Source organism: Scophthalmus maximus, chromosome 2 (genome assembly GCF_022379125.1).
Source record: "Scophthalmus maximus strain ysfricsl-2021 chromosome 2, ASM2237912v1, whole genome shotgun sequence".
NCBI lineage: Eukaryota > Metazoa > Chordata > Actinopteri > Pleuronectiformes > Scophthalmidae > Scophthalmus > Scophthalmus maximus.
In genome coordinates, this window is record NC_061516.1 from 1539051 (window position 1) to 1660946 (window position 121896).

At 41.5% G+C, this 121896-nt stretch overlaps 4 protein-coding genes and 2 long non-coding RNA genes across 10 annotated transcripts; 3 read left to right on the forward strand and 3 right to left on the reverse strand.

Annotated features, from left to right (window-relative positions):
• Positions 1–7562: 7562 nt before the first annotated feature.
• tspan5a (tetraspanin 5a) lies at positions 7563–35481 on the reverse strand. Of its 3 annotated transcripts, XM_035626205.2 has the most exons (12): positions 35135–35481; positions 22700–22862; positions 20512–20562; positions 19699–19845; positions 19413–19583; positions 18664–18789; positions 13600–13647; positions 12739–12855; positions 12559–12620; positions 10307–10412; positions 8830–8871; positions 7563–8727 (listed from the first exon to the last, which is right to left on the reverse strand). In XM_035626205.2, the coding sequence occupies exons 3-10, from the start codon at positions 20551–20553 to the stop codon at positions 10340–10342; spliced, it is 786 nt and encodes a 261-aa protein (XP_035482098.1). In that variant the 5' UTR covers positions 20554–20562; positions 22700–22862; positions 35135–35481; the 3' UTR covers positions 7563–8727; positions 8830–8871; positions 10307–10339. The 3 variants fall into 3 exon arrangements, with proteins under 3 accessions (XP_035482098.1, XP_035482096.1, XP_035482097.1); XM_035626203.2 differs by lacking the exon at positions 22700–22862 and having other exon boundaries at positions 35135–35479; XM_035626204.2 differs by lacking the exons at positions 10307–10412; positions 22700–22862 and having other exon boundaries at positions 35135–35478.
• An 11033-nt stretch (positions 35482–46514) lies between these two features.
• On the reverse strand, positions 46515–48525 carry LOC118300018. Its single transcript, XM_035624065.2, has 2 exons — positions 48228–48525; positions 46515–47287 (listed from the first exon to the last, which is right to left on the reverse strand). Exons 1-2 carry the CDS (start codon positions 48511–48513, stop codon positions 46890–46892), a joined length of 684 nt encoding a protein of 227 aa, XP_035479958.1. The 5' UTR covers positions 48514–48525; the 3' UTR covers positions 46515–46889.
• Positions 48526–58000: 9475 nt separating this feature from the next.
• frem1a (Fras1 related extracellular matrix 1a) lies at positions 58001–108316 on the forward strand. 3 transcript variants are annotated; one of them, XM_035625637.2, is made up of 37 exons: positions 58007–58224; positions 64257–64712; positions 66990–67084; positions 67923–68233; positions 68721–68917; positions 69692–70015; positions 70105–70213; positions 70866–70997; positions 72914–73258; positions 73346–73488; positions 75205–75401; positions 76283–76373; positions 76455–76622; positions 76712–76920; positions 86301–86394; positions 86507–86759; positions 89337–89540; positions 90358–90543; positions 90631–90827; positions 90942–91152; positions 91827–91971; positions 92084–92225; positions 95304–95499; positions 95667–95931; positions 96200–96617; positions 98505–98706; positions 98792–98936; positions 99025–99154; positions 99352–99424; positions 100103–100246; positions 100460–100665; positions 100791–100838; positions 100928–101113; positions 105288–105419; positions 105733–105848; positions 106090–106175; positions 107263–108316. In XM_035625637.2, the coding sequence occupies exons 2-37, from the start codon at positions 64470–64472 to the stop codon at positions 107463–107465; spliced, it is 6546 nt and encodes a 2181-aa protein (XP_035481530.2). In that variant the 5' UTR covers positions 58007–58224; positions 64257–64469; the 3' UTR covers positions 107466–108316. The 3 variants fall into 3 exon arrangements, 2 of the variants coding, with proteins under 2 accessions (XP_047185320.1, XP_035481530.2); XR_007030207.1 differs by lacking the exon at positions 105733–105848 and having other exon boundaries at positions 58006–58224; positions 105288–105422; positions 107263–107363; XM_047329364.1 differs by lacking the exons at positions 98792–98936; positions 99025–99154; positions 99352–99424; ... (6 more) ...; positions 106090–106175; positions 107263–108316 and having other exon boundaries at positions 58001–58224; positions 96200–96432; positions 96554–96617; positions 98505–98683.
• A 137-nt stretch (positions 108317–108453) lies between these two features.
• Positions 108454–117241, forward strand: LOC118300825 (leucine-rich repeat-containing protein 72). Its single transcript, XM_047329365.1, has 5 exons — positions 108454–108836; positions 112155–112365; positions 113250–113441; positions 114686–114763; positions 116363–117241. The coding sequence occupies exons 2-5, from the start codon at positions 112202–112204 to the stop codon at positions 116553–116555; spliced, it is 627 nt and encodes a 208-aa protein (XP_047185321.1). The 5' UTR covers positions 108454–108836; positions 112155–112201; the 3' UTR covers positions 116556–117241.
• Positions 117242–118080: 839 nt separating this feature from the next.
• LOC118300919 lies at positions 118081–119562 on the forward strand. The gene is made up of 3 exons (XR_004790181.1): positions 118081–118443; positions 118976–119027; positions 119406–119562. It is a non-coding gene; the product is annotated as an uncharacterized LOC118300919 (long non-coding RNA).
• A 127-nt stretch (positions 119563–119689) lies between these two features.
• Positions 119690–121049, reverse strand: LOC118300918. The gene is made up of 2 exons (XR_004790180.2): positions 120467–121049; positions 119690–119996 (listed from the first exon to the last, which is right to left on the reverse strand). It is a non-coding gene; the product is annotated as an uncharacterized LOC118300918 (long non-coding RNA).
• Positions 121050–121896: the final 847 nt, after the last annotated feature.

The following is a 121896-nucleotide window of genomic DNA, read 5'->3' on the forward strand; positions in this document are numbered from 1 at the left end:
CCCCAAGGAAGTGCAATAAGCCCGATGCTATTCTCAGGCATGATTAATGATATTGGGCGATCGCTCTTTGCAGATGATGGCAGCCTATGGAGAAGGGTGAGGAATATTGATTTTATCGTGGAAAAAGTACAGCAAGGGATAGCCCAGGTGCAAGAATGGGGAGGGAAATGGGGTTTTAAATTCTTGGTAGAGAAGGGCTCTTTTTTACAAGGAGGAAATTGGAAAGGATGTTCAACTAAAACTATATGGTAACAATTTGGAGAGAGTTAAAGATTTCCAGTTTCTGGGCTTTCATTTTGATTCCAGGTTAACATGGAGGGTCCACATCAAAAAAGTCATTGAAAAATGCAAAAAAAAAAAATGACACTATGTCATGTAAAAGCATCTATGTATCACTGATCAGGTCGAGACGGGTATATGGCAGTACAGCATATGGGTCGGCATCAAAATCAGTCCTATCAGAGTTGGATAAAGTTTATGTATAGGAGCTGTGCGGACATCACCAGTATCTTCACTACAGGTCGAAACCGGGGAGATGCCATTTAGGCTGCGCCATAAACAATTAATGGCTAACTAATGGCTAAGCTTAAAGGGACATGCAGAGAATCACCAAACACAGCAGGTAATGCAGGAATGCTGGGAGAGAGGGGTGGCTATTCAAATATTAATATGTAGTGACTCATTGTCTGCAATCCAGAGCTGGTGCATCCCAGAGGTGGCCTGATTCAATATACGAGATCCTGCTAAGCAAAATAAAAAGGAGGGGCAGGGAGGTCAATTTTTTATGGGTTCCAGCACACATTGGGATTCCAAGCAATGAAAAGGTGGATAAGTTGGCAAAGGAAGCTGCAAAGGAACATCAAGGTAAAAATACAATTATCTAAATCTGAAGGAAAACACATTGTTTTGAAGGAAATGTTGCGCAAGAGGACCGTGGGTATATGACAACTTTGGTCTACATGTTATCTCAGAAGCCTGACCGCATGGTCTGCTGAAGAAAGGGACGACAAGACCCCTGGACCCCTGCAGCGACCTGCGGCGACCCCGCATCTCCCACCTGGGGGCGTGGTTTGGACACAGCCCAACTCGCATCCCTCATTGGCAGAAACCTGCGCGGCACCACGAGGGGTCGCGTGATGTCACAGACTCTATAAAACAATGCGATGCCCACCGCTCATCGCTCTCCGGGACAGAAACCCGCTTTGATCAGATAGGTTCCTCTGTCCTACAAAGGAGGCAACCACTTCTAACTTAGACCTCCACCACGACGATTCCTCTAGAAACCAGAAGAAGTGACCGTGCATGAAGCTGAACCAGGCCCTAGGATTCCCAACTTCGCTGGACGAACCGGAATCCACCTTTTTTTCCCTCCAACTCCTTTTACTACTTCAGCAGAGGCACAACACACACACCCCCCTCCACACACACACACACACACACACACACACACACACACATACACCTTGCGCGCGAGGGAGAGGGAGACAGTGCGGGGGGCACTGCGGACACGTTCCTCTTTGCCTCCATCTTGAATGAATGAGATTCTTTATGTCGCACATTTAAAATAAAACTCGAGCAACACAAATTAAATACATGTTGGTGAAGGAGTAGAAAAATGTAGTAAATCTTTAGATCGGACCACTTTTTCTAATTTCTCCCACTGTCCACTCTGTCCCACTGACGGTTGACAGCCGCAGCAACACGTCGCCTCCCGCACTCCTTCTTTTTATTAGTGATCCGCTGCTGTGGCACCAGATAACGCTGTTTTCCGGGCGTCCCCCTCCCTACAGGCGAGTCTATGTCAGTGTCTGAGAAGTGAGGTGTTTTTTTTTCTCTCACCTGTCGGAACGAAAGAACAATTGGATGCCAGGGTCATTTATATACGGATCAGTATTCATGAGGTATTCATCAGGTACACACCCATTTTATGGTTAAAATGGACGTGTACAGGGCGGGATATGAGGCTGATTCACGTACGCACACTTGTAGATGATCTGTGATTTATAAAGGGAGAATTGCGCACAGGTGTGCGTACGCACGGTTTTATAAGTCTGAATATTTTACAGTGTACGCCATTTGCGCCTTTTGGCGCACGTACACTTTTAGTAAGGATCCTACGCACAGTTTTATATATGAGACCCCTGGTGCTGGACCTCGGTCATCATCGCATAAGTCTTACTGCTGCTTTGATCGCTTTCCCTTTGCTTTCTTAGGAACAAACATTTACACACACCCGTTGGTGCTGGAGAGATTCTTGTCCGAAGTTCACTCCGTCCCTGATCCCTCCTTTGTTAGTCACATGTTTAAAGGTAGCCGTCGTTTAACTTGAGGTCTCACGCTCCACCTTTCTCTGGCGCCACGTGACGTCCCCAGTCACGTCCGCCATTTTGTTCCTCCTCCCCTTTTCACAGGCACACGCCTGTGCACACACTCGCTCACACACACACGCTCACACACACACACACACACACACACACACTTGCTTGTTGTTGTCTTTTCATATGATGATCATATGATATATGATTGGAAGCTTAGCTTATAATAGACATTTGTTGATAAAAAGTAGTATTGATTGTTGTAGTAGTATAGGGCTGTTATACTTTAAAGAGAAGTTGTTTTGTGTTATTTGGATGTACATTATATTATTATAGGGTGGTTGACAGAGTCAGTGCTCGAATTCACACCTTCAGTTCACTCCATAAATGCTCATATCTACCAGATATGAACATTTTGAGTGAACACCTTTAATTCTTGGGACTGAATTGACGATTTGGTTATTGGTCACGGTTTCCGGCTGGTGCCCTGTTGCTATTAACATTGATTTATAAGATCTATTGATTTTTATAATTCATAATTATCTTTGATAATTATAAATTATTGCTGATAACCAAATTAGCCCAAACCATTGCACAACAGAAATAAATCAGGAATGGCAACAATACTGGGATCAGGAGACAAAAGGGAGACATTTGTATTCATTAAAAAAACAGAGTGGACAGTACAACAAGCAGATGGGGGAACAGGAGGGACCAGGTGATACTGACCAGAATCGAATAGGACACACTCAGCTTAACAGAACATAAAAAATCTTGGGGAAGCACCCTACAGGGTTGTGTGAGCAGTGCCAGCAACCCGAAACAATAAACACTTCCTTGTTGAATGTAGGAGGTATGGGACAGAAAGGGGAATAATGTTAACTAAAATGAAGAAAATTGGACTAACAGAAATATCAGTAAGGGATATTCTAGAATGTGGAGGGAAAGGAAATGGAATAAAATTGATTTTTGACCTCTTGAGCGCCTTTTCGGGGGGTGCGCTGCGGACACGTTCCTCCACCTTGAATGAATGAGATTATTTATGTCACACATTTAAAATAATACTCAAGCAACACAAACTTAAATACATGTTGGTAAATGAGTAGAAAGATGCAGTATTCAGACCACTTTTTCAGACTTATAAAACCGTGCGTACGCACCCCTTTGCGCCATTCTCCCTTTATAAATCACAGATCACCTACAAGTGTGCATACATGAATCATCCTCATATCCCGCTCTGTACACTCCCATTTTAACCATAAATAGTCAATGCAAATCATCTCAAGAATGCTGATCCGTATATTAATGAGCCTGGCATCCAATTGTATGTTCGAACAAAAAATCGTCACTTCTCAGACACGGAGATAGACACGCCTGTAGGGGAGGTGGATGCCTGGAAACCAACATTATTTGGTGCCGCAGCAGCGGGATCACTACTAAAAAGAAGCAGTGCGAATGGCGATGTGCTGCTGCTGCTTGAAATAAAGTAGGCTACTTTTTAAATTTTATTTAAAGTTCTGTAAGAGATATGCTGAATATATATTGAGTTATTGCTTCTATTATTACTGCATTTCCCTTTGTCATATAAACCCCAGACTGTTGTTACTCGTATGAGTTATCTTTATTACAATTACAGCATTATTAACTGCCAATACTTTGAAATCTTTAATAAAAATGTTTAACTTTTGCTTTAATGTTGTTATTATTATTATTAATAATAATAATAATAATAATAATAATAATAATAATAATAATAATAACACTTTAATCAGAGAGTCATTGAGATATTTCCTGGCTTGAAGGAAAGGAGAGCAAAATGTTTTAATGTTCAAGTAGAAAACATCCATTTTGGTAGTGGGTGGGATGATATAGTGAAAAAAACTCAGGGTAGTCACTACTTCTTATGTTTGTAACTTTAATTTTGTATGGTATTGTATTACCCAGCTCTACTTAAGTACATAATTGTTTAAAAAAAGAAGAAAGAAGTGCTGGTTGTTTTGCTGAGCTTTTAATTGCTACTTTCTGTTTCTTTGCGCCCCCCCAAATGTTTTTATCACCATCGCCACTGCTTATCTCATATATCTCCCTGTGACTATGACACCCCGAGAAAGACTACAGGGAGGATAGACAAAATTCCCCAGAGTCTGATTATAGTTACTATTTTTGTTATCTGATCACATAATCTAACCCTGACAGTAGGCGTCTGAAATAAACAGAATTTAGATGAGTTTGTATGAGCAGTGTTAGACACCACAGACATCCAGGAGACAAATGATGTGTGGGAAGTGCAGTGCATAGACGCATTTGTCGACTCTGGGTGTCATAATTAGAAACACTTTAAAGACTCAAGAGTGCAAAAGGTTTATTTTTTTCCATCACTTTTATTAAGTAATTTAACTTGTTATTAAAATCTGTTCAATTTGAGCAGGGCATAAAACAAGCAATTGAAAGGAGGACGTAGTCACATAATGTTTGTGGGATATACACTGATGTGAATAACTGTAGAGCAAAGGTCTGGGATGAATTAGATGCCGAAATAACAGTTGATGTGTAGGATTTGTTTAAAATAAGCAGGTGTAAGGACAGCAGGACTGCACAACTACTCATTAGAGCATGTTACAACCTCCTCGTAAAATGGCACATTAAACTCTGTAGTGTGAGAAATGAGCTACAGTAGAACTAAATGTTTAGCTGGCTGATACATAGGGAAATTATAAAACCAAATCAAATGCACGATAAATATAAGTATCAAAAACACTGTTTATCCCTTTTAAGTAACTCAACACTCACATTTAGACTGAAGAAACATACTTTACCGATAAATTACTGTGTATAATACTTAGTAAGAAACAAAAACAGTAATGCAAGCTTCGAGGAGATAAAACCATCTTCTGCGCTGGATTTAAAGATTTTGGTGTATTCAGTCTCAGAAAATACACATAGTGGAAAAACAATCATAGGACACGTGCTAGACTTGTTTCCAATCAAGTAGGTACAGTGATGCATTGGGGAACTGTTCAGAAAGGCCTGTTTTCGGCAACATAGATTTTTTTGTCACTTGTTAATTAAGACTGCACACTTCTTAATCTACAAAGTTTTTTCTAAAAAACATGGGTCATTTTCCAAACCCTCAGGACTGTGTTAACAATAACCCTGTAAAAAATGACAGTATAACAGGATTTATGACAGGATTAGGACTATTTAACCCTTGCAGTTTTTCAATAATAGTGCCAATACTTTTTCAAAGCCATATAAACATATTTCTTTCTAATGCTGTATGTGCATTAAGAGACTGGTTGGTAGAATCTTCCCTACTCTTCATCCTGGCGTGGAAATTATTCATTTATTGGAACATTTAGGACAAAGGGGGACAAAGACCTCCTTGTTCCATGTGAGAGCAAGTTCTGCTGAAACTGCAAGACGTACATTTTGGCAGCCTGAGTTTGCCTAATCTACTGCTTAATCCCAAATGTATTCGTCATTTTTTTTCATATGAAATTCTCCCTGCCATGGCAGCAGTATACTATTATAGTATAATAAATGGTGGTTGCACCATTGTAAGTAGCTTTGGACAAAAGTGTCAGCTAAATGAATGTAACACAATTGATTGTGTGTGAAACGTGCTGATGCTACACCAGAATTTCCCAGCTTGGGATGAATAAAGTATTTATCCATCTATCTATTTATCTATCTATTAGGCTAACTTAGACTGTTGACGCCTCATATTAGTTTCAGATTATTTATGGAATGATAAAATTAAATGGCGGGAATGATAGAACCAAGAACCTCCTTTTACGTACATGTATCATGTAACTACATGCATCCGTTCTTTTGTAAGAAGCCAAACCTTTTATGTGTAATGTTGTCCATGCAGCTGTTATTATAAATCTGAGCAAAGAATAAGTAAACAGGATTAGAAATCTGACCAGATATTTATTTGAGAGTTTTCAATACTCAGTGTGACGGACACATTTTGCTCAGTATGGAAACAAAGTGAAGATGTTTGATGCCCAGTCCTTAGTGTTAAACTATGATAACTACAACCATGGTGCTCAGAATTCCTCACAGTGGTCGTGAAAATGTTAATCTTAAGTAAAAGGAAAACTTCATCACGTAATTAAAGGGCCCATATTATGCTCCAGGCACCTTTTCAGCCTGCCTCCACGTATATTTGGTTATCTGGGGTGTCTGCCAGCCCACGGAGAATGAAAAGAAAACAATGAGTTGTTGATTCGTGGTTTGGGTTGGCCGTGCAGACAGTCTGTAAACGAACCATTCACAGCCCGAGCGTCAAGTGACGTAAGTTGACTCCTGCTAATGGGGCAACCACGCCCCCAACCTGAGCAGCACCTCCCCCCTTGAAGTGCGGAAAAACTAATCCCGGCCGGCCTATCGCCCAGCCCCTTGTGCTCTGTGTGTAATTATGGAGAACGTGTTCGCTGTGCTTCCTGGGTCTCTACGTCGTCTTTGTGCCTTGTCACGTGCGACTGTTGTCATGGCAGCGCAACGCCGTAGTTGCGCAGCAGACCTGGGGAGGAGCGAGGCGGAGCTTTGCGGAACACGAAGGGAGGGGGGCGAGGAGTGAGCAGGAAAGCGCTGGAATCGACCATAGTCTCACAGGGCTGTTTATACAGAAAGAGGAGGGTGCTGTGTGGCTTGATCCTTGAGGTGTTTTGACATGGAATGGCAAAGACATGTAGTGCACACACCTGAAAACCAATGTAACTTGAGTAAAAGGGGGCATTATATGGGCCCTTTAAGTGAGATGCCTTTTAGTCCATTAGGTGAGTATGAACTCATTATGTTGAATAGTTCACGTACTTTGTGGTCACTTCCTGTTTAAGGCTGTATGAGTTAGGATCTTGGGAATATTTAGCTCATACACACCATCAGGACAGTGCACAAAAATATCCTTACTGCTGCTGGACAGTCACTGAACACATAATTAAAATTCATGTTAGTGCAACAAGAAAACATTTAAACTTGTAGATAAGGTGGCCAGGAACAGTGAGAGCTGAGAGTCTCAGGGCTGAAGTTGAATGGTCTGTTTTTCTTAGGAAGGTTCCAAAATGAATATAATGACATGGCAGCCATGATAGGGGCTGGTCCAATTATATAAATGCAGAGGAAAAGAGCTTCAATGGTTCCTATCTTATCTAATTCAGCATAGGAAACACTGGACCATCCTTTACCAAGGGAAAGGAAATACTGAAAGGAAATACTGTCCCACAATTTCTCTGCTGCAGCAACGTTTAAAGCAACTGTTTTATTATTGTGACATGATCTAGAACATTAAGGAATCCTCACATGATTGGCTGAGCTCCAAATCCATAAACATGGATTCAAATGAATTTTGTATCGTCTCTAAATATCTAGTGTCTTGTTCACAATACCACCACCATAGCAAAACACTACATACTTGTCATTTTGCTAAATCCATTGTGGAATGCATTAAAAAAAATGCGCCCATGCAAGTACAGTCCACATGCTTACATCTGAATATAATTTACTCTGGTCCTTTTTGCTTTTTTATTTAATTAGAATTTGTATATTCCTTTCATGGTATTATATTTTTTGAACATTTGTTTAGTTTTTATTAAGTTGTTACTAATGAATAACTGATGGTGAAATGTTCCCTCTGTAAGAATTGAAAAACTCTTTGTTCAATGCTGAGTTTGTCACTGTAGTTATCTTCCATTTTATAAATGAAGTTGGTTTGAAAAAAAAATCCCAGTGAAAGTGAGGTCAGATTCTCTTTGCACTGCAGTTGCCATTTCCTAACCACTTATGAATTCTCCTTCACATCTTTCCATGATATTTTCCACCAAGGTAGTGGAAAAGTCGTCTTCTTCTAACTTTTCGACCACAGCCCAAGAATCTGCTGTAACAGACAAATATCCTCAAAGTATTATTTTGAGGTAAAAGGATATTTGGCTTTCAGTCCTTCACCAGCCACGGTTTTGTAAGCTTTCTTTTATAACTTCACTAACTTTCGGTGCGAAATGTCCTGGACAAGTGGTGGAAAGCGACATAAAGCAATCACTAGAAAAAAAGCACACCTCAGTTTCTTTTATACACTATTTAACAGTCCAATGGGATGGGTTCAGAAATGGAGCATTATTTCCAAAGTGAAAAAAAAATCTAATATCAAAAATGATGTATCAAAACTCCTACTCTCTACACGTACAGTAGCTATCAAAACTGGAGCATTGTGACGATCTGCATGTAGCGCGCGTTTCACCATAACCAACAGTTATCTGTTTACAGTGGTCACACAGTGTTATATACAGAGCAGTTTTTCACATTAGTGCTTTGAGAAAGGTGCTGGTTCAGTGAGCAAAGTGGTGCAGGTGATCAGTGACGTCCTCTGAATGCTCCCTGTTCTGTTCAGGGAGGTGTGTTCAAAGACTGGCTAAAAGAAAAGAGACAAATTCAAATTAATAACACCATTTTTTATGCGACCCTATTCAATACAATTTATGAAATTGTATTTCATTAAAAGTGAAAGGGTTACCTGTTTGAGGTTGAAATGCTGTTTCAGCATTAGGTAAAGAAACTGGAAAAGATGACATAAAGAGTTGAATTAGAAAAGCCAAATAAAAAAAGACTCCAACAGTCCTGTGGTTCAAAAATTCAGTTTTAGGATAAAAGCCAAGGGCAGGAAAGGAAGGCACAACATGGTGAAGTTAAGGGTAAGAGTGGGAGCAGTGTGATCTAAAGAGAGAAGGTTTAAGATTACCAGAAGAGTCAGAGAAAAAGAAACAGTTTAAATGTCCTCAGTTAGACACGGTCACAATGAACAGGCAGTGGGAGAAAAGGCCAGAAAGAAAGCAAGGATTGTTGTCAAAGTCATATGACTGCAAGCCTTATTAATTCAAACCACCCCAACCTATTGCCAAGAGTCCAAGTTTTAATAATACAGTTCTGGAAATTCAGAAGCTCAAATAATTGGCTGTGGCCATGTACAAAGGTCAGTAGCTTGGATTCAACAGATTTGAAACCATAGCCATAACACATCACAACATTCCACAAACATATTAGGGAGGAAGAGCATGACATCCAGCATTTCTAATTCAGTCACACAACTGTCAAAGGCCTGTGAAGATTTTTCAGTTACATAATTTAAAATCAACTTTTGCTACTTGTCGGATGTTCCAGACCCGTCAGAATGTCAGAAGTCTAAATTTTAGACTAGAGTATCAGGTAAAAATCGGTGAATCCTACGTTTTCTGTGAGGTAGCGATACAGGTAATTAAAGCAACATACATTGTCAGTGATACACAGCGTTACTTCTCAAGGCCTTTATTCCAAGCCCATATTTTTTATGTACTGTTTTATTTCCCACACAATGCACCCCAAGTCTTATTTGTTTTATTATTCTAAAACAAATCCAAAAAAAGATGAAATTGAATCATCAAGCAATGAGAAAGAAAATGAAAACTAAATATTGGGTCCATCCAGGACAGTTTCACCTGTTGATAAAGAAGCTGCAGAATTATCCTGATTGTTGCTGGGCCTAATTCAGGATGTCAGTGGCCTGGTTTAATATGCTGCTAGCAGTAATGAAACCGCAAATTAAAAAGACCACCAATTTCCAACTGATCCTGAACAGTGGTGGCCATTTTGAGGTAGGGACGTACACATGCGTTGCCTCTGAGTGATCAAACACAGGTGGTGAAATTGTTAATATTCTAATAATCAGGTAACTGAAGAGGCAGTGTTTTCCAGGAAGAAAGAGTTTCAAGTGTTCATTTCACTGGATCTAATTATTTATCAGGTCATTAAATTATGTGATTAAACACTGACAAACTGACAAAAACATTACACCAGTGGCACCTGCTTGCCTCCATACAACACCCTAAGGGTCTAATGAATACGGCTCGATGTGTTATAATTAGGATATTAAATGGGACAGAACATGACACCAAACAAACACAGAGGTCAACCACCCAATCACAGACAAAATAAATAACTAAATTAATCACACCCACCGGCTACAAACACACATACAGCATGTGTGTTTCTCATGAGTAGTAAGCCGATGCTTTCTTGCTGGAGTGTGGTGGGAGTCGACGTATGGAGAGAGGGGGGGGCACCCTGACGAAAAATGGAGGAGGAAGAATGAGGTGGGAGGTGAGTTTTGGCAATGTGATGGTAAAGCTCAGCAACGCTCCTCCCTGTGCTCCCTTTAGCCTGCTCTGGAATTACTGCTGATTTCAAACATTTATTTAATTTAAAGCCCCAGTGTGTAATTTTTTAACTTTTCTGGATGCATCTGGTGGTGAAGTTGCAATCCGCAACCAACTGAGCATCCGGCGGGGGTCATTTTATGGTGGCGCACTGCTAATTCCATTTCCAGTTTCCGGCAGCGCTGGAAATTAAATGCAAATGCGCGTATCCTAGACCATTTTCTGCAAGAGTATTTAATGCTGCGTTCTATTATACCGCTCGGAATTCGGACCCTGGAAGTCGGGGTGGTGATTTTTTCCGACCTCCCGAGTCACAATGGAACCAGACAACGAGCAATTTACACAGAGGTCGGGTCCCCCTAATGTAACTATATTTAACTCATTCAAGTTGACGAAAAAACATTGGTTCTTTGTTGAAGTTGATTATACATATATGAACAAATAATTATGGACAATATATTCAATTTCTGTGAATACGATCTAAATATTACACACTGTAGCTTTAATGAAGAAAATAAAGGTTTGATGAAAAGCTGATTTATTATTATTATTATTTGTTTCAGGTATTTATCTACACTTCTTGTGACAGACGTGGAAGACAATATTAAGTCTCGATGTCAAAAAATTTCCAGACACAATTTCTTGTTTAGTGTGTAACTGTGGTATCTTGCACAAATCAACATTATTCACAAGGACTTAAAGGGGCAGTAAGCGATTCAGGAGAGACCTTGTTTCTCTCATTGTTATTGGGATTTAACTGCTCTGGCCGTGCCGCAAACCCGCGACCTCTGGTATGGGAGTCTAACGCTAGCAGGTGTCTTAAGGTGGCTACAAGGGTGTTTACAAACTGCACTTGCATTGTTGTTTGGTGCAGTCCACACCATTCTTTTGGTTTTCGATTTTCAAAGCCTGGGCTGCAGCGAAAACCCAGATTTATTTTGGCACACAGAAAAGTGACAAATAACGGACGGTGGGGAAATATTCGCTGATTTTACAAAACGTGTACTGCTTTAGAATCAATTTTTGAGAAAGCTTAACTCTCTGTTGTTGTTGTTTTGACTGCACTGACCGGGCCTCCAACCCGCAGCCTTGGGTATGGGAGACTGACGCGCTAACCACAAGGCCAAAACCCCTAAGACTTATGGTGTTTGTCGCTAGTATATCTCTTAAGGCAGTGTTTTTCAAACACTGTGCGAGAGATCGTCAGGTGTGCTACAGGAAATTATCCAATTCCACTTAATGCATACAGGAAAACTACTCCTTTGTGCCTGCAGGTGGCGGTAGTGCGATTAGTAGGCTAATTAAAGCTAACTTTTTGATATCAAAAAATAGAATTAGAGATGCAGGTTCACCATTTGACCATTACAACAAGTGACAACGCTAACAAAGATGGACAAAGAGGAAATATACAGACCCTGGACTTGATCAAAGTCCCTCCCGACCTAACCCAGACATTGGCTGCTATAAAAGCAAAAAACACAGCGACTAAGAGCAGTCGAGAAAGAGCTCCGTGTGTTCCTTTCTTCAGCTCCTGTCGGGATTTCTGATTTGTGCTCATTTTAACAAGCCCAGGTTTCCAGTGAGTATAACTATGCGTGAGGAAGTTAACTATTGTGCACAAAGCATAATCAACATGCATGTGTGTACAAACAAAAATTTTGGAACCAAAAAGGATCTTGTACAAATAAGATAGATTTGCACTCTGGACATTAATCATATTTCAAACAATATATAATTGTGTATTTGTGTGTGTGTATATATATGTATAGTGTGTATACAGTATATGTTTAGCCTTAATGTATAGGTTGACCAGAATGCTTTGAAGCTTTGTTCGTTGCCATGGATTCATGGTAAATATCACAATTTTAATGCTGCATTTTATTTTGTTATTCACAGACAAGAATATTTGGTTAGATCCACATATATTTACAAAACACACATGCAAACAGTAAAAGCAAATGGGTGCAAATCAAGGGAGGTGTGCTTAAAAGGACAAAAATGTGGACACATGAGACACAGAACTGAAGAATTAAAAGTAAAGCTAGTTTTCTCACCAACTCGCCCTCACAGCCTCAATGTCACTCACTAAGTTCTGGGCCAAACAAATACCAAAAATCTGTGGATGAAAGAAATAAAAAACATAAATTGGCAACATTGCACTTTTTCATAAAGGAAATATGTGTTTCCAATTTTTGTGGCGCACCATGAAGGTTTAACATGGGAAGGGAACTGACCTGCAGCAGTGCAACTCCTATGAAGATCCCGGCCACCAAGGTGAGGTTGTCCTGTAACCACTTCTCAAACTGTGGCACACAGCCTTTCACATTGATGTAGTCCTTCTGCTCAGAGTCCTGTATGAACATAACTGCCTGTCACCATTTTTACACTGACTGAGTGTTCTCATACTACAGATTCCAAAAAAGAATCTTGTGCTTTATAAAAACACATTTTTAGCCTCACCTAAACTTCAGTGAAAAGATATGAGCTTATTTTTGCGCGTTAAAAACTGCCTTCCCATAACTGCAAAACAAAATTCTCTATCCAACCAAGGTAAAAACAGTTTTTCCGTGATCAAATTTTAATCTAAATTTGACTATGATGGAAAAAACATGCCAGTTTCCCAAATTCCCAGACTTTCTCCCTTCCTGTGAGAAAAATCAATCAGTTAAATAATTTGGAAACTTTGTCTACAATGAGAATGCAAGCATTCAGTCTCTGTCTCTGATGTGACAACCATGATAACTACTAACCTCCATCACAATAAATTGAAATAGTATAGTAAGAGTGAATGCATTTCTCATCAAATCACATCACATTAATCAGTTGTCATATTAATATGTAATAAAATCATCACGTGTCACATTTTTTTGGCTTCAACTGTCACATTTAACAAATGTAACATTTAAATATTAGATATTATAATTGCACATTTTGGTTATTTGTTAATAATATTATGTTCCAACTTGCCTTTAAAAGCATTGTTAGGAAAATCCCTAAAATCACTTAATCAAACAAAGAAAGAAATTAATAATATAATATAATAATAATAGAAGAAATGAATGAGTGAGAATGAGACGTAGATATATGTTACTTACTGGTTTAGCACGAACGTCGTATCCACACTGAGTGTTTATTACATCCTCCTGAAAAAGAATCAACTTTATAGTAGCTAATATGTTCAACATATTATGTACAGCTAAACAAGAACAAGAGCAAGAGCGTCCAGCTATGCTAGCAGCTCTGAGAAGCTGTAAGCAGTACAGTACTTTGAGCTGCTATTGTCAGCATGTAACAGTTTAGGGTGTTAGCATGTCAATTGTATTCGGTTTACATACCTTGAAGGACAAAAGCATTAAATTCACATATGGATAGATCAAATTTTAAAAAATGACAACTTTAAATGCAAAAAGTAAGTCAGACTTTAGATAAGTATTATTACTGCCTTCAAATTGAAATCATGAACTTGTGATTAAAAGGTTACAAGATTACAGGTGTTCACAGTATAGTTGGCTTGATTAAGTTGCAAGAACATCACTGCTAGGCAACAGCAACATGGATGCCAAATAGTAACGCTACTTTTGTCATTTAACAGAGGCTAATAATTTAGCGTAATGCATCAATACTGATGTGTAAAGACAGAGGGAAAAGATGAGGTCGTTGTGAAAATCAATGTTAATTTTCCTCAGATGTGTCATAAAATTACAAAGAAAAAATCTATTTGAAGTTAAAAAAAAACTTCCATGCTCTCTGCCGTTTCTGGAAATGTTAGCATGCACAATTCTGAGCTATTTTTTGTGTTTTATAATGTTGTCCTAAACCACTGTTCATTTCTGGCAGAAACGGTGGCAAGGGCTATAAATGTGTAGATCAGGGGTCACCAACACGTTGCGCGTGAGCTACTGGTAGCTGTGATTTCACAAGGGGTTTGGTGGTGGAAGGCCTCTACATTCCCTCCTGCTGGCTAAAAACCTACAGACCAAAATGGCCGAGCTGAGAAAACTACGACTCCCATGTGCCACAGGCAGGAGGGAGGGATCCAGCTGGAGCTGATAAAGCTGATTGACAGAGCAGAGAGGGGGGAGGAGATGAAAAGAGACTCCAAGAGTGTTGGAGAGAAAAGTTTTTAGGATATAGACTTTCATTTTGTAAAACCTTTTGAGTTGGAGAATAAACAAAGACGTTATTTTGTTTATGAAAACCCGAGTTAAACTTTTTGTATTGCTTTACCACACTACAACGTATACCAAAGCCTCAAATGACATCACCGTTGGTGGAGAATGTGGGCAGATTTTTGTAGTGTCGGTGAGAAGTTTCTTGTTGTTTATGCAGCTCTCATGGAGGGTACTCCACACAAAGCTACACCTGCCCCATTAAGGTGAACAACCAAGATGTTGAAGCATTGTTGGACTCAGGGGATTCAGTAACCCTGGTACATAAAGACTGAGTAGGCCCACAGATTGGGACTCTGAAAGATACCCAGCCTATCTCGTGTGTGCATGGAGATATATGAGAATATCCCACAACAATGTGGAAACTGGTCACTACACAGGGCCAGTGTAAGGGAAAAGCAGGGGTTCTCCCAAACTTGCCTGTGTCTCTATTAATAGGACAAGACTGTCCTTTGTTCTACAGGCTGTTGAACCAAGCGTCCTGGGGACGAACAAAGCCACAGCGTCATGAGAAAGTAAAGAAGGACAGATAGTCCTCGGATGGAACAGAGACAGCCCCAGAGAGAGAAGTTGAACCCATGGCAGAGACGGACTTACAGTCAGAAGATGCCATTTAGAGGCCGCACCACCTCTCTCAGGCCAATATGGCACAGCACAGCTAAATAATGTGTTAGAAGGGGTAGATCAAGAGCCAGAAGCACCAATCACATATCCGCATTTTGCTGTAACAAATGGGTTGTTGTACAGAGTGATAAAAACCCATGATCAAATAGTTGAACAGGTACTTGTACCAAAACCCTTTCGTCGGGCTGTGTTAGATCTGGCCCACACAAACTTGCTGGGGGCTCACTTGGGAGTAGTTAAGACGCAGCAGAGGGTAATACAACGTTTCTTTTGGCCAGAGAAAAAGAGAATTTCTGCCGTAGTTGCCTGGAGTGTCAGCTAACTGCACCCCGACCCTCCTTTAGGAATCCTCTCATATCACTGCCCATTATTGAGACACCATTTGAGAAAAGTGGCTTAGATATTGTGGGGCCGTTACCTATAGCACCAGGGGGCACCAGTACATCCTAGTGCTAGTAGACTATGCCACAAGGTATCCGGAGGCTATAGCACTTCGAAAAGCTACCACCAAGCAAATTTCGAAAGAACTCTTCCTTTTCTGCACAAGAGTAGGGATACCAAAAGAAATTTTGACTGATCAAGGAACTCCGTTTGTTAGAAAGGCTCTGAATATTTCGTTCATGACTATTATCTTGGTTTATTATTTCTACTTTAAGAGCAGAGTTAAACTGTGAGTAATATGTGCCTGTCACTTTAAGTGCGCAATGCATTCTGAGTTGTTTTCATTCCGTAGTACAGACCGGTAAATTCACAGACAGTTCGCCACGCTACAACGTTCATATGTGCAGCGCTGCAGTGCCAGTGTGCGTCTCTGAACTACAGTAAGTTTACTGTTTAATCCAGTAATGTATGTTGTACTCATTCACCGCGTTGATCTGTGTAACTGCTGTTTACGTACTTTATTTCAGCTCCGTCGCTGATTTCATTGACAGCTTCTGTATTAAGTCTGCGCATGTGCGTTCCATGGGTGCTGCCATTATGCAACAAGCGCAGATGCGGCCGGCTCGTTAACTAAGCGCACTTAGCGCAGTTCCATGCTGCGGAGATTATTATTTGGGTTATTGATTTATGTTTATGTTATTCTTTACCCTGGATGGAAGTGTATTGCACTAGTAATGTGTATGGTCACGTTAATGCACTTTTATATTGTAGATCAGTGATGTTAATGTCTGATCAGTTACAGTGAAACCATATATGTGTGCTTACGCCTACTGTATGCTGTCTGTATTATTGCAGTGTTTATTTGATACTGGAATGTGGTGTTTGCACTCATACTTATTATTGTTTATGTACCTGTTTTATTGCAGAACCACACACACACACACACACACACGCTGAAGCCAAATGCACTCAGTGCCTGTACTGTACCCTGTCTGTGCCTACAAGGGATTAAAGTTGCCTTAGACCGACTTCACTCTCCTGTCAAGTGTGTCCTGACCAACGCCCCGGGGGCGAATGGAGCATACTCCTATTGATCCAGTCACCTCATACAGTCCTTTACATAGCCTCTCCAACACCGTTCATGTCACAAGTGACCAAAAACCTCTGTGGCCTTTTGAAGATATAACAGCTCTGCACCTCAGTTTATCACCCTCAAACCGATGGGCTAGTTGAAAGATTCAACAAAACACTGAAAAGCATTTTGAGGAAATCAATTAAGAGAGATGGACGTAACTGGGATCAATGTTACCCTATCTGATGTTTGCAATAAGGGAGGTACCCCAATTTTCCACTGGTTTCTCTCCCTTTGAGTTGCTGTATGCTCACAAGCCCAGGGGTTTATTGGATATAGCCAAAGAATCCTGGGAGGCTCAACCATGTCCGCACCGCACCATGGTAGAACATGTGTCTACCATGAGGGATAGGATGAAGACCATCTACCCCATTGTCCGCGAACATATGGAGAAAGCTCAACGTGAGCGGGGAAATATGCGGTAACAGGAATTGTTTGTCACTTTCACAATGGACGTCAAAAAGAAACTGTTCAATATATTGCAGAAAACTCTTCTGTTGAAAGAAACAGGAAGTAGTTTGAGCTAGCGCTCTCTTTGTTGTGCGGACAGAGAGTAATAACTTTCCGCATTGAAGCAGCTCGAGGTTACGCTCATCATCTGTTGCAGTGAAAACGCACAACATGACGCACGTGCGTATAGTCTGCGTGATGATTTTTTTCAGAAACACAGAAAGGCAGAGAATATGGGTGAAGCGAGTGTTGTTGTGCTACATTTCCTCCCCCTCGTTTCCAGGTTGACACTCACTGCCTATCACATCACAGCTCACCTTACAGGAGATGAGTTCCCGACGTGTCCTGATATTTAGCCTGCTAGATATCTGGACAAGTCGGTGAGGCCTTGGAGAGTCACTTTGGCCTCGATGGTTTATTGGAAATCTGTTGTTCACAGAGAGAATCTGTGCTCAAATGTTATTAAAAAATTGTATTTGAATTTAAATACTTCCTTTGTGTTGATTCGACATTAATTCCATCATTTTAAATTTAAATATCAATTATTACAACTTGTGATTAATTCCGATTAATCACAGCAAATTGTGTGATTTATTAGTAAAAAAAAATGTTATCGATTGACAGCACTAATATATATAGATATACATATATGTCTGAAAATTACACATTGTATACATTGAAAGTTGACATTTCTTTGAGGAACACAAAACATATGATAGTGGAAATTAAATGAAAATCAAAATACAGAGAGAATTACGGTCTTAAAAATATGAGGAAAAAAAATCATCTGATATATTGCAATATCGTAAGGAAATAATCTGTTGAGAATTTTATTCAAATTGCTGCTTTACTCAAAATTCCTGGGGGAATCAAGTTCACTATTTCTGTTCATTTTACAGTAAATTGTTCTGTGCTGTTATTGTTTTTATGCAAAGAATGATATTTTCAAAAGACACTACTTTTTCCCCTTTTTTGTAATTGTATGTGGGTGTGTGGGGGTCAGTGTCCATACAACACATAGGTTGTTAGGATATTAATGGTGGTGAGCATCATTCATATCCATAAAACCTATGTGTTTATGATTAAATTCTTTACTACATCACACAATTGTTTGAAAGAGCATCAAGTTCTTCATAGATCTAGCATTCTTAATTGCTGTCAAACTTCACCAGAGTGATGGATTTAACTATGAAATGTACAAAAGCCCAAAGGGTCTTTGGGTATTGCAATTTCACACATGTAGAAACAGTAGCTTAATTCAGCTGATTTGTCATATGTATATAAATGTAAGCGATGTGATGCAAGTAGCTCTCGGCCACTTGGATTTTTTCAAATTAGCTCTCACATGAAGAAAAGTTGGAGACCCCTGGTGTATGTACGCATGCAGTGTTAGGGACTCCTACCGCTGGGTCCTTGGTGCAGCAGGAGAATGGAACGCCACACTTTTCCCGACTAGGATTCCCATCAGTGCAGTTAAAATAGATGTTCAGGTTCCAGTCATCTGCTCCAAATGCACCACAGCACTCCCACTTGAAGTCAGACAGAAGAAGAAAACATTATTAAACTGACAAATGCTCCTATGGTTACAAAATGCTGCTGCTGTTGTCGACAGAAATCAAAAAAGAACATTTAACAGTTTTAGACATGAATATGTGGACTTAATTGGTCTGATGACCAGCTCGATCCAGTCGTTTCGAGTGAGTTTAATTGTGACCTACATGTTGCTTGCTTAAATGGAAGAGCAGGCTGCATTGTTTATATTGCATTTACATTTGAATATTGTCCACCGAAGAGCAGGTTAAGTCTTAAGAAAATAATAAAAGGTTAAGAAAATAAAAAGTAAAATGGAGTTTTCATTAAAATTTTCATATTGTTATCAAATTGCATCATCATTTTAATATAGTCATAGAATGCCCATACAAGGATGTGACAATAAAAATTGGATTATTGCATTTTCATTTAAATTTTTACTCGAAAAACAAATGATAATGCTCTTGTGGAACTACATTTTCATTTTCACATTTACATTATCATTTGAATTAAGTCCCCTATAGGCTTCCATAGTTGTCTTTATTGTAATTATTGTTTTAATATATTACTTCAGACTATTATTTCCAAGGCACAGAATACACAACGTTTCAATATGTCTTACATATTCCTGAGTGAAATCTATTAGGTTCTGTAGATCGATATCATCCCGGTATGCCCGGATGTTATTGTTGATGAACAGGTTGAGCTGGTCTTTAATCCAGTCCTTAAAGACAAATGCCAGGATTCCTGTCGTCAGCTCCAAGAAAAAGATGATTCCTAGAAACACAGAGAACTAGGACAGAAAGAGGAGGGCAAAAAAGACAACAAATTCATACTGAGGTGAATTGGATTATGGGATCATTCATCTATGGATGCAGATTGGAACACGTTCTTATAATGAAACATACAAACTTGAGCAGGAAGGTGTTTTCTCGCAGCGCTCCAATGCATCCGGCAAAGCCTAGAATGAACATGACCCCCCCGACCACCATGAAGAGCCAGACTGGGTCCAGACCGCCCAGGTCTGTGATGGATGAGATGTTAGACAGGACCCCCTGGAGCGAGGAGAGAGAGCACAACAACATGCTCAGTCTGAGCCAGGCAGCTGCGTCTCTTTCAGGACAGAACATGTTTGCCAATAGGGTCACAGTGACATAAAACAGGATGGAACTTGAGAGATCAGAGGGGAAGTGAGGCTCTTGCAAAAAAAGAATTATTTGGAAAATCTTAACTGGAATTCAGGGAATATGAACTGCTTCAGTAAGATGTTTTCATTTAAAGTGTTGTTGTATCTTATTTCTATCACTCTCCTTGGAATCAAATAACAATGATTTGGTAAATTGACAGTCTATAAAGTTTGAACCTAGCTTCAAACTTATTTTGTTAAACTATTTTCAGAAAGATACAATTCTGCAATCATGGGATAACTGAAATTTAAAGCAGCCTTAATTCTTTGTTTTTTGAGGGCAGAGCAACAAACTGCTAGAACCTACACAATGTGCATTATCTAATATTGATTAGTGCAGCTTTAATTTGATTAAGAAGTAACATTAAAATGTTGATACACTGAGCATTAAATGAGGTAATTTGTGTTTAAATGAGGATTATAATAGAATGATACTGATCAGAAATAATGTTAGTCAAAAGGGAAATTCAAAAGAATAATTCAATTTGAATTGTGAAAATGAAAAACCTGTCAAAACACCTTACTTATTACTCACTTTCTCACTCCATGCCCACAGTCCAATTCCAACTAAGGCCATGCCCAACAGCTGGAAAAAAATGACAGTAAAGTTATGGTGTGAATGTGTTGATACAAAATGACACATTGGCAGCCTTTCAAAATCTTATTAAATGAAAATACATGAACATTTCTTCTGAGGCCACTGTGACCCAGTGATGTGGCTCTCTGATTGTTGTCTGGTTCATGGCTCATAGCCTTTGTTATTTCATAGTGGCATTCATCTATATCTTAATACTTTCAGTGTGTTCATTTGTCACTTTCATGGGGTTGGTGTAACCCTAATTTTAAAAAGGTCAAATTACGGTTTATGTGATAGTTTGAAGTCAAGCTTGTAACCTTAGTTATCTCATTTGTATAGTAGTTTTACTGATTGTCTAAATGAATCTAAACTAATCATTGATGTGTTTTGCATGGACATTGGTAATAGTACCATTTGTCTAAGCAATATAGTTGGTCAGTAATGGCTATCAAAATAACAAAATATTACATTAACAATATTAATATTAAATAATAACTTTAATTAATATCAAAGTTCCTCAGGGCACCACCCTTCAAAGCAAGGGGAATGATAGTCAATCAACTTATTCAGTCTCATTTACAATATACTAACCAGGGCTCCAGACTAACTTTTTACTAACTTTTAACCCCTTTACTAGGAGTGCTTTAGCCCCTTGATGAAATTTTTAGGGGCACAAGCAGAACATTTTGGGACACAGCTCAAGTCAGCCTGCAATGCAATCATCCACATTTTCACCCATTTTACCTGTATTACTGATAAATGCTTTGGTAATGAATAGACAACTTACAGAAATTACAATTTGCTGTTTTATTCAGTTCACAATTTGATTGAATTGAATGAGGAAAAGGGTCAATGGTTATTTTGCCATTGTTGGGTGAGATGTAAGCAGGGATTAATGCAAAAAAAATGAAAATAGAATCTGATAGATTTTTTATTTCTTTTTCTGGCGTTTTCCTAATCTATTTCTTTATAAGCCACTTTTTTTCCGCACTGCGCTCGCTTCCCATAGGTTTTCATGTAAAAAGGTGGATAGTGTGTACACACCTTTGACCCTCAATGCCTTCTAAATAAGTGAAATTCTGATATTAAGGCACCACCCCACACTTCTTGAAACAGCGCGATTTGCAAATCGCAAAAGGCTGCTATTTATTAGAATACGTTATGCAGCGCATCTGACCCAGTGTTTATACGTAGTGATGGCATGGCTGTCACTAGTGTGACAGCCATGCCATCCAATCAGAAATGCCATGGTGGACGGAGCCGCGGTGAAAGGGATAAAAGAGCGCACCGTTCTGGTTAAACCGCACCAGGACCAGCCTGGAGGCAGAACACGGGTGCAAGAGAACACGGGAGGTGAGTCGGGAGACCCATGTGCGCGTAATCCGGGAGCCACCCTATCGGCAGGGGAGGTGGTGTAGATCTACAATATCATGTGTGGCCTCTCTGAAATCGTATCGACTGAGAACTTAATTCCTGCGCAGACGTGAAGACGCATCGACTATTGTAGTTGACATGACCCCCTGCAGTTGACTAATCACTCCCGGACTCTTCCCCCTCTCACGCACCAGTCTATACTGGAGGAGTGCAGACTCGCTCCCTTGTTTTTTTTAAGAAAAAAAAAAGTCTGCACATTTGCAGGTCGCACCTGCGCGAGTAGTTGAAAAAATTATTTGCACTGTCTCAGAAAATGATCGCGGTCTGGAGCCCTACTTACTACTATTTGGAATTCTGATTGATAATTAAATTATTAATTACAACCAGATTCACCACCTTGGTAGTTAGCAGAGGTTGAAGGATTTGGAGTTCTACCGGTCAGCGGTTGGCAATACTCACACTTATGCAATATTAAATAGACCAGACTGCATATTTAATAACATTTATTTAAAAGACAAGTAAGACAAGTTGAAACAACAATATCTAATCAAACAAATGAAATATATAGAAGTTTGAGTTTGTGTGTGTGTGTGAGTACACAGACTAGGTGGTTGTAAAGGTCAAAGGTCAGAGAAGTACTACAAACAAGATGGCGGTAAACAAAGAAACTACAAAATGGCAGCATCAGAGGTGTCAGCTCGGCCACATGCTGTGCTTCTTTGATAAGGCCATTAGTTGCAGGACAAAGATACCACTTTCACACCAAAATTACCGTGTAGTCCCAGGTTTTTTAAACACGGGTCGACCCGCAATTGGCCACTTTCACACTGTGAGCAGAGCAGGGTCTGATGATTGCCAGCAGGAAAACTGTGTAGTGACAGGTGGCGGTCATAGGTGGCAGTAGAGGGCGGTGCTTGCCATTAAACAAAGAAGAACTGTGTAGTAAACAACAGAAAGCATGGTAGCCAGTGAGCCGGTGGTCAACGTTACCTTATATCTTGTACTTTTGTCACTCTTTCAAAGTTTACAAACTCAGCACAGTGTTACGAGCCACGCCAGGCCCTTAAAGCAGGTGGCTTTAGGGGGTTCGAAGTGTGTGTGTATGAGAGAAAAACAAGGTTGGCGCTGCGCGCTGTTGTGTACGTAGCTGCTGCCACAATGAGAAACATCATGTTACCGACAGTTTATGGCCACTGTGAGAAGTGAGAGACCGCCTGATGAGGCAGTGTTTGTACACCAAACGGTTGAAATAAAGTGCCCCGTTCTAAACCTCATCGATGATCTGGATTGTGTTAGTTGTTACCACCAACGAGCCAAAGCTAGGCTAAATGAGCTAGCTAGATGCGAGAGGTCTCATTACTACAGGCGGTGAGGTAACAGCAGTTACCGACGGAGGAGTCGAGCCTTCATTGCCTCTGTCATCACGCAAATTAGCGCGTTCATCCAGGTGTGACATTCACATCAATGCCGATCGGAAGTGAAGCCGATTATTACCCGGGTCTATTGCAGAGTCATTTGACCCGGGGCTGAATGCCGATTAAACGTTTTCGCACTGCAGAAAACGCCGGGTGTTTAGTGGGTTTAAACAAGTTTTTTGGACAGTGATAAAAGGGGCTAGAGTGTCAGGTTAAAAGGGTTAGTCACAGGGTACTAAAATCACATTAACCTATGAGCAAATATAACACTAAGTGTACACATTGACTCAAATCAATTCAGTACACTTACAAGGTTAAACATTCCTATGCTTAGCCGGGTTGCATTATGCTATGCTGTATGCACAAGTTACGTTACCAAATCCATGAAAAAAAAAAGAATAATCCTTTGGGGATGCTGTTTATGTGTCCTTTTGTGTCCTCCACAGAGTTAGATGCTCAACACTAACTCTGCTTGGTGCTTCCTGAGCTTCGATCAGTTGACAAGACTTTGTGTCTGCCACTGATGTAAAACCAGACTTTCCAGCCTTGGTTGGTCCTTTGGCAGGCTCTTGATTGATTGACTTGTGTTATCTAACCTATGACTTTAATTAAAGGGATAGTTCACTGATTTTAAAGTGAGGTTGTATGAGTTACTTATGCGTAGTTAATATGTAACCTTATGGAGATGGTGATAAGAGGGGACCACCGAAAAACGTATTTTTCGCCACATTTTTAAATGTTACCTAAAAAATAAAATCCATTAAATTGTACGTTAAATGATGTATTTTTTTCACTGCAAAAAAAGTGCAAACTTAAATGCCTGTTTGGCGGCAAATTGAAGCAGTGAAAAAAAATACATCCTTAAAGGAAGGGTGGGCGATGTCGAAAATCTCGAAAGTCCCACTCGCTTCCTTCAGACCTCTGTCTAAAGCCCCGCCCCCAACAACTAAAATTTTATTTAATTTAACTAAAACATAAAAACGGTTAGCAGTACTACAAAGACAACATTGGTTTTGAGTTTATATTTTAAACTTTAGCGCATTTCATCCATATTGTGTGACGATGAAACAGCTGCAGCACCTTCATAGCTTTCTGCCCTTTTTTCTGTTACTGTGACGCAATGAAGGTGAATATTGTACAGGACTCATAACATGTTGTTTAGCACGTCAGAGCTAGAGAGTGTTGTTGACTCAAAACTGAGTTTACTCCAGACTGTTCATGTATCTAATCATACAGCTAATAATTTATCATGTATCTAATCTAATCATGTGTTACTGTACAGGCCAGAATTCAAGGACTGAGCTTGGAGAAGTGACGTGACACAAGCTTGCTGTTTTACTACACCTGACATCACCAAATGCTCCTCCACTGGGCTGTCCTGTTGCAGGTCAACCTACTTGTGTCTGCCAGAACTGCCCACAGACGTGGAAAGAAGGTGCTGTGGGCAACTCCTGTGTCCAGGCTGCCACATATAATAATAATAATACATTTTATTTATCGGCACTCAAGGACACCGTACGGGGATACATAAGACATTAAAAGCGGCAAAAAAATAATAGCAACAATAAAAACAACAGAAAGAGGCAGAGCAATTGACATCAAGTGGCATAGGCAGTTTAACAGATGTGTTTTGAGTTGCAATTTGAAATGGGGGAATAAATCGATGTTCCTAAGTTGGGGTGGTAATGAATTCCAGAGACGGGGAGCAGAGCGGCTGAATGCTCTGCTCCCCATGGTGGTGAGACGGGCGGAGGGGACAGACAGGTGTATTGAGGAAGAAGATCTGAGGGAGCGGGGCCCTGGAGGAGATCAGACAAATATGGGGGGGCGAGGTTGTGGATGGCCTTGAATGTAAACAGGAGTACTTTGAATTGGATATGGAACTGGACCGGAAGCCAGTGGAGCTGTTGGAGGACAGGAGTGAAGTGGTGGATGTAGGGGGTTCGAGTTATGACGCGGGCAGCTGAATTCTGGACCAGTTGAAGTTTATGGAGGGATTTGTGAGGGAGGCCGAAGAGAGAGTTACAGTAATCCAGACGAGACTGTGGCGAGACTGTGGACAAGGACGGCGGCAGTGTAACGGGTAAGGGAGGGGCGGAGGCGATTGATGTTTCGTAGGTGGAAGTAGGCTGACCGGGTAATGTTATTGATGTGGGGTTGAAAAAATAGTGTGCTGTCAAGGATGACACCCAGACTCTTAACCTGGGGGAGGGTGAAAAGGAGGAGTTATCAATAGTGAGAGAAAAACTGTTGGTTTTGGATAAGGTGGATTTGGTGCCAATGAGGAGAACCTCGGTTTTATTACTGTTTAATATGAGGAAGTTTTGGGTGAACCAGGTTTTTATTTCAGAGATGCAATCAGTAAGGGAGGTCGGCGGGAGAGTGGACGATGGTTTGGAGGAAAGGTAGAGCTGGGTGTCATCAGCATAACAGTGGAAATGAATGTTAAATTTGCGGAAGATATTGCCGAGGTGAAGGAGGTAAATGATGAAGAGTAGGGGCCCCAGGACAGAGTCCTGGGCAACTGAAGTGACGGAGGAGGGAATGGATTTAAAAGACTTGAGTTGAATGAACTGAGTGCGGCCAGGGAGGTAAGATGTGAACCAGTCTAACGGAGTGTGGGTGATGCCGATGGAAGATACCAGATTGGAACTGTTCATACAGGTTATTGTGGGATAGGTGAGAATGGCGTTGAGAGGCAACTGTTTTTTCAATGATTTTGGAGATGAAGGGTAGATTGGATATAGGATGGAATTTGTTGAAGTTGGACGGGTCGGCACCAGGTTTTTTCAAAATTGGGGTAGTGGCAGCAGTTTTGAAGGATGTAGGGACAGTTCCAGTGGTGAGAGAGGAGTGGATGATAGCAGAAATGAGGGGGACCAGGGAGGGAAGGCAGGCTTTAACAAGTTTTGTGGGGAGGGAGTCAGGTTGACAAGTGGATGGCTTGGATTTCCAGGTGAGTTCTGTGATTTCTGAAATAGCGGGGAGCTGGAAGGATGAGAATGAGTGTGTGGATGGGGGAAAGTCGGCTGAGATGCTGAAAAAATCAAGAACATCCACCAGCACCTTGGATCAGTCCAAGGTGCTGGCTTGGATCAGTCCAAGGTGCTGGCGAAGACGTTCAAGTTGCCGACCTTTGGCTTTCATGAGACGAAGAATTGGGGTGAACCAAGGGGCGGAGACGGAAAAAGAAACATCTGTTTTTTAACGGAGCAAGGGAATTAAGAATATTATGGAGTCCAGTGTTGTAATGAGAGACCAGATCATCGGGGGTGGATAGATTGTGATTGTCAGGGAGGGTCGGCACCAGGTTTTTTCAAAATTGGGGTAGTGGCAGCAGTTTTGAAGGATGTAGGGACAGTTCCAGTGGTGAGAGAGGAGTGGATGATAGCAGAAATGAGGGGGACCAGGGAGGGAAGGCAGGCTTTAACAAGTTTTGTGGGGAGGGAGTCAGGTTGACAAGTGGATGGCTTGGATTTCCAGGTGAGTTCTGTGATTTCTGAAATAGCGGGGAGCTGGAAGGAGGAGAATGAGTGTGTGGATGGGGGAAAGTCGGCTGAGATGCTGAAAAAATCAAGAACATCCACCAGCACCTTGGATCAGTCCAAGGTGCTGGCGAAGACGTTTAAGTTGCCGACCTTTGGCTTTCATGAGACGAAGAATTGGGGTGAACCAAGGGGCGGAGACGGAAAAAGAAACATCTGTTTTTTAACGGAGCAAGGGAATTAAGAATATTATGGAGTCCAGTGTTGTAATGAGAGACCAGATCATCGGGGGTGGATAGATTGTGATTGTCAGGGAGGCAGGAGGAGTTAATTGAAGTGAGAGTGGCGGGGTTGATATTCTTTATATTCCGAAATTAAATAAGGCTTGGTATTTTAGAGATGGAGAGAGTGAGCTTCACTGTAAATGAGAGGAGAAAGTGGTCAGTTATGGGGAGTTCATCAGCTGTAACATCAGAAGGGGTGACACCAGAGCAGCAGATTAATTCCAGAATATGTCCTTTGGAGTGTGTGGGAAAAGTGGTATTTTCCTGACATCCAAAACTCTCTAAGCAGGAGGTGAAGTCTTTGGTGAGAGGCAGATTGATATTGTCCATGTGGATATTGAAATCGCCCAGCAGTATTAGGTTTGGTGAGAGAGAGGATAAGCGGGTGAGAAAAGCAGCAAAGTCATTTAAAAATTCACTATTCGGTTTAGGGGGGCGCTAGACAGTAGCAATGATGGTTGGAGTGGGACCAGACAACTTGCTGACAGCAGATTCAAATGAGCTGGAGAGAGGCACAGACACCGGCAAGACTTTCCACTTCTCGCGGTAAATTATTGCGAGACCTCCTCCCCGGCCGGAGCCACGGGGTTGACAGATGTAAACAAACCCACTAGGAGTGGATTCATTCAGCTGAGAAAAGGCGTTGGGCTGTTGCCATGTCTCGGTTAAACAAAGAAAGTCTAGATTACGATGGGAGATGAGGTCCTGGATGAGATGTCCCTTGCCTGTCAGTGAGCGGATGTTCAGCAGAGCGAAGTTGAGTGAAGTGTTGTCACAGCTGGTGGTGGTGCTAGCCGACTGAGCTAGGCGGGCTAACACGCTGTGGTCGACAGCCCAGTTGTTGGAGCGTGGAGGGCGACGAGAGCTGGACAATATTGACTTTATTGCTGTTGAGCTGTTGTGGTGGAGATTCCGGCGGGACCCTCGGTGGATGTATCTCCGGCGGGGCTGGAAGGCGATGTCCGGGTGAAGGTGGAAGGCCTCCGGAGCAGGTCCAGGCAGGTGACAGCGCAGCCGGAGCAGATCAATGGCCGAGTACTGAAGCAAACCCGTCACTAGCAGTGAAACAAGATGTATGTCCTTCCGGCCCACATTGTGGATGAGGACTTAACCAGCGTCGACGGCCAGTGAAAATGCCAGGTGAGGCTCAAGCCGGAACAGAGCAGGTGAGCAAACAGTGAGACTCACACAAACGGTAGTGCCGGTAGATCGTAGAAGTATTCCAAATGAAGGCAATTACACTGTCCGATTAGGTCATAAAACCATAAAATAAGTCTGGGAAGTCTGGAAAGTTAAAAAGATAAAAGGTTACCGGCGAGCAGCGGTAGCAAGTCGTGCCAGCGTTCACTCGTCGCCTCAACACCAATTATGATATGAAACCATATGGAGGTTTACATTTTGGACATAGAGTATTTTGTGCAGTACCAATGTTTATTTATTTATTTATCTTCTGCATAACCTTTTATATATTGTTGGAATAAGAATCTTTAAAATGTTCAAGGCCTTTTCCTTATTCACACAGCATAAACAATCCAACCATTACATTTACCTCTTTACAAGCTGCACAAATAATGAGAACACAATGTGTCATGACACCTGTTTATTTTTTTGGGAACATCATACAATATAACAAATATATATATATATTATAATATTAGCATAATCAACATATGTACAAAAAAGGAAGAAACTGTCTGCACAGGGTTTCCTAGCTCTTTAGTGTCAAAGAAGGTCTGTCAGCTGACGGGTCAGGCTGCTGTCGTCGACTCTTAGGCAGTGGTCCTGTTGAAAGAATATCACCATAATAAATCAACATTACTGTCAACACTACAGCAGCATTATCTGCAGGCACACAGTTTCTGTGTCACCTTTTGTGGGAGCCAAGTATAATTGATTCAGTGAGTTGTTGGTGGACCAGCCACTCTTTCATATGAATGTGTTATGACTTTGTCTAGATCAATATTGAAGATCATAACAAGTAGTTCTGAGGTTCAGAATCTGTTAAAAAAATTATAACAACCCACCTGGCATAAATGTTTACACTTTGGCATTTTTACAACATTGCCATATGGATTTTTTAAGAATTTTAAATTCTGGTATAAGAAGGTGGTCAACTTATAATGTTCATATTACCTTACATTTGTTGTGTGAGTGGCGTAATGCCGTTGTGAATGGGGCGGTGCGTGGAGTAGGTGCATAGGGTGTGTGCGTGTACGTGGGTGGAGTGAGAGACGAGAGAGAGAGAGCGGAGCGGCTCAAAAAGTACAGTGCATGTGCATGTAGGAGATCTGCGGTAAACGTCCAGTCTCTCAGTTCCACAATAAACGCAGAAACGTTCGGTTCCCCATAAAGAAGCCTCAGTGTGTCTATTCACCACGCTGTCTAAGGGAAAAGAAAAGGGGTTGGTCCCGGAGCAGGCTGCTTCGGCCCTGGTGAGACTTATCACCCCGCTCCTCGACTACGGTCCGGACGACGGGTGGGTCCAAAGACCAACACTGGTGACCACGAAGGGACCCTCGACAGCGCTGGTGAGCACAAATAAAACTGGTGAAATAAACCGCTAACACGAGCGCTAACACCTAAGCTAATGCTAAGATGGCTGCTGCTAGCCGCCGCTCTGCCGCAGAGCACATGTACGGGAGGGTGACGAGCAACTCCAACCCATTTATGACGCTGACTGTAACCGATGAAGTTCAAGTGGATATAAACACAGACAATGAAGCTGAAAGAAGCCAAAGAAGAGCCAGTGAAAGTGAGGCAAAAAGTAACTGAACCAACACGAGCCCAAGAAAAGTACCAATCCCTTTGTTGATGTTTATGGGGATAAAAACTGGTTCCACGATGGCGGGACCAACATGCAAAGGGGGGACCCATGTTTTCATGTGCATAATCACACATATGCCCAATCATTTAAGCCGCATAGCACTGTGTCACCAGTAGATATTGCTACACCTCTCAACCCCTTTTCCACCGCTCACCAGGGCAGTTTCACCCAAAGCACCCCTGTCCCTTATCATTCCCCATACCCCAGTGCCCAGAGCTCCACGCCCCACCAAATGACACTAACTATGCACATTTACCAGCACAGAAGTGTGCTCAGACTGTGGAACTAAAGGGCTCTCTCCACAAAAGATCGCCCAAAGTCATGTGTACGCCAGCCAGCTCCGTGCATGTTACCAGCCTTCTTCGGAGAGTGAGGAAGACTACGACCATGACTGGAGAGAAAGAGCCCCCACCTTACGTCCTGGTCAGTATGATGGCACCACTCCCTGGAAAGAGTTACTGCACAGGTTTGAGAGATGTGCTAGAGCTAATCACTGGTCAGAAAAGACAAAGACTGTTCAGTTAAAGTAAAGAAACTGCAGTCCCTTCATGCACTGAAAAATGTCCGGTTCCAGTGGACTCTGGAATGTCAGGCAGCTTTCGGTGAACTCAAGCACCTTCTCACCACAGCCCCAGTTCTGGGTTACCCACTCGACCTAGGTGACATGATACCAGACACCGACGCAAGCAACGTTGGCATCAGCGCCGTCCTCTCGCAAGTTCAGCAGGGCGAGGAGTGTGTGCTGGCCTACGGGAGTCGAAAGCTGTCCAAAACTGAACAGAATTACTGCACCACGCGGCGAGAACTGCTGGCCGTGGTGGAGTTTACATCCCATTTTCAGAAGTATCTCCTGGGGTGTCCTTTCACGGTGTGGTTGACGGGAATGAAGGAACCTGAGGGAGAACTTGCCAGGTGGCTCGAAAGGCTTGGCGAGTGTAAAAAAGGCCATGCCACTATGTAATGTTCTGTTTTTTAGATGTAATAGTATTTCCGAGTTATGAGACTGATGATCTGCCAAATACGGCCGTATGCATTTTACTTGTCAGATTTATGTGTTAATGACTTCTTTGAGCCTCCCTTCCTTTGGATTGTACCGAACTTGGAGCCTCCTTTCCTTTGGATTGTACCTGAACTCTGAGCCCCCTTTCCTTCGGATTGTACCTGAACTTTGACCCCCTTTTCCTTCGGATTGTACCTGAACTTTGAGACCCCGTTCTTTCAGATTGTACCTGAAATGTAATGACCTTGTATTTGGTATGCTGGACAGCATCTAGATAAATAGTCAGAACTCTACAACTGCTTCCGCCTCCATCTTTCGCACCCTCACCTGAAGACAACTCTAGTGTCCTGACCCGACACCCTGGAGCGATTGTTGCCACATCTTACTTTCAAACAGTGAGTACAACTTTGTGATCATTCATCGCCCTGGCCAGTTACACAGTAATGCTGACAGCCTCTCCAGAAGGCCCTGCCCCCAGTCCTGTCCATGTAAGCTGCCAGACCCCTGCCTGTACCCAGCGAACGTCAGTCACCAGGCCGTGCATTGCGAGTTGGACTCCAACATCAGCCAGGTGATGCTGTGTCCAGTGGGGGTAGAAGGACACTGCTTCCGCAGCAGTGAGTCTAGTTAGGCCCCCTGAGATAATCTACCAGACTAAGACCTATGAAACTGACCTCTTTAGTGGCTGGTCTCCAGACGAGTTACAACAGGCTCAGACAAACGATCCAGACATTGCGCCTATTAAGCCATGGATGGAGGCCAGCAGTGAGCGCCCCCCATGGGTAACAGTCTCTCCACACAGCCCAGCCACAAAGACATATTGGAGCCAGTGGAAGCGACTCTACATTCGAGATGGGATGCTGGTCAGACGGTTTTACTGCATGGACGACACTCTGTTCTACCCCCAGGTTGTGCTGCCACGCACCTCCGACCTGATGTCATGAGACAGATGCACGAAGGGCAGGTTGGTGGACATTTTGGTGTGGAGCGGACTGTTGCCCGGCTGCAGACCAGATACTTCTGGTATCGCATGAGGGAAGACGTCGCCCTCTGGTATGGCACCTGTACAAGCTTTGCATCCAATGCCAGGCCACTCAACACACCGCAAGCTCCCATGGGTACTGTGCGAGTTGGAGCCCCCATGGAGCGCATTGCCTTGGACATTTAGGGGGGCACTGAACGAGACAGAGCACAAGAACCAATATGTGGTTGTGATACAGGACTACTTCACAAAGAGGGTGGAGGCCTTTCCTTTGTCCAACGACAAAGCTGTGACTGTGGCAGAAGTGCTCGCCTCGGAGTGGGTGTGTCATTATGGAGCACCGCGATCAAGGCCGGAACTTTGAATCCAAAGTGTTTCAGAAGATGTGCACTCTATTTGGTATCGACAAGACACAGACCACACCAGTCCGACCGCAGTCTGATGGCCAAGTCAAAAGGTTTAATGCTACCCTCCAAGGTATTCTAGCCAAGACGGCAGAGCGTTGCCACTGGGATTGGGACCACATGATACCCTATGCTGTCATGGCCTACAGAGCAACCAAACACTCCATAAGACTGTGACATAAGACTGTGATCAAAAATTGTATTTGCTGCATTTTTCAGTTAAAGGAGAATTTTGAGTTAATGGGGAATGTTTATTTTACTGTGCCCCAGACATTTAGGTCAAAGTCTAGGATAAATCATAGCCTGTATAATCTGTGTTATAAATGCCTTTTCAGGTTTTGTTTTTGCTCTACTATGATGTGTGCACACTCAAAACATGTACTACTACGTGTTTGCACTGAAAAGCTGCACTTTGTTATCGTCCACCCTTGAAATGTACTGGTGATCTACTGGTTATACTGACTCCCCTCAACTGGACGGTATATTTGTGTCCATGTGTATGTTGCTGTGCTGGAGTGGAATTATGTGGTAATTGCCATCCAGAGTGGGGGTAGTGTGGAGTAGGTGCATAGGATGTGTGTGTAGATGGGTGGAGCGAGTGATGAGAGAGCGGAGAGGCTGAAAAAGTATGGTCCATGTGCATGTAGGAGATCTGCGCTAAACGTCCAGTTCCCCATAAAGAAGTCTCCGTGTGTCTATTCACCACGCTGTCTAAGGGAAAAGAAAAGGGGTTGGTCCCGACTACGGACGGGTCCAAAGACTAACACATTGAACAGTACTTTTAATTTCATTTCCTGACCGTCGGCGGGCCGTAGTCGGGGAGCAGGGAGACAGTTTCCCTAGGGACGAAGCTCTGCCTCGGGACCTGCCCCTCATGCCCGACAGCGTTATGAAAACCACACGTAGACTTCTTGATGGAACACGAGGCATTCTCACTGCGCCCGCTCCACACACACACACACACACACACGTAAAGCTAGTCCCGTTCAAAGCTAATATAGATAAACAGTCAAACGACATTTGCTTACAACTACAGTGAAGACACCCTGTGAACACACAGGCAGCGTTAGCTGTAGATACACACAAGCTAACATAGCATTAGCTAACTTAATTAGTGTCCTCCAGCGAAGCTAACATGGCGCTGGCTAATACACACACAAGCTATCTAACAGTTCTGTTGGTTACACAGTTCAAGAAAATTAACCGCTTTCACACAAAACAAAGCAGATCATTACCTTTCACCTTCTTCTCCTCCTGGAGTTGACGTCAGCGTTGAAGAGCCACACCGATGTTTACTCCTTGTAGTATCCAACCTCTTTTTGTCTGTAGCCGTCTCTACTGCTGTCTTCCTGTTGTGACCGGAAGCTGTTGTTGTGACTTTCTGTGCCGCTCTGCAACTCTTTTCTTCTGTAGTTCAATGTAGCAACTCGTCTGTAGCTGTAGCTCTGTAGCTCTGTTGCCTCTGCTTCGTTTGTTTGCCGACGCCGTGCAGGAGACTGGTCAGGCGCCCCACTGTGTGGTGAACGATCAGAGTGCGCGCAGGCAGGAGAAAGCCAGTTCATCCTATCATTTTCTTCGGACCGAACTTTCTGATTGGTTGTGGTTTTTACACTCCTGCCTTGGCCACAGATGAGGGATTATTATCGTTTCAGTGTCAGACCATTCAATGTATTCATCGCTATCGGTATGTTACGAGAGTTTCAAGTAATATGACAGAAAGTGCTTCTCACAAAAAACGCCTACCCCACCTTTAAGCGTACAATTGAACAGATTGTTTTTTTAAGGTAAGATTTAAAAATGTCGCAAAAAAAGATCTTTTTCGATGGTCCCCTCTGCAACAGTGATACTCCATCTATCGCTACTTCCACTTCTCCTTCAAACTCTGTAAAATGACATCGCTGATCTCCATAAGGTAAAATATTAACTATGCATTAGTAACTCATACAACCCCACTTCAAAATCGCTGAACTATCCCTTTAAGAAACGGTAATGCTATCTACTATTTACAACAAATATGAATTTATAAATTATGTATGACAAATGTGTAAGAGCAAAAGCATAAAAATACAGCTGAAACAATAGTGGTGTAATCACTACGTTGCTGGGCACAAAAAGCAATGCAGAAAAAAAACCCAAAGGGAGAAAGCTTCCCAGCCATGTTCATTGTTCAGACAGAACAGGGATTTGACACTGCACTGTGAACTTTTCCCACTTTTTATGACATTTTCAATAAAATAACTGATACGCAATAACTTATGACATACCACAACACATATACATATATATAGATATACTATTTTTAAATATAAATTGTACTGAAATTGCACGAGTTAAGTATTGAGAGTTTAAATGAAATGAGACTTTGTGTTTGGTAATATCGCCTTTGACATGAATGACATCACCTTTCGTTACGCGAATGACGTCATGTCTTTGTATAAATATATGTATGTTGAAGCCGAGGCTGAAAATGAGAAAATGAGTTCGACTGTTCTGAATGTGCTCATGCTGCAGTCAGTGGCAGTGCAGTGTTTGTCGGTTGATGAGCTGCAGCGCTGAGCTGTCATTATAATTCACTACGGAAAGCGGATTAGCTGCCTGTTGTCAGCTGGGCTGCAGCTGCTGTTATCCCAACAGGTCTGTCCGAGCACAAACAGGATCGGACATTAATGCACCGACCGGACTCTGAGTATGAACCTAAAAAATAAGATGTAGTGATGATGAATCTGGCCTTCCTCCCTGGTGACCAGCGGACACGATAATAACCAAGGTGGAGAGACGCGCACATTTAAACGAATGAAAAACACAGCTCTTACCCAAAATAGGATATTGAATCCAAAAATGAAGTATTTGATGCAGCAGCTGACTTCGTGTCCTTTGTAGTGATTCCCCGACATGTTTGATCATCACCCGCGCAGCGTCTCCGTGTGAAGGGGGCAAATACGGCCTGCTTCACAGGCTTTGTGTGAGGGATGGAGCAGGTTCAGCGCCCCGGGGATGCATTTCACTTTGTCCGCTTCAGAATGCCCACGCATCGGCTTCAACCCCACGTCGGGGCCATGCTGGACGGAGATCAGTACGCATTCACACACCAGGGAGGAAGAGATCTATATAACGGACGTAAACGCAGTAAGAAACAAAAATTACACCCTCCGCTATCTGGCTGAATTGCGCCTACAGGAGGTGGCACCGTCACTGCGACAGCTCGTCTGTGATTGGCTAGAAACAAATACTTGAGAGACAGAGACTGTGACCAATCAGATCAAAGTACTTCTTATATCTTTTTATCCACGTGTCATTTACGCTGGGGACATGTCCCCACCACTTTTTGAAATGGCCAATTTTGTCCCCACCACTTTTTAAAAGTACAATTTGTGAAGAATGTTCTGAAAAAAACTAACATGTAAAATCTCAGGAACAGTTTGTCCATTTACACCTTGTGGGTGTATTTCTGGGGACCCAAGTGGTGCAATATGGACATTTTTTATTAGTAAACTGAATAGAAAATAGAAAAGCAAACATAGTTCCCACATCCCAGCAGCAGGGCACAAGCACTGCACTTGTTGAAAAAGTAATTGGCCTACTGATTCTAAAATGAGCCAAAAACGTGCATACGCTGATCAGAAACCCGAACAAATTCTTGATACATTTTCTTCTTGTGCACGTTTTCCATTCTCTATGTGAACATGACAAACAGCTAGAATAACCTATCAAGCTGGAATAGCCTAAGGTTTACAAACATATTAAGATCATTGCGTCTTACAGTGACTTACAGTACAGTGCAGCTTGTTAAAGAAGTTTCTAATGTCGCCACCTCCCTTTTTCCACTTGGATATGGGTTACTGTATATTAGGCTAGCCAACTATTCTCCTTCACTTTTCTTTTAAAATGTGTAGCTAGCAACATGTACTATAATTTATGACTATCCTGTGGTGGCCGCTGCGTTATTGAGATCTAACCTCCTAAATTGAACAAACTACACCGATTGATTGATTTAACTATGAAATGCACAATATTTTTCTGCGGGGGGAGCAGAAAAATGTAATCTAAAAATTTCCCAAATCACAGACTCCTGAGACAGAATGTGTTGTTGTTTTTTTTCCCTCAGCTGCATTTCTCAACAGGTTTGACTTTCAGTGGCAGTGCCAGAAAGAAAAGAAAAAAACTAATCTTAAAACTGATGAACCAACAAATTACATGTGATAGAATTTCCTGTTGACTCCTACAGGGTCTGACCCCCAGCACAATAGTCTTTCAAAATCTTATGGGAAACACTGAACCCTACAGAGGAGTCTACAAAAGGTGATTGCGATGGTGTGGGTTTTATTTGATTTTATTTTTGGGGGGAGGGGGGCTCTGACCCCAGAGCTGCAGGATCCCAGTCATTATCTTACCTAGGGGACCAAAATGAGTTGACCCTGGGTGTTATTGTCTTCAAGGTTATGATTACGCTGTAGACTTACATTTTAATCCTGTGTCTACTGGTGTTGCTAACAAATAGTAGCCCTATGTTAGTAGTGTATAATAGTAGTGGGGGTGAGGGATAATATATTTTTTTTTATCCGAAAAAACGTTTCCCCACCGCTTTTCAAAACAAAGTGATGCCCATGCTTGTTACTGATAACGAGGTAGGAGCACAGCACTTCACCTCCTGAGGCAGCACGTTTGTTTTGCTTTTTTAATTAAGAAAAAATACATCAATATTCAATTACATAGAGTCAGAAAATAGTTTTAGTTTTATCATGGCAATATTATATTGGAATTTAATTTCTACAATGAGGATCATCACAAAAAATCATCACTCAGACAAAAACATAGATTGTCAAATCTGGATTTGATTAAATAAATGTAAACAGTCTTAGTAAGTTAATGCTGATGGTTTGAGTAATTTCTGTAAAACTCAAGAAGATACAGATGCTGGGGTTACGGTGAATTGTAAAGGATGTTTGAGCACACACGGTAAATACTGCACATAAACAAGTCTGTGAACAGGAATCCCTGCAAAATATGTTCGGGGCTGACACTCGTGATGCTCATGTTAAAATTAGCATAACTAGCATTGTGGTCATTTCGTGGCAAAGATTAAAACAACAATAAAATATGATCAATAATAAAAGCAAGTATCTTGTTGACTCACAAGTTCCTTTTACATGTATTATGTGCACACAGAAGAAAACTACAATATTAAAAAATACTGTTAAGAAAATAGATAAACTACCTAATGTTATAAAAAAATGTGAAAAAAAAGGAAAAAATAAAAACACCCCACAATTGTGTCAGTCATCCACAGGTGAAGGCCAGCAACAGTAAAACTTAGCTGAGATTTGACAAACTAATCCATGAATCCATTTCAGCAGTTTGTCTGTGTGACCAGAGGAGGCTGAGGCTGCAGCAGTGGAATCGTGGTGTAGCTCCATCTAAACACCAGGCAGCTGGATTGTCATCACGAGACAGAGAGTTGTACTCCATCAAATGTTCCAGGAGCTGGTGCATCTTCATAGGAGTCTTTGAGCTCCATCAGAAGACCACGATGTTGTGCCTTCATCATAGGAGCAAGAAGCTCATCCTCCATCAGGACACCAGGCTGCTGGATTTGTGTCATAAGGCTCAGACAACACAACATGGCAGCTCGATAAAGAATGTCAACAAAGAAAATTTGACAATTAGAGAGCGAAAGTTGTTAACAAAGTTTTAACAAATATATTTCATAATAAGAAGCAGATAAATACTGTAAATGAAACATATAAGAGTAAAAGAGTTAGATCATCACACGTTTTAAGAGAAAATTAAGTAAATTACAGTTTGTTTGTTTTTTTGTTTGTGTTATTGGTTTCCTCTGAGGGATTGTGCAGATGCATAACGACTCGTTACATTTCACCACCACACATCTTTTGCTTTAGTTTAGAAAATCAAACTCTGCTGTAGTATTCAAACCAAACAAGTCTTCTTCCTCGATTTTACTAAAGCTTCCACAAGGATGAACAAAGTTTGTGTTTACTGGGTTACTGATGAGAGCTGGTGTAACGCAAAGGGGCCACAGAATAGTGCTGTTCTACAAGTACCTGGTGTCATCTGTGGGCTGTGTCATCCACCATCCCACATTCACCACTGCATGAGCCGTTAAACAGGTTAAACAACCAACACTGAGGTGGTGATTTCTGTTGATGTCAGACTACAATGAGATAAGGATGTTCCACTGAGTCCCAAGCTAGTTGGAACTACTTTCCTCTCAACAAGTTTTCCCAGTGATAACTTCAAACAGTGAATTGTCGCTCAATGCTGTGAGTAAGAAATACAGACATACCATTCACTCACCTCGCCTGTATGTGGGTGCAGACGAGACCTCTTCTTCTCTTTGTCAGATACAAGAGAAGGCCAAGACACCAGAGAAAAGTGACAAAATATGTTTTTTGCATCTTTGCCTTTTTTGCAAAACGAACTGTACAAACAGTACACAGAGCAGCATCATGAAGGATGGGATCTTCCTGTGTCCTGTATCTCTCTGACTGTAATACTGAAGAAAGAAATTAAAAAGCTGGTGTCCTCTCAGGGTGGCTCACCTTCGCCACACACCTACAGTACTAGTCTGTGGCTCAGTCATTGACTTGGACTGAAGCTCGGGGCTACTGCAGAGGGGTCATTTACAGACCTGGCCACCATTAATAGCACTGAAGAAATTAACCAATTTATCAACACAGTTTAATTTGCTGGCAAACGCCCTGAGGTTTGGATTGGCCTGTACAGTGAGATTAAATATAGGTGGTCAGATGGGTACACGGGGAGTGGAGCGGACTAAAGGAACTGGAAACTCTAGCAATGACCCAGACTTTCTTGGAGCCAGTCCGTTCTGTGTGCACATTATGAATGATGGAGGATGGTATGTTAATTATTGCCGTGTAAAACTTGATGCAATGATTGATTGTAATGATATAGCATGGGGTGCTGTATGCTGATCTTTACTTTGTTACATATTATATTAAATATATTTATCGACCATTCCCCTTTTGTACCCAAACTTTAACTGCAGGGTCAATCTCCATACAGGGATATCTTCACAGATCTGTCCACAGGCATGGATCAGTTTGTCCAGAAATCATAACATTTACTGGTCGGACGGGAGTGCCTACTCATTTAGCTACCATACCTTATGTGGTCCATGAAAATGGACGTTATTTTCGTGTGAAAGAAAACTACCTTTTGTCTGCTACACTATCCCTCCTCCTGGTGAGTGCTTCTGTAACGAACCAGTTTAGACCCAAACGCGAGACACACGTAGCTCAGTTGGTAATCAACTTTATTGTAGAGAACACAAGCAAGGCTCAGAGTCAGGGACAGAAGGTAGACGTCTTTTCCGGGATCGTGGCGAGATGGGAAGGTCGGGGACAGCAGGCAGAGGTCTTTACCAGGATTCAGGCGAAACGGGGAAACCAGGGACAAAGGCAGGGTCGTAACCAGGGCTGAGACGATACGGGGAAGTCGGGGGCAGAACCAGAGTCGAAACCAGGAGATCCGTCCGTGGGTTAATGCTGGAAAGTCTGACATGGAGTACAAAGAACAATCTGGCGGTGAGTAACTGAGTGAGAGGAGGTTAAATACAGACCTGATTGGTGATGAGCTGCAGCTGCGGGGCCAGGTGAGGTGATGAGGTGGGTGTAGCTGATTGCTCGTGCGGGACAGAGGGGAGGTGACGTGGGAACCTACTGGGCATGACGGTGGCTGACTGTGACAGCTTCACTGTCCCTCTGCGGAATCAAGAGAACACGTAGAATAACAGTTATACAGTTATAGAGAATGAAGACGAGAAGACGGAGATGGAGGAAGAGGAGGAAGAGGATTGTACTGAAGTCAGTCAGCTTGACTCACAGGTCGCTGTTGGTTCGGTGCGGGAAGAAATGTACCAGGTACAACAGATTAAAAAATTCCTTCAACTAACAAAACACTACAAAAATGCAAAGTTTGAAGACCAATTTGGAGACAAAAAAGTGTTATTAATCTCAATGAGAGCTCAGATGAACCTTAGAGGTGAAGGAGGCTTCACAGAGCAGGAGTACTACAGATTAAAGAATCTGGTTCGCAGGATCAAACTTGAGCTTGTAAATGTTGAGGAAAATGAGGACGTGTAAGACGATCCGTCTGCTGTCTGTATTAACTTTTGTATCGTTTTTAAGGTGTGTGTCTCTCCTCACGTCTGATTTAAGAGTAATTTAAAAATCTCCACTTTTAATATAAATGGTGGCAGAGATGTGAGGAAGAGGGCTTGCCTCTTTGAGTATTTAAAGCTTAAAGGAATAAATATAGCAATGTTACAAGAAACGCACAGCGACACTTTAAACGGGACAGACTAGAGGAGGGAATGGGATGGGGAGGTGGTTTTAAGTCATTTTAGCAGCACCAGCGGAGGAGTAGCTCTCCTGTTTGCAAGAAACTTTCTACCAGAGTCCCACACTGTAGAAGAATGAGTAAAGGGCAGACTTTTAGTATTCAGAGCCAAGTATGAGCTTTTTAATCTGTTTTTTATAAATCTATACGCTCCAAACACCTGATAGAGTTTTTTTAAAATGTGCTCAGTACGGTTTTGAGTGAGTGTGAACCAGAGGAGTATTTGTTTTTAGGGGGAGATTTTAACTGTACAAATGATGATGAACTGGACAGGAATCATAGTGAACCACATGCTGCTTCTAAAAGAACCATGAAGCAGCTGATGGAAACACACAGTTTAACAGATGTATGGAGAGAACGGCATGCGACACAGACGCAGTACACATGGGTTCATAGCAGAGAAAATCTTTTAACTATGGCTAGATTAGACAGGTTTTATTGTTTTAAGCACCATTTTAATGTTTTTAAGGGGTGCGCTATATTACCAGTTGGTTTTTCTGATCATTCATGTGTGTATTGTGATGTTTATATTGCTAATATAAAAAACAGGTCTGCACACTGGCATTTTAACACTGCTTTGCTTTTAGATGCACATTTTAGAGATGTGGGTTTTAGAGACAGACAGGGAGAATTTAGTTCACTGAGGCAGTGGTGGGACCTTGGTAAAGCTGACATCAAGCAGCTTTGTCAACAGTACACTCTCAATGTTTCTCGAGACATTACCAAGTCTATGCAAGATCTAGAGAAGACCATAGTGGACCTGCAGAGTTCTGCGGAGTCCACTGGGAATCGAGGCTGTGTTGAAAACCTCAGGAAAAGAAAAGCCGTCTTGTCAGACCTGCTGGGCTTGAAAGCACAGGGGGCTCTAGTCGGGTCCCGGTTCCAGAGCGCTGCACTGATGGACTCTCCGACAAAGTTTTTTTTCAGCCTTGAGAAGAAGAATGGACTGAGCAGAATGATCCATGCTCTGCGTTCGGCGGGAGGACAGCAGCTAACCACGGCGTCACAGATAAGGGTGAGAGCCGTGGATTTCTACTCCGACCTGTACAGTACAGAGTACAAGAGTACAGAGTACGAGGCCTTCAACATGTTCTGCAGGGACCTGCCCACAGTTTCTGGGGACGACAACCAGGAGCTAGAGGGGCCCCTGACTGAAGAGGAGGTATTCAGAGCACTACAGAGCATGCAAGGGGGAAAAGCCCCTGGCATCGATGGTCTCCCCATGGAGTTCTACAAGACTTTCTGGGAGGAAATGAAAACAGAGATTATGGATGTGTTCACAGAAAGTTTTGGGGACTGCTCACTTTTGCAGAGTTTAAGGAGGGCAGTGTTATCTCTCCTCCCTAAGAAAGGTTACCTAATGGACATAAAGAACTGGAGGCCAGTCTCTCTGCTGTGTTCGGACTTCAAACTGCTGTCAAAGGTCCTGTCCTCCAGGCTCAAACAGGTGATGGACCAGGTCATCCACATGATCCAGACCTACTGTGTGCCCGGCAGGTCCATTGTTGACAATGTGTCATTAATTCGGGATCTTTTGACCGTCTCTGGTTCATTGGATTTAGATACTGGTCTAGTTTCATTGGATCAGGAAAAGGCTTTTGACCAGGTTGAGCACCGTTACCTGTGGAAAGTGCTGGAAAGGTTCGGCCTCAGCCCTGGTTTCATCGCCAAGATAAAGGTAATGTATGAAAACATTGAGAGTGTGCTGAAAAAGAATGGTGGTTTATGTAAACCTTTCAAAGTGACCAGGGGGATAAGACAAGGCTGCTCGATGTTGGGTATGTTATATGCTTTGTCTATCGAACCCATGTTGCACAATGTCCGCTCATCTATCAATGGCCTGGTTTACCTGGTTTTGATACGGCTTTTACTGTATCGGCCTATGCAGACGACATCATAGTTTTTACACAGGATCAACAAGATGTCAATAGTTTAGGACATATTGTTGAGAATTTTCAGAGGATCTCAGAGGCAAAAGTAAACTGGGCCAAGAGTGAAGCCTTGGCAGTGGGGAGATGGGCTGGAGGTCTACCTCAGCTTCCGGGTGGGTTGACCTGGAAGCGAGGGGGGTTAAAGTACCTAGGGGTTTACCTGGGGGATCAAAGAACCACAGCCATGAACTGGGAAGGAGTAGTTGGAAAAGTGGAGGGGAAGTTAAGTAAATGGAGGTGGCTAATTCCCCACATGTCCTACAGAGGCAGGGTGCTTATCATAAACAAATAAAAGCAACTTGGTTGCATCCAGCCTCTGACACAAACTGAAATGTATGGAGCCCCCTGCTGGTCTCTTAAAAGATATACAGTCAACCATCTTAAAGTTTTTTTGGGACGATTTACACTGGTGTTCCTCAATGTGTTTTATACCTGCCAAAGGAGGAGGAGGGGCAGGGATTGGTAGACTTAGAGAGCCGGACAGATGCTTTTATACTACAGTTCATACAGAGATTTTTATTTGGAAATTATGATGTCGTCTGGAGGCCAGTAGCCAGCACCATTTTAAGGGGGGTAGCAGGTCTGAGTCTCAATGCTTCATTGTTTTTGGTGGACTGTGGTTTTATCCCTTTGTCTAAACTGCCTCATTTTTATCAAGGACTTCTAAAGAATGGAAACTTTTTAAATTGTCCAGACTGGAACCTGCAGCATTTCTGTACTGGCTCCTGGAGGAGCCTCTGGTGTGGGGGGCCCGGCTGGATCTCCACGATGGCAGCAGACCTTAGCTCTCCTTAGTCACCGAGAGACTAAGGAGAGCTGGAGTGACAAAGCTGAGTGGGATCGTGGAGGCTGCTGTCCCTGGTTTCCAGAACACAGAGGCAGTAGCCTACCTGCTGGGCCTGAGGTTGGCCCTCCACACGAGTGGAACAAAAGACTGGACAGTGAAGAAAAGGGATGCTGCGGGACTATTTTAATGGGACTGAAACCCCCGATTCGGGAGACCCTTTTCCAGACATTGTTTTTTTAATAAATCATACTGACTCACCAGCACAAAATAAACCACGCACTGCTGCTGATTTTCACATGCAAACTGGAAAGGTTTTTCATAGAAACTGTGTTCTGGCCACGCACAGGAAGAAGCTGAGTGAGAGGAAGGACATGGTGTGGAAGGATAGACTGCCACAAGACAGCAAGCCGGTGCGGAGACTCTTGTACAAGCCTCCACTAAACAAGAGGTCTGGAGACCTGCAATGGAGGATCCTCCACGGGGCTCTGGCAGTAAATCTCTTTCTGTCCAAGATAAATCCCACCGTATCCTCCACATGTCTCTTCTGTCCACACACGAAACCATCATTCACTGTTATCTGGACTGTCACAAACTGAAACCTCTTTTTAACATTTTAAAGACGGTGTTTTTCGACTGTGGGGAGGTTTTTACGGAGACTGCTTTTATTTTTGGTGCCGGCTACAGAAAACAAGATGCAAAGGAGTGGCAGTTGTTGAATTTTATTGTTGGTCAGGCCAAACTGTCAATTTATAAAAGCAGAAAAAACAACATAGAAAATGTGTCCGGACAAGAGCTGACAAAAATGTACGTGTCTCTGGTAAGAGGCAGAGTGAGAGTGGATTTCAGATTCAACTCTCTGATGAAGGACATACAGGAGTTTTTAAACCAGTGGTGTTTCACCACGGCTGTGTGTTCAGTGAAGGAGAAGACCTCATCTTTCACTCATTGTGTTTTTATGACTTTATTTATTAAATACATGTATTTATTTATTTTATGTTTTTTGTATTTAGTGCATTTGTAAAAAAAAAATGTGATGTTCTGGTGATTTTTTAATAAAAGTTAAAATCTCAATCTCTCCCTCTCCCTCGCCCCTCTCTCTCTGTCTCTCTCTCTCTCTCTCTCTGCCCCCATGTATTTACATTACATGTCACTAACTCTGTTTTTTCTCTCTCCTAGTGTATCTCTGACCCCAGAGCTGCAGGATCCAAACCCGTCATTATTATTATTATTATTACTATTATTATTATTAATAACATCATTGCATTTATATGTGTCAGTTTTAAGTATCAGTCTGGTAAAGAATAAAGCAACTGTTATTCAACTTTCCTCTCCCTCTCTTCTCTCCTCCTGTCTCTCCTCTCATCCTCTTTCTGCCCACCTCTCCCCTCTTACCCATTTTTCTCCTCACCCCAACCGGTCGAGACAGATGACCGCCCACAACTGAGTCAGTTAAAAAGGGAGTTTTATTTTTCTCTCCACAGTCGCCAAGTGCTTGATCATTGTGGGATTTGTTGGGTTTTCCTTGTAATATTGTAATGTTGACTTCACTATATAAAGTGCCTTGAGACAATGTATGTTGTGATTTGGCGGTATAAACATAAAATAGAATTGAATTGAATTGATAACATCAAACAACAAAAATGTGGTTGGTGTGTGAATGTAAAAAAATAAAAAATAAAAAACTCCTGCCACAGATGTTTTAACAGATTACAATGCAAAGCAGCCTTAACAATGGATACATGAGTTATCATCATGTCGTCTCCTCTTCTTATAGTGTGATCTAAACATGGCAAATAATTATTCCAGGCATTGAACATGAATAGTGTACATTTGCTGTTTTTTGTTGTTGTTGTTTTTTTTACCTCAGGACAAGGCACGATTTCTTTGTCATGATCAAAAAATACGAATGTTCAAATGTTCCACCAGACAAATGTATTGGAAGCCAAATCACTGTGTCCATTTATGGAGTCACTCTCATCTATCAAATAAAGGAAACAATTGCCTTTTGACCCAATGGCTGCCTTTTATGTTTAACAGCTCCAGGACAGCGTGAAGGAGAATGGACTGAGCGGAGTCACCCTGACGTGAGAGAGCAGCCTAATGGAAAAACATTCTGAGAGGAATCAAAAAAGAGACCGGTTTTGTGAACCAGTATGTAAAACTCAAAGACGCTGATGGGAGGCATTTCATCAAGGATGCAGGCTGAGAGTAATTATACTACTATTATTACGAGTACTTCTACCACCACCACCAACAACAAGAATAACAACAACAGCAACAACAATAAGAATAAGAAGAAATATACATTAAAGTTAATGCTGGGGAATATGTGGTAAGGGATTCTATCAAGTCATTTTGGCATGCCCATGCCTGAGACCCCTACAATATAAAAAATGTCAGCGGTTCTGATGCTTGTGCAAATTTTAATGTATGTAAAATTTCTAATATAAAAATTTTAAATTACATTGACACAAATATCATTAATATGGATCCTTACATTACTCTTAAACCCTGATCTGAAATAATTTGCTTCCTTTCCAACAGGTTCTGCAGATAGTGGCCTTTTTTTAACTGACCCCAAGCAATTGTGAATTTAGAAACTCTTTGTGTTTGGTGGGCTATCCCCGGTCTCTTTTGCTGGGAAGAAAAGTTACAATTAAAAACGTTTAATAAAAAAAAAAGGCATGCTAATTTCTCACACATGTTTTGCATGGACACAGGGATCTCAAAGCCTGGACAAATAAAACCAGATTACATCTTTACAGTTGGGTTTCAAGACAGGTGCGTAGGAAATGCATCATTTTTAATTTCGGTGAATGACACTAATGATATCTAGTGCTACTACTACCACTACTACCAATAATAATAATAATAATAATAATAATAACAGTAAAATGGTAATATACATTTCAAGTATTATTACCACAGAGGAATGTGAAGTTTTACTTAATCAAAAGGACCAATCATAACTCTTATTAATCATTTGGTTACTAAATTTTACTTTGAAAGTTTTCACAGGAAGCAGAGAACAATTCTATGTTCTCTCTCTTCAATTTGTAATTCATCAATCAATAAAATTCAATTCAAATACAGCTCTTAACAACACTCATGTTACTTTTGTCATTTATAATATACAGACACTGAAACAGATTGACTCATTTTATTAGTGATTATTATTAGCCGAGTATAGTTGTTACTTTAGTTTAATGTAGTGCTGTAGTTAATAATTGTGTCCACTGGAGGACAGTAGACTCATATGCTTGTTACACTGATATGATTAGTATCAATTCCTATCAGTGTCGAGTCAAGACAATTTTTATGGATTTGAAGTCTCAAAAATAAAACCTACGGAAGATCAACCATACCATTTTTATATTATGACCTATTTTGTGCAGACACATTATATAATTTTATTTTATTTTAACTCTCAACAATAGTCCCAGTGACGGAGTCAGATGTGGAGGGGATGAACCCTTACTGGTAAAGCACCAGTAAGGGTTCACTCAGAGAGCCTCTGTTCAGACAGTACAGACTCTGTGTCAGGGCTTCATGAAGGACCAGACTTCCACTCTCATCTGTATAACGCAATTGAAAGCCCACCACCTCCACAGGCTTCACAGCCAGAACAGCTGACACATCAAACACATCAAATCCAGATGAGGGTCGCTGGTTCAGGGTCAGCATCCTCTCCTCCAGAGCGGGACTCTCCTGCAGGGTTCCCTGTGAAGCAGTGACACTGTGCAGGGTGACAGTCACGCTGAGGGGATGGGGGTGGAGGGTTTTTCTGAACAGAACCAGCTCGGCACCCAGCATGGAATGGCTCAGACTGCTGAAGTTGAACCAGATCCAGCCAGGAGGAGCACCATTTGGACCTTGGTCAGTAAAATACATTTTTAAAAAATGAAGCAAAGGATTAGCAAAACATTAAATGTATTCCCCCAGTTTTTTTCAAATTAAGATAAGTATACGCATCACAAAGAGTATTAATCAGCCCTTAAAACAGCTACATATCTTCTGTGGCTTCTGCTTCATTTAGCCTCTCATTTTGATTTTTATGGCGCTACTTATTCCAATTGAAAATACACTAATCAATATTGACATATTAACAATATCTGAAATGATAATCTGTGTGACACGATGTGAAAGGCACTCCATGTGCCTGAGCTCTACAGAGCGTTTTAGCCTCTTTTAGCTCATTGTTTTGCTTTTTACAGCCTGAAAACTTACTGTTGGTGTTCCATTAGTAAGTGTATTGGTGTTCTCATTAACCTTGTTTCTAAGAGCAGTCAGTGGGTGTTTTCACTGAGAAAGTTCAGATGAAAAAAAAAGACCTTTTTAAGTAACTTTAGCCCATTGTTAGCAGCTATTTATTGCTAGACAGTGGAGACCAGAACAGAGCTTAAGGGTGAGTGAATATTGGACTCAGATGCCACTCTAAATGAATGCCAATGCTGCTCTATGTCTGAGGCCTTGTAACAAGTTTGATATGTATATACAGTATATTAAAATGCCCCAAAAGGGCTAAAAAGAAAGTGCATTTATTTCTTGTACACTTTATACAAAGGCAGTGCACCATCAATGTTAACATCACAAGATTGTCTCGCATGGGACACTTCATATCTGATAGTGCAACTGCATCATGCAGTCATACAGGAGAGCATCACTTTGTGTGATTTGATAGGTTTTATTTTAGTAGTAATAATAGTAACAATACTAAGTTAAGTTGTTGTAGTTAGTAGTTAGTTATTTAGTCATATGATAGTAATAGACAAAACCAATATAACACTCTCATCTTTAATTTGACATCCTTACCAAGAACACTCCGAAAACTCTGCACCAGTGTTCCATCTGATCTCCCAAAGTCTTCAGCCTCCAGTGAGTCCAAATGCTGAAAGACCCTCTTCATGTAGGGATGTGGTTTGGCCTGATGGCTCGCAGACACTTTATTGATGTGTAGCATTTCTAAAATAGCTTTGTTGAGCTGCTGGTCATCCTCTGCATCTCTGCGGTGACCCATCAGAGACAAGCCTGTGACAGAGCACAGCAGGATGAAAACTAGCGTTGCATGACAAAATCCCAGAACGACCCCTCGAACCATTTTGAATATATTTCTAACCAGTCTGATGCTGTATCTGAACTTCTCGTTCTGTCAGAGTGCTGGTGAAGTTGGTTCAGTGGTGTAACACTCTGAGCACTAATAGGTATGCAGGAACCACAGGGGCTGTCAGGACTTAGTGAAGCAGTCCCATTCTGAAGCTGAGGAATGTGGCTTCCCTTCGCAAAATACTCTGCCATGGACTGTTATGAGCCACAGCTCTGAACAGGCAACCACAGGTTGATGCACTGTTGTGCATCAGTAGGAACAGATTTGGAAATTAGCAAGTTATTAATAATTATCAAAGACAATTATTAATAGTCATAAACATGTTACTAGAAACTAGTAATTTGGGGCACCACCCTGTTAACAGGGACTTATTAACCAATCCTGTGAAATCAGTCTCTAAATGGGTTTTCACTCAAAATATCAATATTTATAACATTGAGAAGGTGAAGGAGTGAATCCCAGCATTAACCCTTGCAACGGGCAGTTTTTACAACACAATATGCACAATATATCACAGACAACTTCTCTTTAAATATAATAGAGTTTATTTAACCTCAGTACTATTAATTAACTTCAAAAGTACTTTGTATAAAACAAACATCTATCATCAATCTCAATTCTAAACTGATTCACTCTGATGCAGCGTAGTGAAAAGTTGCTGAGCAGACTTCCTTGGTCAACGAAGTGCAGGCGAGTTGACTTCAGGAAGAAGAAAATGAAGGTTAAAAGCTTATGTCGGCCATCTCCTTCGTGGGGTCTGCAGTGTGTTAAATGTGGGTTAACACAAGGCGATCTCCCAGCCTCCGGCGTGAGGTGGGGGAGGAGTTGCGGGACCTGGTTCCACGAATGTCTGGGGTGAGGTTGAATTGTCAAATTGCCTTAGGAAGTTTCCTAAATATTGTCTAAGCACTTCATCATGTAAGTTACTGTTGCATATGAATAATTTACATCTGATGTCACACGGCGATAAAACACACAACATGCTGGATGCTGCAGTTTTTGTAGTCCAACATGGAAAATTTGTATTTTCACCATGGCAGACGCACGTCAATAACATCCGCCGACGCATAATGATGTAGTATAGTGAAAGTCGAGTCGAAGTGTGTGTCATTGTGTCATTTTAAAGTGTTTGTTACGTGCCGTGTTTTGTTTTGTGTGTTTTCTATTATGTGCCGCTCTCTCCAGGTGCGCGTGGCATCTCTCCCGCAGCTGACGCCCATCAGGGCCCATGAGGGGAGGCGTGGGATAGCTGTGCAGAGCCAGGGACCAAAGGGGGGGGGATGGAGCTTCAGTGGAGGCCTGTGGGAGCGGGAGACCCAGACACCAGTGCAGGGGTGTGCGGACCTGTGGTAGCCTGACCAGAGCCAGCGGTGTTGTTCATGGCAGGTTTCATCGTCTTCCTTTTGAAGACCGTCTTGGTGTTTATTTTAGTAATTGGGTTAACAATTACGTTAAGTTACGTTGAACGCGTTTCCGCCTTGCCTTTTTCCTTCTCCCGGGACTATTATTAAATTGTTTGCGTCCCACACCCCTAGACACAATAGGGACGTAACAGTTTTGGGGGCTCGTCCGGGATATTTTGAGGGGCGGGTTCAGTAGGTTCTGTTTTCAAGTTACGATACATTGTGATTGCACATTTTCATTGTCTGTTACAGTAAGTTTTTCTGTTTGATATTTTTACATAGCCCTGTGTGCTGTCTCCGTGGTTCTGCTTGTGTGTGATGGTGAAACTGCTTCCTCAGTCTAGATAGGGTAGTCTCCAGCTGGGCCTAATAGGCTTTTCCTTCAGACACTAATTTATTGTTTTGCCTTTTTTGTTTTCGGAGTCAATCCTGGGCGGAGATGGTGTTCTCCAAAGGGGGCTGGCGTTTCAGGGTTTCGGCCGCTGATGTGTTGCCTGTAAATTGCCTCGAGCCCGTCACGGCTTCAGGAGATTAACAGGGATTAGTGTTGGTTAGGCAGGTTCTGAGGAAGTTTTGTTTCCGTGAGGCGAGGCTGGAGGCCTATTATTTGGGCTTAATACCTAACATTAAACTCAGCGTGTTCAGCGTGATTGTGCTTGTGTTATGAGTATGATGGCGGCTTATGAGTTAAGTACGTTTGTGTCTGACCCGCCTTTAGGTAAGTTTGATAAATGTACAAAGAAAGATCTGCATGAGATCGCGGAATATTACCGAATTTCTGTGTCCGTTTCCCTCCAAAAAGCTGAGCTAAAGGCTTTTCTGTTTGATGGTCTCGTTAGCCAGGGAGTTTTCTCTTTATCTGCACCCGTGAGCGGCCCTAATGCAGAGGTGAATGCACATGATGTGACAGATCAGCCCGTTAATGTTACGCCGGTTGTTCGACATGAGGGAGCCGATCGAAAGCTGGTCACCTTGCCGCAGTTTGAATCGATGTCTGTAGATTCATCTCCGGGGTCTTAGCTGGATGCCAGGTTAAAGGTGCGTTTAATTCGCCTTCAGGTAGAGAGGGAGGAGAAAGAGAGGGATTTTCAGCTCCACAGAGCGTTAGAGTTGAACAAGTTGGATGCGGAGACTGCTTTAAAGATGCGTCAGTTGGAAATACAGGCAGGTTTAGGAGTTGCCCGTAATATTACCACTGCTGGCGCACATTCTCCCAGTTCTGCTGTCAGTTTTGATGTGAGTAAGCACATTTCGCTGGTGCCTGTTTTCCGTGAGTCAGAGGTAGAAGCTTACTTTGGTGCATTTGAGCATATTGCTGCTGCGTTACAGTGGCCTAAAGACGTGTGGGCTATCTTGTTGCAGTGTAAGTTGGTGGGTAAGGCTCAAGAGGCCTGCTCATCTTTGTCTCTGGAGGACGGGCTTACTTATGATGAAGTTAAAAGTGCTATTTTGCAAGCCTATGAGCTAGTGCCTGAGGCCTACAGACAGCGTTTCTGCGGTCTTAGGAAAACACAGAGCCAGCCGTATGTTGACTTTGCGCGAGAGAAAGCGATCCTTTTTGACGAGGGGTGTGCAGCGTGTAAGGCTGCCGATCTGTCCTCTTTGCGGAGGTGATGTTGTTGGAGGAGCTTAAAAACTGCGTACCTGAGCGTTCTACTGTGTATTTAAACAAAAAGAAAGTTTCCACCCTGCAGCAAGCTGCCACTCTTGCTAATGAGTTCGCGCTCACGCATAAGGCCGTTTTTAACAAACGTGATACTTCTCCATGTGAAGTTCCCCAAAAATCAGATCCTCTGGTGCGTTAGGACAGTGCTCTCTCGCGTCCAAGTTCTGAGAAACTATGTTTCTTCTGCCGTAAGTCCGGTCACTTGGTTGCTAATTGTGACGCTTGGAAGTGGAAGCAGCAGGGGTCGTTTCAAAAACAGCCAAAGGGTGTGGGATTAATTAAAACTTCTCCAAGAGTCCAGTCCTTAGAGTCCCCAGCTCCTGAAGTGCCTGATGAGTGTTTTAAACTGTTCATCTTTAATGGTTTCTGTCTCTTTCAGGAAAATCTGAGGATCAGCGTCCAGTGAAAATACTGCGAGACATGGCTTTTTCGCAGTCAATGATCCTATCTGACGTCCTGCCGCTAGGTCTCAGCTCAAGTGTGAGTGCAGTTGTAAGGGGCATTGAAATGGGTTTTGTGCCGACACCGCTGTATCGGATTTATGTACAGTCTGGCCTAGTGACGAGGTTCTTCCAGTAGGCGCCTGTTCAGGATTTCCTATGGATGGCGTTGACTTCATCATGGGAAATGATGTTGCAGGAGGGAAGGTTTATCCTGTTCCTGTAGTAGTGTGCACCCCAATTCCTGAGTCGGAACATGATGAGTTAGCCATAAATCAATCTCATGTGTTTGTAGCTAGTGTGACCACTAGAGCGCAGGGTCGTAAGCAGGTCCAAGAGGTTAACTTCTCTGATTCCTTGTTTGTGTGGTATTCTCAAAACTGTTAATTTCATTTAAATTAGCCAAAGGTAATTTTCTTTGAATTTAAGGGCTTGAAATTATTGTTGCCGTGGTACCCAATCCTGGGACCCGTAACATTTGCATCTTTACTTTCTGGGGAAAGTGTGCCCTCTGGTGCTGGACCCGTAAGCTGTACTTCTGGTGAGCCTGGTAAAAAGGTTATAGATTCAGTTTTGGTGCCGGACTCTGCTGCACCCTTGCCGCTTACACGGGAGGCTCTCATTAAAGCACAGAAAAATGATCCCTCGTTAGACAAGTGTTATAATTCAGTTGTCAAAATGCCAGAGTGTACTGGAAAACTGCCATTCTCTGTGGAGAATGGTGTGTTGATGCGTAGGTGGGTCTCACGGTCAGGCTGGGTGGCGACCGATTCAGAGGAGGATTGGGGGGTAGTTATTCAGGTAGTAATCCCTGTTGACTGTCGGCAGCATGTCTTGGCGCTGGCTCATGAGCCCTTATGGTCAGGTCACTTGGGCATCAGCAAAACCTCTGATCGTGTTCTCAAACAGTTCTTTTGGCCAGGAATGAAGGCAGATGTCGTGCGTTTTTGTAAAACTTGCAGTACTTGCTAGATGGTAGGCAAGCCTAATCAGCCTGTGCCCCCTGCTCCGCTGCGGCCTGTCCCCGCAGTTGGTGAGCCCTTTGAGCACATTCTTGTCGACTGTGTGGGTCCATTTCCCAAAGCTAAGTCTGGGAATCAGTTTTTGCTCACCTTGATGTGTATTTCTACTCGTTTTCCTGAAGCCATTCCTTTGCGCAAATTAACCGTTAAGACGGTCACTAAAGCGTTGATTAAGTTTTTTACGACTTACGGTCTGCCAAAGACCGTACAGACTGATCAGGGAACAAACTTCCTGTTCAGGCTTTTTAAGCAGACTCTCCAGCCTCTCAGTATCTCACACTCGGTGTCTAGTGCTTATCATCCTGAGTCACAGGGTGCACTTGAGCGCTGGCACCAGACCTTGAAGTCGATGCTGAAGAAGTACTGTTACGAGACTGGGAATGACTGGGATGAGGGTGTGACTTTAGTTCTTTTTGCTATCCGTGATGTAGGAATTTGTGATGACGTTGCATAGCGTGCAGATGGAGGAGGGGTTTCCTCTTATGGGAGGGGGTGTTACGTGCCGTGTTTTGTTTTGTGTTTTCTATTATGTGCCGCTCTCTCCAGGTGCGCGTGGGCTGACGCCCATCAGCATCAGTTACTGTTGCATATGAATAATTTACATCTGATGTCACATGGTGATAAAACACACAACATGCTGGATGGAGCCGCTGGATTTTTTATAGTCCATCATGGAAAATTTGTATTTTCACCATGGTAAACGCACGTCAATAACAAGTCGAGTCGAAGTGTGTGTCATCGTGTCATTTTAAAGTGTTTGTTACGTGCCGTGTTTTGTTTTGTGTGTTTTCTATTATGTGCCGCTCTCTCCAGGTGCGCGTGGCGTCACTCCCGCAGCTGACGCCCATCAGCGCCCATCAGGGGAGGCGTTATAGCTGTGCAGAGCCAGGGACAACGGGGGGGAGAAATGGAGCTTCCTAAACACAATAGGAACGTAACAGTGTTCTTATATTCTACTCACCAAACCAGTGTTTTTTAACATTTTTAGTAGTGCCTTCCTGGTGATTCTTATCCCCCCTACCTCTCCTTCTGTTCCCAATATCCCCATCAAATTGAATTCCTGCCCGGCCTCCTGAACCCTATCTTGAAACACCCGTCTTTCCACCTTATACAATGTGCAGTGCAATATGACATGTTCAGCATTTTCTTTAACCCAGCAGTTTTCACACGTTTCACTATTCCCTTTAAAAACAAAGTGCGATTTAGTCCCATGTGGTACACTCTGAGTCTTGGAGTATGTGCATAACAGGTCCGACCTCTTCAACCCACTGTAGTGCAATGATGGCTGCCACTATTTCTGCTGTATATAGAGATACCTGATCAGATAATCTTTTGGAGATATTTATTTTGAATTCTGGGATATGAATACCAACTCCCACACATTACTGTTTGTCCTCGGATCATCCGTCTGTGTATATTTTGAGATAATTATAGTAACTGTTTCTCAGATAAATGCTTGTTTTAACTCCTACTTCCTCCATTCTCCATACTCTTCTTTTCCAGGATTTTGATATCTACCTTTACTTCTGGAACAAGCTATAGTGGTATGTTACTAACTGGGGTGGGCGTGGTGAAATCTAAGGATTCCATTTCATATTCCCTCACTCTCTTTTCCCTTGTTAATCCAAAACCATGCCCCTGAAACTTGGAATACTCCCAACAATCCTATATCGTCTTCTTTGTAGGGTTTTCTTTCCCACTTCCTTTTAATCGGATCCAATATGCCAGTGCAACTTTCTCTCTTCTCTCCAGTGGTGTTTCTCCTGCTTCTATGAGTATTGCGTTAATGGGGGTTGACTTAATAGCTCCAATGCATACATGTAAAGCTCTATACTGTAATCTATTAATTTTTTTACAATAATATTTTTGCTGCTGCTCCATAAACTATACAGCTATAATCTATAGATGACCTCATGCCCGGCCAATAGATGTCAATTAGTGTCTGTTTACCTCATGCCCGGCCTATAGATGTCAATCAGATGTCTGTTTATCTGCACCCAAGTCACATCATGCCACAGCTCTCAGCAGATTTATGACTTTTTTGCATTTAGTTTCCCGGTGCTTTATGTGTGTTTTCCATGTATATTTACGATCAAACCATAGACCCACTCATATGACCACTTACTCTACTTTCCCTATTGTTTTCCTAATATTCTCTACCACATTTGTCACATTCCTTCCTCTTCTCATCCATATGGCCCCATCGTCTGCATATATCGCAGAAGTTTGAAAAAATTTAATTTATCATGATATTGAACAATAAAGGGCTGATTGCACTCCCCTTGGGATACCATTGTCTACATCTTAGTCCATAGATACCTCCGATCCAACCTTTACTCTAATTTTTCTCTGTTAAAAAGTCCATTACCCAATTATACATCCTTTCTCCAAGACCCATTCTACTTAGTTTAATAAGAAGCCGTACCCTCCACATAGTATCGTATGCTTTTCGATGTCAAAATATAGTATTTTCATCAGCTCTTTCATTTTCAGTGCCTTTCCACCTCATTACTTACTCTGACTATAGCATCTGTTGTGGAGCACCCTTTTCGAAACCCATTTGTTTATGAGTCAGTAATCCTGTGTTCCAGTACATGCACTAACCTGCAAACTATTATCCTCTCCATTGCATCTCATTGCATAATAGCGCGATGCAAATTTTTGCTTTGCTTTGCTCGCGCGAGTTTGGTCGCAAGCTAACATTTGTGCTTATTTATGTCATTCGCGCGAAAGTTTGCCCGTTCAATTCCTTCCACTTTCTCCGACAAATGTCATCTGAACAAACACATGCAGACAAAGACTAGGGTTGCCACCCGTCCCTTATAATACAGAATCGTCCCGTATTTGATAATTCAATGTGATTTGTTCCGTATTTTAATCCCGCACACATTGTGCGAAGACCCGCCCTACTCTGCCTCTGATTGGCTAATACTCGGTGCCTTTGTTGGTTGGATTGGTTAGGTTTAGACACAGAGCCAATCATAGGCATAGTAGGCCGGGTCTTCTTCGCAGAATGCAGGAGTCAAATTAAACACTCCTCCACCAGAGAAGCAAGCTTGTTTTGCGTGGCCCACGGTGGCGTAGCAGACATTAAGCCACATGTTTTGTCAGACAAAAAGTTAAATTCTCCATCATTAAAAAAACAATATTCAAGGAATATATAAATATTTTAATCTTCAAAAGTTAAACTATTGGACACAAGATCTTTCCTACTTCACTATAAAGTCAGTTCTCAGTGTATCTATGTGCACTGGATGTTTCATGTGCCACATTACATTTGTGAGAGTTGCACACTGGAGCAGGATCTGTTTCTAAACTAGTTGTGTGTCATGTTTTATAAGCAAAATGTCTTTCAGCTGAAGGAACAAGAATAAAATCATTATTTTTAGTGGAGGGGGACTATATCCCTGGTCTACCGCTCCAGAGAGAAAAGAAAGAAAACTTTCTGATGAACCAATGATGGAAGGAGGAATGTTTTGCAGTTTTTAAATTTCATAAATCGTTCTCTCAATTTATAGTTGCTCATTTGAAATAATCAAGTTCTGGTTTTCAATTTTCAAGTTATTTCATTTAAGTTTTTTCTAATGTTTTATTAGCCCATTAAGGGCTTTGCAGGTGAGGGACACTTTGACACACTATCTGGAGGACCTGAGGATAAAACTAGGAACTTTCTGATTACTTAGCAACATCCTAGGCCACATGCTATAAAGGCCTGAGTACATGGTTCATATTCAGTTTAACACAATTCAATTTTATTTGTATAGCTCCAATTACAACACAATTCAACAGTTCCCAGAAAGAACAAGCACATGGAGACTGTGGAGGAGAAAAAAACTCCCTTTTAACAGGAAGAAATTTCTAGAAGAACCGGATTCCGTTTAGGGCTCTTCCAGTTGGGGTTGAAAAATGGGGGAAAGAGGAGAGGTGGGTAGAAAGAGGGGAAGAGAAGAGAGAGGAGGTGATAAGAAATGAGAGAGTATTGTTTTCCTTGGCTATACTAACCCCTACTATAAGGTCATCACTACTGAAATGACATTTGGAGATTGTATCTCTTTGAAATTGTTTCCCTTGTATGAATTTATGTGGGGTATACATTCAAATTAGTTTTAATATGTTATTTCTATATTATTGCTTATTTTCCAAATTGTAATTTACTGTGTCGTATCCAAAGAAATAGATTGAAATGGTCTTATCCTGCACCGAAGTCAGAGCGGTCTAAATTTAATAATCTCATTAAAATCTACATTATATTTCCACAGCACTAAGTAATACTTCAATCACTATATTGGATAATCCATGTATAAGCTTTTTTTTTTACCAGCATCAACAGAACACTAGTCTGACACCAATGTTGTGTGCTGATCATCCAACTCATTGATTGTAAATGAGTTGGATGATCAGCACAGAACATTCAAATGTCAGAGGTTGTGACGTTGTGCTAATCTGTCACAACCTGACATAATAAATAATCATTTAATACTCTCATCATTTATCCATTCAAAAAGTCCACCACTCCAACCCTGTGGTACATTGCTCATTGAAAGTACTACACCTCCATCACGGGGATGATTGGCTAATAACTATAGCAAAGAAACTGTACTTAATAAATTGTGGACAGTTTCTCAATGTAGGCCTCAATGTGTAGTACAAATTCGGCACTGAATTACAAAGTAATTTTCAGTTTTTCCTCAAGACTATATTTTTCACATGTACGCTTCACATTGTACTGTTGTGGTTTTGGAGGCCATGCATCCTTTTAACAGAGTACAAATACACAAAGTCCATTTTTTCTCTTATGGCCTTTTCCTTACATTACTGCACTGTTAAGCCTTTTATCTTTGCCCACTTCTGTTCAATAATGACAAACCACCAAGGTACTTTGGACAAGACTTTGATCTCAGAGCCTGGTGTTTGTCTTGTGGCTTTTCCACTTTGATTACTGATCCCACGGCAGAAACAAGAGGGGGAAGGCGTCCCAAGTCAGTTCTTCCTGCCCTCAGTCTCTGCTCTGTCCCTCCCTCCCTTTCGTTCCCTCTCTACTCATCTCACTCTCTTTAGAGGTGGAGTTTGTCACTGAGAAGTGCGCCAGAGTATGTCAGTGAGGTAGTTGCTGTCGAAAGCAGAGAAGAACAAGACAGGTAGGGGAGAAGAAGTGCTAGATGTCAGCAGATAAGGTAAGGACATGTCTTAATGTATGTGTAGATCTCTGCTGGGGAGCATTCTTGTGCAGGCGCATAATGTTTGCCTGGATGTCTCCTTTTTGGGGGGTTTTGGGGATTTTTTTGAAATTTCTAAACATTTGTCTTTTACCAGTATCCCCATTAACTGATGTCTATGTGGTCTCCTGTAATCTACACCTCACATTTTTTTGTCAGAACATTGTCTTTGCATTGGATAAAATCTGGTGTCCAGTTGTTGTCCAATAACATTATAGCTACATTACTTTAAAACCACAAAACATGCTGTTCTTTCTGAAAAGCTTCAGCATTGTCAAATGCATCAGTGCACAAAACTGCACTATCACCCCTTTATCACACACTCAGCTCTGACCTTACAGTTAGGCAGTGTTGGGAAGCTTTTTAGGACTTTGTTGCACATTCTGGGCTAAGCTACTGGACAGCAGCCAAATGTTGGCTGCACATGTTTTTAGCAGCATGCCTTCTTATTCCCCAATGGCTTGTTTTTCTTTGAAAATTGCTGGTTGCTAAGGACCCTGTCATTATTAAGATTAGAAGAAGCGGCTGCTGTGAATGGATGTAAGAGACATTCCCAGCTGTGGAGCGAAGCCACTTGTTACATGACACATCACATACCCTCACAACTGTGTGTTTTGTGGCCATCAATAATTTGTGGTTTGGTCAATGCAGGATGTAAATCAGATGGGTTATGGAATGATTATTTATTGAGAGGATAGAATTATGAGATCCTTGATGAGTTTATTATTATTATTATATGCTTGTCCTATGTCATCTTTTAAGGGGGACATTGATGTAGCACTATTCAATTGCAATATAGGTCCCCAAGCTAGCACTCAGTTTGCTTACCAGGTTACACATTATCACAGTTTATTTTTTATTCTTTTGACTCCTGGGTGATTCCTGGTATGTGGTAACATTTTGGCTTCATAATTTGTGAAAAAAAGTAATCCATTTAAAAAAAAGGAAACCATAGCTCTTCGAGTGATCAACATTTGCTAGCTTACCTTTTACAGGTCACGTGTTTAAAAAAAAAACAGTTCTATCGGAAAAACATTCTCCATAAAATAGCCTATCAGGGTGGAACTTTAAGAGTGGGACAACAGAATAACAATTTCAAAAACTAAACAAAAAAGGTAGGAGTGACAGTTGAAGCTTACCCCAATTTATACAGTTGAATTGATGTCCCTTCCTGAAAATGGTCTATATTGAATATGGTCTATATTGAAAAGGTGTATATTGAATATATGAAAGTACATACTAACAGGGGGAAGATGAATTCAGGGACACAGTAAATGAAGAAAATAGTAAAATATAACTACAGTTTAATCTGATTTAATCTGATTTATGTGAATGATTAGAGGCAGTTGCACTGATGAAAGTTGGACATGATGAAATAGAATACATTTATCAATAACAAGTTTTGTAAAATACAAAATAATATTTTAAATGTCTACTATCTCTGTTACACTAATAAATAAGACCTTATACTAAAATAATTATAATAATTAAATAATTATTATTAATTATTTGTTATGAATATGTGAACTCAATTTAGTGTAAATAGGATTGAGTAAATCATAGGGACATGAAAAGTCACTGTATACAGGAACCATCCTCCTGTCTCATGACTGCAGTGGAGCAGTTTAAATTCTTGCAGAGCATATTGATTGACTATGATAGCTTCCAATTGGAGGATTCAGTTTGTTTCTGACACAACAAAAACCTTTGCTTTGCACCACAAGTTGATCAACTAATGACAATGATCAAAATGACCTGACTTTGCCCTGAAATCTTGTTTTATTGTGACCAAAGGTTCCTTCCAAAGCTGCTGAGGACAATGTCAAATTCACAGAGTAGTACATCTTGTGATTTTCATATTTAAAATTCATGACATGGTCGTTTAAGAAGGTGTGAAAGAGCTAGAGAGAGTGGTACCATACCATCCAACAGTGATGTTTTGTTTAGGTTTGGATTAGGGAGTGCATGTTGTACTACCACAAGCTTATGGGAATGTAAATCTAGTCTGTCATTAGACCCGCTGGCTTTTACAATCAGTAGAGGCTGAGCCTCCTCCTGAATGACATGTCAGGAGAGAAAACAGTTCCGTCCAGACATGTGGGGTTAATTCACAGTGATTGTTGTTGGTGGTCTTGTCTATTTAAGATCTAAACCCACAGTATACATTACTTCCCTGGATGTATATTGTCAGCATTATATTGTAAAGCGGCTGTAACATGAAGCTCAAAGAAAACAGGAAAAGGATCGACTGCAAATAGGGAGTGTGAGTGCTCCAGGCAGCTTAACATTAGACCTTTCCCAGCACTCCCACCTCCCATCTGCAGCCTACCCAATGGGACTAACATCAGTGAGACGGCCATCCAAATCTTGAACAAGACTGATTACCAACGTCCTTGTGCTGTTACACTCCTCAGCCCCTCTGCAGTGGCTCCCTGTAGCTTTGGAAAAAAAAATTAAATAAATAACTGCTATTTTTTTTATGGCTAATATGTTTGTTCAAATTCAAGGTGTGACCCGACTTGCAGCTAATAAACACCCCACATTTGCTGCTCTTGTCGCCGCTTTCTCTGTTACAGGCAGATTTACCTGTGTGACTTGATCCATGTTAAACTCTGTGGCTTGGACGTTAGCATGCATGCTAATTTATAATATTAAAAATATATGTATCTTTTAGGAACTGATAAGCAGAACGGAACCCGGTAACTCTACACCTCTCCTCAGGGGCGTGCAGCTACAGTGCTCCATCATTTTGTTTGTCGTTTCAAAATAAAAGCCCTCGCAGAGTCTTGTAATTGCGACTTTATGACATTTCATAAAATTCTGCAAAATGTACGTAGAGGAAACCTGTGATAAAAAGTGTTTTAATATTTCTTTAACAAAAATATGCGTCACATCCTACATTGTACTCATGACTATAGCACGCCGCCTATACCTTCCGCCTGCAGCTGGCTGATCTTGAAAACTTTTATTTCATTAACTTTCAACAAATAAGGGTTGTCAAATAGTCCTGCATAGGTCTGTGTTTTATTTCAAAGTAGGCCTAGACATGCCAGTGTTTTTTTTCTCCTCTTCATAAGAGTTTGGTGTTTTGCTTTGTTATAACAGTTCAAAACAGCATATCAACAGTTTTCTTTTTGTTGTTCTATAATTTCATAAATGCAACAAACTATGGTTCTTTTACATATAATATAATTATATACAAAACTTTATACGTTGTGTTATTTTCATTTTAAGGGTCAAATAGGTTTTGCGGCTCCAGATGAATTTTATTTGGTGGGAGAAGGGCCAAAAATGGCTCTTTTGATAGTAAAGGTCGCAGACCCCTGACTTAGAGTAAATATCAGCGACATGCAGTCATTTAGTGTGACACAATGTTGAACAGGCTGTTATCTGCTAAAATGTGATCTACTCTCAGTTCTGGCATGCATTTGAACATTGATTTGCTTTACATCTCAAATCTCACAAGGCGTCATTGAAAATAGAACAGATGCACTCAAATAGTGCTATGTGTTTTCCAAGCTGTCCAGACCAACATTACATTGTTCATTGCATTACTTTCATTTTGTCCAAGACTACTTACAATCCTAAATGAAGCTAGCAGATAAGGCCCACACTGGGTTGACCTGGAAACGTACCCCGATTTTCTGTACCAAAGTCAGCAGCGTAACCCACTAAGCTATACCAGCTGCTATTTCATTAGTGTTTTAGTTTCACATTCCAATTTTGCAAGTGCACTAAAGAACTCTGCATGACATATCTCATGTCTGTCAGCATTTACCTATGCTGTGTCTCCCTATACTTGACATTGACAGGTGTGTCTGACGTCAGTATGTTGTTATTTTGTTGGTTGTGAAAATATGTAGGTAACATATCACCTTAAACAACCTAATGAGGAGATAATGGCAGAATAATTTGTTTTGTGAGAACAGCTTGTTGCACAGAGTGTCAGCGTTTCAGGGACTGTGTTCATAGACACCCTTTTTCCAGCTCAACCATCACAAACTTTACAATGAAATATGTAATCCTACAATTGGGTTTAAAACATGAAAGTTACCAAAATTTTGATTTTTCTTAGGACACAAAAGAAGTGCATTACCAGAAGTACTGATGGAGTCTGAGGTGGAGGTGAAGTTGGAGGGGGGTTACGACCATTAGGAATCCTGTTTTTACACTCGGCTCCTTGAACATGATCTTTCCAGCGCCCTAAACACAAGCATTGTTCATGAAGACAAGCTATAACATGTTCCCCCAATGCAGAGGCTGATTATAGGCACTTTTCTGTTCAAGGTGCTTTATGTGTGAGGTCTGAGGGTAGGTGTCCTAGACAAGTGTTGAAGGAATGTGGCAGGATTACATCTGAGGCCTGTTTTCAAATACAGAATGGCTCCACCACACATCCTCAGTGGGATCTAGGTTGAGAGATCTCTGCAGAGAAAGGTGTTATTAGTACCATAAAGCAACAGCGAAGCAGAAAAAAGAGATTAAAAACAACTTGTAATTGAAAAAGTAGAGAAGATTGGGCAATATATGGAGAAATTTTAGATGCCCTTTGGTTATTTTAAAGGATGTTTTATCCTACTGCTCTTAATAATCACGCTAATACCTAATCAAGCCTCTATGGCAGAAGGGCCCATGTTGGGGGGTGTCCAAGAGTCTCTAAAAAAAATCATGTAATTACTAGAACGACTGTTTTTAGCTTCAGGGAAAGATCAAGTTTTGTTCATAATAAACATATTTCTTTACAAGCTGAGTGCAGAACGAGTCGCAAAGTCGCAAAGAGATCTGGAACATGCCTGGAGCTGGTTAGAACCCCATTTTTTTCTGTATTAAAACAATGAACAATGCAATTCTACCTTCTGGTTGTAATAAACCCACGGTGTCGGTCAATTACTGAGCTTATATTCTTGCTTCTTCATGCTTCAGCTGGTAGACATAATTGTCTTGTCTAATTATATTGTTTCCTGTAGCACTATTATTATTATTATTCTATTATTTGATACTATGATAGAGAATTCACCATGGAGGTATTTTTTGGACATATGGTGTATTTCCCTGTCTGTGAGGGAGATTAGAAGACTGATATCAATCTCATGCCTGCGTGTTTCAGTATAGGGCTTGAATTTTGATATTGTTTAGCGTAGCTTAGCATAAAGAATGGACGCAGGGGAAAACAGCCAGCCTGGCTATGTCCACAAACAAAATCTAAAACAATAATTCGTGGCTTTTGGGACAGTTATGCTCTAGACCTATTTCTTGAAGAACAACAGTTTTTCCATCCACCCAGCTCTTTGGTTCAGCATCTCCAGCTTTAGCGAGACTTGCCAGATATGGGTGATCAGTACAGGTTGTTTTTTTTTTCTTCGGACAGAGCCTGGCTAGCTGTTCCCCCCTGTGCCCATATGTTTATGCATAACTAGACTAACCACATCCAGAAGGCATCTTCTTCATCTCACTCTCTGAAATATGGTAAATAAGCATACAGTTATTAAAAAGTTGAACTCTTCCTTTAAAGCCATTTAGCAATGACCTGATAATATCAAAAACATTGCATGGCAGATACTCACAGGGGCTGTCACGAATATTAGGGAAAATTATAGAGACTGTACATTTTAAAGTTGCTGGGGTTTTCTAGAAAGTCAAATGCACCATTAGAAGCTGATGTCATATTCAGTGTTCATATGATCCAAACATTTTTAGTATCCTAAACAATCATGCATTGACATATTTTTTTACCGACTGAATCAAAACACAAGATGGCGTAAGAGCGTGAAAACAATGATATCACCGCCACACATTCCCAGTCGGTCTTAGAGTTACCAAACTGCTGCAAACTATCTTAAACTCTATGCGGACATTCACGCTATTAAAGTCTGGCCGGATAATGGACATTGGTGGATTATTTTCACTTGACTCACCTGTATAAAGCAGGTAAACAGATTGTGATTGATATATAAAATATCATTGACTGAAACTGTTTAATTTCTTTGCAGCTCATGACTGTTTAAGTTAACAGGAAAAAGCTCTTACGAGCAGTCAGCAGAATCATCCTACAACCAGAGGAAAATGTAGCTTCTTCTCAAGTGGAAAGACTCACTTGGTCCACTGAAGTCTCCCACCACCATTGTGTCTCTGAAAGTGATCCTGCTTTCATTTGGAGCCAGTCCTTGAAGATCCCACAGGACATCATCTTGTGACTGACAGTGATGGGTTCACAGAGTCAAATGCAGGCCTGGACGCTGATTCCAGTGCTTCTCCTGGGAATGACCTGCTCATTGCACACTTCTCTCGTGAAAGTCAACAAGGGTTTAAAGGTGAAACGGGGACAGTCGGCCTACCTTGATGAGGGTGACCTGCAGTTCCATATTCCACGTCGGAAGGATGCATGCAAGGTGGAGGTGGTGTTAAATGAGCCTATAACTCAGCGAGTGGGAGATCTCATGCCTCAGGTAATGGAAAAATCCTCCTCTTGTGAAAACTCCCCCAATGTTCCAGGCAATTTACCACCTGTAGTTAAACAAAGTTGTACACAGTGAAGTCATGCTTCCATGTGTTTGACAGCTCACATGTAATATATGTGACCTCTTAGTTATATATGTCAGTGTATGACATCATCATTTTGGTTTTATAATATAGCAAAAACTATCAAAATAAATTAGTAAGATATGTGGTATGGCAAGATAAAAAGTATTCAAATAAAGTATTCTGGTGAATGGAATGGACAATCCAAGCTACAAAATGAATGGATGAATTTGATGACAATTACAGATTGCATTTTTACAGATATTAAAAAATCAGAGTATAAAAACTCAATGATGCATGGAGGCTTATATTCTTGATGGTACTCTTATAAAACACCACAAAATAAAGAACAAAACTACAATACAGCAAGACTATGTATATACTGAATATACTTTGCGACTATTTCTTTAAAGCCACATGCTCTGTAAAACACTCAATTTCAAATTTGTGGGCAGATTATTCTACTCGGTTGCATAATGTAAATGGATCCATTAGCTTAACAGATTAAAATGTGCAAAATCAATGTGTGTTTGTGGAATACAATGCATATTCATTTATTTTGAGCCTTTTTATAATTCATTTTTAACTAATTTACAGACTTTGAACTCCTGCTAATATGTGAGGAAAAAGGTAGCTTATCTGGCCAGAACCCTAATTGAATCAATTTATCTTTAAACGGCTTTTTAAAACCATATCTTTAACTGATAAGGCCCTTTCCTAAATACAGCTCGGATAATTAACATAATCTGTGATCTACTCTGTTGAATTATTTCTTCAAATAGCATGACCACACCAGAAAACACCCCTCCATTCACTTTTCTTCTAATAAGGTTTATTAGAGACAGTAATCATGTTTCAGTAGAATGGACTTTTCTAAAACCGAATTGCAGCCCAATGCAAAAGGTCACTGTTTGAAATATATTCATTTATCTGTTCCTGTATAATTACTTTGAAAATTACTTTGAAAGAAGAAGCAGTTGTGTAGCTTGCATCACATTGGCTTTCTGTATGTGACAGTTTCTGTATGTGACATTTGTACAACGGCGTATTAGGGCCATTGTAGGAAAAAAAACTTGGCCTCGGGAGGGGGGTAATATTTCAAGACTTTTTTTCTGGTAAATTTGTGAGTTTTTTCTCATACACTTAACAGATTAATGTTGGAAAAATTGTCTTCTCTTTTTCAAGGAACTTCAGGATCACCACAGACGCTGTTGCTGCTGTGTATCAAGCATCATTATTTTATACAACTAATCTGCAATTCTTTAAAATGTATGTCCTATTGTTTTGTGAAGAATTGGTGGTGGCTCTTTTCACTGACTTTTCACAGCTAAGCCCGCAGGTAAACAGACAGTTAGTTGTATATAAGTTGGATATTCAATAGATATTCACTCAGGTCCCAACCGCTGTTGAATATCCAACTTAAAACTAACTTCATTGCGGTGGTAAAAGGGACTGCACAAGGCATACAGCAGGGCTTTTCAACTATATTGTTCAGGGGGACACATTTTCAGAAAGCTCAGTGCCTGGGGGCTGGACATTTCCCTGAGCTGCTGTCAATAAAATCATATTCCTGATATCAAAATACTGAGTGAAGTTTAGAAAGAAGGAAGAATCCATCCAAGGTCTGATGACGTCATTGCATGACCATGTGGATTTACCTCCGGCAGAGACATGTAGACTGAGAAGATTGAAATTTCGCTTTTCTATCAAGTATAATTTGATTGGGTCATCCACTGCAGACATAGTACACGACATGCAGCAGTGTCAGTGGAGATCCTGAAGCGATAGTTCCTTGAAAAACAAAACACTATTTTTCAGCCTTTGGACAATCAGGATAAATGCACATCATGCAAGTGATAAATGTTAAAGCAAGACTATGTAAAATTTCATAGAAGAGGTGGCATATTCTTCATGAATGAAAATAAAAACTTAAATTTAAATATATGAGAAAAATAATTTAAAAATGAGATTTTTCTGCTAAAGCTATACACTATTTGTTGTGGTATGACCACTATACTACAGTGACTTATGTTAGCTAATGTTAGCAAACCTTAAATACTGCTGGCACTGTCATTACTGAGTCACTTAGCTTGTTTCGTGACCCCACTGTTACACCTCAATATGTATTAGCAGGCACAATCATTATGTAATGAGGTACATATAGTAGTCCTGATTTTGAGTAGTTTCTCCCTTTCTTTATTCAGGTTTTTGACTGCCATTATCTGGCTGATGAGGTGAAGTATGTCCATAATGGCTGTCCATTGTTAAAAGAGGACACTGTCAAGATTCGACTGTACAGGTACGACACCTGGATATCATTTAAGGAGACATATTATTCTAATATTCAGGTTCATTATTTTATATTCAGTTATGACTTGAAAAGGTTTACATGCTCTAATGTTCAGTAAACACATCAGTTTCCTCATGATGTCCATTCCTGCAGCTCCTCTTTTCAGCCTCTGTCTAAAACGCTTGGTTTTAGCTCCTGTGTCTTTAGGGGCCCCCTCCCATATAAAGTCAGTCTACTCTGGCATGATTGGTTAATGGCTTTCAACTGTAGGAAGTGTCGGCCTCCACTCTCGCTGTACCTACTTTGTTGGTGGCGTGTCGCTAGACATGCCTTATGCACTTCCATATTACAATGGTACGGAAATGCCTGATGAAGCGTTTCAGGAGCTTCAGGAGCATAGTTTTCTGTTAGGGAGAGGAGCTCCCTGTACTGCAGACTTTAGGCTTTAAACTTTGCAGATATCTCATGTACACAAAAATTATACTATAAAACACACTAGAGGAAAGGGAAAAACTGAAAATCATCATTTCCTTTACAGTAAAGACCATCTTCTGATGGGATCACACCCATTAACATTACAATCCATGACTACTCATAAGTCATTACTAAATAATTACATGAGTACTCAGTATTCCGGCCTTCATTTTGATCTCAACTACACATCTTTAAAGTTTTGACTGCGTCTCAAATGGTTGTGGCAATATATCTGTCCCCAGACAGACCGACACACATAGACAGACCCAGGTGAAAGCAATACCATCTAATGGTGTCACTGATTGTAAATATTCTTTCTTTCTTGTTCTTGTTGTGGTAGCATCATGATCAGCTTTTGTGTCATTGTGACCAGGTTCACTGAGACAGAGACATACATGGAAGTGTTTTCTCTCCGTGTGGACATTTTGGAACCTGAATGCAGCATCATAAGGCTTGGGCCTAAATCCTTGGAGGTACCTGAATTTTACCGCCTCTCTGATGCGGTTGATGGCAATGTGGTGTCGTTCCACTATGAGAGAAGGTCTAGCCTGGAGTGTAGCATCCATCTGAGCAACCATGATACCCACCTGCCAGCCCATGGCCAGTTGGTCACTGGAGAGCCAGAAAAAGCAACCAAGAGAGGGGACGAACCAGAGAGCTTCATCCACCTTCGTCAGCAACTAGGTAAGCTATGAAACTGCATGACTGACTGCTGATGATAGGAAATGCACGATCCCCAACCTCTTGGTAATCCATTAGTGAAGAGGAAACATTCCATCAACACAAAACATTTTATTTTTTTAAACTACTACTATGAGGTACAAAGTTGGAAATGTCTACATTGTAAGGGCTTCCAGCATCCAAAATGTACTTACTCTTGAGAGCCAGTATTTGTAGACACGTCTGTGCAACATGGTAAAGAGGACTCACTCCTGATGTAGATATAAAGGGCTAATTCAAAGGTCAAGATTCTACACAAATGAAAACATAATTTTAAATAATATATTTAATTTCTGCTAATAGATCCCCCTAAATCCTACACACTGGACCCTTAAGGTAACCTTAACCAACTGAGAGGGACCCTATCTACAGTAGTTGTAAATAGGTAAAACAAGAATACAAAAAGTAATGTCAAATTTACATTTTTCTGTATGGTTTTGTCATTATTCAGACAATAAAGCCGCGGCAATGTGTAAATCTGAAGACTGCCTCAAGGGGTTGAGGCTGGTGAAGGTGACCAAAATTCCCTGTGATGACTTCCTGTTGATGGGGCTGAGGTATCAGCACATAGATCCTCCATCTCCAGACATAGACTTTATTACAATAAGACTGGACCTCAAGGACACCAGGAGTGGCAGCGTATATCAGGTAATCTCTACTGCAAGTCCCAGCTCAGTAATATATGTTTCAAGCTGAGGTTGATACTAATCATACAGTAATATCTTGATAAACCAGGACATTATTTTTACTTGTTAATGAGTACATGTAACTTTGGCTTTAAGTAGTACATTTCCCTTGTCAGTACTAAGTGTAGGAAAGTTTGATACCTTGGACAGGTGGAGAGCAGCAATTACCTTTTTTTTGACAACTGTTAGCACACTTGGTATGGTCATTTCTAGTGTTTTACCTCCATTTGTTGGTTTGTTGGGCTGCCAGTAAAATTACACAAAAACTAAGGGACAGATTTTCACAAAGCTTGGTGAAATGGTAAGAAATAAGCCAAGAAGGAATTAATACATTTTTGGCATTGATCCAGAGGAAGGGGTAGATCCAGGTTTTTTTTTCCCCTCTGTCTGTGATGTCACGAAATATATATATGTTTTTGGCACTTTCACAAATTCCCAACGGATAGATGGAAAAAAATCTGATATTTAGGGGGACTGATATCTGAGTGTGTGTGTGTGTGTGTCATCGTATTTTATTTCAAATTGTCATGCCTAAACAATTTTCTTTGGTTATTATTTGGGGTTCTCTCTTTTTTTCAATAACAGTTTATCTGCAGGCTAAAAAAAGTAATACTACCTCCAACAATTGTTGATGCTACTAAAAATGGCAGTAAATGTTGCTTAAAAACAGAAAGTTTTGGTATCTTCTGAAGTATCAGTCTTTCTGGTTTAATTGTCTTTTCACAATGTGGTTTAGTCTGAACAGATCTGGATCCCAGTGCGGATAATTGGTGCAATGCCCAACCAGCCTCCTAAACCATCCTTCATGTCAATGTTCATCCTGGAAGTGGACCAGTTCATCCTCACTCCGCTGTCCACTGCTACCCTAGATGCTGAAGATGAGGAAACTCCCAAACAGCTTTTGGTTTTCAACATCACCAAATCCCCTGTGGATGGCTTCATCACTCATCTGTCCGATCACACTCGACCAATCTCGTCATTCACATGGCTGGATCTCAATGACATGCTCATTGGGTATCAACCTCCGAACTCCTCGCATACCCAACGCAGGAACTACGAGGTTGACCTTGCCTTTTTAATGCTGTGCAGTGCATAAACAATAATTTTGGTACTGCCAATAGCCTGAAATTTTCTGTCATTTCCCCACAGGTGGAATTTGAGGTTCATGATTTTTTCTTTGAGAAGAGCCCATCAATGACTGTACATGTGTCTGTAAGGAATGCAGACACAAATGCACCCAGAGTTTCCTGGAACATGGGTATGTTAGCATGTCGCCTTGCAAATGCTATTTAAAACTTCAATAATCAACATTTGTAATTAAAGGGCTAACAAGATGTTGATGTGTAATGTGGTCGCTAAAAGTGACAAAGCCCTTTGCAGACTTATGGAACCTTTAAGCCTCTTATAGCTTATTGTTTTGATGTAACAACACATTTACAGTTTTGCCTAGTTTCGTCACTCATCAACTTTGCTTTCTACAGCAACAGGCAGCTGCATTCTGTAGCAAAGCTTTTCCCCCAAAAAACAACAACACAGCAGAGCAGGATAGCTAGCACCACAGAGAGAAAATTAGCAACTAGCTTGTGAAGAAAGTCAAACATATTTTTTCAGGAGTTGGTGGAGACTAAAGAAGAGCTAAAAGAAGAGTGAGAGAGTGAGAAGGTGGCCAGAAACACAACTCCAAATGTTAATATATCCCTTAGTAATAAGCAACGCTGTGTATGTTTAAGCTTTTTGATTTTTGATTTCAACAAAGACACAATTAGAATAGGATTAAAGTAGGATGCACCACATGACGTTTCAATGTGAAAATCTAGCTATTGCTGTGTATCCCTTCATAATTAGGTTTGCATATATGGTACAGTATACTAAGCTAAGTGTAGTTTTTCTATGAATAACTTGTTTTTTAGGTCTCAGCCTATTAGAGGGTCAGTCTCGTCCAATAACATGGGAGCAGGTCCAGATTGTAGACAACGACAACCTGAACACCGTTCGTATAATCACTGTGGATGGCCTGCAGCATGGACGGCTCACAGTCAGAGGTACTCACCCAACTGTTCAGCTTAAAGTAATGTTGAATTAATTTCGGGACATATTGAAGCTATGGTGTTCCATTCCAAGTTTACACCAAAGATTCACAACAATACAAGTTTACACTTTAAACTACATGCAAAAAACAGTGGTCTGCAACATTAAAACCTGCGCCACTGCAACTTCACGAGACGGTATATCGTAACTCTGCTTCTCTTCTGTGTTTTCTGTCTGCTGTGAACTTTAAAGTCTTCATTAAACATTGTTGTCATGTAGGGCTTAATGATTAATCGCATGAAAGGCAAATCGCAAAAGGCAACGATTATAATGCAGCGCATCTGACCTGGGTGACAGTCATGCCCACCAACCAGAAATCCTGTGCTGCACACGTACTAGTCATTCTGACCAATCAGAAGTTGCCTAGGGCGACTGCGTATACGCCGACCAACAACACACACAACCAAAGAATAACATTGCAGTGTGCTGAAAAAGACGTTTTGCGGTGGTCCCCTCTGCAACAGTGCACTGAGACTTACGCCATTCCATTTCCCGTCCAAACTCTGTTAAATGACATCGCTGATCACCATCTCCATAAGGTAACATATTAACTATGCATAAGTAACTCATACAACCCCACTTCAAAGTCACTGAACTATCCCTTCAAATACCACAATATCACACCAGCACATTGTTATTAGTTTGACACTTTTAGAATATGTGCTAATACCAAATAATATCAGATTATAATTATTTGCTTTTCTTGAGGCAAAGGTCATTTGCTTTTATTTGTAAATTCTTTTTATTTATATTTATATTATTGAATCGTTGTTTTTTATTCAAGCTGTATTGTCCACCGTTCCTGTTTCATTTTTATATTATCCACTCTAAAGACAGCTGCTCTGAATATCAAGCACCTTGGTTTACAATTGGCTGGTCTGGTATAAACAAAACCGATGAGTCCAGTCAGATTTGAACTGACAGTTTTCCTGGTCAACTTTACACTTTTTTCGGGCAGGTCATGTTCTTTTGCTATTTGGACATTGTTGGACTTTTCCTGCCCGGTGTCCAGAGTCTAGACCGTAGTCAGGACTCGGGAAGCAGGGGAAAGTTTATCTTTCTACGTGACCAAAGCGGTCTCTCGCTCGGGACCAACCCCTTACGTTCCCCAACAGCAAAAGGCACACCGATACTTTACATCATAAAGTTACATCATTTAGCATTATTATAAAACAGATCGCAATCAGTGCACGCTCGCACACTCACACACACACACACACACACAGACAGACAGAAGGCCCCATTCCCGACAGGTGTAACGCCACTCATACAACAACAGTTATTGATTTTCTGAGAATTACCGGTCATGATGCAGGCAGTTTTACATAGCCGAGGACCATAGAGAGCGCACGTCTTCTGACGGTGGAGATCAAGTGTATGGTGTGGAATGAGGAAGTAGAGCAGCCCAAACTTTATTAACGTGTTATGACAGATGCGTTAGTGGGTTGTCGCAGGCCAGACATTTGGCTCTTCAGGCCGGACCTGGCCCGCGGGCCGCCAGTTGGGGATCGCTGGTATAGTAGGCCCATAATTGCTCATTCATGCTACAATGACCTTTCAGTGTGAAAATCACTCATTTAAATTAAATGGCAGTAATTAGCAGATTTGCAGGGGGCAAATACGCCAAATCTTTTACATCAAGTTCAACATAATGAACTGATTTATTTTCTCATTGGCCAATAGCAAACCATGTTGGGTTTATCTATGAGGTTAGTAACCAAGCTGCTTTCTTGTTCTCACTTTGAGAGCTGTTGTAACTTTCTCAGGTAAAGCTCTATTACCCTTTGGTTTATATACAGTATATATATAAATATATATTCTTTTTTTAATTTGAATTCTGCTTTTGTATGATTATTACTGTAAACTCCAGGTGGAAAGGGTTTCATGTTCACTGTCAGTGACATCAGAGCAGGCGTGGTTTGCTATCACCATGACGACAGCGACTCAACCAAAGACTTCATTATCTTCCGGATCACTGATGGTCGCCATCAGACCCGGCACAAATTCCCGATCAAGATCCTGCCAAAGGATGACAGCCCTCCTTTCTTCATCACCAACATGCTACTGGAAGTGTCTGAGGGCCAAACAGCTCTTCTTCGTGGCTCCACCCTACAGGCTTCAGACATGGACTCCAGCGATGACTACATCCTCTTTAACATCACTTGCCCCCCGCAGGCAGGAGAGGTCATGAAAATCCCAGGACCAGGGCTCACAGGTCAGGATAATATATATATATATATATATACACATACTGTTTTATTTTTAACAATAGCATGTTATGTTTGTGTTGGTTTTAATCCAGGTTACCCTGTGAGACACTTTCTGCAGAAGGACATGTCTCAGTCCTTGGTTTACTACCGACACCTGGGAAATGAGGTGTTTGATGATTCCTTTGAGGTGGTGCTGTCAGATTTCCATGACCCCCCCAACCTGTCAGAGCCTCAGGTGGGAAAGTTCTCCCTATACCTGTTTTTTTTTCCCCCCGTGTACTCCGGCTCCCTCCCACAGTCCAAAGATTCTGGATAATTGGCAACTCTAAAAAAGCACCCATAGATGTGAATATGAGCGTAAATGACTGTCTGTAGATGTCAGCCCTGTGATAGACTGGTGATCCATCCAACTCTATTTCTGCTGGGATTGGCTTCATCTCCCATGCAACCCTTAAAGATAAGCGGTATGGGTAATGGATGAATGAACCTGAGGAATCCTAATTTCATATATGTGTTGAATTATCATGGACAATAATTTTGCAGCATTAAAGCAGGATTAGATAAAAGGCCTTTCATTACAGGGAGACCACAGTTCCGTCCACTAGGTCTAACTATTGGAAATAATGCAGGAGGCTACACAACAGTATTACGGCATTGTAGAAATGATCAACATCAAATTTCTTTTGTGGACTGGAATGCCTTTGCCTGATTTCAACTTCACTAATTTGTTCTAAGTTTCAAAGAGAAAGGTGAGATTTGGGTGGCAGTGGCTCAGGAGAGTGAAAGATGTTCGTCCAATAACCTGAAAGCCGGTGGTTAAATGTAACAGAAAAAGCACAGTAAAATAGCAGAGCTGTATGAATGTGTGAATGTGACTTCAGCTCTTGCGCTTTGAGTGGACTAGAAAAGCGCTTTATAAATACAGTCCATTTACCATTTTTTAAATATTAAGTGTCTACACTGACTTGGCCCCCACTCGAAAAACAGATTTTATTGACATATTACTTTCAAATGTTCATATTTTTAGATCAAAAGAATTAATATCACCTCCAAATTGTACCTATTGCCTCAAACCATTCCAAACTGTAAAGTTGTACAGTTCGTTTCCATTCATCACTCCTCGAAAATGAAAATGATTAAAAAGTAAGCATGAGTCTATGTATATGAAAGCTTTCAAATGCAATTTCAGGTTAATTTATGTTTGGTTTGAGTTATTTTCTACTTTATTTGGTGGCAGTTTCCTGAAGAAGGAAGAATCATGTGAGATCCAGCTGAATGAATGCGTTACAGCTGGTGGATGGCAGTTCATCATCAGTCTCTGGATACCAACAATGAATAGACAGGCTAACAACGTCGAGTCTTTCATCAACTTGCTTCTTCACTGTCAACAATCTCCACTAGTATAAAAAACCCAAATTGAGTTCCTGCCGTCTCCATGGGGTGTTTCTGTAGTCCCAGTGCTTAGTGACATTTTTTTAAGAAGCTCATATTAGCCAAGGTTGTTAAGGGTTTTCAATGTAGCTTGGGACTCAGGAGTCTCAAGCTACACTGAAACCCCTTAACACAAATGTATAATTTAAGCATCTACAGCAGCTGGAGCTAAGAGCTATGTGAGTTGTACTTAGACACAGCGTAACTTTGAACTAAAGGCATAATTATATAGATTCTGGTTAGTATATTTACCTGCTAGTTGCCCCGGATGGAACCAATATGTTGCCTCCAAAACCAAACTTGTCAAGGATTCTTCTTGGAACCATTAATGTATGTCCATACCAAAATTAATGGCAATCCATCAATCATTCTTGAGATATTTAATTATAAATCAAAGTGGTGCCAACCAACTGACATTGTCATCTCTTGAGCCACGATCCACAAGCTAGTAAAATAATAATACTTTACTTTGACTGCCTTGAAATTCTGTCACAGACTTGTACAATAATGGTATTTTCAGGTGGTGCTGGTGCACATAGAAACTGTTCCAGACCAACCACCTAAAGAGGTTCGTGGATCCAGCCGGTGTCTCGTGATCAAAGAAACAGAAGTGGTCCATATAAAACGACAACAGCTTCACTTTGTAGACCAAGAGTCCCCCGACAGTGAGCTAACATACACTGTTACCACTCCACCTTTCTACACTGGTCCTCACAGGTTAGTATGTCCCCACCTTCATAGGCCCTTGGCATAGGCTGTATAGGCGAATGCTAAGGGCGCCGTCATCCATGGGGGGGCGCTGCAAACATCGAGTTGTCGTTGTCTTCCTGAGTTCCTCATTGGGCTGCACACCGGTTCCTGATCAAGCTTGTTATCTTCTGCAATAAATTCATCGCCAGATTGTTTTATTTCGACCGTGGTTAAACACTCAGGCAGTTTCTTCGATGACATTGTTTAGATCTTGTTCTGTGATTTTCCTGAAGCTGATTTTGCCTTCTTTGATCGTTTTGCTAAGTTTCAGAGGCAGGCAGTGCCAGGTATGAACAGGCAGTCCTGGAAGCTAAGGGTTGCCACCCTCAATCCTCACTCTCTATTGCTCGAAAGACTATTAAATCTGATAAAACTTACATGGAGTCTGGTCATCTGCATTTTGAGTCCAAATTCTAGCTCAGCCCTGAACACTTTTAATTAGAAAAACAGACAAATTGTGGCACTGAACTGTCAGTCTTGAGTTGACAACATGATGAACGCTGTCTGGTATCAGGACATATGGTGATTCGTGTTGGACATATAATGGGGTGGGGGTGTCATGTACAGTGACTTGAAAAATGAATATAAATGAAGATATTTTATTTTTTTGTACCCTCCACTTCAAAACTACCTATTTCCCTGAAATAATGATGAAATAATCTGCTTTTATTTTATTTATTTATTTATTTTTGACGCTGATCGATGGTTTATTCAACCTTGGGGGTTTGGGGGCGCCGATCAAAAATCTCACCTAGGGCGCCAACATTGCCAGGGCAGGTTCTGCCCACCCTTCTAAAAATGTGAAGGAGTTTTCTGTCTGAACTGTGTGCTCCTGTTTTGATGTGCAGCACCCCTGATGCAGGGAGGTTGTTCCTGGTGGACAGTATACCCAAATTCACCAAAGACTCCAATGCACCTGTGCTGAGGCTCTTCACACAGGTAACACTTTGAGTTTTTAATTCATCAAAGGTACATGTGGTGGGACTGGCTTTTCCAAAACTCATCATCTTTTGTTTTCAGCATGCAGTAAACTTCATGAAAGTAGCCTACATGCCTCCTATCATGGACATCGGCCCTTACCCACAGTTTATCCAGTTTGTTCTCTCTGTAACCAACCGTCTGGGCAACACAGTCCCTGGGATCTGCTTTAACATCACTGTGACACCAGAGGACAACCAGCCACCACAGGTGGAAAAGAAAATTGTATCAATTTTATGTTATATACTGCACATGGGATTGTGGGTAAATAGAAAAAGTGTGCATGAATTCTGTTTCAGGTCATCACCAATGCTCTGTCCGTGGATGAGGGAGGGGAGTGTTGGCTCAGCACTGAACACTTGCTGCTGACAGACGTGGACTCTATGGAGGAAGCCATGCAGGTGGAGCTGCAGATGGAACCGCAACATGGAGCTCTGCAGCTCGCTGGCCTCCTGCTAAAACCAGGCCAGGCATTCACTGTGCAAGACCTGAAAAGCTTTAAAGTTAGGTCAGACATTCTGGTTTATTCATTTCTTCATGTCAAATATGATTTAAAGGGCTGGATCACCCTAACAGCTTAGTGCTGTATACCACATATATAGTCTCCCTCATAGCCAGAACCAAAGTAATGTTTTTGCTGTTTGTTTGTGTGTGTAAACGCGGGTAAAAAATATTGGAGCCATATTGTATCTCCAAACTTGGTGACAATGCTGCATATGATAAACTTTTGGAGCTGATCAGTCAAAACACAAAGGTCAAGGTTAACAAAAATATGTTTCGAAATATAGATTATAGAGAGACAATCAAAAGCATATGATGATCAGAAAATTATTCCCCATCATATGATGTCATATGATAAGTGACCTAATGAAAAAGTCACAAAGAAGTCGGAAAAATGATGATGATGCATAGTTCAAGGTATCTGCATCCTTTAAAACTATAGACGCAATCTAAAGCTTGTATAGATTGAAAATTAATGTATGATTATATGGTAGGAAAGACATAATCATGAAGTCACTAGGAAGTCAAATGATGTCATGCAGTGTAGTAATGCATTATCTTGTACGATAAGAGACAACAGATCTCTTAAGATCTACATCATTTTTAGATTGAATGATGTCGACTTCATTATGAAATTACATTATTACCTCTGCAAAGGGGGTTATGTTTTTTTACTGGCATTTTTTTGTTTGTTTGTTAGTTAGCAAGTATAACACTTAACCACTAAATTTGGTGGGCAAAGGAAGTACCCATTAAAGTTTGGAGCAGAGTTACAATATAAAAAAGGTAGCATTGCCTTACTGGGGGTGCCGCTCCAAGCTTTTCATCTTTAATTGTATCTATCCTTTCACGTTACTTGGCCAGGTTTTCACACGTCTTTGAAATGTATTCCTTTACTGCAACACAGTGGAGGTGAATAAAACTTGAAAATCTAATAGCGGTCTGACAAAATTATCTTGACACACAATTGAGTTGATTAGTTGTAATGACAACTAAGTGATTCTGTTCACTAATTAAGACCATGATGCATTTGAAAGCTTCAGGGGAAGCTTGTAATTCACAAGATAAGCATGATTTCTCAGATCGAAAAACCATGGTTGCAATGATTTTACTTTCATCCAAAGATCTCAAATTTATTTCTTGTTATCGCAGGATATCAGGCTCATATAGAAGTTGATATTGGATCAATTTATTCAATACTTTTAAATACAAAATATTTCAGAATAAAAGCATTATGCTGATATGTTTATGTGGCCAGGTCAAGAATGATGGGACCGGACACAGAATAAACGACTGTATTTAATAAAGAAAGCAGCATTAAATAAAATCATTTTGAGGGTTCTTACAGAAAACATAAGCATTAAAAAAACTAAATAAAATGTCTCCCTCTTTCAGTACTTTCTATGTATTTCTATGGAATACCGTATGAACAAAGGCATATGCAGCTCCACAATGTAGGAACAATAGACAGACTAAAACTCAATAGCTGTAAACTGAAAATACAGTTTCCTGTAATAGACAACAGTAGTGGCTTCCCTAAATGAAGAAAATAAAGAAACAAAAAGCCACAAGGTTATCTTGAAACATTATTTCCCAGTGAAATATGCAGATATTCATGAACAAAAATATATTTCTACTGAACTCAATACATTTAACAGAATAAAATTAACTCATTCTCATTACAGGGTGCACTCCCGGCGCGCCAAGACACACACACACACACACAGACACACACACACATAAACATACACCTAGACCTCAACACGCTGTTATCTCCCCTCTAGATAGTTAAAAGCACACAAAATATATATTTATGTAAATAACCAGGATTCACCGATGTAAAATTATGTTTATCCTTAAGTGTACTCTCTCACTACTGTTCAGCACGGGGGAAAACACGTTTCTCCGGACTCTAGCAGAGCACAGCTGCTTCCATGTTGTAAAGTCTCACGGTAACATAACAATAATCTCGCAAGATTTCACATCACGTTGCTCTCATAAGGAAAGCATTTAAACAAAAACTTTTTTTATAGCTATAGATTTAAAAGGCAGTTGAACAAAACAATTTAAATGGGAAAGCATAATGTACCCCCTTCACCTGGCAACATTCTCCCCTGGTACGGAAGTCAACGTCCTTGGTGACTCTCTCACTCATCTACCATCCCTTTAAGCTTAGAAGCATAGAGGACCATGCCTGCTAACACCTGGGAGAATACTTCTGGACTGAGAGACACTGCATTGCAGTGGGTTTGTATGAACCCCTGCTGTCCACTTCTGCGTGGAGGTGGAATGGGTCTATCTACCTTTACCTCTATCTCTGACACTGGATAGGGGAGGGTCAAAGGTTCCATCCCCAGATCACCAGTGCATCACCACTCTCCATCATTCTCTCATCCACATCACTCAATTGGCTCCCCGTCTCCTCAGGCACCTGCTCCAGATTCTCAGGTTCCACAATTGCCACCTCCTCAGCTGCTGGGTGCCTGATCTCCTCCACTAGTATAAACTCAGGTTCGGACTCCAGACGCAAGTGGGGCTCATCAACAGGAGAGGGGGTACGGTGATGCCGCCTTGGCATTGGTTCTGTCCTCACATGGCCGCAGGTTGGACCTGTGCAGTCCCTCGGACGTGCACAACCTTGTACACAGTCATCTTGGATCTTGTTCCGTCCTGGTGGCTGGTAGCGGAGATCCACCAAGTTCCCCACATTCACAGGTGGACAGTATACCTTCTCCTGTTGCTGGGCCACTCTCTCTCTGCAGCCTTCCGCTCAGCATACTCCTTTGCTCTTGCATGTGCATCTTGGAGACGCTCTTGGTGTACAGCCAACCAGTCAGGCATGTCATCTTTGTCATTCTCCTGAGCTAACAGTGCATCAATAGGAAGGTGTGGGTGAATTCCAAATAGTAGGGTGAATATTCTGTGGTCGAGTGTAGTGTAACATTACATGCATGCACAAGCTCTGACAGGTGTTCAGGTCAGCGCCGCTTCTTCTCAGGGAAAGGTGCACGCAGGAGGTCATGTAAGGTCCTATTGAACCTCTCACACTGTGGGTTCCCTTGTGGGTGATGGGGTGTCGTGCGAGTCTTCTGGGGCGGCTGTGGCTCAGGACGTAGAGTCGTTCGATCCCAGCTTCCGCCAGTACACATGCCGTTGTGTCCTTGGGCAAGAAACTTAACCCTAACTTGCCTCTGACGGCTCTTCCGACAGTGTATGATTGTGTATGAATGTGACAGAAAAATGCGTGGTAAATAGCAGCGCTGTATGACTGTGTGTGAATGGGTGAATGGGACTTTCCAGTAAAGCGCTTTGCGTGGTATATATGTCTAGAAAAGCGCTATATAAATACACTCCATTTACCATTTACCATTTAAACCACTCTCTCAGGATGACTTAAGCAGTAGTATCTGCTTTCTGCTCTCAAGGTGAATGCTTGACTGAAATTAGTGAATACATCTGTTATTACAAGTATATTCTCGCGACCATCTGTCGCACGTTTTTCAACATCAACTACCTCAAGTGGATGAGGAGACAAGAATGGAGTCTGGGGTTCCTTAATCTAGGGCTGTGGCATTTTGTCAACACAAGTCTGACATCTTTTCACCCACTGCTCCACATCTTGGTGCACACCTCCCCAGAGACATCTCTGTCTCAACAGACCCAGTGTCTGCACTATGCCTAACCTTCCATAAATCTCCCATAGTAACTGCAAAAACCAAGAAACGACCTTAGCACTTCAACCCTACTAGTAATGGGCCACTGCTTCACTGCAATGATCTTCTCAGGGTCTGTACCTACACCTGGGGCTGACACTTGGTGACCAAGAAATTTGACCTCAGGCTGGAGAAAATGTCACTCCTCCATTTTGACTTCAGTCTCCCTCAACCTGCTGAGGACGGTCTCTAGCCTCACCAGGTATGTCATCCAAATAGATCAACACAATTTGGAACTCCAGATCACTCACTTGTAGTAACCTACATCAGGCGTTGAAAAGTTGCAGGGGCATTACACAGCCTAAATGGCATCCTTAGATATTCATATAGGCCAAATGGTGTGGTAAAAGCTGTTTTTTCTCCTATCTTTCTCATGAACTGCAACCTGGTGGTAACTGCTCGAGAGGTCAATTGTTGAGAAGAACTTTACTGCACCAAAAGGGTCCAGGTTTTCGTCGTTGCGTGGGAGTGGAAACGCGTCGTGCCTGGTCTTCAAGTTCAGCCTTCTATAGTCCACAAATAGTCTGAGACTTCCATCAGACATGCGCACCAGAACAACTGGCGAAGCATATGAACTTGAACTTTCTTGAATGACTTCTTTTCTAAACAGCTCAGAAATGTGCTCCCTGACTGTGCTGTGCTCCCCAGCAGAAAGTTGAGTCGAGGAGACTTAAGCAGTTTCAACGGAATTCAATTTATTAGCCAACACAGTTACAGAGTATAGCTCATAAAATATTTAACTTGCATGCAACTGGACATGACTTTTATGCCCTCTGTCTCACGTCATCACATTCAATTATGTTTGACTATGTGAAAAGCACATGATTCTTTGATAGTCACATAACAACTCTGCGTGCAAAGCCCACTGAGTTTCTTTGATCAACAGGACACGTGAAGTTATTACAGATTCCTTTCTCACTGATAAATGACCTTTGACTTTCATTAAAAACAGAACACATCTTCTTCCACACCTCCTGATTAGGTGGTATGCGCCTGTAAGGTTGGGAGACCAGTGTCTCATATACAACGGGATTTCCTAGGTTCCTAGGTCTTGCATAGACTCTGGCAATGGATGAAGCAGGGACATGCACTTTGTTTTCCTGCTGCAAGAGCCATGGACATCTTTCCAACAAGCTCAGCCTCTTGTACTCGTTGAAAGGCCTCGCTCCAGACAGAATCCAACTCCCCCTTTAAAGTTGTGTGTAACTCTGAGAGTACCAACTGTCTGCACCGTTTAGCACTGTTCATTCCAATTATGCCAGGTGGAGATGAATCTGTTTCCTTGTGGTCGCATCTTTGATTATAAGGAAGCCACTGCATTAGGGGATTGTTGGAGGGCAGAATTAAGCAACTGGGAGAGGGCATGTGAATAGTCACCCATGTCTTCTCCATCTATCTGCCTGCGGGCATAGAAAGCATGTAACAGCTGGGGAGTGGTGCTCTTCTCTCTAAAGGCCTCCCTCAAGTATGAAAACAGATCACTGGGTTGGCTTACCTGTCCCCCCATACAAAGTTTGACCTCATCTAAGGCTGGACCCTTTAACAGTAACAGTGAGAGAATAAAGTCTACTTGTTCCTCCCTACGCAGACCCCTTGCTCTCACTGCTCGATCCACCTCTTCTATAAACCTCTCTCCCTTGTTCATCACTAAAAGGTGCTATGTGTTTTCTCTTGCGATGTAAACAATAGACCTCAAGTCAAGTCAACTTTAATGTCAATTCCTGCAGAATTGTTCCAGACATACAGAGGAATTGCAAAACCGTTTGTCTTGGTCCCACGGTGCAATAGTACAAAACAAAAAAAAACAAACAGAAATTAAGATACGTAATATATTAAATAAATAAATTCTAAGTAGTGCAAAAGTAAGAGTAAGGCAAACCACCCAGGATAGAAAAGCTAATGAAATTGAAAATGTGCAATAGAAAGGAGCACTTTTCATTGCTAAAAGCAATCTCAAACTGTACAGTATGTGCTATACACAGGAAACTAAATAAATTGAATGAATTGAAAATGTGCAATACAAAAGGATATGGAGTGCAGATTAAATGTAATAAATGTAGAGGGCACTGATGAAAGTGACAAGTGTTCCTCAGAGTCTATGTAAAATGACCGGTGCAGTTCCTGATGGGGGGGGGGGGTTCAGAGTCCAGAGTTCTTGGGCCAGAGGGGAGGGGAGGGAGGGAGGGGAGGGTGTTGAGCTTCCTGACAGCCTGGTGAATAAAACTGTTTGCCAGTCTGGTGGAACAGGCTCAGAGACTCCGGTACCTTCTCCCAGATGGCAGGAGGCTGAAGAGGTTGTGTGACGGTTGGCTGGGGTCACCCACAATGCTGGTTGCTTTGCGGGTGAGGCGGGTTTCATAGGTTTCCAGGAGTGAGGGGAGTGGGACACCAATGATCCGTCCAGGATCTTGCAGTTGGAGGAGGTGCAGCTCCCGTACCACACAGTGATGCAGCTGGTCAGGATGCTCTTGATGGTGTCCCGGTAAAAGGAGCACATGATGGTGTGGGGGGCTCTTGCTCTCTTCAGTTTGCGGAGGAAGTAGAGGCGCCGGTGGGACTTTTTGGCCAGTGATGCAGTGTTCATTGTCCAGGAGAGTTCCTCACTAATGTGTACCATCGGGAATTTGGTGCTGCTCACTCTCTCCACAGCAGCACCATTGATGGTCGGTGTGGGTTTTAGGTTGTGGCCTCTCCGGAAGTCAATAACAACCTCTTTGGTCTTGTCGATGTTCAAGAAGAGGTTGTTATCCCTGCACCACGTGACCAATTGGCTGACCTCCTTCCTGTAGTGGGTCTCATCGTTGTTGGAGATGAAACCCACCACAGTTGTGTCGTCCGCAAACTTCACTATATGGTTGCTGCTGACGGATGGAGTGCAGTCATGGGTCAGCAGCCTTGGGGGGGCCCCGTGCTCAGAATGGTGGTTCTCGATGTGTTGCTGCCGACCCGTACTGCCTGAGGCCTCTCACTGAGGAAGTCCTGCAGTTGCACAGAGAAGTGCTGAGCCCCAGCTGGTCCAGTTTTGCAGCTGCTGAGGGATGATGGTTTTGAATGCTGAACTAAAGTCTATGAACAGCATTCTGATGTAGGAGTTCTTGGTATCCAGGTGGGTGAGGCGGATTTTATGTGAGCCTTGACTAGCCTTTCAAAGCACTTCATGATGATGGGGGTCAGTGCAACGGGGCGATAGTCATTGAAAGTGGATGGAGAGGGCTTCTTTGGAACAGGTATGATGTTGGTGGCTTTGAAGCACGACGGAACAACAGCCTGACTCAGAGAAGCATTGAAGATGTCCAGGGGACACCTTTGAGCTCCTCTGCACAGTCCTTCAGCACACGACCAAGAATGCTGTCCGGACCTGCAGCCTTGCGGGTGTTGATCTTTGAGAGGGTTCTCTTCACACTGGCTGCAGTCAGGCACAGAGCCTGGTCGTGGGGAGGGGGGGTGGTCTTCTGTGGGGGCATGTTATTGTGTGCTTCAAACATGGCAAAGAAACATTTGAGGTCATTCAGCAGAGAGGTGTTGCTGTCACAGGTCTGTGGCGGGGGCTTGTAGTCCGTGATGGTCTGGATGCCACGCCACAGGCTCCGTGCGTCTCTGCTGTCTTCAAAATGTCCAGTTATTTTTTTGCCGTAGCTGGATTTGGCTTTCCTGATACCACGGGACAGGTTGGCCCTCGCTGTTCTCAGGCCATCTGCGTCCCCAGCTCTGAAGACGGCATTCCTGGCCCTCAGTAGCCTGTGGTCCTCTCCTGTCAGCCATGGCTTCTGGTTAGCCCGGGTTGTGATGGTTCTGGTGGTGGTTACATCAGCAATACATTTGCTAATGTAAGAAGTGACGGTGTCGGAATACTCCTCAATGTCTGTGTGGTTGTTGTAGGTGGCTGCCTGCTTAAACATCTCCCAGTCTGTAGTGTCAAAGCAGTCCTGAAGTGCAGCAGAGGCCCCCTCTGGCCACCCTTCGTACCTGCTTTAGAACCAGTTTGGTGACTTTCACCTTTGGTCTGTATGCAGGTATTAGCATGATACTGATGTGGTCCGAGGGGCCGATGTGGGGGAGGGGGGAAGCCTTGTATGCACCTTTGTGTTAGGTGTAAACCAAGTCCAGGGTGTTAGTTTCTCTTGTAGGAAAGTTCACATGTTGGTGGAATTGGGGAGAACAGTCTTGAGATTTGTATGGTTGAAATCCCCAGCGATGATGAATAATCCGTCTTGGTGGGCTGTCTGTTGCTCACTGATGGCGTTGTAAAGTTCCCAAAGTGCATCAATTCTATCAGCGTTGTTTGTAGTGGGAGGGATATAAACAGCAACAAGCAGAAGTGCTATTTCTCTCGGTTGATAGAAAGGACGGCACCTTACGATCATAAACTCCGCCAGCAGTGAACAGTGTTTACATACCACAACGGCGTCCCGACACCAAGCGTCACTGATGTACACACAGACTCCGCCACCTCTCTTCTTTCGTCCTTTAACAAGGACTCTGTCCGAGTGGCGGCATATTAGCCGCTCAAGCTGAACGGCGGAGACTGGGATGCGGTCGGTCAGCCATGTCTCCGTAAACACGTAAACAAAGCTCTCCCTCACTTCACGCTGCACAGTCCTCAGCAGTTTTATATGGTCCATTTTATTGTCCAGAGACCTTACTTTAGCCAAGAGGATACAGTAGTTGGAATAGCTGGCCGGTATGGTCTCTTTGCCAGCCTTGCTCGAACGCCTCCGAGCGTGCCTCTTTTCTGCTTTCTCTCGCACCGTTTTTGGCTTCTCCTTTCCGGGGGAAAGCCGGCCGGCGAAGTAATCCGAGTTCCTGGAGTCTTTATTGCAGTACAATAACACAGTATCTCCTAGCTGCAATATTTCTCTTTCCAACAATCTCAAAAAGAGCAGTGTCAGACAGCACGCTCCTTCAGGAGTACACAGCGATGATGCAGACTCCTCAGCTTGTCTCTGGAACACCAGCCAGCAGCCATCACACGCTCTGGTTCAGGGACTAGACCAGTCTTCGCCACTTCTGTTGTCTAGGCTATCACTGTGTACTCACTGTACCTATCAGGCTCTAATCTCAAAATTAAACTGGAGATCCTACTTCTCACAGCAAAATGTGTGGCCAGACCAAGATTGATGGGACCGGACACAGAATAAATAAATGTGTGGGTCTTTTATTCCCCGACTGCATTTAATAAAGAAAGCAGCATAAAATAAATAATTTTGACGGGTTTTACAGAACACATATGCATTAAAAAAAATTAGACAACAGTAGTGGCTTCCCTAAATGAAGAAAATAAAGATCCAAGACACAAAAAACAAAAAAAACACACCTGTTAAGCCACAAGGTTATCTTGAAACATTATTTCGCCAACCCGCTGTTCAGTCTGATGTCAGATGAAGATAATATCGCGAGATTTCACATCGCGTTGCTCTTACTGGGAGCGCCATATTTATAGCTATAGATTTACAAGGCAGTTGAATAAAACAATTTAAATTGACACATAACAGTGGCACCAGTAAGAGCAACTAAAATCCAATAATTACACTGTTTGCATAGGAATGTCACTTGGCACCCTCATGAGAACAGCATTTTAACTCTGTGACTTAATTATTACTGTATAAATGCTGCAAGACTGTTCATTTCATGACTCGGCAAATCTTTATTTTGTGTGTTATCTTTTTATGCACAGTTACAACCATGACAATTCCGAAACTGTGGAGGACAACATTGAATTCTCTGCAACAGATGGCACCAATTCAGTTAGATTCGTCCTGCAAGTGAAGGTAAGTGCTCTCATTTGAGTAGTTCCTTATGAAGAGAGCAATCCTTACGAATTTAAATTCTCACCCTGAACCCTTTTTAGTTTCATCAAAGTGACTTCCATGTGATCTTCAGGTGAAGCCCATTAATGATGAAGTGCCAGTGTTGGCTGCTGGTTTGAAACCAGTTCTCAGCTGTGCAGAGGGACAAGAGAAGGCCATCACAGCAGAGTACATCTTTGCTTCTGATGCAGATAGCGACAACAGCAGCATTGCCTTCCTAATTGCGCGACAACCATATCACGGCGTGGTACTCAGGAATGGTGTCGTGGTCGACCGTTTCATCCAGGCAGACATCGCTGCAGGGATCATCACCTACAAACACACAGGTAGACAACAGAGGTTGAACCAAGATCATGACTTTTATTAGGGTCAGAGTTATCCACTTTAGTAACGTGGTTATGATGCTATTGGATTGAGCATGATTAATTGTAGGATTTGTCCACCTAAACAGTAATTACTTTCATTTCAGTTAGGAACTGTGTCATGTGCTAAAAAGTGTGGTAACACTGTTGACAAATTCTTTGATCAGATATTGCCCAGTTTAAATTACATTTGCTCATTTGAACTCAACTCAACTCAAGCTTTATTTATAAAGCACATTTAAAACAACTACGGTTGACCAAAGTGCTGTACGTGTCAATGAACAATACAATACAATAAGAAAAATAGTACATAAAGATCTGATGTGAGGGGCAGGCTATTCCAGAGCCTAGGGGCAGCCGCCGCAAAGCCTCGATAACCTCTGGTTTTTAATCTAGTTCTAGGGACGTCCAGCAGCAGTTTATCAGCCAACCTCAGTGATCTGGCTGGAGAATGGCGATTTAAAAGTTCAGCTAAATACAGAGGTTCCAGCCCATTAAAAGCTTTAAAAGCAAACGACAAAAGTTTAAATTCAATCCTGAAGCAGACAGGGAGCCAGTGGAGTGAGACCCAAACTGGTGTAATGTCGTCGCGCATTCTCTTACCAGTAAGGAGACGAGCAGCTATATTCTGTACAAGCTGCAGGCGGCGATACCAACATACAGGGAGTAACAGAAATCCAACCGTGTGGTAAATAAAGCAAGGATCACCCTCTCTAGGTCTTTGGGAGAAAGATAGGCCTTAATCTTGGCTAGGAGTTGTAACTGGAAGAAGCTGGTTTTAGCCACTGAACTAACCTGTTTGTCAAATTTAAAAGCACTATCCAAAAATACTTTTTAAAGGTTTTTAACAGAAGTGCGGGTATAAGGAGGGACAAGAATACCAGCAGGATAATCTGTAGAATAATGCTGGATAATCCTGGTTTTACTTTCATTTAGAAAGTTCATCTCAGTTTTGACATCTTTTAAGCATTCCAGCAATTGCTGCATTGTATCCTTACTCTTGGACTTTAGAGGGAGATAGATCTGTACATCAACTGCAAAACAGTGGAAAGAAATATTGAGTTTTGCAAAGATTGATCCCAAGGGCAGCAAGTACAATAAAAACAGGATAGGTCCCAAAATGAAGCCTTGAGGGACCCCGCAAGTGAGACGGGGCACGGTTGAGGACAATTCTCCTAAGTAAACTGAAAAACTCAGATCAGACAGGTAAGACTGATACCATTGAAGGGCAGTACCTGTGATACCTACACATTGCTCTAACCAAGACAAAAGGGTCCTGTGATCCACAATGTCGAAGGCAGCTGTCAGGCCTGTAACTGGAAGAGCCGATTTCTCAAAAGAGCCGATTTGGTACAATGGCGTGGATTAAAGCCAGACTGAAACTTTTCATAGATACCATGGTTATTTAAAAATGACTGCAGCTGAACATAAACTACTTTCTCTAGAACCTTAGACAGAAACGGTAGCTTGGAAATGGGTCTGAAATTAGAAAGAACAGAAGGGTTCTTTTTAATAAGATGCTGTACTAAAGCATGTTTAAAAGCAGCTGGGACACAACCTGAGCTGAGACAAGTGATTAGCAAAACAAGAACACTTGAACCAACAGTATCAAAAACTTCTTTGAGAAAACGCAAAGTAATACTATCTGAGGGGCAGTTTGTAGGCCGCAGATGCTGCACTACATCTGAGAGTGATGACGGCTCAAACTGGTCAAAGACAGCAGGGCGCAAGGGAGAAACAATAAGGTCTGTGGCAGTAAAGGTGTGAGCAGCTGACCTAAGAGCAGAAATTTTATCAATAAAAAATTAAGAAAGTTTTCACAAGAGTAGGTGATGGCACAATGGGAGAAACCTCACAGGGATTTACAAGAGAATTAAAATTATTATAGTAATAGAACTTGGGGCTTGGGGCTGTTATTTAGGACAAGGCTAGATACATACTTCGTTTTAGCAGCTTTAACAGCTCTCTGATAGTCTAATAAACAGACGAGGACGGTGCTTAGTCATCGGACCGGGAGAAACACGCGGGCCAGGCAGCACAAATGTAAAGGGGCACGACGCTGGAGCAGCGGGCGGATCAGGCGCAGTTATCGAGCTGAGAGGAGCAGGTGCAGCGGGCGGATTGGGCACCGTCATCGAGCTGAGAGGAGCAGCCCAAACCAACCAAACCCAAACCCTTTTTTTCAGAGCAAGGCTTTATGCTGCGCTAAGCTAACCACATCCTGACAGCAGCTATGTGCTGGAGGCACAGATATGAGTTTGATGGCAATCATCTCAATGTGTGAATGAAATTGAATTGCTTCCCCAAATTCCTAATTGTTTCTTTAAATAAGACATTGACAGTTCAATATAGCTGTTGCAGCTGTGATCCAAAAATATCTGTACGTAAAGTTGTCACACTCAGACAGCGCATGCTCTTCCTTTGTAGCTGAACATTTTGTTTTATACACAAAGCACCTGCCGATGAAACAGAGGAACTCACACAGGATTTATAACAGTAAGGACTGTCTCTAAAAAGTGCTCGATGTGATTTTTGTTTCAGGACTGGAGATCGGTCTGACTCCTCGCCATGACACCATCACGCTTGTTATTTCTGATGGAGAAACAGAAAACTCTGCTCTGTGCTGTGGTGGAGGAAATCCCACCAGGACCAGAGGCATAGCACCACTGCGGGACAGCCTCCCCGTTTACGACCTCAGGATCACAGTGTTTCCTGTCGACAACCAAGCACCTTCGCTGACAACAGGTGGACAATTACTCTCTCAGTCACATGATGACTTGTGGGTGTGTGCAGCCTGTTCTTAACTGGCATCTTCCTCAGTCTTCTATGAGCTTATATTGACCTTTTCCAACACAGGAATACTGTTCTATTTTAGTAAAATTATTATATAAATAAGGGCTCTATTGCATTTGGGGGTTTTATTTTAACGCTTGTATGCAGGAGGTGCATTTAGTTTATGTCCAAATCAACCTTTGCTAGTTTAATGGTGGAAAAAAAGGTTGCTGCAGTTTTGAGCTCCTTATACAAGCGAGCAACTGTGTCATCCTGTAACTCTTAGATGTTATGATTTACACCCAGTAATGAAAAATGTCCATTTGCACAACATTTGATGAATATTTTCACACAAAGGAAACATTCATAGTTTTATAATAGTAGCATCAGTAGCATAGTAAAACTAACAATTAATGAAATGTTATGTTCCTGTTACAATTTAGTTTCATGGAGGACCATGTTCAAGGCATAAGGTTACAGCTATTTCACATAAAAGAGTTCACATGAAGACTCACTGATCTCATGTAAATGTGGAGATTTGTACACACGAGATGGTCATGACTTCACAAAACGTATCATTTTAAGAACAAAGCACATTTAACCTTCACAACCAACTGATGTAAAGCTATTATATCTTAAGGTAACATATATGAAAAGAAAAGGATTTTACTGTAGACAATTTTTTATTTGGACCAAGAACAAATGTGCCCTTAAAAATTACCTTCTATATTTTCAATTATTCGAATAGTTAAAGGGATTTTAGTATGATGTTTTAAAACTTTGTTTTTAGGAGAAATCTTTATGGTGGATGAAGGTGGAACTGCCCCGATAACTGTATACAATTTGAAGGCCTCTGATGTGGACACGGTCCTGGATAACCTGGTGGTCAATCTGATTTCTCCACCCCAGTTTGGGTACATTGAAAATATCCTGCCAAGTCCTGGCTTTGAGAAAAGCAACATGGGCATAAGCATAGGTAAGCATTATAAAACACTGCATGTTTTATCACATAGGTGGAAAAAAACTAATTTCATGTGTTTTTCTGTCTAACTCTTTTTCCCAGCCTCTTTTTCATACAAAGACATCATTGACAGGCATGTGAACTACGTACAGTCCAGACACCAGAGGATGGAGCCCATAGCTGACCAGTTCATGCTCTGTGTGTCAGATGGCAAACACAACTCTGCACATGTGCCCTTCTACATTATCATTTTGCCAACAAATGATGAGATCCCAGAGTTTGTGGCCCACAATATCACAGTAAGTTTTCCTGGCCAGTCTCACTCCTGAAGACCATAACAACCAGGAGACATTTCCATCTGATTTTGTTATCAAGATATTGTCAAATATTCATTGATGTCCTTCTGTGATGAGGTACGAGAAGGAGAAATGAAGCAGCTGGACACGTCTGTGTTGCATGCAGTGGATCTGGATGTCCCCAGGAACGTCCTGCTGTTCAGCATAATTAAACCCCCTCAGCATGGCAGCATCATTGACCACAACAGCAAAAGGCCAGGCAACAAGAGACGAGAGGCCAGTCACCGATCATCTGTGGTCGACTTTACAATGTCAGATCTGGCTAATGGTATGTTGCATTTCTGTAGACCCATTTCACTTAGGACGGACTCTTTGTAAACTTTGTACATTATTTTTTTTCTGTTACGAGTTACAGTTTGTCTTATTGTAGCTGTGGTCTGATTCAGAGTTGGTCTTGCTGTATCAGTCCTAACACTGCTTTCCTGTGGGAAAGAGGACTCAAGTTTCACACAGGACTCTGCCACATATGAAAGAGGCACAGACTGTACTTTACACAAGAATATCAGTTTGTCATTAGTCATGGGGAATACTATTCCCTCTGTAAAAACAGTTGTTGTTGGTTGTCTTCTGTAGCTTTGGAGGAGCTTCCTAAACATCAGGGTGGATTGGGCTTGCACACAAGTGATAGTACTCAAGGTACTCATACTTTGCTATCCCCAAAGTTTTTTACTGCATCCCATGGCCTTCTTCAGCAAATGGCATTTGCTCAGGTGTCGCCAGAGACCATCTTTAAACAGGGATGACAATCCCCGCCTAAATGACTCTAATCTTCTAACAAGCCCATTGCTCAGGTGGTCATAAGACCACACCTATGATGGTTGTATTAAAGTGACCAAAGTAGAGCTGGTGACAGCGAAGTATTTAGACCTTTATTGAATATTTTACTCTAACTATTACATCTTTCAAAAAGTCAAATAAATCTGTATCATCACTGGATTGCAGGTATGGATCTGATGTACATGCACGATGACTCGGAAAATATGGAGGATAGCTTTACAGTCCAGTTAACGGATGGTCTGCACCAACTCCACAGAGAATTGGTGGTTAAAGTGGTGCCAGTCAATGACAAGGAGCCTCATACCATAAGGTTTGGCTAACACCTTCAATACATACACCTTCATATTCTAAAATCTAAGAGTTATCACATGTTGGACTGTAGAAAAGAAAAACAAACGTTGTCTCACTCTTGTGTCCTTAAGGAACATTGGGCTGGAGGTGGAGCCAGGAGAGACTAGGCTCATATCCAGTGCTACCCTGTTTGCACAGGATGGTGATACTCCCTCTTCAGAGGTCAGGTACATTTTTGAAAGTGTTCCTACCCAAGGACTACTTCAACTGAAGGTTGGTGCAATTCCAGTATGTTTTGAAAGAGATACACCAGATTTTCTAATTTCAGTTCACCTGTCTGAATGAGACTGTACAGACTCATCCATTAAAACCCAATGGCTGATGCGAGCCAGTGCTCCATACTGACAGTTGAAAATGAAATGAAAATGTCTTTACTCTGCCAGAAGTTCAAAATGAACAGAATTTGGCATCAAAATAGCCACACCCTCTTCCGTCCTGTTCTGAAGGATGAATGATAAGTATGCCTAAAACCCTTTTTTTTCGTTTTCTTGACTGGTTTCTTGCCATAATATAATTCACGCCTTTTCATTTTTGCCTTTGATATCATTTTACGCCTTTTGATTGGGCTCGTCAAGCCATACACGTGATCTCCAAAAATAATGAAAACGAACTGTGAACAGTAAGTATTGAACAGTTGTAACAACGAGAACTACTGATAAATAAAAACTGGGCCTCCATCAAAGAGGTCACCTCTTGACCTCTTGTGTAGGGGGACGTCCCGACCACTAGGTGACAGGGTCCCCTCAGGATAGTTGTATGGGTGGCTGTCATTCAAACTCAAAAGACTGACTACCTTAATCTCAAATTAAAAACCTCGGCCAGAGAAAATCAGAGAATGTCCTCTGTGGGACAGCGGAGATCTCTTAGTATACAGTTTTTGGTAGGGGAAGAACACCCCCCCCCCCCCCCTCCTTCTCCTCCCTTTAAAAACAACAACAATCCTCATAGAAAGATGAAGACTACCGTCACTGTCCTGTTTTCAATAGTAAAGATGCAGACAGTCAGGATGGGGGGAATGTTGATATTAGGCTGGGATGCGGTGAATTAACAGTCCTCTGCGTCCGTTTCAGGCTGTCGTTGGTCTCCACAGAGCTTGTCGCGGATCCTTTGCTGGTATTCCCCTCTGTCTCTGCGCCGTGTGTTCTTGCTTTTTCCAAGTGGGAGCTCAGCCACGTTGTCTCCCTCAGTCTGCCTTGGGGTCTCGGCAGTATCGGGAAGCCCCTTTCTTGTAGGTCTTCGATGGCTTGGTCTGCACTCTCATATATGACCGTTCCCAAGTCCAGGAAAACGGGAAATCTGATTCCCTTCTCTTTAAGCTCCCTCTATATTTGCAGATATTCTTTCCTTTTATCCATCACATCCGTTGCGTAGTCCTGGTCGAAAAACACTCTTCTCCTGTCCATGGTGATGCTTTTTTCCACACCGTGCTGATAACCTTTCTTTTTGGTTGTGTATTTCAGAAACCTCACAAACGTTGATCTTGGGGGGCATAGCATAGTACACCTATGTGTGCTATGTGTGCGCGTTCAATACCCAGTTCGTTCAGACCGATGATCTCTCCAAGATCAGTTTTAATAAGGTTCTCCACAAAACTAACCATTGAGTCCCTTCCGTTCCTTCCTTGATACCATAAATCCGGAAATGATTGCAAGTGTGTACTGCCATAATTGAGTGTACTTCAAGTACGGTTAGCTTCGATTTTAGTTTATTTCCTGCACCTCGATTAAGACTGCATTCACTTCCACGGCAAATGTTACCACCTCTCCAATGTGCCGCTCGACTTCATTGAGTCTCTGCAACGTAACCTCTATTTTACTCGCAGTGTCCTCAATTTTCTGGTTGATGTCTGTTCTCATTTCGCCAAGTTGTTTTTTAATGTCCTCTTGAAAACTGCTCTGAAAGTCTGACAGTTGTTCAGAGATACTACTTTTAAGTTCGGACACTGTATGGCCATGGTTTCATTCATGGCGTCGCAAATGGAGGCTAGCGAAGCCGTTTCTTAGAACATAGCTTCGTCGCCGCAGCCTGCATTTTCCGTGTCTGCCTCCTTCTTTCTGTTTATGGTAGTGCAGTCGGGTTTTTAATGCAGCCATCTTCACCCTTGCGCCACCGGAAGCCTTCAGTCAGAGCTAATTATTGAAATGAGAGATGAAGATCGAATCAGATGGTTCGCAGTTCAAATACTCTTTATTGCAGCACTGGATCGATGCCCTCTCTGCATGCTTCAAGGAGGTTCAACCATGAACAGAGCAACACAGGAGTTTATCACATGCACTAACACAAATTTAGATTCAGAACATACACGGTTTGACTAGTTTACCCAGACAGACATCCATCACCCAGGAGTTATTCAGTACTCTTAGCATAGCAATATGTGTCGAAGGATCTTGACCTGTTCACTTAAATCTTCTTGCTTGAAGCACAGGCATGCCATCAATGACGCATGTGAACCTAACATGTCTAAACTTGGGTCATGCCATAAATAGTCAATGTAAAATCTTATCAATTTCATATTGTATAATGATAAATATATACTCCAGATGATAAAAAAGGTAATGAAAACAGTACAGTTGCGGCTGGCTAAACAATGAGCTTAAGTCATTATAAATCACAGATGATCATTGTTATTTGATCCAATTTTCTTTTACAACTTTTTTCTATCTCCCTGTGTCATAGAATACACATATAATACAATAAAAGCTAACAAGACAAATCTTATCATCTCCAAAAATAGGCTAAGATGAACAGTGAAAAGTTTGAATGCACTTCAGCAATTTCAAGAAAAACTCTGCTGCTCAGTTTCAGTCAACCAGAGGTGTTCAATACATTTTTTATCTTACCCTTGCTCACCCACTGTTATCTGGTAATGTTAATATAGAAATGTATGCTTATCAGAATTGCTTATTAATAAATAGCGATGCATTTTAGTACTGTTATTGTTAGAAAGTAGATTAATCAATTAATCCTCAAAGAAGAAAATCAATCACCCAATCCATTTGGTAATGATTGCACAGATCAACCCTTTTCAAATTGTATCAAACTGAGTTATATGATTTGGCATTGAAAACTGCTGAAGCCAACCTTGTATAAATTGAAAAATGTCTTTGCATAAAGCGAATAATATAAAAAGGCAGTCCACCACGAAATAGTGGTGTTTCTGTAAAAAGAATTTCACTATATTAATCCAGTTCTAATTCCTACGGCACATTCTCCTTTACGGTGTGAAAAGCTGCCAATGTAAACCTTAGGAAGACACAATGAGGCTCCTAACTTTGACTGATCCTGTCTCAGGAAGGTCAGGACTGGGTGACGATCACTGCTTGGAGAAACTGCACCCAGGAAATGGTGGACATGAACCTTCTGCGCTATGTGCACACAGGACTGCACGCTGCTAAAACACAGGACTTCTTTGTCTTCCACTTGCTGGACGGAAATAATCAATCACCGCCACAGCATTTTCACATCTCTGTCAAAGATCTCGTGAAAGGTACTAGAAACAAGTCTTATATTCTTCATTAGACACAGGTTTGGATCAAATTTATTACTTATGATATCCTCTTGACTGCTATGTCCCATTTGATTCCCTGACCTATGTGAATTCATACCAATGTGGTCCTAATTCTAGAAACCTTTATACGCTTCCATGACTTTCAGGAAGTATCGCCATCTTTGTAAAGCCAGGGAACGTCCGTCGGGGTGATCGCGTTGTTCTCACTACAGATGTGCTGTTAGCCACAGATGGCACGGAAAAGACGGATGAGCTTCTGTATGTCATCACCAAACCTCCCGCTCAAGGACATGTAGAGTACATCAAGCGTCCTGGACTTGCCATCTCCACCTTCAGCCAGATGGACATAGCAGCAAACCTTGTAGCTTATGTACACGACAATCGAGCCAGAACACCCAAAGAAACCTTTCAGTGAGTCGAGAAGCAAAATTTTGTGAAACGTTTTTTGTAAATAATGAGCAATTTCTAGATTTTGATTTTATCTCTTTCTAACCATAGAATGACACCATGACAGCTTGATAGATAGCATTGACTTGAATGATAACAACACAACAATATGATAGAAAGCATCATAGATAATGTTATTTGGAGAAACTCCTCAATGCTTTCAATATTCAATGGGATGTAAGGGATTTTTTAATCCAAGGACTAACACCCAGTCTGTTTTATATTTTAACAGGTTTATTGTGAGTAATGGGAAGACCAGCCGGAATGGAAGCTTTGAGGTTTCAGTGGAAATGGTGGATCGTTTCTTGCCGTCTCTGTCCTCCAACAATGGCGTCACAGTCCCCCAGGGTTCCTCCATTATCCTAGGTCCTGAATGCCTTGCCCTGTCTGATCCAGACACTCCACCCAGCGCCCTGACCTTTACCCTCCTCCAGCCTCCACAGTATGGCAGGCTGCTTTTGGCTGGTACCGCACTAACAACTGGATCAAACTTCACCTACAAACACATTCAAGAATTGGAAGTGTCATATAAACATGATGGAGGGCCATCACAGATCGACAGGTTTACCTTTACTGCCTCTGACAGGACCAATCGAGGCTTCCTCCTGGGTGGGCTGCTGCATTTGGAACCTGTGTTCTTCACCATTCAGGTCGGTGATAATAGCTGTATTTCGTGAGTTATAGTGGCTCTGTGATTGTGAACCAACTCTCAAAGCAACATTACCTTTTTATCACCCTAATATATGGCTGATAAAGGATGTCCAAAAGGGTTCTAACTGCACACCTTACAGGGATCCTAGCCAATGGAAATGAAGGATACCCAGATTTGATGCATCTTTTCACTTAAGAACTTTATTTAAAAGGTCTGCAGCAACTGTAGTCACAAGTGACACTGCCAACTGTTAAAATGCAGAACATGTAAAAAGCCCAGAGTGAAGCCACCTGAAAATGAGGTGTGTGAAACAAAAAATATCTATCTGAAGTTTGCTATAAGCCAACACTAATGATGATAAACCACTGATCAGACCCAACCAAATCACAGGAAGAATGCAGGAAAAACATTGTGTACTGACTTGAGCAAAAGTTTTCTATTAATTAATCTGTAAATTAAAATGTGTTATTTTTACATTCAAAACATTTACATTCATAGTAGCATTAATGCAGTTATTTGTTAGGTAACAGCCAGTGCCAATCCCCAAAAAACTGAATAAAATATGTCCCGATTAGCTAAGTAAATCCAAGGCGGTTCAAATATGGTGAATGATGTTGGACGAGGTTAAATCAATGTTATGTCTATGTCACTTCATAGGTAATAACAAATGTACAGTATATATACAGTATCATCTGGTGTAAAAGTGAAAACAAAAATTTATCAATTTACTTTTAGCTTTCTTCATGGGTGGATTACTTTTAAGTTCGGACATTGCTTTGGCCATGGTTTCATTCAAGGTGTCGCGAATGGAGGCTATCAAAGCCGTTTCTCCAAACATAGCTTCGTCGCCGCAGCCTGCATCTTCCGTGTCCACGTCCTGCTTTCTGTTTCATAATGCCATACCAAAGCCCTTTTGTTCTCCCCCTCGCATTATCATGTGTTAATAAACACTTTCAAAGTAAATGTCTTTGATTTTAGGGGGGCTCATGGTATTTCCGAGTTCTTCATAGGTGCCATATAATAGATATATAATATAAGAGAATCCAGATTGCTAAAAAGTTGTATATTGGCATTTATAAAAAAAACTAAATCTGCTCAGGGTGAGAAGGTGACAATAAAAAACAATGCTAAAAAACTGGATCCTACTAAATTTTTCTAACTCTGGTTAAAATTGATGAATGAACATTCCAGATGTAGCTATATTACACTTATTTATAGTATATTTTACATTGCTGTTAAAGTACTGTTGCCTTTGAGTTAGGGGTGGGCGATCTGGCTAAAAGATCATATCACAATCTTTTGGGATAGAATCACAATCTATGATCTGAATAACGAATTTTCTCACCATCTAAGCAACCCCCACCCCAAGAAAAGTGTGCAAAACAAAAAACAATTCAAAAATACAAGTGAGTTTCTTATGTAAGAAAAAAATACAAATATGATAACACGTATTTTAAAAATAACAGATGACTTGGACCACCAGAGAGGGTAGAGGGTACTTTCACTTTCACTACATGCTTCAACAGATCACTTTACTGTTTACAGATGCCTTTACTTGCAAAACATTAGTTACACTTGTGGCAACGATCGTTGTCTCTTTCGACTGGTTCACTCTGCTGTCGCCACATGGAGCAGACGTTTTGTCTCTGTGTCTCTCGATGCTGCGTGTCGGGTCCGGCAGTGAGAGCTGGACACGGCTTAATGTTTTCAATGGTACCACAACTGATGTGTATTATGCAACATTGTTGTTGTATTGTCTCGCTGTGCTATGGAATACAGATCAATAAATCTAGTTAAAGTTCAATTTCATGATTTAAAACTTCCTTTGCTATGATATTCATGTTAACCAATGTCTATGATATAAACAAACCATGTATAATTTCAGATCAAGCCTTTGGATAAGTCGTCTCCGGATGTTGTAAAGCTACTCCCTCTTTGGAAAGCAGTGGTTTTAGGCAATGGACGAAGCGGGATCTTCTTGTCATCTCGGGAGCTGAAGGCCCAAGACGTCGACAGCTGGGAAGAAGAGCTGATATTCTGCATTGTTCGCCCTCCCTACTTTGGTTACTTAGAAAACATTACCACAGGTTGGAAAATGTATTTTCTTTTTACATCTACACTGCAGCTTAATTTAGAATTAATAATCCAAGTCTTTCTCTTTGCTATTTGCAGGTGGCTTTGTGCCACAGTGCTTCTCTCAGGTGGAGCTTAACAAGAGAACCATCATCTACATCATTAATCCAGACAGGGAGTCCTTCTCTGACAGCCTGGAGTTCACAGTGTCTGATTCTTTAGGGAACACTGGGCCCTCTCACATGTAGGATAAAATATCTCTGTGAGTCTTAATTTTATGATATACTAAATCACCATTTTCATCTTCACTAAGCTTGGCCTTGTCTTTGCAGCCTGGAGCTCAGCTGGTCCAGTGTGGAACTGTCTCAGCCTGAGCTCTCTCTGTGTGAGGAGCAGGGGAGTGTCTCGCTGGACATTTACCGAAAAGGAAACTTGGCAGAGTCGTCATACATCACTGTCAAGGTCTGTCGCCAAATTGTTATTGAAACTGACAAGCTGTTATTTTTGGTTTAATTTTAGTATTAAACTAATATCATATTAAAATTGAGCACAGTTTTTTTAATAAAGCTACTCAGTACTCTTAGCAGACTCTACAGGATTTGGATTCATTATTGCTATCTGATGCTCAATGTGTTTCTGAATCATGTTTCCTGATTTAGGTAAAGACGTTGACTGCAATACATGGCAAAGATTTTGTCATAAACCCTTCTTCCCTCATTCAGTTTGACCCAGGTATGTGCTCATTAACATAGAAAGCTTGTGCATTGTGCTTTTTTAAAATTAAGCAGGCACTCATTTTACATTTAAAAATCTTTTTTCTTGTGTGTGTTAAAAGTTAACGTTCTCAATTGAACCACAGCCTCTTCCCGAAGTTTTAAACAGGAAACAACTAAACATGTAGTCTAGCAACTGTACTTTATACTGTATAGAGAAAATGCTAAAACATGCACATATATTCAACTCTACCCAATAAAAGTAAGACATACTCCATCTTGTTGTTACTGCATTTTTCTTTTGATATTATTACTTTTAACATAATTATTTCCTCCATACATTTCAATTTAATTCAATTATTTTCTCATTATTACAACTTTTTTTTAAAATATAAACTCATGACTTTTTCCTCACAGTGGCCCTAATATTTGGAGGGAAGTTTCCAGCTTTGTGTAACAGAGTTGAGTTCATGGTGTTTGAAAGTAGCATGACAGAAAGTATATGATCTAATGCTGTTCCAATTTCAGCGATGCTCCATTTACCCTTGTGGGGGGGTGACATCATCTTTTACTGTCAGATTGTAAAAAATGCACCTACAAAAAATTACTGTTTTCCACCATAACAACCACAATTAATTTCAGTAATTTGCAGTGTGCTGCTAGTTAAAGTAACAAATGGGTGTTTCTTTCTATGCAGGAGTATCAAAGAGAAGCTGGCAAATAGAGATCATTCGGGATCGGCTTGAAGAAGCTGAGGAAATGTTTGAAGTGCTGCTGGTCTCCCCTGAAGGCACAATTATTGGCAGCATCAGTAGGGCCCAAGTCACCATCAAAGATTCTGGTAAATAAACCACAGATATGTATTTGTATTATTCTAGATGCAGCATGCCTGTAGTTTACCTGGTGAAGTGCAAACCATATATCCAACCTAAGTACTTACCACGCAGCCCTGGTTCAAATGTGCAAATATAATGGTGCCATCTGATTAAAAACTCAGGTAACTGATATTTGCCCAAAGATGCTAACATGAAATTTTGAAACCTTAACACCACAGGACAGTGCAGGGTAAACGTGGATCGGGAGGCTTCTTTGCTTAGTGGAAAAGAGATCAGGTCAGAAACGTACCCCCAGCATGGATCCATTCAGCTAGAGAAACTTCCCCTAGGCACTGAGTCGGTCATCTGGGCCGGTGGAGACAGTATCTCCGAGGCTGGAAGAAAAAAAAAAAAGAAACTCAGAGCTATGGGCAATCCAAAGTCTGTAAGTACTTTCTCTTAAAGATCTGCACAGGATGTGAACTTATCCAAGCTGGCATTTTTCATTTTGTCTTGTGGTTTTGTTCCAGTCTAAATATTATTGTAAACTTGAACTGTGTCATCTTTTAGATTGCACCTTCCTCAGTATTTCACAATGGGACAGACATTGTTTACTCGGTAAGCAACAGCTGATACTTACCTGACTTAACCTTTCAAAGATAGAAAAAAAACTCTAATTTCTTTTTCATTTTTTTTTTTCATTCCAGTATCATGGCATTATGCAAATGCAAGTCGAAGATGAGACCTCCCCATCTATTAAGGGCAGAAAAGCGAACATTCGTGTGGTTAGCAGGGGGGCACAGCAGCAGGCATCAGCAGCACTTAGTGAATCAAAACGGGATCCTCAACGAAAGATTTCAGAACCTCAGAAAACTGGACTGACTAAAGGACATGTGAGTTAAAATGTCAATGGAAAATTTACAGTCACTTTTTTATTTGCTTTAGCAACAGTTGACATTTTCTTTCCTTTGATTCCTCCAGCTTGATATTATGTTCTTGTTTGCTATGTTCTGTGTGAAATTGGACAATTATTGTGTTTAATTTTGCCCTTACCAACCAGTAGCATGTGACGTGTCAGTTCCACCAATTACATTTTCAGATGATAAAGAAGGTTAGTGGTCGCTAGGACCAGTAGGATTGTAGGTAGCTTGCCAGGTCAAAGTCCCTATTCATATCCCTGCCCACAAATAGGGCAGATGTAGATTCAGGAGTTGGAGTATTATCCACTAACCAGAAGGTCAGTGTTTAGATCCCCAGCACCTCCAGTCCAAGTCCTTTCTGTAGATGAGACACTTTACCCTAAATTTCCCCTGATGGCTATGCTGGCAGTGTGTGAATGATGTATGATAGAAAAAGTGCTGTGTATAGAAGTGCAGTATGAATGTGTGTGTGAATTGGTGAATGTGACTTCACTGTAAAGCACTTTATCCAGTCTTGTACAGGAAATGGCGGCGCGTGTGGATGCAGCGCCCCCTCTCTGTCCCGATAGCGCAGCGTTTTCTTTATTGCTAACTCTATTTCTAACTCTTCTCCTGACTTTTCTTCATGTTTTTCAATGGCTGAACACAAGTACAGCAGTCGGTTTATGCTGACAGAAAGGTTATCCGCAACTTTTCTGAAGAAACACTAGAGGACAGACTGAGGCATGAGCCCCAGGAACTCGGATTACTTCGTTGGCCGGCTTCCCCCCCAGAGAGGAGACGCCGAAAGCGATGTGAGAGAAAGCAGAAGAGAGGCACACGCTGAGGTGTTCGAGCAAGGCTGGCAAAGAGTCCACACACGCCAGCTATTCCAACTATCCTCTCAGGGAATGTAAGGTCTCTGGACAATAAAATGGACCATATACAACTGCTGAGGTCTGCGCAGCGCAAAGTCAGGGAGACCTGTGTTTATGTGTTCACGGAGACATGTCTGACCGACCGACATGGCATCCCGGTCTCCGCCGTTCAGATTGAGCTGCTAACTTGCCACCGCTCGGACAGAGTCCTTGTTAAAGGAGGAAAGAAGGGAGGTGGCAGAGTCTGTGCATACATCAGTGATGCTATGTGTCGGGACATCGTCGTTGTATGTAAACATTGTTCACCGCTGGTGGAGTTTATGATCGTAAGGTCCCGTCCTTTCTATCAACTGAGAGAAATAACAGCGCTTCTGCTTGTTGCTGTTTATATCCCTCCCACTTCCAACAACGCTGATAGAATTGATGCAGTTTGGGAACTTTATAACGCCATCAGTGAGCAACAAACAGCCCACCCAGATGGATTTTTCATCATCGCTGGGGATTTTAACCACGCAGATCCCAAGACTGTTCTTCCCCAATTCCACCAACACGTGAACTTTCCTACAAGAGAAAGTAACACCCTGGACTTGGTTTACACCTCACACAAAGGTGCATACAAGGCTTCCACCCTCCCCCACATCGGCCCCTCTGACCACATCAATGTCATGCTAATACCTGCATACAGACCAAAGGTGAAAGTCACCAAACCAGTTCTCAAGCAGGTACGTGTGTGGACAGAGTGACTGCTTTGACACCACAGACTGGGAGATGTTTAAGCAGGCAGCCACTTACAACAACCACACAGACATTGAGGAGTATTTGGACACAGTCTCTTCCTACATTAGCAAATGCATTGCTGATGTAACCACCACCAGAACCATCACAACATTGGCTAACCAGAAGCCATGGCTGTAGGAGAGGTCCACAGGCTACTGAGGGCCAGGAACACCACCTTCAGAGCTGGGGACGCAGCTGGCCTGAGAACAGCGAGGGCGAACCTGTCCCGTGGCATCATGAAAGCCAAATACAGCTACACCAAAAAAATAAACCGGACATTTTCGGCCAGGACACCCTCTCCAAGATCATCACCCATAAGGCTGCAGGTCCAGACAACATTCCTGGTTGTGTGTTCAAGGACTGGGCAGAGGAGCTCAAAGATGCCTTCACGGACATCTTCAATGCTTCTCTGAGCAGGCTGTTTTTCCGTCATGCTTCAAAGCCACCACCATCATACCTGTTCTAAAGAAGCCCTCTCCATCCACTTTCAATGACTATTGCCCAGTTGCAATGACCACCATCTCCATGAAGTGCTTTGCAAGGCTAGTCATTGCTCACATAAAATCCACCCACCCTCTGGATCCTTACCAGTTTACATACCGATCCAACGAGGATACAATCTGTTCTACTCTTCACCCAGCCCTCACCCACCTAGATACCAAAAACTCCTACGTCAGAATGCTGTTCATAGACTATGTTCAGCATTCGCCCCTCCCCTACCCGGTCAATCACACACAAGTCCTGCATGCAGTACCAACACAGAGACAGACACAAATGAGAGGCAAGCAGCCGAAGAGGAGTTGGTTAGTCAAATTAAAAATACGGGCTCGATCATTGGGAGATGGTTTGGATTCCAAGTTTCAGATGTGTAGAGAATGCCGCAAACAGGTTGCAACTAAAAGTTTGACCACAACGAATCTCTACCACCATTTACAACAGCGCCATAAAGTGCAGTAGGAGGAGTGTGTAAAACGTCGTGCTGCAAGCCAGAACTTGAAGCCTTAGCAGCCTTCTGCACCAAAACAAACGTTGCAAGCTTTATTCAGCCTCGCTGTGCCTTGTTTGCACAACTCTGTGTATTCTGTTATGCAAAAAAGGAGCATTTTTTATTTAAGGAACATTTTTGTAATATTATTATTTATTGTTATTTAACAAGATATTAGTTTATGTTTGTGTCAATTTCATGTACATGTTGATATTGTGCAGCTGGTTATGATGTGACATTTTGCACATGTTGATTTGACTTATCGCCATTCAGCTAAAACATATCAAGATTTTTGGTCTAAATGGCCCAGCCCAACTGGCCATTTGGTGCAGGGATAATAATCTCTTCCTGAACATCGATAAGACCAAAGAGATTTTTATTGACGTCCAGAGAGGCCATACCCCTAAACCCCCACTGACCATCAAAGGTGCTGCTGTGGAGAGAGTGAGCAGCACCAAATTCCTGGGGGTGAACATCAGTGAGGACCTCTCCTGGACTATGAACACTGGCCATGAAGTCCCAGTGGCGACTCTCCTCCCCCAGCAAACTGAAGAGAGCAAGAGCCCCCCGACCCATGATGTGCTCCTTTTACTGGGGCACCATCGAGAGCCTCCTGACCAGCTGCATGGTCCAGCTGCATGGTACGGGAGCTGCACTCCCTCCAACCGCAAGACCCTGCAGCACATAGTGAAGACAGCTGGACAGATCATTGGTGTCCCACTCCCCTCACTCCTGGACACCTACTAAAAACCCGCCTCACCCGCAAAGCAACCAGCATGACCCCAGCCACCCCTCACACAGCCTCTTCAGCCTCCTGCCATCTGGAAGAAGGTACCGGAGCCTCCGAGCCTGTTCTACCAGACTGGCAAACAGCTTCATTCACCAGGCTGTAAGGAAGCTCAACACCCTTCCCTCCCTCCCTTCTTCCCCTCCCCTCTGCCCCCAAGAACTCTGGACTCTGAACCCCCCCCCCCCCCCCCCCACACACACACACACACCCACCCATCAGGAACAGCACTGGTCACTTTACAAAAGACTCTCTGGAACACTTTGTCACTTTCATCAGTGCCCCAGCATTTATAACATTTAATCTGCACTCTATGTCCTTTAAATTGCACATTTTCAATTATTTAGTTTACTGTTTATATTCACATACTGTACAGTATTTCCTTTCTATTGCACATTTCTTTAGTTATTCTATACCATTTGGTATTGCCTTACTTTTATTTTTGCTCTATTTAGAATTTATTTATTGTATATATTACTTATATATTTTTTGTACTATTGCACCGTGGGTCCGAGAGAAACGCGAAAAGCATCCTATAAATACAGTCCATTTGGAGTCCACTTCAAATCTCTGATTGGTTATTTTTTCTCTAACCAGGGTAAACAGCTGTCAATTGGCAACATCAGACCTATTTGAAATGTTGAACAGATCTGGATATTTTGATATTATGATAATTAGAATACCAAAGATCAACGTCCTGGTTGTTTCTTGCCACTCAAGTGTGTATTGGTTTTTCCATAGGCTATGGCTGATAGCTCTGTCTCCAAGCCTTGTGTGCCAGAACTGATGGGGCTCCTGCATTTCAACCAAACCACTAATCAACTCTTCCACTGCAATGGTGTGTCCTGGAAACCCTGGGTACCAACTGATCAGGTAGTCCAGCTTCACAACATGGGGAAACCCACTTGTAATAATAGCATGCACAAACTTCTTTTCATCTTTGGGATCAGATCATCAGGACATTAACATCAACAGCCATATAGAATTGGGTGCATTCATCTGTGATTAGTCAGTCAGTACTGTCCGAATTAAGGTGTTGGATATGATAATTGAAAGGTAATGATTCTTGGTTGGAACCTTGTGGAACTCGTAGTGATTAATTGATGGTATTATTTTTTTTATTTCCACTATTTCTTTTTGGTGATAAACCTCTTAAATAATGTGTTAACATTTTCATTTAACACAGATGGTGAGTGCTCAGAAGTGTCCTCAGGGCTGGACCTTTCATGGTGGCCACTGTTACATCCTCAGCACTGAGCACAAAGCCTCCTGGAGCACAGCAAATAAAGCCTGTAGGGAGAGGTACATTTCAACAAGAAGCTCATATACATTCTGTGTTCCCACAACCAGACAGGATATGTTTGTGAAAATATGAGCAGATTTGGGGGGGAAATTGTGAGACAGAAACGTGGCCGTAGAGTATACGCTTTTTGATTAGTTGTCTGCAAGAATGCAAGAACTGTATAATCTCCATTTTAACCTCTATAAAGAACCCTCTTCAAAAAGAAAACAGCTTTCCTTCTTTATCTTTTTTATTATTCAGATATAAAGGAAGTCTTGCAAGTGTTCTCTCTAAACACGATATGGATTGGCTGTGGGATTTCAGTGGAAGAAAACCATTCTGGATAGGTGGGCATTTTTTATGATTTTTTTGCAATGGCGTTCCTTTTTGAAGATTGTTTATGCTGTTTAAAACTGTTTTTTACAACTGTATTTTTTACAACATCACCTCCTAGTTCATAAAACATTACCTCAGTGTCTGTCAAGATTTTTTCAACATGTAATTAATTTGAATATTTGTTCATGAAAACAAAAAGTTTTAATAATGTCAGCTGACTACAAATGGCATTGCAATCACCTGCTCTCACACTCAACTAAAATTGCAGCAAGAAGGTTCTAACCATCCAAGTATTTCTGTGTGGAGTTTACATGTTCTCCCTGTGTCTCTCCCTGGGTACTCTGGCTTCCTCCCACAGTCCAAAGACCCCAGACTGGGGTTAGGTTATAGAACTCACGTAGGTGTGAATGTGAGAGTGAATGGTTGTTTGTCTCTGTATGTTGACCCTGTGATGGGCAGGCGACCAGCCCAATGTCAGATGTTTTTGGCTTCCGCCTCCCCGCGACCCCTAAAAGATAAAGCGGTACATAGAATTGTTGGATGGATTAATGGAACTGAACAGTACTAAGGTGGATACTCATCAAGTGTACAAAAAACATGCCTCTTACTGTCACTTGCTGCTATTGCTGCTCCTGTTTATGTAGCAGTTCCAAAGTCCCAGCTCCACCCAGCATCCACTTGTAGGATCTGGGTCTACGTTACATTGGGGCGGATGTTGTTATTGTCACTCTCCAGTCCCTGCAGTCTGAAAGCCTGGTTTGTTCTGGTTTGGGGTGACAGGTCAGAGCTTAGACCCTCAATATTACTCTCTCATGAAATGGGAATGGCAGATGAAAATCCTATCCATTTCTTTAAAATTAATTTTTGTACTACTTTAAATAACAATTAGCTTTTTGATAATGAAAATATGAATAATAATCAAGAATAACATTTGGTTTCATTCTGCTTTTTGTCAACATGACATTTTGTGATGTTCGGTATTTTGCCACCCTGTGGTGCAACGATGAGTCTATTAATTGTCCTGAAAGTTTCATGAATTACATGTATAGAGTACAACTTCTTCAGGCTAAACAAACTTTTTTTCTCCCACTCTTTAAGGCCTTAATGACAGGGAAGGCCGAGGACGCTGGGAGTGGGCAGGCGGCGAGCCTGTCAGTTACACAAACTGGAGAAAAACGCCGCCTCGGTCAAAAATTAAGGAAAGCAAAAAGTGCATCTTGGTGTGGAGAAGAGCCAGGTGGCAGATAAGGGATTGCAAAACCAGCAGGGGTCATCACTTTGTGTGTTCAGTCAAGACTTGAATGTGACTTTGTGTGCATTTTCACAGCCATGACCCGCACAAACTGTTGTTTCAGAGGAGTTGCAAGAGGAAGGACTCGTTTTCAGGAGGTCGCCGGGACGATTAGTGGGAACTTTGCTGGGGCTATTCCCATGATATATAAAGAACATGAAAAAGTAACTTGTTATACTATGTGACATTGTTCACACAGCATTTATTCTAATTAACCACTGAAACCTTTTGTTATATACTGTATGAAAAGCTCTCAAGATTTTTAAAGGCTTTTACATATTTCAGATATAACTGTGCCTAGATTATCAACAGGGGCCTCAAAAGTCTCAGGTTTTCAGATTGTCAGTTGGTTTGTGGTGTTGCCAAATAGTTGCAAAACTATTTGTTGATGTTGTGAACATTACCTAAAGTGTTGCATTATATAACTTTTGTTATTTTATAATTAATATCATGCTTACATTGTACATTTTTCTAAAATCAAGTTGTGGTTAATCAAATTACCACATAGTATTTTAGCAGGAGAGGTGTTTTTCCATGTCTACAGGTTATAACATAATGAAAGTGCCATGTCTGGGAACACTACTGTTGATGTACGGAGGGGGGTCAACTGGGGTTCATCTGCAAAAAAAAAGTCTATTCCGGTCATGGACAGAACATCTATGTATTTCCACTTGTTCATTCACTTTAAAAAAAATCTCTGTTTGTTCTATGTTTCTGTGATAAATAGGATGAACTTGAGCTCTTCACTTCTTATGCAACATATTCAAACCTCATTCATTTCATTCATAATCATGTTTATTTGGCATGTAAAGAGAAAAATTGACATCATAATAAAGTTCAAGATTAAATTGTCTGTTTAAATGAAGCTCTAATGGAACATTTTGTATAATCAGTTAGTAGATTTTAATTTTATTTATATGAATTATCTTTACAGTATTGTCAAAGAGACTTAAGTCAGTATCTGAGAATTCCTACAGTCTGATTTCAAACAACAGATAAATCTGTGACGTCTCAGAGATGCAGCTTCTCTGTTCATGATGATACTTACTGTTAGCATCGGCCTCAAAATAATAATGATGAGAAAAACTATTTCCCATGGGTACAGTAAAACTTAATTTCATGTTCATATCTCTGCTTTACTTTTAAGCCACACTTGTTTTGTTGTTGTTGTTGTCCCCTCTTTTTTGAGAATTCAGCGCTATCAATGTTATTTAGATCTGTGCCAGTGGGTCCTGCAAACCACAAGGTTAAGCAGCAATGTGATTATCCCCACCATGTGATCTACAGCATGGGTATGAAAGGAGGTCTTTTATGTGAGCTGTGAGCAGTTCTCAGAGGTTTGGATGCACTGGAAACATACACCGTTCTCCTCCTCAGCTCGGTGAGTCCAACTGAAACTGAACAGATTTACATGTATATGATGCATCTTTATGGTAAAGTAGCAGGAAACTTGTGAGATGATTGATCACCAGGCTGCTGTAAATTAAGTATTCTTTCCATGTCAGGAGCAATGTCTTGTGTCAGTCACATTCCCTCTGATAGTTCACCAGCAGTATTAAATGGAACAGAGTGCACGAGCAGCTGCTCACTTACTTTACAGTTTAGCAGGCATATCGTTTGTGTTTTTAATACACAGAACACCTTTTAAAAATCACATTAATCTGAATATCAGTGGCTCTCAGCGTAAGATGGAAGATAAAAAAAGGTCTTTGCTGGCAACATGTGGTGGCAGTTCTGGAAGTAACAACATTATGGCTGCAATATAGAGCTTTTTCAGTTTTGGGCTGTTTTTAATGGAAAGTGTGAGGGGTTTTTGTTTTTGTTTATCCAGATACGGTGTATCAGCTAGCTACGCATGGTATAAGACAACCATCTCTGTCCCTGGGAAAGCGGATTTGTACACAAGCTAAAATGCTAAATGCGTAGTACACAGGCTTAAAAACATTTAAGTTGGTCAAGTTAAACAGATGATTTGAGTGTTAATCAGTGACCTTTAGAGACATTGTGCAATTTTGAGCTCTGGAGCTATGGAGCTGGGTTTGCTGTTTCCCTCTGCTTCCAGTCTTTCCAGGCTAAACAGGCGGCTGTGGCTTAGTGTTGGTCGTTCGATCCCAGCTTCCCCTAGTCCGCATGCCGATGTGTCCCTGGGCAAGACACTTAATTGCCTCTGACGGTTCTTCCGGCTGTGTATGAATGTGACAGAAAAAGTGTGGTAAACAGCAACGCTGTATGAATGGGTGAATGTGACTTGCTTGAAGTGCTTTGGAAAGACTAGAAAAGCGTTATATAATTTAAGGCCCATTTACTACACTAATCCCCTTCAGATTCCAAACTGTAAACGTCATACAGACATTATACTGATGGCAATGTCCTCTCATATTTGTGCAATGCAGTATAAATATTCAGTTAAAAAGAGAGGGCCCTCTTACCCTGCTATAGCTCACACCAGTGACAATATTATCAATAAAATAAAAAAAATAATGAACTATTTGAGCAGTATGTAATTATTGTTACGCACTACAGCTTCAATAGTTTTGGAGAAAGGAAAAGATTGGGCACTAAAACACAGATTTCTGTGACATCATTGGGAAGCTAATCAACTTGTTCAAAGATTTTACTTTTACTAAATCATTGTGTTTTTCCTGATAGATTCCACACAGTTATATATTGATGACATATTCTGTTTTAGTCCAAAAGTAGGGCAAGAACGATATGGATTTTTGGGGGCCAATACTGTCATAACGAGTGTTCTTTTACCTGACCCACAATGCAGACAAAAAGACCCCGAAAGCAAAACTTAGTTGTGAACAACGAAAAAAGCATTTATTCTTCCACAAAAAGGTCAAAAAGTTACAGGGGCAGTCTTAAGTTGTTTAAGCTGGGGTGGAAGCAGGAAGGAGTCATTCAGTGAAAAGCTGGGATGAGCAAGTCCGGAGGTGGAAATCCAGGAAGAGCAGGTTGAGAATGGCTGGAGACTGGGTCCAAGGAACAAGATATAGAGACAGAGGGTCAGGTTGAGCAAAGCACGAGATACCAAAATAACAAATAGCCTGAGCTGTGTACCACTGTGAGTAACGGACAATCTGGCGAAGATTGGAGAGCTGAACCACGTTTTATACAGGTTTTAGTGAGAGTGGTGCAGATTACTGGCAGGTGGTGAGGTGACCTCAGCTCTGCCCAGCTCCATACAAACACACACAGACAAGACAGGGGAAAGACACTAGGACCCTGACAAATACTGATATTAGGGAGTGAAAAAATTCCAATGCCAAAATTGGCAATAATTCCCCAGATGTTGTTATCAAAAGCATGTGACAAAGAAAGGAAATTGAGGCTTGATGTTTTAAAGTTTAACCATAAACTTTATTGTAAATAACTAAAAAATGAAATCAAGCATAAATCTCTACAAGAAGGACCAGAGCAGACTGGTCCTGCTCAGGAAACATAGGTCCTTTGGAGTGCAGGGGGTGCTCCTCAGGACCTTGTTTGACACTGGTGGCATCAGCAATTTTCTATGGAGTTGTCTGCTGGAACAGCAGCATCTTTACAGCTGACAGGAGGAGACTAGACAGACTGATCAGGAAGGTCAGCTCTGTCCTAGGATGCCCCTTGGACACAGTGCAGGTGGTGGGAGAGAGGAGGATGATAGCAAAGCTATCATCAGTGATGGACAACGACTCTGCACTGAAAAGCTCCTTCAGTGACCGGGTCCTTCACCCTAAGTGTGTGAAGGAGCGGTTTCGCAGGTCGTTCCTTCCTGCTGCTGTGAGGCTGTACAACCAGCACTGCTCCCAATAGAACACACACACACACACACAAACACACACACACACACACACACACACAGGACTCAACCACTGTGCAATAACCAACTGTGCAATAATTTTTCTCCATGTGCAACTTTTGCTACTGCTCTGTACATATTATTTATATTTTATATATTTGTTATATTTTGTATATACAAAATATTTTTAAAATCCTGTAAATTTCTTTGTATTCTGCTATTTCTTCTATATTCTGTCCACTGTGCTGCTGTAATGACAACATTTCCCCATTGTGGGACGAATAAAGGAATATCTTATGTTATCTTATCTAATCTTAAGAAACATCATTTTTTATGTAAGGTGTAAACATAAATGCACATCTTTTCTGCATTGTGAACATCTTTGTAAATGTTGTATTGATCACTTTAAACATCTAAAAATGAATAATAATAATGACGATGATTATAATAACAATCTACAATTTGCTACAGACAAAACACGTAAAGACACCATTTCCAACAGCCAACATGTTTTTCTGCATTGTTAATTCTCTAGTATAAAAGTTTTCATATCAGTGGATATCAGCAAACCTTAACGATGATACTGATATGTCTGAGACAGGCTCATGTTGTTGAACATTAATCGGCCAACTGATAAAATGGTTGGGCTCTACTACAAAGAGCTGGAAGAATTGGTTAATAAAGAAGCTGTATTTTGCAGGGTTATTGTATGGGACTGTTTTACTTTTTTCATATTGTTGTGTAGTATACAATGTAATGTAAGTCAAACATTTTTAATCAGTTTTAAAATATATATACTGTTTATATATAACTGACTGTTCGTCAGTTATATTCAGTTGATAGCCCATTGCTTCCAGACTCATCCTGACTCTTTTCTTATCTTTCACACATTTGTTGTTCTTTCATGTATTCAAGGTTTGATCCTAATCTTCATCAATACGGGTACATAGGGCCTGTAGAGAATGGATCATCATACTTCCAGCCAACACAGTCAACCCAACCACGCCTCAAGCTTCCAGTGGCTTTCGTTTGCGTACCAGAGCCTGACAGAAATCCCCTATGACCCAATTCTCACACAGACAGACAGTCTGGAGGTGCTGGACCTGAGCTACAATCTTCTGGATGAGTATCCTTTACTTCGGAATCATAAGCTAAAAGACCAACTACAAAATTTAGTGCCATATAATCTGCAGATCTCAAGTTGTTTAAAAGAGGAGAACACGTGAAAGCTGCACTCATCAATATTCTTATATTACAATGGATTAAATACTGCAGTTGTCTTTAGATCTATGGAGCTTTTTATCCTCTTTTCTGACCCGCAAACTTCCAGCAAACCACCTGCTCTCAGTAACCAGCATCCACTCTCCTTTTACCTGGTGTTGAGAGAAATATCTTTTAATATCTATCTCTTTAGCTGCTTCAAATGCTCCATTGTGTTCACCAACCGCTCTTTAACTGTGTCCGCCTGGCTGCAGTTTGCTACTGAGCAGGTAGAGTACAGAGGGTTTGACGTATGAAAGCAGCTGCCTGCTGCTGCAGCGGGAAATTAGGTTATTGAGAAACATGAGGGTGAACCAAAATCAAAGTGGATGGTCGGGCTGAAACACGCTGCAACACTTAAAGTTGAGGGGAACTGCAAGGTTGAATGATGATTCGCTGCAGGTTAATCTCTACAAACTAGACGTTTTATATTATACACCATCATGTGAGCCGTTGCTATAGTGTAAAAACATTGATAAGTGCAGCTCCAAGGACAAAAAACCCTGATACTTATCTGTGGCCTCTTAAAAGCAGGTTACGGTGAACCATTTCCATCAGCACAAGCTCGACTGGGAAACATTTGCAGAGTAAGAATTTCTCTCTCATAAACCAGACATTTATTATGCTTCCTTTTTATTTTGTGTAAACAATCCCAAAAAAGGATATTCCAATGATCACACTAAATAAAATTCAATTCTAACGCTTGACAACCCTAAGCAACTGTCGTTTGGCGTGTTCTCCTTCATTCAGTCTTTATTGGAACCCGGCTCTTCTGGGTCAGCTGGAGAAGCTCAGCACTCTCATCCTGGACTGTAACAACTACACATCTCACGTCAAGTTCCCCTACATGCCCAGTGTGACCACGGTTTGCATTAACAAGAACAAAATCAACAATCTGCCCGTGTTCGTGGAAGAGATCCGACGCAAGTTCCCAAACATCAAGTGAGCTTGGGATTATGTGACATATTTCTGCAAAGGATCAATAGTTGGTGTTGCTGATCTTACACTGCATACAAATACAATATTTTCTATAATTCAAAGGTTACATAGTTACAATGACAAGAATGACCTTCTCTCAGAACCTGCCAGTCTTTTTTTTTAAACAACTAAAAAAGAAAATGAAGTGCACTGACGATCAACTAGCCAGACGATCAGCACAAAAACACAACAGCCTAGGAAATCTAATGAACACCTACATCAAGTACCGGGTCAAAATACATATAATGCTCGAGTGAGTTTTATCAAACTTTATATTTTCATTTCATCAAACAGCTCCTCCCTCCCAGCCACTAGATAGATTCCCTGCTTATGACTTTCATTTTACTTAATACCTCTATCCAAGGATAGAATGTGGCAGTAGCGCAGAGTATTCTTACATCCTGTTCACATAACTAAATGGCACCATAGCATTAGATAAATATCCCTGATTTTCTTCATAAAGATCAATGCACTATTTCATGGGAAATTGGTGAAAATGTCCAAAAAATGCCCTATCTTGCAATGTTAAATTAAGTGATTTTCTCCAGATCCATGTTTCATGAAAATGTGTTCAGTAGTTTTGGCATAATCCTGCTTGAAAACTAACTAACCAGTTCCCACCATCTTTTTCCAATTCTCCGCTTCCTTTCTTAGTTTTGGCAGTTGTGTACACAAATCTTGACGTGCCTCGATTCTTATGTCCTATCTTAAGTGAAAGTTCCTGAATCCCAATTGTACCTTGCATAATACGTTTTGTATTAGAAATAATGCAATGTCTTTGCAACTTGTAGCAATCTCCATAATTTGAGTAAAATTATATTTACCTTTAATCTCATCAAAGGAGCTGAAATTGACATCTCCCATCACTTCATCAAGGGTTTGAATAACAGACCTAATCGTTTCATCCCAAAAGAAAACCCTTTTTTGATCTATTAGTTGTTTCCTGTTAAGGCATAAGATCTGCTTGATCTTTGACCTGCAAAAAGGGATCTGTTATTGTGAGAAAGGCCTCAACAGTAGAAGAGTACACTCTCTGCTCCTCAATTCTGACCTATTTACGTCTCCTTGCAGGTAGTTAGTGTGCTTTTTCCAGCTGACAAAGATAAATGACAGATGATACAGTCTAATTTTGAATGTGCCAATCCTCCCTTGTCATTTGTGGAATATAATCTGATTTTATTTGCTTCTCTGTTTCTGTCAAAAAACAGGATCCTCTGTATGATGAACAATGAGGCAGCACCGAGCTATTTCAATGGAGGAAGTCTGACCCAGTACAAAGACTATAGGTGAGCACTTTCCACTGTCTTGTTATTCATGAAACCCTCTTGGTCCTATTGCCTCAATTTTTCCTTTGTTAATGAGATATAATGTTACAGCTTTTCATGTGTCTTTATATGCTTATGAGCAGGGCCCTACCATTTGTTCCTGAGATTTTCTGAGGGGGGTTGGCAACATTTTACAGTTGATTGTTCATTTGCTGAGTTTTTTTTAAGCCTGGTTAAAGTATTTCTACTCATGCAAAACTGACCTTTTATGGTCAATGAAAACAAACAAATGAATAAATACATTAACCACCAGAGCGAGGTAGTAAGAAGGCTATGGAACAATATATTGGAAAATAAAATTACAAGGAATAAGGACAAAGTAGGGTAGCTCAGTCTCAGGAGGTGGGGTTGTGTTATAGGGAAAGGGGGGTTGTAACCTTAAGATATTTCAGCATCAGTATTTCTGAATATCATGTCCTTGTCTCTGCTTAAAAGCTGGTTGGTCTGATGTAACATTCATACCTCTGTGTCCTGAGGTGTGAATGTTACATCAAAGAGAAAACAAGTGCACAAATCTAATGTTGGCAGAGGCCTTGACATCTGACTAGTGTAAGAGCAGAGTAAAGTTTAGTTTAGTTTAGTTTTCATCGGCGAAATCGGAAATACAACAGCATGGTGATCAACAAACAACATCAAAATATGGGATAGGGTGGGGGCTTTGAGGGGTGTATCAGGCTACTGAAACAACCATTTCCACTAAAGTCCTTTAACTAATTCTATATTTCAATACAGTTTAATTGGCATTTTTCTAGTTCATTAGTATTATTTACAAGCCAGTGTAATAATCTGGTCTACAATTTTGAACTCCTGCACCAATTAAACAAACTAATGGACATAGTAACAAGTTACATGCATGCCAGCATAGTACAGTACAACCAATCTTCATCCTTAAGAGCTCTGTCCTGCATATTGTCTTTGTTTATTAAATATGTATCTAAAAGACTTAATAGTTGTGTTGTATTGTTCGTCATTGTGTTGTCCCACCTCTCGCCAGTACACATGCCGTTGTGTCCTTGGGCAAGACACTTAACCCTAACTTGCCTCTGACGGCTCTTCCGACAGTGCATGAATGAGTATGAATGTGACAGAAAAATGCGTGGTAAATAGCAGCGCTGTATGAATGTGTGTGAATGGGTGGATGTGACTTTCCTGTAAAGCGCTTTGAGTGGTCTATATGACTAGAAAAGCGCTATATAAATACAGTCCATTTACCGTCCATTTACAGCAACCTGAAATCTACTTGTAAAAGCTTTTGCATCAAGTTTCAGTATGTGTTGAGACTTTTAGGGTAGGATTTACTCAACTTATTTACTGCAGTCTTGGCTGCCACTGCTGTGTTGTACCAGACTGCACTATACTGAAAGGTGTTTCACCTTTTTTCCAACCACGTGGGAGCAGAATAAAAACAGCTCTTCAGTCTAATACAGTGCAGTACAACAAAACCTCTACCTAGGACTTCAGGTTTGTATATCTGCCAATCTGTTGTATATAAAGTACCTATATGGTCAGTCCTAATACTAAATGTACTGCTAACAGTGTTTTACTTTTTGCCAACTTTAGACAGTACGTCATCAGTCAGATCCCAGGTCTGGAGATTCTGGATGACACAGAGGTCCTGCAGAAGGAACGTGCCCAGGCTCGAAAAACCTACAGGCTGCAGCAGAGCGGTCACAGCAGCAGAAAGAGGAAGGAGGACTCCTCCAGGGAACATGCACACATGCAGAAAAAGTATAATACTGTCATTAGACAATAGCATAGACTAGTAGGTTTTAATCCCTTCACTAAGAATCACAGCTTTAATGGCACAATGTCTACCTTAAAATACACTGTGAGCTCAGTCACTGCTAGTTCTACTGTGTATTCACAGCTATAGGATGTTTACACATATATTACTCATATTCAAATCCAAACATTATGTTTAATGTAGTTATCAAATTAAAAATGGAAATATCCCATGTCATGTGCATAATCTTTTTCATATTTCAGTCTGGCATATGTCTACATATATGTATACTATTTAATAAATTCTGTGAAGTTGGTTATCGGAGTTAAAGCTGCGCCAGCCAAGAGTTGATGAAATTTTCATATAATTCTGTTGGCACAGAGATTTTTTTTGTATATCCATTACAAAATCCTTCTGAAAACTGGAGCAGACTGTGTACATTCCCGTGTTCCTGCATTGAGGCCAGGATGGTGATCAGCGATGTATGGGGACTGTTAGTTTGCATCCATGGTGCTACCACTAGGGGACATCACTGTCAAATAGAAAGCTGAAGGGGGCAGTGGCCTTTCCCCATGATGTATGGACAAAGCTTCTCATTATATTCTCTCAATGCATTGAACTTACTCTGTGTAGTGTATGTGTGTTACCCAGTGTACCCTGGGTAATGTATAGGTTTAAATTAAGGTCTATTAGATTTTGAGCTTGTGAGATGATGTTCAGAAATCATTTTAAAGCCTGCAGTTGTATGTTTTCCCTTTGGAAAACATTTCTATTTTCCTTTTTTTTAGGTTTGACTAAATGTAAAATTACATTAAAAATACAGCATTTATAGTGAACATTAACAAATTAAGTGATATCCTCAGGTTTGTTATACACTGTATTTCTGTCTGCTGACAATACTTGTCAATTTATATTATATCCAGTATCTGGTATCTATATGTATTCCTATCAGCTGTTTTCCCAAACATATTCCTGTCTCATGTGAATCTGCAGCTTCTCTGACACATGACACATAACACGCCTGTAAATTTAATTGAATGGACCCTAAAAAATTGTTCTCTCAATATTTGACTGAAGATAAAATGTAATTATTGGATGAGCAGCTAGGTCCACTGACAAAATATACACCACATCTCATTGTGGTCTTCCTCAGCAGATCTTTTGGTACTTTACTTCAGTCACATGGTAACAGGTCAATGTTGCATACTCACGAAAACTGAGCCATCTCCACGCCAACTGAACTAACTCCATTTGCTGAGGAATACTGTGAAATGCAGTTGAAAGCTTAAATCAGTGATTTTGAAGTGGGGTTGTATGAGCTACTAATGCATATTTAATATGTTAACTAATGGGGATGGTGATCAGCGATGTAATTTTACGGAGTTTCCCACCAGACAGCCGTTTAAAGGTGGGGTAGGCGTTTTTTTGTTAGAAGCACTTTCTGTCATATTCCTCGAAACTCTCGTAACAAACCGATAGCGATGAATACATTGAATGATCCGACACTGAAACGAAAACAATCCCTCATTTGTGGCCACGGCAGGACTGTAAGAAACACAACCAATCGGAAAGTTCAGTCCGAAGAAAGTGATTGGATGAACCAAATGAATCCTGCCTGAGCGCACTCCGCTCGTTCACTACACAGTCGGGCACGTGACCTGTCTCCTGCACGGCGTCGGCAAACAACCGGAGCTACCAGAGCTACGGATAGCAGCCGAGTTGCTGCACTGGACTAAAGAAGAAAAGAGTTGCAGAACGGCAGAGAAAGTGCCTACAATGGCTTCCGGTCGCAACAGACAGAGCAGTAGAGTAGACTACGGCACAAAGAGGTTGGATACTACAGGAGGAGTGAACAGAGTAAACATCGGTGTCACTCTTCACCGCTGGCTTCAACTCCGGGAGGAGAAGAGGGTGAAAGGTAATTTTCTGCTTCATTTGGGTGAAAGAGGTTTATGTTACTGTGTAACCAACAGAACTGTTGGAGAGCTTGTGTGTGTATCAGCCAGCGCCAAGTTAGCTTCGCTGGAGGACAATAGGTAAGTTAGCTAATGCTACGTTAGCTTGTGTATATCTACAGCTAAAGCTGCCTGTGTGTTCGCCGGGTGTCGTCACTGTAGCTGTGAGCAAATGTCGCTTGATTGTTTATCTATATCTGCTCTCAACATTAAGTAGCGTTACGTGTGTGTGTGTGTGTGTGTGTGTGTGGGTCTGTGTGTGTGGAGCAGGCGTAGTGAGAATGCCCGGTGTGCGTGGCTAGAGGCTTGAAGTAGCAGTTGATGTGAATGTTGCAGTGTGTGCAATAATAAATGGCACAACGCCAGGCATGAGGGGCAGGTTCCCGGAGCGATGCAGAGCTTAGGCCCTAGAGAAACTGTCTCCCTGTAAAAGTACTGTTCAATGTAAGGTAATATGGACATTTCACTATGTTGACCTCCTTCCTCTTATAACAGGTACAGCAAGTTGTACATGAACAGCTAGAGAAACAAGTCAGCAGAGGACCAGGTGAGTCGGCTTATGATACTGTAGGTTGAGCATGAAGTGGTAACATACTTATGTACAAAAGCTACTTTAAAATCCATATGGCAATGTTGTAAAGAATTCCAAAGTGTAAACATTTATGCCAAGTGGGTTGTTTTAATTTTTTTTAATTGATACTGAACCTCAGAAATACTTGTTATTATCGTCAATATTTATCTAGACAAAGTCATAACACATCCATATGAAAGATTGGCTGGTCCAGCAACAAATCACTAAATAAATTATACTTGAAGGCTCCCACAAAAGGTGACACAGAAACTGTGTGCCTGCAGATAATGCTGCTGTAGTGTTGTCAGTCTTTGAGAGTAATGTTGATTTATTCTTGTGATATTCTTTCAACAGGACCACTGCCTAAGAGTCGACGACAGCACAGCCTGACCCGTCAGCTGACAGACCTTCTTTGACACTAAAGAACTAGGAAACCCTGTGCAGACAGTTTCTTCCTTTTTTGTATATATGGTGATTATGCTAATATTATAATATATATATATTTGTTATATTGTATGATGTTCCAAAAAAATTAACAGGTGTCATGTCATATTGTGTTCTCATTATTTGCGCAGCTTGTAAAGAGGTAAATGTAATGGTTGGATTGTTTATGCTGTGAGTATAAGAAAAAGGCCTTGAACATTTTAAAGATTTTTATTCCAACAATATAGAACAGGTTATGCAGAACATAAATAAATAAATAAACATTGGTACTGCACAAAGTACTCTATGTCCAAAATGTAAACCTCCATATGTGGCAGCCTGGACACAGGAGTCATGAAGTTGCCCACAGCACTTTCTTTCCACGTCTGTGGGCAGTTCTGACACAAGTAGGTTGACCTGCAACAGGACGGCCCAGTGGAGGAGCATTTGATGATGTCAGGTGTATTAAAACAGCAGGCTTGTGTCACGTCACTGCTCCAAGCTCAGTCCTCGAATTCTGGCCTGTACAGTAACACATGATTAGATTAGATAAATGATAAATGATTAGATGTATGATCAGATACATTGAACAGAGTCTGGAGTAAACCCAGTCTGAGCCCACAACACTTTCTAGCTCAGACGTGCTAAACAACATGTTGTATTGTGTCACAGATAGTAACAGAAAAAAGGGCAGAAAGCTACAAAGGTGCTGCAGCTGTTTCATCGTCACACAATGTGGATGAAATGCGCTGAAGTTTTAAAAATATAAACTCAAAACAAACGTTGCCTGTGTAGAAATGCTAACCGTGTTTATGTTTTAGCTTAGCCTGAGCAGCCTGTTGCTAACTAGCCAGCAACAAGTTACTGTATCAGAACTCTATTTTCGATGGGATTTCCCAACGCAAACATGTTAGCTTGACTAATGTGCCCACCAACAATAGTCATGTTCATTGTTTACGTTTATATTATGATAATGTTCGGTGTTTTCTTACTTGTGAATGAGCCACGAGCAGTCAGTTAGCAGGTTGTGCTCCACTCCTGTCTTCCTCCCCCGATGCAGTCAGACTCAGACTCAGGCAGCAGTGCTCGTTCATGTGTTGTGGGGGGAGGGGCTTGGCTTGGTCCTTCAGACCTAGGGTGATTTTCGGAATCACCTACCCTTCCTTTAAGTTTGCACTGCAGCGGTATCAGCAAAAATATATTCCCTTAATCTTTCACTTCAGTTTAACTTCACTCCACTGAAATAACTAAAAAGGTTGGATTTTCTTTTTCAATTCAATTCAATTAAATTTTATTTGTATAGCGCCATATCACAACACGAATTGTCTCACAAGGCACTTACATAGTGAGGTCAATATTACAATATTACAGAGAACACCCAACAAATCCCACAATGAGCAAAGCACAAAACTCCCTTTTACAGGAAGAAATTTCTGACAGAACCGGAATCAGTTGTGGGCAGTCATCTCGCCCGGTTGGGGTGAGGAGAGAAATGGGAAGAGAGGAGAGGTGGGCAGAAAGAGGATGAGAGGAGAGACAGTAGGAGAGAAGAGAGAGAGAGAGGACAGTTGTACAACCGCCGCTTTAGTCTCTACCAGACTGACACTTATAATTACAAACAATTACAATCATGTTGTTGTTGTTATTAGTGATAATAATAATAATAACAATAATAATAATAATAATAATAATGACGGGTTTGGGTCCTGCACCTATGGGGTCAGAGATACACTAGGAGAGATAGAAAACACAAACAGAGTTGGTGACATGTAATGTTATCATATCGGGGGAGAGAGATTTGGATAACCCTAACCCTAATCCCTAACCCTAATTGCTTTAATCTCTACCAGACTGATACTTATAATTACGGAAAAACTGACACTTATAAATGCAATGATGTTATTATAATAAAAATAGTCATAATGATTATAATAATGACGGGTTTGGATCCTGCAGCTCTGGGGTCAGAGATACACTAGGAGAGAGAGAAAACAGAGTTAGTGACATGTAATGTAAATACATGTGGGCAGAGAGAGGGGGATAAAAAGAGGGAGAAGGAGAGAGAGAGAGAGAGAGATTTGATTTTTTAAATCAACTTTTATTAGGCTTTTTTCTACTGTACACAGTGTACAAGTTATTTCCTCATCAATTATTTTAAAAAACACATTTAAAAAAAAAAATTAATTCACATAAAGTAATTTGCGTAAACGAGTTTCCCAGCTGTGACAGAACACAATCTGTTATGAAAGCACCACAGATCTTTAAAAGAGTCCAGGTCACCTCCTGTTCTGTAGAAACTAAAATCAACAAACAGTTTGGCTTTGATCAGGTTGACACAGACAGGGACCGACTCAACATGGAGGTTTCCCTCCACCTTCTTCTTCCTGCTGACATACACCGCCATCTTGGCCTGCCCTAAAAC

What these genes read in the sequence shown, in the direction of transcription:
- tspan5a (XM_035626203.2), bottom strand. Translation starts at nt 35,215, where the DNA reads ATGTCGGGGAATCACTACAAAGGACACGAAGTCAGCTGCTGCATCAAA. An exon ending in TGTGGGCATGGAGTGAGAAA is followed by an intron (nt 19,846 to 20,511) that starts GTGAGTAATAAG and finishes TCCTCGCTCCAG; the next exon opens with GGGGTCCTGTCTAACATCTC. An exon ending in TAGATTTCACTCAGGAATAT is followed by an intron (nt 18,790 to 19,412) that starts GTAAGACATATT and finishes TCTGACTTCAAG; the next exon opens with TGGGAGTGCTGTGGTGCATT.
- LOC118300018 (XM_035624065.2), bottom strand. Translation starts at nt 48,513, where the DNA reads ATGGTTCGAGGGGTCGTTCTGGGATTTTGTCATGCAACGCTAGTTTTC. An exon ending in GAGTTTTCGGAGTGTTCTTG is followed by an intron (nt 47,288 to 48,227) that starts GTAAGGATGTCA and finishes TTACTGACCAAG; the next exon opens with GTCCAAATGGTGCTCCTCCT.
- frem1a (XM_035625637.2), top strand. Translation starts at nt 64,470, where the DNA reads ATGGGTTCACAGAGTCAAATGCAGGCCTGGACGCTGATTCCAGTGCTT. An exon ending in ACACCCAAAGAAACCTTTCA is followed by an intron (nt 95,932 to 96,199) that starts GTGAGTCGAGAA and finishes ATATTTTAACAG; the next exon opens with GTTTATTGTGAGTAATGGGA. An exon ending in CTTAGAAAACATTACCACAG is followed by an intron (nt 98,707 to 98,791) that starts GTTGGAAAATGT and finishes TGCTATTTGCAG; the next exon opens with GTGGCTTTGTGCCACAGTGC.
- LOC118300825 (XM_047329365.1), top strand. Translation starts at nt 112,202, where the DNA reads ATGGATCATCATACTTCCAGCCAACACAGTCAACCCAACCACGCCTCA. An exon ending in AGCTACAATCTTCTGGATGA is followed by an intron (nt 112,366 to 113,249) that starts GTATCCTTTACT and finishes TCCTTCATTCAG; the next exon opens with TCTTTATTGGAACCCGGCTC. An exon ending in ACCCAGTACAAAGACTATAG is followed by an intron (nt 114,764 to 116,362) that starts GTGAGCACTTTC and finishes TGCCAACTTTAG; the next exon opens with ACAGTACGTCATCAGTCAGA.